This window comes from Pseudophryne corroboree, chromosome 1, assembly GCF_028390025.1.
Source record: "Pseudophryne corroboree isolate aPseCor3 chromosome 1, aPseCor3.hap2, whole genome shotgun sequence".
In the NCBI taxonomy this organism is placed as follows: Eukaryota; Metazoa; Chordata; class Amphibia; order Anura; family Myobatrachidae; genus Pseudophryne; species Pseudophryne corroboree.
This window is the reverse complement of record NC_086444.1, coordinates 823,832,767-823,976,945: the sequence shown is the minus strand read 5'-3', so window position 1 is coordinate 823,976,945 and position 144,179 is coordinate 823,832,767. Positions and strand designations below refer to the sequence as shown.

General features: G+C 44.2%; 1 protein-coding gene across 1 annotated transcript; it reads left to right on the top strand.

Annotated features, from left to right (window-relative positions):
* The first annotated feature begins 82,295 nt into the window (after positions 1–82,295).
* On the top strand, positions 82,296–143,969 carry LOC134911366 (C-X-C motif chemokine 10-like). Its single transcript, XM_063919614.1, has 4 exons — positions 82,296–82,420; positions 84,708–84,843; positions 112,682–112,762; positions 133,570–143,969. The coding sequence occupies exons 1-4, from the start codon at positions 82,354–82,356 to the stop codon at positions 133,625–133,627; spliced, it is 342 nt and encodes a 113-aa protein (XP_063775684.1). The 5' UTR covers positions 82,296–82,353; the 3' UTR covers positions 133,628–143,969.
* The last annotated feature ends 210 nt before the right edge of the window (positions 143,970–144,179 follow it).

Below are 144,179 nucleotides of genomic sequence, written 5' to 3'. Positions count from 1 at the left end.
CAAAAAGGGGCTCGTATCTCCTCGTCTCCTGCCGGGAGCTCCATCCCATTGAGCCAACCTGACCGTCCTAAGGAGAGTTCTGGCCATTCCTTATCTGTCCCTGGGGGGGACTCTAATTCTACGGATCCTCTCACTGTCAAGACTCTGTGTCAAGTCCTTGCAGCTTTTAAATCTGAGCTCACTCAAGACCTCTCTCTGGCTATCCGTGAAGTTAAAGTGGAGCTAACTGCTTTAGGTGATCGCACAGACCATCTTGAACATAAAATGGAGGAACTGGTGTCCTCTCATAATTACCTTATTTCGGCCCATGACCGACAACAAGCTGAGATGGAGACGTATAAAGACAAACTGGCGGATATAGAGGACAGGTCGCGGAGAAATAATATTAAAATCCGAGGTATCCCAGACTCTGTGGCCAATTCGGAACTTCTGGACTATGCTATGTCCCTCTTCCGCAAACTGCTACTTGGGGAGTACGACAGAGACCTTCTCATCGATCGCATTCACCGGCTTCCGAAACCACGGTAGGTTTCCGCCTCCTACACTCGGGATACCCTCCTCCGTGTTCACTTCTTCACGACCAAGGAACGGATAATGCAAGCTGCCAGATCTGCGTCTGATTCGGATACGCTTGGAGGCATACAAATATTTCCTGACTTCTCGGCACTGACCATCTCTAAACGTAGAGCTCTGGCTACTATCACGGAGGCACTACGTTCTCATGACATTAGATACAGATGGGGCTTCCGAGTGAAATTGGTGATTTCCCATGAGAATTCCTCCTACGTAGTTGCCACTCTGGACGCTGGGGTTAAGCTGCTTAATGACTGGGATGTTTCGGTCAAATTGCCCTCTACATTGAAACCTCGCCTGCCACTTACCCGTGAGTGGTCTGCGACCTGACTGAGTATTCAATGTTCCAATTAATGTAGTTCCTGGTTGATCTTCATGTTTGGTTGGGGACTCCGTCCCCCTTATAATACATACCGGATACGTGAGTTTATCTGTTATATATGTGTATGCTTTTGGTTCCTTCATTTGCTGTTTATATTACTATGTGTACCTGCATTTTCCTCTGATTCTATCTCTTTTACCTTTCTTTTTCTTCTTACTGTACACATGAGGGTATCTCACTAGTCACTTACATTATTTGTTGATGTTCTTGTCGGTACCCTAATTGGTACTTGTAGTTTGGCTATACGTTATTGCTCCAGGTATACATGTGCCTTTTGTACCCCGGGTGGTGATACTACCGCCACCTCCCCATACTTTTTCTACTGCATACCTTTCCCCTGCAGAAGCAATGTGGTCCCGATAAAATGGGCCCTTATGGTTTTTCCTGCCTGTCCTTTTCTCTTTTTTCCCTAGTTTGTCCTCCCTCCCCCCCAATTTGGGATGTCAGCTGTTTTTGCTTTTTCTATATTTTAAATGATACGAATATATTAATTGAATGTTAAAGGGTTGAACTCCCCCAATAAACGCAGGCTAGCCTTGACCACTTTTCATTCACACAGAGCTGACATAGTTGCCTTGCAGGAAACTCATTTTTTGTCAGCAGGTACCCCGGCTCTGAGAGACCGGAGATACCCAGTTGGCATTTTTGCAAATGGCCCCTTCAAGCGCAATGGAGTGACTGTTCTTTTTCGGAGCTCTGTTTCGTTTGAACTGCTGTCCCAAATAGCTGACAAGAATGGATGTTTCCTCATTCTAGTTGGAAAATTGGAGGATAAGATGGTTACGATTGTATCTCTCTACGCTCTCAATTCTAACCAAGTCCCCTTCCTTAGAAAAGTTTGCTCGACTATTGCGAGGGTTCGTCAGGGTGCCCTGCTTATGTTGGGCAACTATAATTTAGTGCTTGATCCTAAATTAGATAGATCTCCTCGGTCTTCTTGCCAGATGTCTGCGGCCCCGGCTGGCCCCTCACTAGCCTTCCATAATTTGCTGGCAGAATATGACCTGTATGACTTGTGGAGAGTTTAGAACCCAACTTCGAGAGATTATACATATTTCTCTCCAGTGCACAATTCCTACTCTCGCATAGATCTTATTCTTTGCGATAAGTGGACTTTGCAGCACAGGTGGATGTTCTGCCTATTTCCTGGTCCGATCATGCTCCTCTCCTATGGTCTTGGAATATTTGCCACCAATTTACCCCCCCCTCGGCCATGGCGCCTATCTGCCCACCTGCTGTCGGACCCTATATTTAAAAAAGCGATTGATGATTGCATCTCCCTCTATATGGAAACTAATTCCCCCTCAGATACTTCTATCACGACTTTCTGGTGTGCCCTTAAGGCAGTTGTGCGAGGCACTGCGATCCAAGCCCGGTACTAGACTCAAACAACATGCTATCCAACAACAACAAGACTTGGAATCTAAACTTAAGGAGGTTGAAGATAGGAATAAGCTCCACCCCTCTAGGGCCCTACGTAGGGAATTAAAGGATATCTGAGGCCAACTTCAGAAACTCCTTATGAGACGGACCCAGTTTGCTTTAAATAGGTTGAGACAGAAATTTTACCTGACTGGTAATAGACCGGTGTAAATGCTGATTTACATACAGAACTAAAAGCAACACTTTAAAAAGACATTTCATACACTTTAAATGGAGCCGCTGCGGCCGCTATACTTAATCCTCAACCTACGTACTTATTACACCATTAGCGTACAGAGCCCCGTACCGTGTACGTACTTTGCATACAAATGCCACGCTGGCTGTACAAAGTACACTCAGCGCGTACACACCCAAAGATACACCGTGAACCCTTAACAGCTATGCATGCAATAGTAATACACTTATAACCTTAGCAGGGAAAGGAAAACATGACACCAGATTGTATTTAAAATGCCGGGTTCCGACACCACAACATATTACTGAAACGGGCTTACAATAACAAAGCAATACAATACAAAAGAATAATGGCTACAGTCAATGGTACATACGTGTTTGGATTTCGCCGCGCTACCCAGTCTGGTCCTCGGTCATCTAGATAGATAACTTTTAGAGTCTTGTGTGACCAGGCCTGCAGCTGGCTCCTTTTATACAATCTTCCAAAACTTAACACAATGGATACTGTAATCTCTTTGTCCATTGGACACAGGGATGGTCATTTACAGTACAGGAGAGGACATAGGTTGGTTTGAATAGGTGGGCGATGGCTGTTCCAGATGCACTTGTGGGTGGTCTCCTCTGGGTTCCCGCCGCATTCCTAATGTACAGTCAATACAGTTTATATCTATATTCTGCTCCTGCACATAACTATTCGCAGGAACGTGCGATCTACTGCAAACCAACATCGGAATATTACCCTTAAAATACCCTACAGCTGGATACCAAACAACCTTGTTCTGTCCCCTCCTATCCTGTAAAGGTGATTCCCTTTGTTCTAATACAATTTAAACTGTTGTAACTTGCTGGTGTGGTGAAGGGAGACTACGTGTACAATTTGGATTAAATATGTAATGTGTTTTGATAGCTTTTCCATGTGTCCACAAACTCTACCGTAAATACTCATACCACGCGCTAATGCGCAGGACCGCGGGAGCGACCATACGCAAATTGCGAATATGCACATGCACGGCAGAACAAGTACATGCATGGAGGCCATGTGTGTAGTTTGTACATGATGTGTGTACTGCAATATTTTTCGACTTTGACAGTCACCAATAACTGCCACTATCTAATCAATAAACAGAAAAATATCTATACAATATCTACAGAAGTTTGGATGGTCGGGGGAGAGTTGTAGGTGGGAAATGGATGACCTAGTGGGATAGTAAAAGCATGTATGTATGAATCCATGTCTGAGGGGCATGTATCATCGTGCCGTATATGTTCTACATAAGCTTCGAGGTATTGCGAAGTATACATAAAATCCTTCTCATCCCGTATTAAGGGTCTGTAAATGGGCCAACAAACACTACCGAGCTCTTTTCGGCTTCTTGTTCCAACAAATGGGGTGCACATTTAGTTGATGATACATGGAGGGGGAAACATATGTGAGTGCTAGTATATGTGGATATCACCTGTCGACTATGTGTGCCATTAGCTGGAGGTTGCAGAGATGAAGATAAGACACATATATAAAAATACTTCACATAAACATTTTGAGCAGGGCTGACGTCTTTTCCGGATGGATGTATCTGGGCAGAGGGGGAGACAAAGAAAAACGGGTGAAAGAAACAGGCCTTGAAATTCATTTGCAATCCTTATCATAACACTGTCTCTATGGATGGGTCATAGATTAAATCTGCTGCTGTAACAGCGCCCTCGCTCCTTAGACTCATCAAATTTGTGCCGTGCTTGCGCCGCATTAGAATTTGAACACACCTAAATATCGAACCAATAATTATGACGACTCCCAGGATACAAAGGAGAAACTTCCCCACACTCATAATGACATTTTGAACCCACTCTCCTAAACCTGAGAACCATTTGCGTGGGTTCAACCATGAAACCCAGCCGGTCAGTTCATTACTCACAGTCGCTAAGGTAAGGTTGTGCTAAGGTAAGGTTGTGCTTCCTCCTGAACTCCCTCTTCAACTGCAAGATATCGTCCATCTTTTGATCGATGATCTCCGTTGGGTCGTCAGTGCTGTTTGTAATGCACGTACAGCACTTCACACCATATTGACTTGCCAGAGTAACACAGTACCCACCTGTCATGGCTGTGACATAATTAAGGACCATTCTGTGCTGAATCAGTTCCTTCTTGTAAGCTTGTATCTCCCTTCCCGTATACCTGAAGGTGTCGTCATACATCTCAGTGATATTATCTATCAAGTTCGCTAGCGCATGGATATACCTATAATTTATAGTTCCTCTGGCAGTACGGGTAATGTCTAATGTGAGAAGGAACTGAATCCCGGTGGATTCGTGGATCAAATCAGAGGCTGCATGCTCTGCCCTATCTATGAGGTGTCTCTTGATGTGTTCATAGTGAGTATGAGTATAAGGAGCCTGAGCACTGTGGTGAACGTCTTTCATTTTATCATGGGTTATGGTCATGACCTCCGGTAGTACTCTCCCAATATAACACAATCCCTCTGAGCTCGGGGCAAGCCACTTGTACGCCTTCCTCCCACATATGAAATAGGCATCATCTGGGAGAACATAGGGGACAAAATATAACATCACCATATTAAAAACTTTCCATGTAAAGAAACCAATCCCTAGTTCTCCCATCTGCTCAGTACAAGTATCGGGCTGGATGATATGAGCACAATACACTGACGATACTTTTCCAACCCACATGGTCTTGCTTCCACGGGTATACCTATACTGAAAATACCTCCCACTGTTGGCTATTTGGCGTACAAGTTCAGAGTCTATGGGTATCCTATCAGCTCTGTGTGAAAAGGTCATTGTCTGGTTATTCCACATCACTTCCCAATTTCCCGGTTTTCGGTAATTGGAAATATTAAAACACAATAAGGACCTGTCTACATGATACTGGTGGAGCTTCAAACTAGGGGGCCTAGAGATATTGAATTTCTTGTCCACCGGTCTCCCACCACGCAATTTGAGTACCTCATCTATTGCTAAATGGTATGGTATTCATCCTGACTTACTCTGACCTTGAGGTACTTGTGAGCAAACCCAGCATTCTGTCTGGTTTAAGACCTTACCCACTAGTGAGTGGTAATTACTCAATGGATGGCTGTCTATGTCGATATTAAGGTTGGACTGACATCTCTGGATGCACCTATCCTCTACTATATTCTTACAATTCCTGCAAATACAATATTCATCAGACAATAACCCTTCACAGTGCCTCCGAGCTCCCTGACTACCAGAGCGCTTACTGATGCCAGTCTTTACTAGAGTGATGTGCTGCTCCTGAGATCCTACAAATTAATACTCGCCATCAGAACCCATTCCAGATCCCTGCTCGAATTCTCTGGGACCCTCACCAAAATAAACTGTCCTGATCAAAACCAGAATTACTAACAGAACCTGAAACGCAGTCTCTTGTGATCGATCCATTTCGTTAGGGGAAAGGGGGAAAATAAGAAGTAGAAAATAAAGGAAAATGCAGGGGAGGTGAAAAAAGAAAATGGTGCGACAACCGTTCTAGATCTTGTTGCTCTCTGTGCTCAGATGCTCTTCAACAGTCCTGCCTCTCAACTTTCCCGGAACAAACACTCCAGTGATATGAGATTCTCTACACTCTGCTCTTTGTCACGAGTTCTCTCCGGGTCAGCGACCTACTTGCAGTGGAACGAGTGGACCCAAGTCTCTCTTTCGGCGACCTTCAATGCTGTCGTGCTGGTTAACAAGACTTGGTATGGTCCTTCCCACGTGTCTATGAGGCAATCTGAGCGTAAGAAATTTCGAATCATCACATAATCCCCAGGCTCAATGTCATGACAATTACTGTTCGGTAGGTCAGGAATCACCAGCTTTAAATTTCTTTATTGAGTTCTCAGCTGCTTGCTCATCCCAACCAAATATTTCGCAGTCACTTCATTATTCCATTTCAAATCATCCTGGGGGTCTATCATTACATGAGGTTGTAAAAGAAATTTCAAAGGGTGATAAGTTAAGTGGAGACCTAGGAGTGGTTCTGATGCTGTACAACACTAGTGGCAAAGTTCTGGCCACAACAATCCAGTTTCAGCCATTAATTTGCTCAGCTTGTTCTTAATAGTGCTGTTCACTCTCTCTACCTTTGCAATCACCTGTGGACGGTACGTAGTATGCAGCTTGCTATTAATTCCCATCAGTTTGCACATGACCTGAAAGACTTCACCTGTAAAATGGGTACCCCTGTCACTTTCAATTATTCTAGGGATATCATATCTACACACAAATTCCTGCACAATTTTCTTTGCAGTGAACGTAGCAGTATTTGTGGCAGCAGGGAACGCTTCTACCCAGTTGGAAAATACATCAATACAAACTAACACATATTTAAAATTCCTACAGGGTGGTAACTGTATGAAATCGATTTGTATTACCTGAAAAGGTCTGTCTGTAGGAGGGATATGGGATGGCTCTGTTGGTATTGTCTTTCAAATATTCTTCCTCAAGCAAGTAAAACATGTCATTGCTCTCTTACCTGCATGAGAAGAGAATCCTGGTGCACACCAGTAGGCTCTTACCAACTTGCACATACCCTCTTTGCCCAGATGAGTCAGACCGTGTGCCGCCTCAGCTAGGCTTGGAAGATATGCTCTGGGGGCCACTGGCTTACCGTGGCCACCTGTCCACAGTCCTGAGGACTCCTGGCCATACCCCTTTGCCCTCCAGACTGCCTTTTCCTGTAGGGAACACAAATTTTGCATTTCGATTAATTGTTGTGTGTTGATCGTGTTAAATGTCATCAGTGATGTGATGTTCGTTTGTATGGGGGTGCTTGCTGCTGATTTAGCAGCTTCATCTGCCCAGCTGTTACCAAGTGAAATTGGGTCTTGGTTGTAAGTGTGTGCTTTGCACTTGATAACAGCCACTATGTCTGTTTCCTGTATTGCTGTCAAAAGCCTTTTGATGTGGGACGCATGCACTACAGGTGTGCCAGCTGCCATCATGAAATTTCTGAGGCACCATAGGGCCCCAAAATCATGCACTGCTCCAAAGGCGTACCTAGAATCTGTGTATATATTAGCTGACTTACCCTTGGCCATTTCACACGCCCTGGTTAGGGCGACCAACTCAGCAACTTGTGCTGAGTGCGGTGGGCCCAGGGGTTCAGCTTCTATGATACCTTTGTCATCTACAACTGCATATCCAGTGCACAAGTCTCCCGATTCTGTCTGTCTGTGGCAACTACCATCAGTGTAGAAGGTAAAGTCTACTCCTTCCAGTGGGTTGTCACTGATGTCAGGTCTCGCTGTGAAAGTCTGATTCAGGTATTCTATACAATCATGCGTATCAGTGTCTGCACTAAATCCTCCTTCACCAGCATTCTCATCCTCCACCCTTTGTGCCTGTCCAGGCACACTTGTCAAGTAAGTTGCAGGATTTAGTGAGCTGCATCTCTTAATGGTGATGTTTACCAGGGCCATTAGTGATAATTCCCATTTTGTAAACCGAGCAGATGAGACATGTCTGGTTTGGGCTGAGTTTAGTAAGGCTGATATTGCATGAGGTGTATGAATGGTCAGGTCATGTCCTAACACTACGTCCTCGCTTTTTTAAATTTAAACAATCTGTATTTCTAATCCTTTGTTTTCTGGATTTTATCAGACATATCCTTATCCTTAAGTTCTGCAATACCTCCGGTTCAAAGCTGCCCACCTTAGGGAATGGTACCCTATCTTTGTCAGTCATACATACCCATTCATTGCATAAAACTTCTGTGTGTGAACCATATTTTTCACACATGATAAACCTTGCTGACCCTTTCGGCCGCAATTCTGACCTTCTCGGTCCTAATTCTTCTGCCTGAACCCTGCACAAACGTCTCTCACTTGAGCAACTGGCTCCCATATTTGTGGGTCTTTTTAATAACTAAAAAAAATTCCCACAAACACCAAAATACTCAATGTAAGTAGATGGTGGAAGTGTCTCTGAGCGCCTTCCACTCGCTCTCACCCACGTTGGCCGGTACTACCATATACTGTCGATAGCGAAGGCGATGTACCCAACTTAGGGCTCCTATCAAACCTTACAGCACCGTAATTTCTTTTGGTGGAAGTTGGAATATTTTCCTGAGAGAGGCAGCGAAAAATTCCTTTTTGGTATCTTTCAACAGGATTTTTTTGCAGGGTGCAAAACAGAGAAATTAGATAACTATCCTTCACCCTTTCCAGTGAAGCCCACCAGGTAGATTTCCCGACGTTATCAAAGAAAAACCCCTTTGTCTATACAATCATGTCTGCGTATGCTTTTCCACAGCGCATATGACACAATGGTATCACGTTGTGCTGTGTAGAACACACGGACATGCGATGCAATAGCACAGCCTATAGATACTAGTTATCTATATGCCCTACGATTGCTGTAGACCACTTAGCCTAGACCACTCCAGACCACTTAGTTGTATGGGATCACTTAGACCACTTCAGATCACTTAGACCACTTAGTTCTAATCACGCAAGGTAGCGAACCCTACGCCACCAGGCCTCTACTAACCCAGTGTTACCACTCCAGCCACTTAGACCACTTAGTTCCTGGGTTCAGCTCCACTCCGCTTTCATTCACTCAAATACGCTTTGTTTTTCTGTACAGAAAATTTTCACTCGTTCAGATTGGCAGCTTTACCCTTAGAGGCAATACAGTTTAAACAAAAGTTTTCTACTAATCTGCTTTTGAAACTGGGTAGTTTTGTGCTATTGTAGCATGGCTACTGTCCCACCTTTTAACTAAATGACACTATTGTGTAATTTGTACTTAGTGCCTGCACTCTTACGCACTTTGCGTAAACACGCGACCGTGCGTGTCTTTTACGCTGCGTGCGCAGTCCTGTACTTTGTCCAAGACACGTGTACAAAACCGTACGTCCGCAATTCAACAGACCACACAGTCTCTATAAATGTGAGCAATACTAACTATAATCGCTCACTTAACACAACACCCAGTTTTTTCTGTATAAACCTTTAACGACCGGGCCAGACTTGCATGTTGTGCTTTATATTTACTTCCTTAAACACTGTTATTTCAGTTTTAACTATATAGCAACAAATGTATCCGGTTTCACACAGATCTAAATGAATCTAGCAATCTGAATCTTGTGGCAACAATGTGAGAGGGTATGCAAAGTAAGGGTGCCTTTTGTGTATGCTTTTTGGCGCCAAAAAAAATTCACGTGCGCATATTCGCAATTTGCGTATGGTCGCTCCCGCGGTCCGGCGTTTTAGCGCGTGGTATGGGTAATTACGGTAGAGTTTGTGATCATATGGAAAAGCCATAAAAACACATTCCATATTTAATCCAAATAGTGCACAATGTACACATAGTCTCCCTGCATCACACCAGCAAGTTACAATAGTTTAAATGGTATCAGAACAAAGGGATTTACTTTTACAGGATAGGAGGGGACAGAACTAGTTTATAAGGTGGTGTTTGGTATCCAGCTGTAGGGTATATTAAGGGAAATATTCCGGTGTTGGTTTGCAGAAGATAACACGCTCCTGCGAATAGGTATGCACAGGAGCAGAAAATAAATATTAACTGTATTTACTGTACATTTGGTATGCGGCGGGAACCCAGAGGAGACCACCTGCAAGTGCACCTGGAACAGACATCGCCCACCTATTCAAACCGACCTATGACCTCTCCTGTACTGTAAATGACCATCCCTGTGTCCAATGGACAAAGAGACTACAGTATCCATTGTGTTAGGTTTTGGACTATTGTATAAAAGAGCCAGCTGCATGCCCGGTCACACATAGACTCTGAAGGTCATCTACCTTGATGACCGAGGACCAGACTGGGAAGTGGAGGTGAAACCAAAAACGTATGTACCATTGATTGTAGCCATTATTCTATTGTATTGTATTGTTATTGTAACCCCCTTTCAGTAATTATATGCTGGTGTGTCGGAACCCGGCATTTTAAATACAATCCGGTGTCGTGTCTCCTTTCCCTGCTAATGTTATAAGTGTATTATAGTCACATGTGTAGCTGCTAAGGGCTCACAGAGTATCTTTGGGTGTGTACACACTGAGTGTACTTTGTACGGCCAGCGCGGCATTTGTACGCAAAGTACGTACACGGTACGGGCTCAGTACACTAATGGTGTAAAATAAGTACGTAGGCTAAGGATTGAGTACAGCGGCCGCAGCGGCTCCATTTAAAGTGTATGAAATGTCTTTTTAAAGTGTTGCTTTTAGTTCTGTATGTAAACCGACGTTTACAATTGGGGGCTCGTATCCGGTTTTCACATGCTCACAGCCTAACAGGTCATAGCAGACTTAATCTATCAGCAAAGGGTGGAAAGTTATCTTACGTAACCTTTTCCTGGTCGGTGGATGTTCTGAAAACCCTATTTGTGTGCTGTTAGATTGCGTCTGCTCTGTCTGGTCTGCAGAGGTGCTGATAGAACCCGTAAAACAGGAAAAAAGCTATTTAAATGATCTGTGAATTTTTTTTGGCGCCAAAAGTGTACACAAAGGGCACCGATACTTTGCATACTCTCTCACATTGTTGCCGCAAGATTTAGATTGCTAGATTTGTTTAGATCTGTGTGAAATTGGATACATTTGTTGCTATATAGTTAAATTTGAAATAAAAGTATTTAAGTAAGTAAATATAAAGCACATACCGCAGGTCTGGCCCTGTCGTTAAGGGTTACACAGAACAAGCGGTGATTGTGTTTGTGAGTGATTATAGTTAGCATTGCTCACATTTATAGAGGTTGTGGGATTTGTTTTATTGCAGACACACGGTTTTGTACACGTGAATCGGACAAAGTACAGGGCCGCGCACGCAGCGTACAAGACATGCACGGTCGCGTGTTTACGCAAAGTGCGTAAGAGTGCGGACGCTAAGTACAAATTATACAATAGTTTCGTTCAGTTAAAAGGTGGGACAGTAGCCATGCTACAATAGCACATAACTATCTGGTTTCAAAAGCAGATTAGTAGAAAACTTTTGTTTAAACTGTATTGCCTCTGGGGTAAATCTGCCAATCAGAACGAGTGAAAATTTTCTGTACAGAAAAACAAAGCGTATTTGAGTGAGTGAAAGTAGGAGTGAACGTAATGAACCCCGCAAAATTCGGGATCCCGTCGTTTGGTACACCAAGTGAGTGGAGGCTTGGCGGCGTGAGGCGGCTGACTCACGTTAGTATAGATTGGAATACGTAAGTCATGAGGAGACTTACACAGGAGCTTGGTAGGGAATTGTGAACTTGGTGACCCATATAGTGTTTTTGATATGCTTCGGCTGAGGTTTTGCAGCTTCTGATTCGATTCCAGTGGTCGTAGGGCGGATAGGTAACAAGTACCTATACGCTGTGCGATTGGACTGCATGTTTGTGGGTGCGATACATAGCGCAACTTGACACCCCTTTTACGAGCTTTTGGATAAAGTCACGGTATCATCGCTATATAGAGCATACGCAAGCGTGATTTGTGTACAAGTGCATAGAGGGAGTTTTCGCTGGTCTCTCTCAGGAAAATTTCCAATGACAGATATTTACTGGAAAAGGTAAGTCACTCCTAAAAACTTCCAGTAAATATAGGTCAAAGTAGGGGCCCTAAGTTGGGTACATCGCCTTTGCTATCGACGGTATATGGTAGTACCGGCCAACGTAGGCGGGAGTGGGTGAAAGCGCTCGGAGAACTTTCCCTGTCGGCTTATATTGAGTATTTTGGTGTTTGTGGGAAAAGGCCCACAATTATGGAAGCCAGTTGCTCAACTAAGGGACGTATGGTAGCCAGGGTTCAGGCAGAAGAGTTGAGGCCCAAGGGGTCCGCAAGGTTTATAATGTGTGAGAAATATGGTTAACACACTGAAGTTTATTGTGATGAATGGGTACGTATGACTGACAACAATAGGCTATCATTCCCTAGGGTGGGCAGCTTTGAACCAGAGGTATTGCAGAACTTAAGAATAAGGATATGTCTGATAAAATCCAGAAAACAAAGGATCAGACATACAGATTTCTTAAATCTATGGCAGCAAGAGGGGGATGTGCAAAGGGAATTAGCTTGCACAGCAGGTTCCAAACCTAGCGGGAAAACAATGGCGACCGCACCACCACCACCATATATTGATGGGGAGAAAGTGGCTACAAGCAATGGTGCATTGGTACAGGATAGGAAAGTGATTGATAAATGTACTAACGCTAACCCTTGCCAGCTGTATTCCATTTTGAATTTTCCCCAGGACTGTGAGCAGGAAGATGAGCCCAGCACGATATTGGCACTCTCTCTAGCAGCCACCATACAGGATACTCAGGTGGGCACAGCCCAACCACCAAGGGTTGTAGCAAGGCCCCCTAGTGGAGGGATAAGTGAGGTTGTGTCCACAGGTAAGTACGGTACCATACACAAATAGCTCCTCACATTATAGAGTCAAACCAGAATGATGTAATTGAATTAAATCCTGTTAGGGTGATTGCAGTCCCCAATGGGAAGACTGACGCTCAGGGAGTAACTCCCATCAGGAACATTGCCATGCATTGTCCTTGGTCCCGGGCAGAGTTAAGGTCAATTATGTCAGAATTTCCCGATCCCAGAAAAGATCTAGTCGGATGCCAGAAGTTCATTAAAGAGTTAGGTAACGCCCATGAGCCCACAAATAAAGATTGGCGAACAGTGCTACCGGTGTGTTTACCCTCAATTATTGACACCACAAAATTCATAACAGATTGTAAATTAGACGCAGAGGTACCTCTCACTGATGAATACAATCAGGAGAATGTACGGCAAATTAATTTGCAATTAGGAGTGTATTTCCCTACTGTTGTCAAATGGAATAAAATCTTCTCCATAAGACAAAAGGAAGGTGAAATGGCATCCGAATATTTCCATCGAGCACTGCAGGAAATAGCTAGATACACTGGGATCGAGGACATTAAAGATAATGCACACCATAGGGAGGTAGCGGTTTCCGTATTAATGGACGGGTTAAAGGAGGCACTGAGAACAAGAGTACAGACCTCTCTACCTAACTGGAGAGGTATCTCGGTGGCTGCATTGAGAGAGTCCGCTGTCGAGCACGATAGGAACATCAGTAAGCACAGGGAGTCACATGGGGATAAGCTGATGACGGTATACAGGCTCTTACAACAAAACCCCATCAGCCAAAATCCCAGACCCCTGCTGTTTGGAAAAGACCGAGAATATGTTACATTTGTAAAAAGGAAGGACATTTTGCCCAGGATTGTAGGAACAGTAGGACACATAACGTATACAGACCCCCTAGACCTGAATACGAACCACACTACAATTCACATAATTGGGATCAAGGACCACATAGGAGAAATTACGAGCCACATACAGGGGAAACAAGGAGGTACCCACCAATGAGAGACTGGCAGGCCTCCGAAAACTCACAGCTTAATCACATATCGTAGCTGCCAATGCGCTGCGGGAGAGTCCCACTACACAATAGAGGTTGGGCCACACCTGTAGTCTGCAGCCAGTGAAGTTGATTGCTAGCCTTGGTAGTGAACCTGAGGTCACGGTTGATGTAGCTGGTGTACCATTACCATTTCATGTAGATACAGGGGCGGCCAGGTCAGTGTTGAATTCCACATCAGGTGTAAAGACCACGGGAAAAATGATTTCAGCAATGGGAGTAACAGGAACGGTGCAACAATATCCTTTGAGTAGAACTGCAGAGATTACGATAGGGCCCTTGCAAACCAAACATTCTTTAATGCTGGCTGCATCGGCTCCGACTAATCTACTCGGCAGAGATCTATTGTGTAAAATGCAGTGTGTCATATACTGTACTCCTGAGGGTGTCTTTTTAGATATACCCGAGAACCATGCTCAAGAAGTACAAGATATACTAGACACCCCTCAAAGGCTAATTACGCATTCTACTGTTATAGACAAGTGTCCATCAAAGGTAGAGGAAATGATCTCGCAAATACCGGGTTCCCTTTGGACCAAAGATGGACAGGACACTGGATTGATGGCAAATGTAGCTCCAGTAGCAGTACAAGTTAAAGATGGTAGGATAGCTCCAAAAATCCCTCAGTATCCTCTGAAGCCAGAGGTAGAGTTAGGAGTTTACCCTGTCATAGAGCGGCTGTTACAGCAGGGCATCCTCGTCAGGACGTCCAGCACCACCAATAATCCCATCTTCCCTGTGAAAAAGAGTGGGGGGAGGGGTTACAGGCTAGTGCAGGATCTAAGGGGGATAAACAAGATAGTTGAGAGCCAATTCCCCGTAGTGCCCAATCCAGCTGTCATCCTCATGCAAATTTCCTCTACTGAAAAATTCTTCACTGTCATTGACCTCTGTTCTGCTTTCTTTTCTGTCCCTCTTCACCCTGACAGCCAATACCTTTTCGCTTTTACGTACAGGGGAGAACAGTACACCTGGACTCATCTTCCCCAAGGTTTCATTGACAGCCCGAGTATTTTCTTCCAGGCCTTGCATGACTGTTTACAATCCTTTCAACCTGAGAGTGGATCAGTACTAATACAGTATGTCGATGACTTATTGTTGTGTTCTGACTCACTCGAATCGTCCTTGAAAGACACAAAACAGCTTCTGTTTCATCTTTCCCATACAGGACACAAGGTTTCAAAGGATAAGTTGCAGATGTGCCGGACCAGGGTCAAATATTTGGACACTGCTTGACTCAAGGACTTAGACACCTTACCGCTGATAGAATACAGGCGATTCGCGACATGGCTCTGCCACAAACTCAGCAACAGATCCGCACTTTCCTTGGAATGTGTGGGTACTGTCGAAACTGGATTCCAGGGTTCTCTATACTGGCTTTACCTTTGCAAGAAATGGTCTCTTCGAACAAACTGGACCGGATCTCTCACACAGATCAGTCCGAACTGGCGTTTGAGAGACTCAAACAGTGTATATCACAGGCACCTGCATTAGGCATGCCAGACTATGAGAAGCCCTTTGAATTGTACGGTACTGAAAGTGCTGGGTGCGCGGCAGGGGTTTTAACACAGAGACATGGTGATGCCAGCAGACCGGTAGCTTACTACAGTGCACAGTTGGACACTGTAGCGCGGTCTCTCCCCAGTTGCTTGCGAAGTGTTGCAGCGATAGCTTTGCTGGTAAGTAAAAGCGAAGACGTAGTGTTAGGACATGACCTGACCATCCATACACCTCATGCAGTATCAGCCTTACTGAACTCCGCCCAAACCAGACATGTTTCATCTGCTCAGTTTACAAAGTGGGAATTATCACTGATGGCCCCGGTCAACATCACCATTAAGAGATGCAGCTCACTAAATCCTGCAACCTACTTGCCAAGTGTGCCTGGACAGGCCCAAAGGGTGGAGGATGAGAATGATGGTGAAGGAGGATTTAGTGCAGATACTGATACGCATGATTGTATGGAATACCTGAACCAAACTTTCACAGCGAGACCTGACATCAGTGACAACCCACTGGAAGGAGTAGACTTTACCTTCTACACTGACGGTAGTTGCCACAGACAGACAGAATCGGGAGACTTGTGCACTGGATATGCAGTTGTAGATGACGAAGGTATCATAGAAGCTTAATCCCTGGGCCCACCGCACTCAGCACAAGTTGCTGAGTTGGTTGCCCTAACCAGAGCGTGTGAATTGGCCAAGGGTAAGTCATCTAATATATACACAGATTCTAGGTACGCCTTTGGAGTGGTGCATGATTTTGGTGCCCTATAGCGCCTCAGAAATTTCATGACGGCAGCTGGCACACCTGTAGCACATGCGTCCCACATCAAAAGGCTTTTGACAGCAATACAGGAACCAGACAGAGTGGCTGTTATCAAGTGCAAAGCACACAACCAAGACCCAATTTCACTTGGTAACAGCCGGGCAGACGAAGCTGCTAAATCAGCAGCAAGAACCCCCATACAGACGAACATCACATCACTGATGACATTTAACACGGTCAACACACAACGGCTAATTGAAATGCAAAATTTGTGTTCCCTACAGGAAAAGGCAGTCTGGAGGTCAAAGGGGTATGGCCAGGAGTCCTCAGGACTTTGGACAGGTGGACACGGTAAGTTGGTGGCCCCCAGAGCATATCTTCCAAGTCTAGCGGAGGTGGCACACGGTCTGACTCATCTGGGCAAAGAGGGTATGTGCAAGTTGGTAAGAGCCTACTGGTGTGCACCAGGATTCTCTTCTCATGCAGGTAAGAGAACAATGACATGTTTTACTTGCTTGAGGAAGAATATTGGTAAGACAATACCAACAGAGCCATCCCATATCCCTCCGACAGACGGACCTTTTCAGGTAATACAAATCGATTTCATACAGTTACCACCCTGTAGGAATTTTAAATATGTGTTAGTTTGTATTGATGTAATTTCCAACTAAGTAGAAGCGTTCCCTGCTGCCACAAATACTGCTACGTTCACTGCAAAGAAAATTGTGCAGGAATTTGTGTGTAGATATGGTATCCCTCGAATGATTGAAAGCGACAGGGGTACCCATTTTACAGGTGAAGTCTTTCAGGTCATGTGCAAACTGATGGGAATTAATAGCAAGCTGCATACTCCGTACCGTCCACAGGCGAGTGCAAAGGTAGAGAGAGTGAACAGCACTATTAAGAACAAGCTGAGCAAAGTAATGGCTGAAACTGGATTGCTGTGGCCAGAAGCTTTGCCACTAGTGTTGTACAGCATCAGAACCACTCCCAGGTCTCCACTTAACTTATCACCCTTTGAAATTCTTTTTGGTCGACAACCTCATGTAATGATAGACCCCCAGGATGATTTGAAATGCAATAATGAAGTGACTGTGAAGTATTTGGTTGGGATGAGCCAGCAGCTGAGAAATCAACAAAGAAATCTAAAGCTGGTGATTCCTGACCTACCGAACAGTAATTGTCATGACATTGAGCCTGGGGATTATGTGATGATTCGAAATTTCTTACGCTCAGGTTGCCTCATAGACAGGTGGGAAGGACCATACCAAGTCTTGTTAACCAGCACGACAGCACTAAAGGTCGCCGAAAGAGAGACTTGGGTCCACTCATCCCACTGCAAGAAGGTTCGCTGACCCGGAGAGAACTCATGACAAAGAGCAGGGTGTGGAGAACCTCGTATCACTGGAGTGTTTGTTACGGGAAAGTTGACAGGCAGGACTGTTGAAAGGCATCTGAGCACGGAGAGCAACAAGATCTAGGACGGTTGTCGCACCATTTTCTTTTTTCACCTCCCCCTGCATTTTCCTTTCCTTTCTCCTTCTTATTTTCCTTCTTTCCCCTAACGAAATGGATCGATCACAAGAGACTGCGTTTTGGGTTCTACTAGTAATTCTGTTTTTGATCAGGACAATTTGTTTTGGTGAGGGTCCCAGAGAGGTGGAGCAGGGATCTGGAATGGGTTCTGATGGCGAGTACGAATTTGTAGGATTTCAGGAGCAGCACATCACTCGAGTAAAGGCTGGTATCAGTAAGCGCTCTGGTAGTTATGGAGCTCGGAGGCACTGTGAAGGGTTATTGTCTGATGAATATTGTATTTGTAGGAATTGTGATAATATAGTCGAGGACGGGTGCATCCAGAGATGTCAGTCCAACCTTAATATCGACATGGACCGCCATCCGTTGAGTGATTACCACTCACTAGTGGGTAAGGTCTTAAACCATACAGAATGCTGGGTTTGCTCACAGGTACCTCAAGGTCAGAGTAAGTCAGGATTTGTACCATACCGTTTAGCAATAGATGAGGTACTCGAATTACGGGGTGGGAGACCGGTGGACAAGAAATTCAATATCTCTAGGCCCCCTAGTTTGAAGCTCCACCAGTATCATGTAGACAGGTCCTTATTGTGTTTTAATATTTCCAATTGCCGAAAACCAGGAAATTGGGAAGTGACGTGGAATAACCAGACAATGACCTTTTCACACAGAGCTGATAGGATACCCATAGACTCTGAACTTGTACGCCAAATAGCCAACAGTAGGAGGTATTTTTGGTATAGGTATACCCGTGGAAGCAAGACCATGTGGGTTGGAAAAGTATCGTCAGGGTATTGTGCCCATATCATCCAGCCCGATACTTGTACTGAGCAAATGGGAGAACTTGGGGTTGGATTCTTTACATGGAAAGTTTGCAATATGGTGATGTTACATTTTGTCCCCTATGTTCTCCCAGATGATGCCTATTTCATATGTGGGAGGAAAGCGTACAAGTGGCTTGCCCCGAGCTCTGAGGGATTGTGTTATATTGGGAGAGTACTACCGGAGGTCATGATTATAACCCACGATAAAATGAAAGACGTTCACCGCAGTGCTCAGGCTCCTTATACTCACACTCACTATGAACACATTATCAAGAGACACCTCATAGATAGGGCAGAGCACGCAGACTCTGATTTGATCCACGAATCCACCGGGATTCAGTTCCTTCTCGCATTAGACATCACCCGTACTGCCAGAGTAACTATAAATTATAGATATATCCATGCGCTAGCGAACTTGATAGATAATATCACTGGGATGTATGATGACACCTTCAGGTATACGGGAAGGGAGATACAAGCCTACAAGAAGGAGCTGATCCAGCACAGGATTACATCACAGCCATGACAGGTGGGTACTGTGTTACTCTGGCAACTCAATATGGTGTGAAGTGCTGTACGTATATTACGAACAGCACTGACGACCCCATGGAGATCATCGATCAGAAGATGGACAAGATCTTGCAGTTGAAGTGGGAGTTCAGGAGGAAGCATAACCTTACCTTAGCGACTGTGGGTAATGAACTGACAGGCTGGGTCTCATGGTTGAACCCACGCAAATGGTTCTCAGGTTTAGGAGAGTGGGCTCAAAATGTCATTATGAGTGTGGGGAAGTTTCTCCTTTGTATCCTGGGAGTCATCATAATTATTGGTTCGATATTTAGGTGTGTTCAAATTCTAACGCGGCGCAAGCACGGCACAAATTTGATGAGTCTAAGGAGCGTTATGATAAGGATTGCAAATGAATTTCATGGCCTGTTTCTTTCACCCGTTTTTCTTTGTCTCCCCCTCTGCCCAGATACATCCAACCGGAAAAGACGTCAGCCCTACCCAAAAATGTTTATATGAATGTATTTTTATATATGTGTCTTATCTTCATCTCTGCAACCTACAGTTAATGGCACACATAGTCCACAGGTGATATTCACATATACCAGCACTCACATATGTTCCCCCTCCATGTATCATCAACTAAATGTGCACCCCATTTGTTGGAACGAGAAGCCGAAAAGAGCTCGGTAGTGTTTGTTGGCCCATTTACAGACCCTTAATACGGGATGAGAAGGATTTATTGTATACTTCGCAATACCTCGAAGCTTATTTAGAACATATACGGCACGATGATACATGCCCCTCAGACATGGATTCATACATACATGCTTTTTACTATCCCACTAGGTTATACCTTTCCCACCTACAACTCTCCTCCGATCATCCAAGCTTCTGTATAGATATTTTTCTGTTTAGTGATTAGTTAGTGGGTGGACTGTCGAAGTCGAAAAATATTGCAGTACACACATCACGTACAAACTACACACAGATGGCCTCCGTGCGCGTACTTGTTCTGCCGTGCATGCGCATATTCGCAATTTGCGTATGGTCGCTCCCGCGATCCTGCGTATTAGCGCGTGGTATGGGTAATTACGGTAGAGTTTGTGATCGCATGGAAAAGCCATAAAAACACATTCCATATTTAATCCAAATAGTGCACAATGTACACATAGTCTCCCTGCATCACACCAGCAAGTTACAATAGTTTAAATGGTATCAGAACAAAGGGATTCACCTTTACAGGATAGGAGGGGACAGAACTAGGTTATAAGGTGGTGTTTGGTATCCAGCTGTAGGGTATATTAAGGGAAATATTCCAGTGTTGGTTTGCAGAAGATCGCACGCTCCTGCGAATTGTTATGCGCAGGAGCAGAATATAAATATTAACTGTATTTACTGTACATTTGGTATGCAGCGAGAACCCAGAGGAGACCCCCGGCAAGTGCACCTGGAACAGACATCGCCCACCTATTCAAACCAACCTATGACCTCTCCTGTACTGTAAATGACCATCCCTGTGTCCAATGGACAAAGAGACTACAGTATCCATTGTGTTAGGTTTTGGACTATTGTATAAAAGAGCCAGCTGCATGCCCGGTCACACACAGACTCTGAAGGTCATCTACCTTGATGACTGAGGACCAGACTGGGAAGTGCAGGCGAAACCAAAAATGTATGTACCATTGATTGTAGCCATTATTGTATTGTATTGTATTGTTATTGTAACCCCCTTTCAGTAATTATATGTTGGTGTGTCGGAACCCAGCATTTTAAATACAATCTATTGTCGTGTCTCCTTTCCCTGCTAAGGTTATAAGTGTATTATAGTCACATATGTAGCTGCTAAGGGCTCACGGAGTATCTTTGGGTGTGTACGCACTGAGTGTACTTTGTACGGCCAGCGCAGCATTTGTACGCAAAGTACGTACACAGTACGGGGCTCTGTATGCTAATGGTGTAAAATAAGTACGTAGGCTAAGGATTGAGTACAACGGCCGCAGCACCTCCATTTAAAGTGTATTAAATGTCTTTTTAAAGTGTTGCTTTTAGTCCTGTATGTAAACCGACGTTTACAGTTCGGCATAGAACCCCTTGCTGAGAAGATTAGGATGTCTGGGGGCTTCCCGGGGGTGACTATTGGCACTACTGCTCACAAGTTGTGCCTCTTTGCGGATGACGTCCTTCTGTTTGTCACAGACCCGCTATCCTCCCTTCCTTGTTTGCATGCTATCTTATGACAGTATAGTGAAGCTTCCTTTTATAAAATTAATACGACAAAGACAGATGCTCTCCCCATTAATATCCCAGCTCCCATATTGTCCACCCTTCAATCACACTATCCATATAACTGGCGTTCGGCTTCAATTCAGTATTTGGGGATCCAAATTCCACCTTCTACGGCCTCTGTTTTTGATGTTAACTTACCTCCACTCATTAATAGTTTTTTAGACCTGACTATTTTATGATATTTCGTGGATTGGCCGCCTAGCAGCCTTCAAAATGACTCTCTTACCTAAACTCATGTACTTATACCGAACCATACCTTTTCTTTTCCCTAAAACGTACCTGATAGATGCCGTGCTATAATGCTACGCTATGTCTGGAAGGCACGGCCACCCTGATTGGCTCGGTCTGAAATGATTCTCACTCATAGAAAGGGAGGGCTAGATATGCCCGACCTGCTCCTTTACCATGTGTGCTGGCCCAGTTTAAATACTGGTTGAGTGGGGCGCCTGTAGTGGGATGGGTATCTTTTGCACGTACTGGGAGTTTGGACCTTCCCTTAGAAGACCTTTTTAAGATACACCCAAACTCTAGACCCCGCTTATTGTCCCTCCTCCCCGCCACTAGAACATCTTTACAAATCTGGGATAAATTGGTGACTCGCCTGCCTGGACATCAATTTCCATATTCTACTATCTCACTACGAGCCATAGCTAAATTAATCCCTAATTTAAATCTCTCTACCTGGTTTGTTTGTGGTTTGACTGTCTTGGGGGACCTTATGGATGGTAATGTTATGCTATCGTTTTCTCAACTCCAGTCTAGATATAATCTCCCCAGTGGAGAATTATTGCATTATTTCCAAATTCACCACTGGTACAAAGGTTTGCCTAGACAGGTGGCTCCCCCGAACCCGTTATCCCAGGTTGTCTTAACACGTGAATCTCTGTGTGACTCTAGAGGGGACATCTCGTTTTGGTACAGGACGCTTATCAGCTTGCTTACTACTACTAAGTCTAATGCGCAGCTGAAATGGGAACAAGACTTGGATCTTCCCCTATCTGAAGCCCAATGGGAACAAATTTTTATTTCTTCTTACCGAATGTCCAAGTGCTTGAATCACACGGAGATGCATATCAAACTCATTAATAGACTATATTTAACACCGGATAGGCTACACTCATACTGGCAGTCTTGTTCCAAATATTGCTGGCGTAACTGTGGGGAAATAGGCCATATTTTCCATATTTTCTGGTCCTGTTCTTCCCTTTAACATTTCTGGAGCGAGATATTTGCTTTGGTTAATTCGGTCTTACACCTGTCCCTCACCCCCTCTCCGGCCATGGCCCTGCTCCACATTTTTCCTGCTGAGATACCACCTCATCAGAGATATCTGGTGGGGCATATTTGTATAGCTGCCAGGGCTGCATTGGCCCAAAGTTGGAAACAAGCTTCTCCCCCTCCTCTATCACTAGTCACCAACAAAATTCAATTCCATTTTACTATGGAAACTGAGTTCATGCCTTACTCTTCTGCGGCCTCCTCCCCAATGGTGAAATGGAGAGCATGACATGACTACGTCACTGCTGGAGGGAGTGTTCAGCCTTCCCCCTAACTGACTCGGCTTATACTTCCGCTCTGTGCACCTGCTGTGCCTTACTAGCCCTGTGTCTATTATTGATTATCTGTTTATTGATATGTTTTCATGTTTGACCCGTGTTTATCTTTATCTGTATCTTTTTCCAAGATGACTTTGTATTTTTCCTATTGTATCTATATTGGATTGTTATATTTGACTACTGACAATTTTGATATTTGCATGTTTACATCCCGTTCCCTTGGTTCTATGTACCCCTGCGCCCCTTCCTTCTTTCTTTCTGTATCCCTTTCCCTTGCAAAAAGAAAACTTGTTTTCAATAAAAATTATTGATGAAAAAAAAACTGACTTGCCTGAACTGGACTGGTATCGGAGAGACAACTAGAACTGCAGTACACACTAGTGGACTGGGAGAAAATGTAGCAGCACACACAAGGACACACTGGAAGGAATTGTAGCTCCTGGAGACACAGTCCAGGTGTTACCTCTATGTGCTCAATTCAAAGTGTTGACACTGCTGCTTAAAGCTGGAGTCACAGTGCAGAAGATGTTACTATAAGCTGTGAACACAGTGCTGGTAATACTGCTGGAACTGAAGGAATGCTGGAAACAAACAGGATTACATCAGCTATGTGCTACTGTAATTTCTCAAGTTTACAGTTCTGGATTCTGACAAACACCTGCCAGTTCTAAGTCTGTGTCAACATCCTCTTTGAGTTCCTGCCTGTCGTGACTGTGGTTTTTGTGAACCCGGTGCGTATGTGATGTCTGTGTGGGTAGCTGGAGGACTGTGTATATATTGGCTGGTCTGTGGGAATCAGTGAGATGAAGAGCTCAAGAAGCAATCCCTGACTGGGAGTCGAACCCGGGCCTCGGTAGAGAGGGTCATATCCTGACCACTGGATCACCAGAGACTTGGTGTTGATAGCAGGATGGCGAGTGTATTGGTGAAAATGATCTAGATATACTGTCACAGGAGTAGGTGTTTGTGTACTCAAGGTTACTATGAAATAGGCTCTCTGGAGTTGCGCAGAACTGGAGGAGAGCTGAAGACGTTGAACCAGACTGGTTACCGGTGACACTGAGAACCGCACTGTGAACCGGGCTGGGTACTGGTATAACTGGAAATGCAACTGTATGTAGAACAATGACTGTGGCTGTGACTTTAAAACAAGACTGAAGAATACTGTCGCTGTGTCTTAAGACGAGACTGAAGAACAATGCAGCTGTGGCTTTAAGACGAGACTGAAGAATACCGCAGCTGTGGCTTTAAGACGAGACTGATACTGGATATAACTGGTAACACAACTGTAATCCAGACTGGGTAGCAAAAGAGTTTTGCAGGAACCAAGGTAAAAGTGTTACCTATAGGGAGCTCAGCTACTAAGCTCACACAGGGCTGTGTGACACAAGGAACTGGCAGTTTCTGTAACACAAGTCTCTTTACTTATACTTCCTGATCCTTTGTGATTGGTGTACAGAGTTAGGTGATTCAGAGAGTCTCAGGCTGGCACAGGATTGAATAACTCCAGGTCAGGTGATCAGACCCTGTCACATGAGTACTCCAGGTTAGGCTCTGATGTGGAGTGAGGCCTAGCAGGCTGAAAAAACACTGAAGCCTGAACTTCTACAAATGAACAGAGGATGCTGACTTTTAGGCCTAAACTCCAGATTGCCGAGCACAGTGTAGAATGTATCTGGTGACCACTGGTGTCAGAGAGGCATATATATATATATATATATATATACAGAGAGTCAACTGGTGGCACTCTTGGGACTTGCTATCACAAATTGCTCAGACCACTCGTGTGGATGATCAACGTTTCGATTGTTTAATCGTCTTCAGGATACTGCATAATACAAAAAACAAACATTTATAACTCACCCTGTGAATGCACGCCGTCTCACGCCGCCGGGCTCCGGGCGTCCGTCTTCCCCTGATGACGTCACACCTCTGCGACGTGCGCTCTCCGGCGCTCACACCAAGTTCCGAACTGAACTCCTGTTGCCTAGCGACGGGAATAGGCATAGACATGTGACATACTTCCACCACCACAGTGCATGTAGATTAAAAATTAAGAACAAATACAAAAGCAGTTCAATTTGCCCACCAATCTGCATTGGAGTATTTTGTGATCAGACATGTCAATAAATACTAAAAGTACTTTATATATTATAACAGGATACCCTATTCCTCTCATTTACAGGAAACAGTTTAAGCCAAAATTTTCATTGAGACCATATGGGGATACAGTATTTAGTTCATGTATCCACCTTGCCTCACACTGCAATAGACATTTGTCTCTATCACCACCTCTGATCCTTTTTTCCACTTGATCAATAATCATGTATCTCAATGTTGATAACCCATGTTTATGCGTTCTAAAGTGCCTTGCTACCGGTTGTTCCTGGGCTACCATTTGTCCCTCCATGGCCTTTCTAATAGATGACCGGTGCATATTCATTCGTTCCTTAAATTGCCTAGTGGTCTTCCCTATATAGAGAAGACCACATGGGCACCGAATGAAATATACAACATGAGTACTGGTACATGTTAAGACTTTCCTTATAGGGATCCGTTTGCCGGTATGCGGATGTGCAAATGTGTCACCTTTTTCCAGGTAACTACATGTGATGCACCCCACACACTGGTAACATCCTGGCTTCCTTGTCAGAAAGTTTGATTTTGTACGCTCTTTGGTGTTTTCAGATATATCATTTTTTACAAGCCACTGTTTGAGGTTTTTGCTTCGTCTGAAGCTCGGCATTAATCTCACCTTTCTCAATGCTTTTAGGTCAGGGTCTGTAGTGACTAGTGGCCATAACAATTTAGTTTCCTTGACTACTAGCTGACTTTGTGTATGAAATTGTTGAACAAATGGCATTCGGGATGAGTCTTCTTGAGACCTCCTCCTTTCTGTTAGTAATTGCTCCCTTGGTATCTGTAATGCTTTGGTTTTAGCTTTAATTAATTGGTCATATTTATAACCTCTGCCCATAAATTGCATAACCATGCAATCTATTTCCTTGATTGTCTTCTCCATGTCATCAGAGATTCGATGAACTCTGATAAACTGGGAAAAGGGGAGTCCTTCCTTGGTTGCTATAGGATGCTGACTTGAATGATGCAACATATTATTGCGATCTATTTTTTTCTTATAAAGAGAAGTGTGCAATATATTTTCACTTATTTGAATAGTTACATCGAGATAATTCATTTCATAATCACTAATCGTGTATGTGAATTTGATATACTCATTAGCACCATTAGCCATAATCATTAATTCATGAAAGTCACTCTCCTCTCCCAACCAAATAATAAAAAGATCATCTATATATCTTACGAAGACCAGAAATTTAGATGCTATATTAGGGTCCGAGAAAAATATTTCTCGTTCCACTTCAAACATGTAGCTGTTTGCAAACGCTGGGGCCACACAGGACCCCATTGCGCAGCCTTGCTGCTGCAGATACCATTTCTGGTCTTCGTAAGATATATAGATGATCTTTTTATTATTTGGTTGGGAGAGGAGAGTGACTTTCATGAATTAATGATTATGGCTAATGGTGCTAATGAGTATATCAAATTCACATACACGATTAGTGATTATGAAGTGAATTATCTCGATGTAACTATTCAAATAAGTGAAAATATATTGCACACTTCTCTTTATAAGAAAAAAACAGATCGCAATAATATGTTGCATCATTCAAGTCAGCATCCTATAGCAACCAAGGAAGGACTCCCCTTTTCCCAGTTTATCAGAGTTCATCGAATCTCTGATGACATGGAGAAGACAATCAAGGAAATAGATTGCATGGTTATGCAATTTATGGGCAGAGGTTATAAATATGACCAATTAATTAAAGCTAAAACCAAAGCATTACAGATACCAAGGGAGCAATTACTAACAGAAAGGAGGAGGTCTCAAGAAGACTCATCCCGAATGCCATTTGTTCAACAATTTCATACACAAAGTCAGCTAGTAGTCAAGGAAACTAAATTGTTATGGCCACTAGTCACTACAGACCCTGACCTAAAAGCATTGAGAAAGGTGAGATTAATGCCGAGCTTCAGACGAAGCAAAAACCTCAAACAGTGGCTTGTAAAAAATGATATATCTGAAAACACCAAAGAGCGTACAAAATCAAACTTTCTGACAAGGAAGCCAGGATGTTACTGGTGTGTGGGGTGCATCACATGTAGTTACCTGGAAAAAGGTGACACATTTGCACATCCGCATACCGGCAAACGGATCCCTATAAGGAAAGTCTTAACATGTACCAGTACTCATGTTGTATATTTCATTCGGTGCCCATGTGGTCTTCTCTATATAGGGAAGACAACTAGGCAATTTAAGGAACGAATGAATATGCACCGGTCATCTATTAGAAAGGCCATGGAGGGACAAATAGTAGCCCAGGAACAACCGGTAGCAAGGCACTTTAGAACGCATAAACATGGGCTATCAACATTGAGATACATGATTATTGATCAAGTGGAAAAAAGGATCAGAGGTGGTGATAGAGACAAATGTCTATTGCAGTGTGAGGCAAGGTGGATACATGAACTAAATACTGTATCCCCATATGGTCTCAATGAAAATTTTGGCTTAAACTGTTTCCTGTAAATGAGAGGAATAGGGTATCCTGTTATAATATATAAAGTACTTTTAGTATTTATTGACATGTCTGATCACAAAATACTCCAATGCAGATTGGTGGGCAAATTGAACTGCTTTTGTATTTGTTCTTAATTTTTAATCTACATGCACTGTGGTGGTGGAAGGTGGTGGTGGTCACATGTCTATGCCTATTCCCGTCGCTAGGCAACGGGAGTTCAGTTCGGAACTTGGTGTGAGCGCCGGAGAGCGCACGTCGCAGAGGTGTGACGTCATCAGGGGAAGACGGACGACCGGAGCCCGGCGGCGTGAGACGGCGTGCATTCACAGGGTGAGTTATAAATGTTTGTTTTTTGTATTATGCAGTATCCTGAAGACGATTAAACAATCGAAACGTTGATCATCCACACGAGTGGTCTGAGCAATTTGTGATAGCAAGTCCCAAGAGTGCCACCAGTTGACTCTCTGTATCATTGGTGTGCAATACACCTAGGAGGGCACCAGGGCATGGTGATATTTTTATGGAAGAGTGCCGACCAGAATTGCATATATATATATATATATATATATATGACAACAATGATTGCTGTGTAAGCACAGCATAGAGAGACTTGCTGAATTCACACAGAAGGTTAATCACCACAGGTGGAGCTCGTTAACGCTTACCTTCCAGGCAGAGAACTCAGCACTCAGGAAACTTATGGTCCTGGCAAGTTGTTTATCCCAGTGAGTAGAATAGATGCAGGATCCAGGACAGATGGCAGAGGTAAGTCACCAAATATGAGAACTACAGTCAGGATTGTGACAGTTCCCCCCCTCTTCAAGGGTGGACTCTGGACAGCCATCTTGAATTTTAGAGAAACTTGAAAAATTCATACAGAAGAACTTAGGACCTTCGTTGATGCCTCTTCTTCTTACGGGAACATCTGGATTAACCAGGGAGAGTGGAATTTCCTGTAAAGTAAAAATTCCTTAGAAAACACAGGACCTCCCAGGAAAGGAGTAGCATCATAAACTGGATCAATTTCAGAGTCTGAGTCCAAGTCTAATGGAAGATACGAATCTCCCTTAGATACACAGTTTGGAGATGACAGAGAAGTGCACAGGAGTATTAAATTCTTTAGCGAAGAACTTAGTATCGGGCTAGGAGTGACTGCTAGATGACCAGTTTTAACGTCCAGATTCTTATGGGAGGAGATACTTGGATTATCCTTGGTAGGACAGCACAAACTTCCATTTGTATCAGACTGTTGTAGTTTGAATAAAGAAGAACTTGAATTCTTTTTGGAGCATGATTCTTTTAACAGAGTCAGATACCAAAGGTTTAGGACTAAATTCTTTAACCACTGCGTTACTAAAACTCTATAAATAATGAAGCACAAGATCATTACTCTCAAAAACCATGTTAGCCCACTCCAAAGCTCTTCCTCTGAATGCCAGGAACAGATATCGAGTAACGTTGGAAGGAATTACTGCACCCGAAGGATCTAACTCCATCAGAGAGAGAAATCAATCAACTAGAGCAGCATATTGCAATAAATCTCCATCAAAGTAAATAGGTGCTAAAACATCGGACGAAAGCTTAGAGGTTGAATCTGATTGGAGTTAGTTTGAGGGACATCAGACTTATGAAAAAATATCCTTTCTGAAGTTGTCTGTCTCAAATCCTCAACTGAGAAATCACTTGAAATGTCCTTCTGGATAGAGACCCTAGTTATTCTCCCTGAAGCTGCGACACTCGCATCTGTGACTGAGGCAAACAACTCTGGTGACTGGATTGAGTGAGTGACATCAGTATCCCTCTCAGCAATATTAGCCTGAAGTCCTTTATCCAAATCAGCAGATGGAACAATAGGTTGCTCATAAAAACTTAGGGACAAAGCTGAGAAAGATGTACACAAATTGGTGTCCAGCTCTGTAGCACTAGAATGCTCAACAGTGACTGAATTAATAATTTTACTTGGAGTGGCTGAAATTGGAGAAGTCTTCGGATAGATGAGTAGGACCGGATTGGATCCGAGGATACTTGAATTGGCTGGAACCAAAAGAGACTGATAAGGCTGGTCCTGGAGTATAGTTGGACTGGCTGGAATGTGGACGGACTGACCAGGCTGGACCTGGAGTATTGTTGGACCGGCTGGAACCGGGTCGGACTGACTAGGCTGGACCTGTACTGTAGCTGGACTGTCTGGAACCGGGACGGACTGAACCGGACATATTGACGGGACCAGATTGAGTTTGAACGAACTTGAACCAGTTGGAACCGAAGGAGACAGATTCCGGTAGGAACCGGAGTGAGTAGAATCCAATTGTTCAGATGGCCCATTCTGGACCTGTACCATGCTGGATGCCAACATGGTGGCGCTCTCTGAAGATGGCAAACAGGAGTTCATAACTGCATCTGTAGCACAAAGATTTCCATCTGGGAACTTGGCTCTGGATACTTCTCTTGGGGCTGAAACTCTGGTGACCCCTCCTGGGGTTGACAAATCAAACACCTCTCTCAGAGTTGTTATTTCCAGCACCCCTCCTGGGGTTGACAGATCAGATATTCCTTTTTGAGAAGACGACTCATATGCCCCTACTAGAGCTTCAACAAGAGATGCCCCTCCTTGGGCTGCAGAGAGAGACGCCCCTCCTTGGGCTGCAGAGAGAGACGCCCCTCCTTGGGCTGCAGAGAGAGACGCCCCTCCTTGAGCTGCAGAGAGAGACGCCCCTCCTTGAGCTGCAGAGAGAGACGCCCCTCCTTGGGCTGCAGAGAGAGACGCCCCTCCTTGGGCTGCAGAGAGAGAAGCCCCTCCTTGGGCTGCAGAGAGAGACGCCCCTCCTTGAGCTGCAGAGAGAGACGCCCCTCCTTGGGCTGCAGAGACAGGCCCTGTCCTTGGGCTGCAGAGACAGATGCCCCTCCTTGTGCTGCAGAGACAGACCCCTCTGTGACTTTAAATGGCTTGAACATTCTTTTCTGGACACCCAACTTGGGATAGGGCTTTTTAATTACAGGACCCCAGTCATAAATTTGAGTCTCTTTTTGAGGAGCCTTCTTAACACCCCCGTCAGCAGTAGCAGGATCAACTACTAAAGATGACTTGTAGACATGAGTGCTATGATACTGAGATTTGTCACCATTTCCTGGCTTGCGAAGAATATAATCCTTAACAAAATGACCAGAATTTCCACAATGAGTGTAGCTCCCTACGCCGCTGACGTTCAGCTGCAGAGAGCTTAGGCCGTGGATAGCTCTGATGAACAACTATACCTTGCACAGAGGAAGAGACTTTAGTAACTGGATGGGACAAAACAGGATCAACAATGTTGGTGGCATTCCTGAGGAGTTCAGGCATCACAGAAAGAATACTAGTCAAAAGTTCTTGTAACTGTAATAACATCTGGTAGAAAATCCACAGTCGGTCAGGAGTCTGAGTACAGGGAGTCCGAGAATCTCTGGAGAAAGAGTTCCACTGCAGACACTGTGCCAATTGATGCTGTGTCTACTCCAAACCCTCTAGACATCCTGCAATGTTGCTTAGGAGGTCCCGCGTCATCAAACACTTTCGGCAGGGTCCATGTGGCCAGTTCCTACTGTCATGACTGTGGTTTTTGTGAACCAGGTGCATATGTGATGTCTGTGTGTGTAGCTGGAGAACTGTGTGCATATTGGCTGGTCTGTGGGAATCAGTGGATGAAGAGCTCAAGGAGCAATCCCTGACCGGGAGTCGAACCCGGGCCTCAGTAGAGAGAGCCATATCCTGACCACTGGATCACCAGTGACTTGGTGTTGATAGCAGGATGGTGAATGTATTGGTAAGAATGAACTAGATATACCCGGGCCTCTGGTCTATAGCAGAAACGGGCTATAAATCTTATATACAGATAAAGCATGATCATTATCAATATTTACAGATTGCAGACATTTATCAAACTAAGGAGTCATAGGAGGGCTAGAGGTAAGAATGTCCTTAAAGCTAGAAAACCTTTAAAGTTCATCCATCTGAATCAGGTGGCACTTGATATACTGGCTGTCGGGATCCTATCGCTCAGCATACTAGCGCTGGTATACCGACCGCCGGTATACTGACAACTAATCTTCCTCTTGGAGCGTCCACGACACCCCTGGAGGGAGAATAAATAGCGTGCCATGCACGTTGATAACAGTATTTCTCCTAAGTCCACAGGATAACATTGGGATATGATGAAGCGATAGCGGATTTGCACCAATCGGTCAAAGCTTTTCGCCCTCCCAGCATGCAACAGGCCCGTCCATATATTCCCGCCTCCTGGCTCAAACAAATCAGTTGTTTTCCCAAAGCTTAAAGCAGGAGCATCATATATAGCCCTAATCAGGCGAGAAGAACACACATGCACACCCTTCTATATAAGAAGGAAGAGGTTAGTGAGTAAAAGGATCCTCAAATCAGGTGCATCAGGGTGGGATCCCTGTGGATCCTGTGGACTTAGGAGAAATACCGTTATCAACGGTAAGTTTTTACCATAACGTATATTTCTCTGGCAGGGTCCACAGATTATCCACAGGATAACATTGGGATTTCCCAAAGCAATATAGTGGTGGGGACGCTCCTGATTGGACAGGAGAATCCTTCGCCCAAATTCAGCATCCTTAGAGGCAAAGGTATCCACAGCATAATGTCTAATGAATGTGTAATGGAAGACCATGTGGCTGCCTTACATATCTGTTCTGCTGAAGCACCACGTTGTGCTGCCCATGATGGACCTACCTTACGAGTAGAGTGAGCAGAGACATTATCCGGAACAGTGAGATCAGTGTGAGAATATGCTTCTGAAATAATCATCTGAAGCCACCTCGCCAGTGTCTGCTTATCAGCAGGCCATCCTCTCTTGTGAAATCCATAAAGAATGAAGAGAGAATCTGTCTTTCTGATGGCACTGGTATGATCCACGTAGAGCCTTAAGGCACGGACCATGTCAGCAATGCATCTCCCGCAGAAAGGCCCAGTTCCTGGAAAACCGGGACTACAATTTCTTCATTAAGGTGAAATTTAGATACCACCTTCGGAAGATACCCCGATTTAGTTCTGAGAACCGCCCTATCTGGATAAAAGATCAGAAATGGAGGACGACATAACAATGCCCCTAAATCTGATACTCTTCTAGCTGACGCCATGGCCAGTAGAAAGAGAACTTTAGCTGTCAACCATTTAAGATAAACTTTATTAAGTGGTTCAAATGGGGCAACTTGAAGGGCCTTTAGGACTAAACTTACGTCACAAGGCACTGTAGGAGGAACAAAAGGAGGTTGAATGCACAGCATTTCCTGGAAAAAAGTACGCACATCCTGTAAGTTGGCAATTTTCTTTTGGAACCATACAATCAATGCTGACACTTGCACTCTCAAGGAAGCCACCTTCAAACCTTTATCCATTCCTGCCTGAAAGAATGCTAAGACCCTGGAAACTCTGAAAGACCTTGGATCTATTTTCCATTCACTGCACCAATGAATATAGGTTTGCCATATTCAGTGATAAATTCAAGCTGAGGAAGGTTTCCTTGCTCTGAGCATAGTTTGAATTACCTGTTGTGAGAATCCTCTTGACTTCAGGATAGAGGTCTTAAGATCCATGCTGTCAAAGACCGTCGATCCAGATGTCTGTGATAACAAAGACCCTGCATCAGTAGATCTGGTCGTTGAGGGAGCAGGAATGAAGCATCCATCGACATTCTCTGCAGATCTGTGTACCAATGTCTTCTGTGCCAAGCTGGAACTATTAGTATCACGGCACCCTTTCCTTGCTTTATCTTTCTCACCACCCTGGGTAATAAGGTGATTGGACGAAACACATACCCCAGATGAAAGTCCCATCTCAACAACAGGGCATCCACAAAGATCGCTCTGGGATGCTTTGCTCTTGACCCGTATGCGAGAACTTTGTTGTTCTGACTGGACGCCATGAGATCTATCTCTGTCAACCCCCACTTGTCTACTAGAGTCTGGAAGACCTACGGGTGTAGAGCCCATTCGCTTGCCTGAATGGCGTGTCAACTGAGAACATCCACTTCCCAGTTTAGGACTCCCGGAACGAATACTGCGGACAAGGCTGGATTATGAAGTTCTGCCCACTTTAGTGTGCGACTTACCTCTTTCATACCTATTTGGCTGCGAGTTCCTTCCTGATGGTTGAGGTACGCTACTGCCGTCGCATTGTGCAAGCGGATCTGAACTGGTTTTCCCCAAAGGATGTCCTTTGCCTGAATCAGTGCCATGTATATGGCCCAAAGTTCCAAAATATTTATTGGCAGGCAACCTTCTTCCTTGGTCCATTGCCCCTGGAAACAAAACCTTCCTAACACTGCTCCCCAGCCCTGGAGACTGGCATCTGTTGTCATAATTTCCCAATCTGATATCCAAAAGGGTCTCCCCTTGTCCAGATGGGATTTCTGTAGCCACCAGGCTAACAACCTCCTTACTTCCACCGTAAGGACCATAGTCTGCGTTTTTATCATCTGGTGAAACCCATTCCATTTGGCAAGGATCAGATACTGGAGAGGCCTCGAGTGGAACTGAGCATACACCACCATGTCGAATGTTGACACCATCAATTCTATCACACTCATTGCTGCATGAATGTATACCATTTGACTGTGTAGCAGCTCCTGAATCCTTGACTGAACTTTGGATATCTTGTTCAGAGGTAAAAATACTCTTTGAAGGCTTGAATCCAGTACAGCTCCCAAAGTGAGTGATCCGCTGTGACGGAACCAGAGACTATTTCACCCAATTTATGAGCAAGCCATGCTTCTGCAAACACGTTATTGTCTGTTGCAGATGACACAGGAGCAATTCCTGAGACTGTGCCAGGATTAAAAGATCGTCGAGGTATGGAAAAATTCTTATCCCCTGCTGGCGGAGATAACCTGCCATTACCACCATAATTTTGGTAAATACTCTGGGGGATGCGGCTAACCCAAAAGGTAGGGCCTGGAACTGAAAATACTGCTGGAGGATAGCGAACCTGACATAGCATTGATGAGACAGTGCTATAGGAACATGTTGGTAAGCATCCTGGATATCCGGGGATACCATATAATCCCCTGGCTCCATAGACAAAATGATGGAACTTATCCATATGAAACCGATGTACCCAAATGTACTTGTTCAGCACTTTTAGATTGAGTATGGGCCGGAATGACCCACTTGGCTTCTTAACTAGAAACAGGTTGGAGTAAAACCCCTGTCCTCGTTGTGCAGGAGGAACTGGAATGATTACCCCTGACTAAAGCAATTTCTGAACTGCCTCTTGCAAAGCCCTGGCCTTTGTCTCTAGCCGAGATGTGTTGGTACAAAAAATCCTTTGAGGAGGGTGTTTCTTGAAGGCAAATGCATAACCGAGAGATACCGCTTCCTGCAATCAAGCATCTGTTGTAGACTGCTGCCAGATCTGAGCAAACTGAAGAAGTCGGCCCCCCACCCTGGAATCCCCCAGGTGGAGGCCTGCACCATCAAGCTGATGGCTTATTTTCTGTTTTACCAACTGGTCCTCTGGTAGCCCAATGCTTTTCAGTCTTACCAGAATTGTTGTATTGGGGCTCTTTGCCATTACTTTTCCCTTCAGCTTTTCTTTGAGACCGAAAGGGCCGAAAAGCTGGAACTTTAGGTTTTAATTTGTATGTGGAAGGAAACTTTACTTTCTTGGAGTCTGCCTCTGACTCCAAAATATCTGTCAATTCAAAAGAATATCTCCAGAGAAAGGTAAAGACTCCAAAACCTTTTTAGATTCTGAATCAGCTTTCCATGTACGTAGCCAAACTGCGAGTGACTACTGTTGAAGCTGATGCCCTGGAGGCAATTGTACCCATATCCAAAGCTGCTTCTTCCAAGAACATCGCAGCCTGTTTTATGTGTGCCATATGGGATTTTTGCTCTATAGATGCCATTGAAAGATCTCATTCCAATGCATCAGCCCAGGCAGCCACTGCTTTTACCATCCAAGCTGAAGCCATGGCTGGTTTGATGACTGCCCCAGACAGGGGAAAAAAATTTTTTTTAAAGCCATCCACTCTCCTATCCGTGACATCATTTAATGATATTGAAGGCAGAGGTAATGGAGATTTTCGCACTAATTGAACAACATGCGTATCTACTTTGGGGGCCACCTCCCTCTTTAAACAATCCCCAGCTGGAAGAGGATAATTGGAATTCCATTTCTTAGGAATTCTAAACTTCTTACTGGGCGTAGTCCAAGCCTCTTCCTTGATTTCCGTCAGCTGATCTGACCCAGGAAACTCAGTCTTAACTGTTTTGGGACATTTAAGCACAGGTGCCTTGGATTTTAACACAGGCTCTGCTGATTCCTCTAAGGATAGAATGGATTGCATTGCCTTAATTAACTCAGCTATGTCCACTGAGCTAAGGCCTACCTCCTCCTCTTGGTATGCAGAACGAGAGCTTAATGAGCCTTCATCCTCCGATGAATCCTCATCTGAAACATGTGTAGACTGTGAAGATGTAGATTTACTTACCACTGGCTTTTCAGACTGTTTCTTTTTAGAGGCTGTTGCTGGAAGTGATAAACCGCAGGTGGGAAGCTGCATGTAAGGGTTAATCGTGTAACCTATTCCTGATACAGAAATTTGAATTATTCTCTTAGCTATACTGGATAATGTTTGTACAAACTTAGCCCAAGGGGGATCAACTTGCACCTGTATCTGCCTTGTACTATTCAAGAGACTTTGGTGAAAGCTAAAACAATTTGCACACAAACCATCCTGAACCAGATCCTGTGAGGTTAACCCAGGTTTGCAAGACAAACATGATATGAGTGTTGGTGTTGCTGTGAGTGTATCTTCCTCACATTTGCTGCTCTTAGACATGATAAATAATCAACACTTGCACAGTGTACTACACAATTTGTGACTGTAATCACTTTAAGACTCGTTAAAGTGACATACATTCCGACCCTACCCTGCTATAAATCAGCAATGAGGATTGGAATAGATAGAAAAAACTGACAGAATTATAGTAAAGTCAGCAATCACACTAGCAGTCAGTCACATGTTATACATTAGTATAATAAGCAATATGAGCACATAATCAACTACAGATACATTTCAAGTATGTAGGAGAAACATATTACTGCATTACTTTATAAAAGTTTTAACCGTATTCAGACGCATAGCGAAAGAAACCACAGTAATATTATCAGACTCATATGCATTATGCACTTATCCAAATAGTAATACTCAAAAGGTAGATTGAGACTTAGTGCTGTATAACCCATACTCAGTAGAGTGGGATACAGGGAGACTTACCCTGCTTTCAGGATCGATCAATATGTCTGCGAACGCTGAGTGGATCCAGACGCTATAAGTGTACACTGCCGCTCCGTGAACCTATAGTGAACACAGACGCCCAAAGTGAACACTGACTCACCAGTCACACAGCCGTCTATGCTGCGACTGGGTCCCTTAGTACAGAGCATCTCAGACGGAAGCAGGAAAACAGTTCATGTCGGGAGACTCGGAGGAAACTGGTCATGAACCGGGGGAGGGGTGACCAGGAGAGCATCTGACTCCCCACTGCGACTCCAACCCTAGGGATCGTGGACTCATACTGCTCCCAGAGCATATTATCCCTAAGGGCTAGAGCTGGTGCACCCGAGGTGGCAGCTGAGTCAGTGACTGTTTGGTAGTCTCCTCCCAAAGCAGTGTGGCTGTGTCCGTATTCCCCCTCTAAGCGGAACCGATACCTTACCTTCTCCCCGTGCTTGGCCACAGCCTGGTAACGTCTGCTGGACCTGCTAGCTTATCCAACACAGACGCCCGCAGAAACAGCACTGTACTCGTGGGTAAGAGTTGTCACGGCCCAGCAGAGAGTTGTTGGAGCGACGCTTTTTAGAAAGATCACTCAAAAAAATATTAAGACTATAAAAATAAAATAAGAAAGCTTATTGCTGCTAAATACCAGCATTGACCATGGTCCGGCTCCTGCCGCACAAACAAAAAACTGATTTGTCTGAGCCAGAAGGCGGGGATATATGGACGGGCCCGTTGCATGCTGGGAGACTGAAAAGCTTTGACAGATTGGTGCAAATCCGCTGTCGCTTCATCATATCCCAATGTTATCCTGTGGATAACCTGTGGACCCTGCCGGAGAAATTATATAACTTGAATTCTAACCCTTCTATATTCCAACCTAATTCTTCAATAATATCGTTATTCTTAAAAGACATACATCTAACTAGACTGTCATCTGAAGATTTAGATTCTTTAAATTCTGACTGAACAAATGAGGAAATAACAGCAGTAATTGGCTCCCTACCTGTAGGAAAAGCCCCAGATCTGGACGTATTTACCAATTCATTCTATAAAAAATTTGCTCCAAATCTTGTACCCTCTCTTACCACCCTTTATAGCTATACCACTGAACATGGGTCATTACACAAGGAAATGCTACAGGCACGGATTATAACCATCCATAATCAGGGGAAAGACCCCTATATGTGCAAAAACTACAGGCCCAATGCAGTCCTTAATACAGTCTTAAAAATATTTTCCAAACTCATAGCAAATAGATTGTTACCTCTTATTCCATCTCTCCTACACCCAGATCAAGTAGGCTTTGTGCGAGGTAGACAATCTTCGGATAATACGAGAAGGGTGGTTGTATTGGCGGAATATCTTGCAAAAGTGGGAGGAGTGCCATTTTTTTTCTTTCTTTGGATGCGGGGAAAACATTTGACTGTTTGCACTGGGGATTTCTTAAAGAGATATTGCTGAAGGCGGGCCTAAACAGAGCAATCCTTTCATTCATAATGGCGTTATATAGCTCGCCAACACTCTTCAGTAATGGCTTTACGTCCTCCCCTTTGCAATTTTAAACAGTACTAGACCGGGTGTCCCCCTATCTCCCCTTATGTACAGTATGTTTTTGCAATAGAACCTTTAGCTGCCATATTGCGACAATCCTCATTGACAATCCTCGGGAATATGAGTAGGCTCAACTCAACATAAACTGAGTCTCTTTGCAGATGATGTTCTCGTTTATTACAGACCTTGAAACTTTGTTCCCTGACCTTCAGGAGATAATTAAATGCTATAGTAAAGCTTTCTTTTTCAAACTCAGTGCATCTAAAATGGAAGCTTTACCATGCAATTTGAGTTCCAATAAGCTGGCCTGACTTAAATCTCTCTATAAATATAATTAGAAAAAAGATTACACGCTTTATTTAGATATTAACATTCCCAATACGCTATCCAAAATAGCATAGATTAATTAATTATGGGGAGATATCATGCTGGGCAGAGTAGCATCTTATAAAATGTCAATCCTCCCAAAATTAATGTATCTATTCCACACAATCCCTTATTTGGTCCCGCAGAAGTTTACTAGACAAGTGCACTCAGCAATAATTAGATACATTTGGAAAAACAAGCCCTCCCGGATATCTTATAACCATTTGACTAGGTCTCGGAAATTGGGAGGTTTGGAGGTACCAGGCTTAAAGGCATATCAATTTGCTTATCTGGTGGCTCAAATAAGCGACTGGTCCTTACCTTTTGGTAAGAAACAATGGGTAGATTTAGAGAAAGAATTACATCCACTCTTTCCTCTTTTAGACTTATTATGGACTACCAAGCAACAAAGACTCTCTCTACAAATACCCAGTGTACTATCCTAGATTCTCTCAATGCGTGGGATGCTAAGGTAATCAATTCAAAAATAGTTTCTTTACCTTCTCGTAAACTGTCCTTAGCCACTCTCTCCAGACTGATTTAGGATTTGAATATCTCTAATTGGCTTTCCTTTGGTATTGCCACCATTGCCGATTTAGTCGAAGGATCTACAATTACCCCATTCTCCACACTACAAAGTCAATTCAATTTACCTCATAAAGAAATATTTACGTATAACCGCATAGTACATTGGATTGCTAGCTCAATAAAATCATCAGGGCCATTACTACTACCCCTGCCTAATGTAATCAAAAATGTCATCCGGCAATGGCAGAGGTGCCATTAGATTATGGTATGCTATCACTCAGAATAATACAGTGCATCCGAAAAGTATTCACAGCGCTTCACATTTTACAGATTTTGTTATGTTACAGCCTTATTCCAAACTGGAATACATTCATTTTTTTCCCTCCAAATTCTACACACAATACCCCACAATGTGAAAAAAGTTTTTGGTGATTTGTACAAATTTATTGAAAATAAAAAACTAAGAAATCACATGTTCATAAGTATTCCCATCCTTTGCCATGAAGCTCAAAATTGAGCTCAGGTGCATCCTGTTTCCACTGATGTTCCTACAGCTTAATTGGAGTCCACCTGTGGTAAATTCAGTTGATTGGACATGATTTTGAAAGGCACACACCTGCCTGTATAAGGTTTAACACTTGATAGTGCATGTCTGGGCACAAACCAAACATGAAGTCAAGGGAATTGTCTGTAGACCTCCGAGAGAGGATTGTCTTGAGGCACAAATCTGGGGAAGGGTGCATAAAAATATCTGCTGCTTTGAAGGTCTCAATGAGCACAGTGGCCTTCCATCATCCATAAATTGAAGAAGTTCGGAACCACCAGGACTCTTCCTAGAGCTGGTTAGCCATCTAAACTGAGTGATCGGGGGAGAAGGGCCCTAGTCAGGGAGGTAACCAAGAATCCGATGGTCACTCTGTCAGAGCTACAGCATTCCTCTGTGGGGAGAGGAGAACCTTCCAGAAGGACAACCATATCTGCAGCAATCCACCAATCAGGCCTGTATGGTAGAGTGGTCAGACGGAAGCCAGTCCTTAGTAAAAAGCACATTGCAGCATGACTGGAGTTTGCCAAAATGCACCTGAAGGACTCTCAGACCATGAGAAACAAAATTCTCTGGTCTGATGAGACAAAGATTGAACTCTTTGGCATGAATGTCAGGCATCATGTTTGGGGGAAACCAGTCACCGCTCATCACCAGGCCAATACCATGCTACAGTGAAGCATGGTCATGGCGCAGCATCATGCTGTGGGGGTGTTTTTCAGTGGCAGGAACTGGGAGACTAGTGTTGATAGAGGGAAAGATGAATGCAGCAATGTAAAGAGACATCCTGGATGAAAATCTGCTCCAGAGCACTCTTGACCTCAGACTGGGGCGACGTTTCATCTTTCAGCAGGACAACAACCCTAAGCACACAGCCAAGATATCAAAGGAGTGGCTTTAGGACAACTCTGTGAATGTCCTTGAGTGGCCCAGCCAGAGCCCAGACTTGAATCCGATTGAACATCTCTGGAGAGATCTGAAAATGGCTGTGCACCGACGCTTCCCATCCAACCTGATGTAGCTTGAGAGGTGCTGCAAAGAGGAATGGGTGAAACTGCCAAAAGATAGGTGTGCCAAGCTTGTGTCATCATATTCAAAAAGACTTGAGGCTGTAATTGCTGCCAAAGGTGCATCAACAAAATATTGAGCAAAGGCTGTGAATACTTATGTACATGTGATTTCTTAGTTTTTTATTTTATAAATTTGCAAAAATCTCAAAAACACTTTTTTTACGGTGTCATTATGGGGTATTGCGTGTAGAATTTTGAGGGTAAAAATTATTTTATTCTATTTTGGATTAAGGCTATAACATAACAAAATGTGGAAAAAGTGAAGCGATGTGAATACTTTCCGGATGCACTGTATGTTACAAGACAAATCCCCTGCTCAATTAAGCTGGGAAGCAGATTTAAACAGCAACAATGGGAGTCTATTTACTGTACTACACATAATATTTCCAAATGCAATAACCACAAAGAAATGCACTTCAAACTCCTACATAGACTATACTTCACACCAGCCAAATTGCATCCAATTTGGTCTAATCAATCCAAATTTTGCTGGAGGAATTGCTTAGAGACTGGAGACATCTTAATATATTTTGGACATGCCCTATGATACCTCAACTTTGGAGTGATGTTTTTGCTTTTACTTCTAAAAATGTTTAAAACTACCCTCCAAGAGTCTCCTTCTGTAGCTCTTTTCCATATTTTCCCTAAAGACCTCATGCAGATTGTTATGTGCTAGGTCATATCTTAATAGCCACCAGAGCTGCAATAGCTCAAAACTGGAAGAAAACCTCCCCTCCGTCCAGAGCCGGCCCTAACCAATATGATGCCCTAGGCAAGATTTCGGCTGGTGCCCCCTAGCACCGCCTCTAGTTCCGCCTCTGACCCTGCACCCCTTTCCCAGCACCATCACCCCTCACCCATAGCAGTCCTCATTTTGGTGTCCTACCCCCTATATTTTAAATAGGAACAGTGCGCAAGGGGCATGGCCACACAATAGTACCCCCAATTCAAATTATGCCACACAGTAGTGCAACTTTATTCACATTTTATCATGCGATAGTGTCCCTTATTCACGTTACATCACAGAGTAGTACCACTTTACCTTATATGCGTTACGTCTCACAGTAGTGCACTTATTCACATTACATCACACTGAATTGCTCCTTATTTACATTACACCACACTATATTGCTCTTTATTCACATTAGACCACACAGTATTGCCCTTTCTATACGTTACGCCACAAAGTAGAGCACCTTATACACATAATGCCACACATTAGTAATGCCTTTATACACATAATACCACACAGTAATGCCCCTTACACATATGACACACATTATTAATGTCTTTATAAACATAATGCGCCACATTAGGCCAACCTTTATTAATGCCCTTATACACATAATGCCTCTTACACATATGCCGAACACTACTGCACAACCAACCCACCCACACACAGCACTCACCTGGCCGCTAACACTGTAACCTCTGCCTCTGGTTGGATACAGATGTGTCCTCATACATCTTACCTCAATATGCAGCAGGAGATGGCTGGATTGAGTCAGCTGGCAGCTCTGCTAGGTTGGGCACCTTCTTATTTGCATTACTATGTGGCTAGGATGCACATGCTGTTTCTGCTGATTACAAATGATATGCAGTATGCCTATATTCTGTGTGCGACTGTGGCTGTATCTGCATATGAAATACTACATTACAGTGATTTCCAGGAATACAGGAATTTCAGGAATTTTGTATGCAGATACAGCTGCAGTCACACACAGAATATAGGCATGCCGCATATCATTTTAATCAGCAGACGCTGCTTGTGCACCCAGGCATACCAAATGCCCTAGGCATTTGCCTAGTTTGCCTATGCCTAGGGCCGGTACTGCCTCCGTCTCTCCTTAAAATTATCCGCAAAACTCACCATGCCTTTGAAATGGAAACTCAAGGTTTACCATATTCGTTTACTGCCAAATCTCCTCTAGTTAAATGGTTCTGCTGGTATGAATACTCAAAAATGAGAGAGGGAGCCAATAGCTTGCTTGAAACAGATTATTGATTTGAAGTTAGAAGTCAAATTGCGGTTAGCTTATCCTCAATGGTATTATATTAATGTTTATTATCACATTGTTTTGTGTGCTTTGCATATGTATACAGTTACCATGTTTGCTTATACAACATTCTATGTGACTGTGTCGAATGAATCCTTGCTCCCTATCCTCTTCCTCCCTCTTTCTTTCTTCTGTATCCTCTCCTCTTCCGTGGTTAACGGACAAAAAAAAAAAAAATCAATAAAAACAATTGATACGAAAAAAAATAGAATGACGCTGGTAGGTGCACAGGGACAATGTCCTTCTTAGCAGCTGACTTGGATTTAGCACCCACTCCACCTCCCTTGGTGCCTCTGGATACAGGACTGTGCTAGAACCCACTCTTGGGCTGATGGCCACACGAGCATAGAAGGACTTTTGGGTCATAAGCCTGAAAGTACTTATCAGGGCCAGATTAAAGGAGGGGCCACAGGGGCGATCGTCCCAGGGTCCCCAAACAGAGGTGTCCCCACAAAGGGTCAATGAGACCTTGCAATTGCTTTGTTTTGTTTGTGAAGGCCGCTGTGTGTTTTGTTCAGTGGAACCTTTGTGCAGCTTTTTTATTGTCCATTTTAAATAGAGATGTGCAGGTTCGGTTTTACTCGGATTTACTCGGGGCTTGAAACGGCATCTTATTGGATCACGTTTTGGATAGCCAATAAGCAAATCCCAAAATACATGAGTAAATCCGAGTAAAACCGAACCCGCACATCTCTAATTTTAAAGAGAAGGAACAAATTGTTTCTATCTCTGTAAGATCATGGATTGACTGTGATCATGGCTTTGCACACTATCACTAAAAATCACTTGAAATCTGTTTCCCTTTTATTTGTACTTTATTAAAATTGGGCAGCTGTTGTAGAGATTATTCTGGACTTTCCATGGACTAATATACAATGGGGGAACTGAGTAGTCAAAAACCTTCACTGTATAAACTTACTGCATTAAATTAAGCATATACTTTCTAAAGTAGGTTTAAAGTTGCAATTCCTTTAGGAAACATTTTTTCATGCAGTTGTATTAATATTCCATTTGAAAATAGTTGCATTCCAAATGCAGCCACATATGAAGCTTTTGTAATTAACAATCAAGCCCAAACTGAGCAAACACATTTCAATATCTGACTAAATATAGTGCCCTTCTCTGGGTCACACTGGCCCTCAGGGGCAGGGCAGTAGAGAGCCTGGCTGGGCTCAGGTACCTTTAGAGAAACATACAGAATTTTTTTAATTTTTAAGTGCATCCCTGGCCAGACTGCAGCCCAGCAGACAGCAGTGTGTGCTAGGTTGAGGAGAAAAGCTGCAGCTGCTGCTGCCAAGTAGGGTGGGGTGGACCTAGGCCCCTCCATCAGACCTGCACCTGGGTAATTCGTACCCACTACCCCCTCCACTCAATGCCTCTGCACATGGGGTACAGGGAAAAACCCCAGTGGACCCCACTGCCTGTGGGCCTTCCCTCTCCTCTGGGTATCCAGTTCTAGACTATGCATTTGAGTTATACATATGTCTATACTGCATAGGACTATGGTGTATTCACTACAGAGCACTGCTGCTGTTATCATGCATGCACTAGCAGTATTTACATAGTTAAGGTTGAAAAAAGACCATTGTTTATCGAGTTCAACCTATAGTGCTATTCCACCTAGTTAACTTTGTTTACAGAAGATATCCTTGGATGCCATTTTCGTCTAAAAATTTATCTAAACCTTTTTTGAACATCTTGATAGATTCAGACATTACCACTTTCTCCGGCAGTGTGTTCCATAATCTAACCGTCCGTATGATAAAGAAACCCTTACTTCGTTTGGTGTTGAACTCACTCTCCACCAACTTTAAAGGGTGACCTCATGTCCTGTGTACAGATCTCTCGATAAGTAAATCGCTCGAAAGATCCCTATAAGGTCCCTTCATGTACTTGAAGATATTAATCATATCCCCTCTCAGACACCTTTTCTCTAGTGTAAACATTCCCAACTTAACTAACCTTTCCTCATATTCCTAGGACTCTAAACCTTTAATCAATTTAGTAGCTCTTCTATGCACCTTTTCTAGTTCTACTATGTCTTTTTTTATAATGAGTAGCCCAGAATTGTACACAGTATTCCAGATGGGGCCATACCAATGATTTATACAATGGCAGGATTACGCTTCCATCTCTAGTCTCTATTCCCTGTTTTATGCACGCTAATACCCTATTGGTCTTTACTGCAGCATCCTGACATTGGGAACTACTGCTAAGCCTACTATCTATGCTCACTCCCAAATCCTTCTCCTTTACTGACTTTCCAAGAATTACCCCATTCAATGTATAGGTTGCCTGTTCATTTCTGATCCCGAAATGCATTACTTTGCATTTCTCTATATTAAACCTCATACTCCACTTGGCTGCCCAAACCCCCAGTTTAGTTAAGTCACTTTGAAGAGAGACAACATCCTGATCTGATCTAAATAGCCTACAAAGCTTAGTATTGTCTACAAAAATTGATACGTTACTCTCAATACCATGAACTATGTCATTTATAAATATGTTAAACAGTAAATGTACCAGCACAGATCCTTCTGGTACACCACTTAATACCTCAGTCCAAACTAAAAATGTTCCATTGACTACCACTCGCTGTTCCCTATTAGCCAACCAATTTTTGATCCAAGTACAAATATTATCACCAAGCCCAAGCTCCCTTAATTTAAGATACAACCTCATGTGAGGAACTGTGTTGAAGGCTTTCGCAAAATCTACAAAGACCACATCCACCTCATTACCCATGTCTAAGTTTGCACTCACTTCTTCGTAGAAGCTAATTAAATTAGTCTGACATGACCTATTTTTTACAAAGCCATGCTCGTTCTTACACATTACATTGCAGATAGCATCCCAGATACTCCTGAATGCTATCCCTTAATATACCTTCCAATATTTTCCCTACTACAGAAGTCAGGCTAACCGGTCTATAATTTCCAGGATTAGATTTCATTCCCTTTTTAAATAGTGGTACAACATCTGCAATCTGCCAGTCCCTAGGAACTATGCCAGTTGCTATTCAAGCATTAAAGATTAAGTATAATGGCCTAGCTAACTCTGAGCTTAGCTCCATAAGAACCCTTGGGTGCAGTCCATCCGGTCCGGGAGATTTATTAGTCTTAATATTTTGTCATCGTTTTTTGATTTCTGCTTCACTTAAACACGTTAAATAAACTTGGTAATTCTACTTGCACTAACCTGTTCAATTTCCTCCATGTTTACTTCTCTAGTGTAAACTGACAAGAAGGTTGTGTTCAATATCTCTGCCTTTTCATTGTCACTAGTTAACAACACTCCTAGGTCATTTGGTGTTTTTTTTTAATCCTTTTACCATTGATATACTTGAAAAAAAAAATTGGGTTCGTTTTATTTTCCTTCGCAATTAGTTTTTCATTTTCTATTTTAGCTGCTCTAATTTCCTTTTTTGCACAATTTCTTACATTCTTTGTAGCAGCAGAAGCTCACCTTACTCCCAACAGATTTAAAAGCTTTAAATGCTCGGCTTTTTCTGTCCATTAATAACTTAACCTTGTTATTTAGCCACATCGGTTTAAACTTGCTCCTCTTGCTTTTGCTGGCCAAGGGAATGTACTCATGCATGAGCTTCTGCAGCAATATTTTAAAGGTATCCCACATTTCTACAGTGTTCTTACTGTTAAAGATTTGGACCCAATCTATACCCTTTATAGATTGCCTGATCATAATAAAATTTGCTTTCCTAAAATTAAAGGTTTTAGCTGAACCCATATAACGCTGTTTACGGTAACACAGTTCGAATGTGACCATATTATGATCGCTATTTACCAATGGCTCCCTTACTTTAATGTTAGATATTGCCTCCACATTATTTGTTATCACCAGGTACAGTGTGTTGTTATTCCCAGTAGGTTCTTTAATCATTTGGGACAAATAGTTATCCTTTAGTATGTTTAAAAACCTATTACCCCTAGCTGTACCACATGACTCCAATGACCAATTTATGTTAGGATAATTAAAGTCCCCCATAACCAACATTTCTCTAACGTCCTTGAGGATGCTGGGACTCCGTAAGGACCATGGGGAGTAGACGGGCTCCGCAGGAGATAGGGCACTTTAAGAAAGCTTTGGATTCTGGGTGTGCACTGGCTCCTCCCTCTATGCCCCTCCTCCAGACCTCAGTTTTACACTGTGCCCAGAGTGAGATGGGTGCACTGCAGGGAGCTCCCTGAGTTCTCTGCCTAGAAAGCATTTTTGTTTGGATTTTTTCTACATTTTTACAGGGAGCACTGCTGGCAACAGGCTCCCTGCATCGAGGGACTGAGGAGAGAGGGGCAGACCTTCTTGTCTAAGATAGGCTCTGCTTCCTCGGCTACTGGACACCATTAGCTCCAGAGGAGGTGAACACAGGATCTTACTGGGCGTCCACCCCCAGAGCCGCGCCGCCGTTCTCCTTACAGAGCCAGAAGAAAATAAGTCAGAAGACGTCTCAGGCGGCTGAAGCCTTCAGAGCGTCACTGAGGTAACGCACAGCACCGCAGCTGTGCGTCATTGCTCCCATACACCTCACACACTCCGGTCACTGTAAGGGTGCAGGGCGCAGGGGGAGCGCCCTGGGCAGCAATAAAACCCCTCTCCTATGGCAAAAGTGTATATACATGTACAGGTGGGCACTGTACATGTATATAAAAGAGCCCCCGCCATATTTTAGTAAGTTTGAGCGGGACAGAAGCCCGCCGCCGAGGGGGCGGGGCTTCTCCCTCAGCACTCACCAGCGCCATTTTCTCTCCACAGCACCGCTGAGAAGAAGCTCCCCGGACTCTCCCCTGCTTGACACACGGTGAAGAGGGTTTTAAAGTAGAGGGGGGGCACATATTTGGTGATTATACATTACAGCAGCGCTACTGGGTAAACATTCTGTGTCTTTTCCTGGGTTATATAGCGCTGGGGTGTGTGCTGGCATACTCTCTCTCTGTCTCTCCAAAGGGCCTAGGGGGGAACCTGTCTTCAGATAAGAGATTCCCTGTGTGTGTGGAGTGTGTCGGTACGTGTGTGTCGACATGTCTGTGGTAAAAGGCTCTCCTAAGGAAGAGATGGAGCAAATCTGTGTGGGTGCGTGGTGTCTCCGTCGACAACGCCGACACCTGATTGGATATGTGAAATAAAGTGCTAAGATGAGCTTATTACAAAAGATTAGAGAACAGACAGGGAATCTACCCACGTCTGTCCCTATGTCACAGAGACCTTCAGAGTCTCACAACGCTCACTATCCAAAATAATAGACACTGTTATCGACACGGAGTCTGACTCCAGTGTCGACTACGATAATGCAAAGTACAGCTAAGACTGGCAGAAAAGTATTCAATATATGATTATTGTAATAAAAGATGTTTTGCATATCACTGATGACTCATCTGTCCCTGACACGAGGGTATACATGTTTAAGGGGAAGAAAGCTGAGGTAAATTTCCCTCCTCTCATGAAGAAAAAGAGCGGGAATCTCCAGACAAGAAGCTGCAGCTTCCCAAAAAAGAGAATTCTCATGGAGTATCCTTTCCCTAATGGGGCCAGGAATCAGGATACGATGGGAATCTTCCCCTAGGGTGGACAAGGCATTGACACGTTTACCCAAAAAGGTAGCGCTGACTTAACAGCTATCCTCAGGGATCCTGCAGATAGCATGCAGTAAAAGTACTTTGAAGTCCATTTACACACATTCTGGTACACTACTCAGACCGGCGATTGTGTCGGCATGGGTTTATAGCGCTGTAGCAGCGTAGTCAGATACCTTATCAGCGGAGGTTGAAACCCTAGATAAGGATGCCATGTTATTGTCCCTAGTATATATATATATATATATATATATATATATATATATATATATATAGATATTTATATGTAAAAGATGTTGTCTTTTTTATATATATATATATATATATATATATATATATATATATATATAGCATTTGTCCATGCACTAGAAAGCCCAGCTCAGGAAAAACCAGCACACTGTTTGAACTAATGAATATCCTTCAGTGTTTTAATAAAGTGCAAGATAATGCAAACAAGCAGCACAGGTAGTTATAGCAGCAAGGTAACATATGCAATGAAATACTCAACATCCCAACAGCTGTTTCGTCTGCCTTCATCAGGGGAATAATAGATTCAGCATATCTGTAAAATCACTGCACAGCCTGCAGTGTAAAGTGCCAAGTGCTCAAACGTTGCAGTGTAAATACAACCTATTTAAACCCAGTGCCCAAATTACCTCATGTACACCAGCTGTCTCCGGCCTCACGTGCGGATCAGTCCGACGTCATCCGGAAGCGCCGTCATGTATCGCGCTCCGGTAGTGACGTCAGAGGCCTGGCGTGCCCTCACCTCTCCGCATTCAAGATGCAGAGAAGTGTCACACTTCCATTCCCCCCGGAAGGAACAAGCCCGCCGGGTCCTACCCTGGATGAAACCACTCCCTCGACACGTCACATGACGTCCAAGGGGCGGTGCCATTGTCCAGTTAGGCTGGTTGTCAACGGCAACCCGTGACAACAAGCCCATCACCATGAGACCGGGCATAGGGAAGTACATGGGGATGGTTATTCTGATAGCTGTCACAACACAATTGGTGAATCTAATGCCCACATCTGACCACATACAGCTTATAGAGTCAATCCAACATTATATCATGTGGGCAAGTATAAAACATACAGAACAGTTCACCAATATGGGATGCGCAGAAAAAACAATATATGTCAACAGAAAAAATATGTGACTAATACATCCCTGTCAGATGATGGATCTAGACGCAAACCAGAGGTCAAGACCCACGCGTACCAAACTCAGACCAAAAAACAAAAATTAAAATAAAAAGATAAAGAAATAAAAATAATAAGCATTATTACAAGAATGGGGTAAAAGAGAAATCTTCATTTAATCCAGTCGGAGTCAACGTGTCAAGTCGATGAATCCATCTGCACTCCTGCTGTAACAACAGTTTATGCCTGTCTCCACCTAGTTTTAGTGGCGGCACATGGTCTATTGGCATGAACAATAGATCTTTGATGTTATGTCCATGTAGGACGAAGTGTTTGGCAACTGGTGGTGTTGAGCCATCCATTTTGATGAAAGCTTTTTTAATTGACGAGCGATGTAAAGCAATGCGTTCCTTAAGCATTCTCATAGTCTTGCCTACATAAAGCTTGTTGCAGGGGCAGACAATCATGTAAGTAACGTACCGTGTTTCACATGTCATCCGATGACGTAGATGATAAACCTTATTTGACAACGGTTGAGTAAAGCTGCTCCCTGTGCGCATATGTTTGCAATTGACACACGATCCACACTTAAAGGCTCCTATTTTCAATTGCAGCCAAGTGTTTTTTCCTTGGACTGTAGGCACAATGTCCGAATAAGTTATTTGGTCCTTTAAATTGGCACTTCTTTTATAACAAAATAAGGGCAATCTCTCACAATATTTGCCCATAATTGGATCGGACTGCAAAATGTGCCAGTGCTTCTGGATCGCTTGTCTCGTACCCTTAGAGGATACGGAACAGGTGCTGGAGAACGTCAATCGTCCCAATACATCTGGACGTATATTCTGTTCCATTAACTGCTTCCGATCAAGTTTCAAACATCTGGATATTGATTCTTGGACTTCTCTCGGATCATATCCCCTTTCGATGAACTTGTTGCCCATCTCTAAGAGGGCCTTTGGTAATGTCCCACTGTCCGACGTTATTCTAACTACTCTAACTAGCTGTGAATACGGTAAGCCCCTCTTAAGGGGTTGGGGATGGAAACTCGACGCCAGTAAGAGGGTGTTTTTGTCAGTTGGTTTTGTAAAAATTTCCGTAAAAAAAGCCCCATCTTGTAATTTTACTTTAACATCCAAAAAACTGATGCTGGTCAAGTCATAGGTACATGTGAATCTAATTGACCCCGGTAAAAGATTTAACTTGTTAACAAATTCAAGAAGTTTCAATTCACCTCCAGTCCACAGGATGAAAAGGTCATCTATAAACCGAACATAAAATTTAATAAATTCAGAAAATATTGGATCAGCCATAATATGTGCCTTCTCATATTGAAACATAAATAAATTGGCATACGATGGGGCCACATTGGACCCCATCGCTGTCCCCTGTAACTGTAAATAAAAAGAGTTTTCAAACAAAAAATAATTTTTGTGCAAAATGAAATCCAACAACAGAATCAAAAATTCACATGGCGGACCCTCATACTGCGGACTGGAGGCAATGGCGTCTCTCGTGGCCTCTAAGCCTTCAACATGATTGATGTTGGTATATAAACTGGTGACATCCAAGGTCACCAGAATACAATCATTCGGTATTGGACCAATGGAGTTCAGTTTCTTCAGAAAATCCGTGGTATCCCTAATAAAATAGGGCGTAGATTGTACAACAGGCTGCAAATGAAAATCAACATATTGTGACAATGTTTGACACAGGGATCCTCTTGAGGAGATAATAGGTCTCCCTGGGGGTTTCTGCATACATTTATGAACTTTAGACAAGGTATAGATCAAGGGTATGCGAGGGAATTCTTGTGTCAAGAAGCCTGCTGTTTGTTCATCTATCCAATTATTGGAGAGACCAAGTTCAATAACTGAATCAACTTCTCGTTTAAAGTTGTCAGTGGGATCAAAGCGGAGTTGTTTATAGCATTGACCATCCGCTAATTGGCTATTGATTTCACTTACATAATCAATCCTATTAAGTAATACTATCCCCCCGCCCTTATCGGCGGGGCGTATGATGATATCTGTATTATCCCGTAGTGTTTTGATAGCTGATCTTTCGGCCTTTGTCATTTTGTAATTTTTAATTCTAGTGTTTTGAACACTAGTTAAAGCCTCCTTTTTGACCAAACGCATAAACACCTCAATAGCGGAATTAGTTAGTGGTGGATCAAATCTGCTAGAAGCTTTAAAGGGATTCACTGGAAAATTGTCTGCACTCTTTCTAGAGAAAAAGTCTTTAAGTTTTAATTGTCTAAAGAATTTATATAATTCGACTTCACAATCGAATACATTCTGTTTGTGAGTTTGTACAAATGTAAGTCCCTTAGACAGTACTGCCATCTCTACTGCTGAAGGGAGGTAATCAGATAGATTAAAAACTGTTACCTCCGACCTCCCTTGTAATTTTTCCCCCCGGTGTCTTTTGTGCCTGATCCCCCCTCTCCTACAAGGTCTCCCGTGTCTTTGTTCTTTTTCGCCTTGCTCCTTGTAAAGTTCTTTGCCCCTAAAAAAGAGCCTCTTTGATTACTGGAGTGATCAGAGTCACTCTGGGATGTATGTGAATCAATATCAGTAAATTAAATCTCCGTTTTTTTACGAAAACCCTGGGTTGTTCTCCAGGGTCGTCTGTTAGATTGAGTAAACAACCAAGGATATACTCGAAGGTCTCGATAGTCCTCCTTAACTTTCCTATATTTGGACTTTTTGAAGGCCAGCAGATCGTTTCTAAAGGCTGTAACCGAATCATCCAATTTGATTAACCAATCATAGGAAGCATCAGCCTTCAAAATATCCAAACCTGTAGATTCACAAGATAAAATCTCTTTCTTTACCGTTTCTGTATCCAGATTAACCTGTTGGACTACCAATACCATCAAATCAAAACTACACTGGTTCAATATTTGGCACCACTGACGACAGAATTCTTTGTTGCTGCGACCCAACGTAGGTTGATTTTTGATCCTAAATCCACGTGGAATCAATTTTTCTTTATGATATTGTGAAATGGTCAAACCGTGTAATTCCAGTTCGACTAATCTTTTGCGGAGTCGCAGCAAATCGGCATTTACTTCTGTCGGCGTGTCAATGTCAAAGGCTAATTTATCAGTAGATGAGAATAATATTTTAGAAACCTCTTTATCCAAAAACCTTTTAGTACCTGTGATATCATTAGCGTCTAGATCCATCACCAAAACAAAGTATGGTGCACAAAGAAAAAATAGAAAAAGCAAAAATAGTAAAAATAAAAATAACAATATTAGAAATCTAATTCTTAGTGGTGCAGCTCCAAGTCCATAAGATAACAATCCGTTACTCAGGTTTACATGAAATTCCACAAATGGAGTCGCAACACACCTCCAAGTTGATAGATAGGTGCCCGGTCAGATAAATAGTATAGCATTTGTCCATGCACTAGAAAGCCCAGCTCAGGAAAAACCAGCACACTGTTTGAACTAATGAATATCCTTCAGTGTTTTAATAAAGTGCAAGATAATGCAAACAAGCAGCACAGGTAGTTATAGCAGCAAGGTAACATATGCAATGAAATACTCAACATCCCAACAGCTGTTTCGTCTGCCTTCATCAGGGGAATAATAGATTCAGCATATCTGTAAAATCACTGCACAGCCTGCAGTGTAAAGTGCCAAGTGCTCAAACGTTGCAGTGTAAATACAACCTATTTAAACCCAGTGCCCAAATTACCTCATGTACACCAGCTGTCTCCGGCCTCACGTGCGGATCAGTCCGACGTCATCCGGAAGCGCCGTCATGTATCGCGCTCCGGTAGTGACAGCAGAGGCCTGGCGTGCCCTCACCTCTCCGCATTCAAGATGCAGAGAAGTGTCACACTTCCATTCCCCCCGGAAGGAACAAGCCCGCCGGGTCCTACCCTGGATGAAACCACTCCCTCGACACGTCACATGACGTCCAAGGGGCGGTGCCATTGTCCAGTTAGGCTGGTTGTCAACGGCAACCCGTGACAACAAGCCCATCACCATGAGACCGGGCATAGGGAAGTACATGGGGATGGTTATTCTGATAGCTGTCACAACACAATTGATGAATCTAATGCCCACATCTGACCACATACAGCTTATAGAGTCAATCCAACATTATATCATGTGGGCAAGTATAAAACATACAGAACAGTTCACCAATATGGGATGCGCAGAAAAAACAATATATGTCAACAGAAAAAAATATGTGAATAATACATCCCTGTCAGATGATGGATCTAGACGCAAGCCAGAGGTCAAGACCCACGCGTACCAAACTCAGACCAAAAAACAAAAATTAAAATAAAAAGATAAAGAAATAAAAATAATAAGCATTATTACAAGAATGGGGTAAAAGAGAAATCTTCATTTAATCCAGTCGGAGTCAACGTGTCAAGTCGATGAATCCATCGGCACTCCTGCTGTAACAACAGTTTATGCCTGTCTCCACCTAGTTTTAGTGGCGGCACATGGTCTATTGGCATGAACAATAGATCTTTGATGTTATGTCCATGTAGGACGAAGTGTTTGGCAACTGGTGGTGTTGAGCCATCCATTTTGATGAAAGCTTTTTTAATTGACGAGCGATGTAAAGCAATGCGTTCCTTAAGCATTCTCATAGTCTTGCCTACATAAAGCTTGTTGCAGGGGCAGACAATCATGTAAGTAACGTACCGTGTTTCACATGTCATCCGATGACGTAGATGATAAACCTTATTTGACAACGGTTGAGTAAAGCTGCTCCCTGTGCGCATATGTTTGCAATTGACACACGATCCACACTTAAAGGCTCCTATTTTCAATTGCAGCCAAGTGTTTTTTCCTTGGACTGTAGGCACAATGTCCGAATAAGTTATTTGGTCCTTTAAATTGGCACTTCTTTTATAACAAAATAAGGGCAATCTCTCACAATATTTGCCCATAATTGGATCGGACTGCAAAATGTGCCAGTGCTTCTGGATCGCTTGTCTCGTACCCTTAGAGGATACGGAATAGGTGCTGGAGAATGTCAATCGTCCCAATACATCTGGACGTATATTCTGTTCCATTAACTGCTTCCGATCAAGTTTCAAACATCTGGATATTGATTCTTGGACTTCTCTCGGATCATATCCCCTTTCGATGAACTTGTTGCCCATCTCTAAGAGGGCCTTTGGTAATGTCCCACTGTCCGACGTTATTCTAACAACTCTAACTAGCTGTGAATACGGTAAGCCCCTCTTAAGGGGTTGGGGATGGAAACTCGACGCCAGTAAGAGGGTGTTTTTGTCAGTTGGTTTTGTAAAAATTTCCGTAAAAAAAGCCCCATCTTGTAATTTTACTTTAACATCCAAAAAACTGATGCTGGTCAAGTCATAGGTACACGTGAATCTAATTGACCCCGGTAAAAGATTTAACTTGTTAACAAATTCAAGAAGTTTCAATTCACCTCCAGTCCACAGGATGAAAAGGTCATCTATAAACCGAACATAAAATTTAATAAATTCAGAAAATATTGGATCAGCCATAATATGTGCCTTCTCATATTGAAACATAAATAAATTGGCATACGATGGGGCCACATTGGACCCCATCGCTGTCCCCTGTAACTGTAAATAAAAAGAGTTTTCAAACAAAAAATAATTTTTGTGCAAAATGAAATCCAACAACAGAATCAAAAATTCACATGGCGGACCCTCATACTGCGGACTGGAGGCAATGGCGTCTCTCGTGGCCTCTAAGCCTTCAACATGATTGATGTTGGTATATAAACTGGTGACATCCAAGGTCACCAGAATACAATCATTCGGTATTGGACCAATGGAGTTCAGTTTCTTCAGAAAATCCGTGGTATCCCTAATAAAATAGGGCGTAGATTGTACAACAGGCTGCAAATGAAAATCAACATATTGTGACAATGTTTGACACAGGGATCCTCTTGAGGAGATAATAGGTCTCCCTGGGGGTTTCTGCATACATTTATGAACTTTAGACAAGGTATAGATCAAGGGTATGCGAGGGAATTCTTGTGTCAAGAAGCCTGCTGTTTGTTCATCTATCCAATTATTGGAGAGACCAAGTTCAATAACTGAATCAACTTCTCGTTTAAAGTTGTCAGTGGGATCAAAGCGGAGTTGTTTATAGCATTGACCATCCGCTAATTGGCTATTGATTTCACTTACATAATCAATCCTATTAAGTAATACTATCCCCCCGCCCTTATCGGCGGGGCGTATGATGATATCTGTATTATCCCGTAGTGTTTTGATAGCTGATCTTTCGGCCTTTGTCATTTTGTAATTTTTAATTCTAGTGTTTTGAACACTAGTTAAAGCCTCCTTTTTGACCAAACGCATAAACACCTCAATAGCGGAATTAGTTAGTGGTGGATCAAATCTGCTAGAAGCTTTAAAGGGATTCACTGGAAAATTGTCTGCACTCTTTCTAGAGAAAAAGTCTTTAAGTTTTAATTGTCTAAAGAATTTATATAATTCGACTTCACAATCGAATACATTCTGTTTGTGAGTTTGTACAAATGTAAGTCCCTTAGACAGTACTGCCATCTCTACTGCTGAAGGGAGGTAATCAGATAGATTAAAAACTGTTACCTCCGACCTCCCTTGTAATTTTTCCCCCCGGTGTCTTTTGTGCCTGATCCCCCCTCTCCTACAAGGTCTCCCGTGTCTTTGTTCTTTTTCGCCTTGCTCCTTGTAAAGTTCTTTGCCCCTAAAAAAGAGCCTCTTTGATTACTGGAGTGATCAGAGTCACTCTGGGATGTATGTGAATCAATATCAGTAAATGAAATCTCCGTTTTTTTACGAAAACCCTGGGTTGTTCTCCAGGGTCGTCTGTTAGATTGAGTAAACAACCAAGGATATACTCGAAGGTCTCGATAGTCCTCCTTAACTTTCCTATATTTGGACTTTTTGAAGGCCAGCAGATCGTTTCTAAAGGCTGTAACCGAATCATCCAATTTGATTAACCAATCATAGGAAGCATCAGCCTTCAAAATATCCAAACCTGTAGATTCACAAGATAAAATCTCTTTCTTTACCGTTTCTATATCCAGATTAACCTGTTGGACTACCAATACCATCAAATCAAAACTACACTGGTTCAATATTTGGCACCACTGACGACAGAATTCTTTGTTGCTGCGACCCAACGTAGGTTGATTTTTGATCCTAAATCCACGTGGAATCAATTTTTCTTTATGATATTGTGAAATGGTCAAACCGTGTAATTCCAGTTCGACTAATCTTTTGCGGAGTCGCAGCAAATCGGCATTTACTTCTGTCGGCGTGTCAATGTAGATGAGAATAATATTTTAGAAACCTCTTTATCCAAAAACCTTTTAGTACCTGTGATATCATTAGCGTCTAGATCCATCACCAAAACAAAGTATGGTGCACAAAGAAAAAATAGAAAAAGCAAAAATAGTAAAAATAAAAATAACAATATTAGAAATCTAATTCTTAGTGGTGCAGCTCCAAGTCCATAAGATAACAATCCGTTACTCAGGTTTACATGAAATTCCACAAATGGAGTCGCAACACACCTCCAAGTTGATAGATAGGTGCCCGGTCAGATAAATAGTATAGCATTTGTCCATGCACTAGAAAGCCCAGCTCAGGAAAAACCAGCACACTGTTTGAACTAATGAATATCCTTCAGTGTTTTAATAAAGTGCAAGATAATGCAAACAAGCAGCACAGGTAGTTATAGCAGCAAGGTAACATATGCAATGAAATACTCAACATCCCAACAGCTGTTTCGTCTGCCTTCATCAGGGGAATAATAGATTCAGCATATCTGTAAAATCACTGCACAGCCTGCAGTGTAAAGTGCCAAGTGCTCAAACGTTGCAGTGTAAATACAACCTATTTAAACCCAGTGCCCAAATTACCTCATGTACACCAGCTGTCTCCGGCCTCACGTGCGGATCAGTCCGACGTCATCCGGAAGCGCCGTCATGTATCGCGCTCCGGTAGTGACAGCAGAGGCCTGGCGTGCCCTCACCTCTCCGCATTCAAGATGCAGAGAAGTGTCACACTTCCATTCCCCCCGGAAGGAACAAGCCCGCCGGGTCCTACCCTGGATGAAACCACTCCCTCGACACGTCACATGACGTCCAAGGGGCGGTGCCATTGTCCAGTTAGGCTGGTTGTCAACGGCAACCCGTGACAACAAGCCCATCACCATGAGACCGGGCATAGGGAAGTACATGGGGATGGTTATTCTGATAGCTGTCACAACACAATTGGTGAATCTAATGCCCACATCTGACCACATACAGCTTATAGAGTCAATCCAACATTATATCATGTGGGCAAGTATAAAACATACAGAACAGTTCACCAATATGGGATGCGCAGAAAAAACAATATATGTCAACAGAAAAAAATATGTGAATAATACATCCCTGTCAGATGATGGATCTAGACGCAAACCAGAGGTCAAGACCCACGCGTACCAAACTCAGACCAAAAAACAAAAATTAAAATAAAAAGATAAAGAAATAAAAATAATAAGCATTATTACAAGAATGGGGTAAAAGAGAAATCTTCATTTAATCCAGTCGGAGTCAACGTGTCAAGTCGATGAATCCATCGGCACTCCTGCTGTAACAACAGTTTATGCCTGTCTCCACCTAGTTTTAGTGGCGGCACATGGTCTATTGGCATGAACAATAGATCTTTGATGTTATGTCCATGTAGGACGAAGTGTTTGGCAACTGGTGGTGTTGAGCCATCCATTTTGATGAAAGCTTTTTTAATTGACGAGCGATGTAAAGCAATGCGTTCCTTAAGCATTCTCATAGTCTTGCCTACATAAAGCTTGTTGCAGGGGCAGACAATCATGTAAGTAACATACCGTGTTTCACATGTCATCCGATGACGTAGATGATAAACCTTATTTGACAACGGTTGAGTAAAGCTGCTCCCTGTGCGCATATGTTTGCAATTGACACACGATCCACACTTAAAGGCTCCTATTTTCAATTGCAGCCAAGTGTTTTTTCCTTGGACTGTAGGCACAATGTCCGAATAAGTTATTTGGTCCTTTAAATTGGCACTTCTTTTATAACAAAATAAGGGCAATCTCTCACAATATTTGCCCATAATTGGATCGGACTGCAAAATGTGCCAGTGCTTCTGGATCGCTTGTCTCGTACCCTTAGAGGATACGGAATAGGTGCTGGAGAACGTCAATCGTCCCAATACATCTGGACGTATATTCTGTTCCATTAACTGCTTCCGATCAAGTTTCAAACATCTGGATATTGATTCTTGGACTTCTCTCGGATCATATCCCCTTTCGATGAACTTGTTGCCCATCTCTAAGAGGGCCTTTGGTAATGTCCCACTGTCCGACGTTATTCTAACAACTCTAACTAGCTGTGAATACGGTAAGCCCCTCTTAAGGGGTTGGGGATGGAAACTCGACGCCAGTAAGAGGGTGTTTTTGTCAGTTGGTTTTGTAAAAATTTCCGTAAAAAAAGCCCCATCTTGTAATTTTACTTTAACATCCAAAAAACTGATGCTGGTCAAGTCATAGGTACACGTGAATCTAATTGACCCCGGTAAAAGATTTAACTTGTTAACAAATTCAAGAAGTTTCAATTCACCTCCAGTCCACAGGATGAAAAGGTCATCTATAAACCGAACATAAAATTTAATAAATTCAGAAAATATTGGATCAGCCATAATATGTGCCTTCTCATATTGAAACATAAATAAATTGGCATACGATGGGGCCACATTGGACCCCATCGCTGTCCCCTGTAACTGTAAATAAAAAGAGTTTTCAAACAAAAAATAATTTTTGTGCAAAATGAAATCCAACAACAGAATCAAAAATTCACATGGCGGACCCTCATACTGCGGACTGGAGGCAATGGCGTCTCTCGTGGCCTCTAAGCCTTCAACATGATTGATGTTGGTATATAAACTGGTGACATCCAAGGTCACCAGAATACAATCATTCGGTATTGGACCAATGGAGTTCAGTTTCTTCAGAAAATCCGTGGTATCCCTAATAAAATAGGGCGTAGATTGTACAACAGGCTGCAAATGAAAATCAACATATTGTGACAATGTTTGACACAGGGATCCTCTTGAGGAGATAATAGGTCTCCCTGGGGGTTTCTGCATACATTTATGAACTTTAGACAAGGTATAGATCAAGGGTATGCGAGGGAATTCTTGTGTCAAGAAGCCTGCTGTTTGTTCATCTATCCAATTATTGGAGAGACCAAGTTCAATAACTGAATCAACTTCTCATTTAAAGTTGTCAGTGGGATCAAAGCGGAGTTGTTTATAGCATTGACCATCCGCTAATTGGCTATTGATTTCACTTACATAATCAATCCTATTAAGTAATACTATCCCCCCGCCCTTATCGGCGGGGCGTATGATGATATCTGTATTATCCCGTAGTGTTTTGATAGCTGATCTTTCGGCCTTTGTCATTTTGTAATTTTTAATTCTAGTGTTTTGAACACTAGTTAAAGCCTCCTTTTTGACCAAACGCATAAACACCTCAATAGCGGAATTAGTTAGTGGTGGATCAAATCTGCTAGAAGCTTTAAAGGGATTCACTGGAAAATTGTCTGCACTCTTTCTAGAGAAAAAGTCTTTAAGTTTTAATTGTCTAAAGAATTTATATAATTCGACTTCACAATCGAATACATTCTGTTTGTGAGTTTGTACAAATGTAAGTCCCTTAGACAGTACTGCCATCTCTACTGCTGAAGGGAGGTAATCAGATAGATTAAAAACTGTTACCTCCGACCTCCCTTGTAATTTTTCCCCCCGGTGTCTTTTGTGCCTGATCCCCCCTCTCCTACAAGGTCTCCCGTGTCTTTGTTCTTTTTCGCCTTGCTCCTTGTAAAGTTCTTTGCCCCTAAAAAAGAGCCTCTTTGATTACTGGAGTGATCAGAGTCACTCTGGGATGTATGTGAATCAATATCAGTAAATGAAATCTCCGTTTTTTTACGAAAACCCTGGGTTGTTCTCCAGGGTCGTCTGTTAGATTGAGTAAACAACCAAGGATATACTCGAAGGTCTCGATAGTCCTCCTTAACTTTCCTATATTTGGACTTTTTGAAGGCCAGCAGATCGTTTCTAAAGGCTGTAACCGAATCATCCAATTTGATTAACCAATCATAGGAAGCATCAGCCTTCAAAATATCCAAACCTGTAGATTCACAAGATAAAATCTCTTTCTTTACCGTTTCTATATCCAGATTAACCTGTTGGACTACCAATACCATCAAATCAAAACTACACTGGTTCAATATTTGGCACCACTGACGACAGAATTCTTTGTTGCTGCGACCCAACGTAGGTTGATTTTTGATCCTAAATCCACGTGGAATCAATTTTTCTTTATGATATTGTGAAATGGTCAAACCGTGTAATTCCAGTTCGACTAATCTTTTGCGGAGTCGCAGCAAATCGGCATTTACTTCTGTCGGCGTGTCAATGTCAAAGGCTAATTTATCAGTAGATGAGAATAATATTTTAGAAACCTCTTTATCCAAAAACCTTTTAGTACCTGTGATATCATTAGCGTCTAGATCCATCACCAAAACAAAGTATGGTGCACAAAGAAAAAATAGAAAAAGCAAAAATAGTAAAAATAAAAATAACAATATTAGAAATCTAATTCTTAGTGGTGCAGCTCCAAGTCCATAAGATAACAATCCGTTACTCAGGTTTACATGAAATTCCACAAATGGAGTCGCAACACACCTCCAAGTTGATAGATGGGTGCCCGGTCAGATAAATAGTATAGCATTTGTCCATGCACTAGAAAGCCCAGCTCAGGAAAAACCAGCACACTGTTTGAACTAATGAATATCCTTCAGTGTTTTAATAAAGTGCAAGATAATGCAAACAAGCAGCACAGGTAGTTATAGCAGCAAGGTAACATATGCAATGAAATACTCAACATCCCAACAGCTGTTTCGTCTGCCTTCATCAGGGGAATAATAGATTCAGCATATCTGTAAAATCACTGCACAGCCTGCAGTGTAAAGTGCCAAGTGCTCAAACGTTGCAGTGTAAATACAACCTATTTAAACCCAGTGCCCAAATTACCTCATGTACACCAGCTGTCTCCGGCCTCACGTGCGGATCAGTCCGACGTCATCCGAAAGCGCCATCATGTATCACGCTCCGGTAGTGACAGCAGAGGCCTGGCGTGCCCTCACCTCTCCGCATTCAAGATGCAGAGAAGTGTCACACTTCCATTCCCCCCGGAAGGAACAAGCCCGCCGGGTCCTACCCTGGATGAAACCACTCCCTCGACACGTCACATGACGTCCAAGGGGCGGTGCCATTGTCCAGTTAGGCTGGTTGTCAACGGCAACCCGTGACAACAAGCCCATCACCATGAGACCGGGCATAGGGAAGTACATGGGGATGGTTATTCTGATAGCTGTTACAACACAATTGGTGAATCTAATGCCCACATCTGACCACATACAGCTTATAGAGTCAATCCAACATTATATCATGTGGGCAAGTATAAAACATACAGAACAGTTCACCAATATGGGATGCGCAGAAAAAACAATATATGTCAACAGAAAAAAATATGTGACTAATACATCCCTGTCAGATGATGGATCTAGACGCAAACCAGAGGTCAAGACCCACGCGTACCAAACTCAGACCAAAAAACAAAAATTAAAATAAAAAGATAAAGAAATAAAAATAATAAGCATTATTACAAGAATGGGGTAAAAGAGAAATCTTCATTTAATCCAGTCGGAGTCAACGTGTCAAGTCGATGAATCCATCGGCACTCCTGCTGTAACAACAGTTTATGCCTGTCTCCACCTAGTTTTAGTGGCGGCACATGGTCTATTGGCATGAACAATAGATCTTTGATGTTATGTCCATGTAGGACGAAGTGTTTGGCAACTGGTGGTGTTGAGCCATCCATTTTGATGAAAGCTTTTTTAATTGACGAGCGATGTAAAGCAATGCGTTCCTTAAGCATTCTCATAGTCTTGCCTACATAAAGCTTGTTGCAGGGGCAGACAATCATGTAAGTAACGTACCGTGTTTCACATGTCATCCGATGACGTAGATGATAAACCTTATTTGACAACGGTTGAGTAAAGCTGCTCCCTGTGCGCATATGTTTGCAATTGACACACGATCCACACTTAAAGGCTCCTATTTTCAATTGCAGCCAAGTGTTTTTTCCTTGGACTGTAGGCACAATGTCCGAATAAGTTATTTGGTCCTTTAAATTGGCACTTCTTTTATAACAAAATAAGGGCAATCTCTCACAATATTTGCCCATAATTGGATCGGACTGCAAAATGTGCCAGTGCTTCTGGATCGCTTGTCTCGTACCCTTAGAGGATACGGAATAGGTGCTGGAGAATGTCAATCGTCCCAATACATCTGGACGTATATTCTGTTCCATTAACTGCTTCCGATCAAGTTTCAAACATCTGGATATTGATTCTTGGACTTCTCTCGGATCATATCCCCTTTCGATGAACTTGTTGCCCATCTCTAAGAGGGCCTTTGGTAATGTCCCACTGTCCGACGTTATTCTAACAACTCTAACTAGCTGTGAATACGGTAAGCCCCTCTTAAGGGGTTGGGGATGGAAACTCGACGCCAGTAAGAGGGTGTTTTTGTCAGTTGGTTTTGTAAAAATTTCCGTAAAAAAAGCCCCATCTTGTAATTTTACTTTAACATCCAAAAAACTGATGCTGGTCAAGTCATAGGTACACGTGAATCTAATTGACCCCGGTAAAAGATTTAACTTGTTAACAAATTCAAGAAGTTTCAATTCACCTCCAGTCCACAGGATGAAAAGGTCATCTATAAACCGAACATAAAATTTAATAAATTCAGAAAATATTGGATCAGCCATAATATGTGCCTTCTCATATTGAAACATAAATAAATTGGCATACGATGGGGCCACATTGGACCCCATCGCTGTCCCCTGTAACTGTAAATAAAAAGAGTTTTCAAACAAAAAATAATTTTTGTGCAAAATGAAATCCAACAACAGAATCAAAAATTCACATGGCGGACCCTCATACTGCGGACTGGAGGCAATGGCGTCTCTCGTGGCCTCTAAGCCTTCAACATGATTGATGTTGGTATATAAACTGGTGACATCCAAGGTCACCAGAATACAATCATTCGGTATTGGACCAATGGAGTTCAGTTTCTTCAGAAAATCCGTGGTATCCCTAATAAAATAGGGCGTAGATTGTACAACAGGCTGCAAATGAAAATCAACATATTGTGACAATGTTTGACACAGGGATCCTCTTGAGGAGATAATAGGTCTCCCTGGGGGTTACTGCATACATTTATGAACTTTAGACAAGGTATAGATCAAGGGTATGCGAGGGAATTCTTGTGTCAAGAAGCCTGCTGTTTGTTCATCTATCCAATTATTGGAGAGACCAAGTTCAATAATTGAATCAACTTCTCGTTTAAAGTTGTCAGTGGGATCAAAGCGGAGTTGTTTATAGCATTGACCATCCGCTAATTGGCTATTGATTTCACTTACATAATCAATCCTATTAAGTAATACTATCCCCCCGCCCTTATCGGCGGGGCGTATGATGATATCTGTATTATCCCGTAGTGTTTTGATAGCTGATCTATCGGCCTTTGTCATTTTGTAATTTTTAATTCTAGTGTTTTGAACACTAGTTAAAGCCTCCTTTTTGACCAAACGCATAAACACCTCAATAGCGGAATTAGTTAGTGGTGGATCAAATCTGCTAGAAGCTTTAAAGGGATTCACTGGAAAATTGTCTGCACTCTTTCTAGAGAAAAAGTCTTTAAGTTTTAATTGTCTAAAGAATTTATATAATTCGACTTCACAATCGAATACATTCTGTTTGTGAGTTTGTACAAATGTAAGTCCCTTAGACAGTACTGCCATCTCTACTGCTGAAGGGAGGTAATCAGATAGATTAAAAACTGTTACCTCCGACCTCCCTTGTAATTTTTCCCCCCGGTGTCTTTTGTGCCTGATCCCCCCTCTCCTACAAGGTCTCCCGTGTCTTTGTTCTTTTTCGCCTTGCTCCTTGTAAAGTTCTTTGCCCCTAAAAAAGAGCCTCTTTGATTACTGGAGTGATCAGAGTCATTCTGGGATGTATGTGAATCAATATCAGTAAATGAAATCTCCGTTTTTTTACGAAAACCCTGGGTTGTTCTCCAGGGTCGTCTGTTAGATTGAGTAAACAACCAAGGATATACTCGAAGGTCTCGATAGTCCTCCTTAACTTTCCTATATTTGGACTTTTTGAAGGCCAGCAGATCGTTTCTAAAGGCTGTAACCGAATCATCCAATTTGATTAACCAATCATAGGAAGCATCAGCCTTCAAAATATCCAAACCTGTAGATTCACAAGATAAAATCTCTTTCTTTACCGTTTCTATATCCAGATTAACCTGTTGGACTACCAATACCATCAAATCAAAACTACACTGGTTCAATATTTGGCACCACTGACGACAGAATTCTTTGTTGCTGCGACCCAACGTAGGTTGATTTTTGATCCTAAATCCACGTGGAATCAATTTTTCTTTATGATATTGTGAAATGGTCAAACCGTGTAATTCCAGTTCGACTAATCTTTTGCGGAGTCGCAGCAAATCGGCATTTACTTCTGTCGGCGTGTCAATGTCAAAGGCTAATTTATCAGTAGATGAGAATAATATTTTAGAAACCTCTTTATCCAAAAACCTTTTAGTACCTGTGATATCATTAGCGTCTAGATCCATCACCAAAACAAAGTATGGTGCACAAAGAAAAAATAGAAAAAGCAAAAATAGTAAAAATAAAAATAAAAATAACAATATTAGAAATCTAATTCTTAGTGGTGCAGCTCCAAGTCCATAAGATAACAATCCGTTACTCAGGTTTACATGAAATTCCACAAATGGAGTCGCAACACACCTCCAAGTTGATAGATAGGTGCCCGGTCAGATAAATAGTATAGCATTTGTCCATGCACTAGAAAGCCCAGCTCAGGAAAAACCAGCACACTGTTTGAACTAATGAATATCCTTCAGTGTTTTAATAAAGTGCAAGATAATGCAAACAAGCAGCACAGGTAGTTATAGCAGCAAGGTAACATACATGTATGCAATGAAATACTCAACATCCCAACAGCTGTTTCGTCTGCCTTCATCAGGGTAATAATAGATTCAGCATATCTGTAAAATCACTGCACAGCCTGCAGTGTAAAGTGCCAAGTGCTCAAACGTTGCAGTGTAAATACAACCTATTTAAACCCAGTGCCCAAATTACCTCATGTACACCAGCTGTCTCCGGCCTCACGTGCGGATCAGTCCGACGTCATCCGGAAGCGCCGTCATATATCGCGCTCCGGTAGTGAAAGCAGAGGCCTGGCGTGCCCTCACCTCTCCGCATTCAAGATGCAGAGAAGTGTCACACTTCCATTCCCCCCGGAAGGAACAAGCCCGCTGGGTCCTACCCTGGATGAAACCACTCCCTCGACACGTCACATGACGTCCAAGGGGCGGTGCCATTGTCCAGTTAGGCTGGTTGTCAACGGCAACCCGTGACAACAAGCCCACACCATGAGACCGGGCATAGGGAAGTACATGGGGATGGTTATTCTGATAGCTGTCACAACACAATTGGTGAATCTAATGCCCACATCTGACCACATACAGCTTATAGAGTCAATCCAACATTATATCATGTGGGCAAGTATAAAACATACAGAACAGTTCACCAATATGGGATGCGCAGAAAAAACAATATATGTCAACAGAAAAAAATATGTGAATAATACATCCCTGTCAGATGATGGATCTAGACGCAAACCAGAGGTCAAGACCCACGCGTACCAAACTCAGACCAAAAAACAAAAATTAAAATAAAAAGATAAAGAAATAAAAATAATAAGCATTATTACAAGAATGGGGTAAAAGAGAAATCTTCATTTAATCCAGTCGGAGTCAACGTGTCAAGTCGATGAATCCATCGGCACTCCTGCTGTAACAACAGTTTATGCCTGTCTCCACCTAGTTTTAGTGGCGGCACATGGTCTATTGGCATGAACAATAGATCTTTGATGTTATGTCATTGTAGGACGAAGTGTTTGGCAACTGGTGGTGTTGAGCCATCCATTTTGATGAAAGCTTTTTTAATTGACGAGCGATGTAAAGCAATGCGTTCCTTAAGCATTCTCATAGTCTTGCCTACATAAAGCTTGTTGCAGGGGCAGACAATCATGTAAGTAACGTACCGTGTTTCACATGTCATCCGATGACGTAGATGATAAACCTTATTTGACAACGGTTGAGTAAAGCTGCTCCCTGTGCGCATATGTTTGCAATTGACACACGATCCACACTTAAAGGCTCCTATTTTCAATTGCAGCCAAGTGTTTTTTCCTTGGACTGTAGGCACAATGTCCGAATAAGTTATTTGGTCCTTTAAATTGGCACTTCTTTTATAACAAAATAAGGGCAATCTCTCACAATATTTGCCCATAATTGGATCGGACTGCAAAATGTGCCAGTGCTTCTGGATCGCTTGTCTCGTACCCTTAGAGGATACGGAATAGGTGCTGGAGAATGTCAATCGTCCCAATACATCTGGACGTATATTCTGTTCCATTAACTGCTTCCGATCAAGTTTCAAACATCTGGATATTGATTCTTGGACTTCTCTCGGATCATATCCCCTTTCGATGAACTTGTTGCCCATCTCTAAGAGGGCCTTTGGTAATGTCCCACTGTCCGACGTTATTCTAACAACTCTAACTAGCTGTGAATACGGTAAGCCCCTCTTAAGGGGTTGGGGATGGAAACTCGACGCCAGTAAGAGGGTGTTTTTGTCAGTTGGTTTTGTAAAAATTTCCGTAAAAAAAGCCCCATCTTGTAATTTTACTTTAACATCCAAAAAACTGATGCTGGTCAAGTCATAGGTACACGTGAATCTAATTGACCCCGGTAAAAGATTTAACTTGTTAACAAATTCAAGAAGTTTCAATTCACCTCCAGTCCACAGGATGAAAAGGTCATCTATAAACCGAACATAAAATTTAATAAATTCAGAAAATATTGGATCAGCCATAATATGTGCCTTCTCATATTGAAACATAAATAAATTGGCATACGATGGGGCCACATTGGACCCCATCGCTGTCCCCTGTAACTGTAAATAAAAAGAGTTTTCAAACAAAAAATAATTTTTGTGCAAAATGAAATCCAACAACAGAATCAAAAATTCACATGGCGGACCCTCATACTGCGGACTGGAGGCAATGGCGTCTCTCGTGGCCTCTAAGCCTTCAACATGATTGATGTTGGTATATAAACTGGTGACATCCAAGGTCACCAGAATACAATCATTCGGTATTGGACCAATGGAGTTCAGTTTCTTCAGAAAATCCGTGGTATCCCTAATAAAATAGGGCGTAGATTGTACAACAGGCTGCAAATGAAAATCAACATATTGTGACAATGTTTGACACAGGGATCCTCTTGAGGAGATAATAGGTCTCCCTGGGGGTTTCTGCATACATTTATGAACTTTAGACAAGGTATAGATCAAGGGTATGCGAGGGAATTCTTGTGTCAAGAAGCCTGCTGTTTGTTCATCTATCCAATTATTGGAGAGACCAAGTTCAATAATTGAATCAACTTCTCGTTTAAAGTTGTCAGTGGGATCAAAGCGGAGTTGTTTATAGCATTGACCATCCGCTAATTGGCTATTGATTTCACTTACATAATCAATCCTATTAAGTAATACTATCCCCCCGCCCTTATCGGCGGGGCGTATGATGATATCTGTATTATCCCGTAGTGTTTTGATAGCTGATCTTTCGGCCTTTGTCATTTTGTAATTTTTAATTCTAGTGTTTTGAACACTAGTTAAAGCCTCCTTTTTGACCAAACGCATAAACACCTCAATAGCGGAATTAGTTAGTGGTGGATCAAATCTGCTAGAAGCTTTAAAGGGATTCACTGGAAAATTGTCTGCACTCTTTCTAGAGAAAAAGTCTTTAAGTTTTAATTGTCTAAAGAATTTATATAATTCGACTTCACAATCGAATACATTCTGTTTGTGAGTTTGTACAAATGTAAGTCCCTTAGACAGTACTGCCATCTCTACTGCTGAAGGGAGGTAATCAGATAGATTAAAAACTGTTACCTCCGACCTCCCTTGAAATTTTTCCCCCCGGTGTCTTTTGTGCCTGATCCCCCCTCTCCTACAAGGTCTCCCGTGTCTTTGTTCTTTTTCGCCTTGCTCCTTGTAAAGTTCTTTGCCCCTAAAAAAGAGCCTCTTTGATTACTGGAGTGATCAGAGTCACTCTGGGATGTATGTGAATCAATATCAGTAAATGAAATCTCCGTTTTTTTACGAAAACCCTGGGTTGTTCTGCAGGGTCGTCTGTTAGATTGAGTAAACAACCAAGGATATACTCGAAGGTCTCGATAGTCCTCCTTAACTTTCCTATATTTGGACTTTTTGAAGGCCAGCAGATCGTTTCTAAAGGCTGTAACCGAATCATCCAATTTGATTAACCAATCATAGGAAGCATCAGCCTTCAAAATATCCAAACCTGTAGATTCACAAGATAAAATCTCTTTCTTTACCGTTTCTATATCCAGATTAACCTGTTGGACTACCAATACCATCAAATCAAAACTACACTGGTTCAATATTTGGCACCACTGACGACAGAATTCTTTGTTGCTGCGACCCAACGTAGGTTGATTTTTGATCCTAAATCCACGTGGAATCAATTTTTCTTTATGATATTGTGAAATGGTCAAACCGTGTAATTCCAGTTCGACTAATCTTTTGCGGAGTCGCAGCAAATCGGCATTTACTTCTGTCGGCGTGTCAATGTCAAAGGCTAATTTATCAGTAGATGAGAATAATATTTTAGAAACCTCTTTATCCAAAAACCTTTTAGTACCTGTGATATCATTAGCGTCTAGATCCATCACCAAAACAAAGTATGGTGCACAAAGAAAAAATAGAAAAAGCAAAAATAGTAAAAATAAAAATAAAAATAACAATATTAGAAATCTAATTCTTAGTGGTGCAGCTCCAAGTCCATAAGATAACAATCCGTTACTCAGGTTTACATGAAATTCCACAAATGGAGTCGCAACACACCTCCAAGTTGATAGATAGGTGCCCGGTCAGATAAATAGTATAGCATTTGTCCATGCACTAGAAAGCCCAGCTCAGGAAAAACCAGCACACTGTTTGAACTAATGAATATCCTTCAGTGTTTTAATAAAGTGCAAGATAATGCAAACAAGCAGCACAGGTAGTTATAGCAGCAAGGTAACATATGCAATGAAATACTCAACATCCCAACAGCTGTTTCGTCTGCCTTCATCAGGGGAATAATAGATTCAGCATATCTGTAAAATCACTGCACAGCCTGCAGTGTAAAGTGCCAAGTGCTCAAACGTTGCAGTGTAAATACAACCTATTTAAACCCAGTGCCCAAATTACCTCATGTACACCAGCTGTCTCCGGCCTCACGTGCGGATCAGTCCGACGTCATCCGGAAGCGCCGTCATGTATCGCGCTCCGGTAGTGACAGCAGAGGCCTGGCGTGCCCTCACCTCTCCGCATTCAAGATGCAGAGAAGTGTCACACTTCCATTCCCCCCGGAAGGAACAAGCCCGCCGGGTCCTACCCTGGATGAAACCACTCCCTCGACACGTCACATGACGTCCAAGGGGCGGTGCCATTGTCCAGTTAGGCTGGTTGTCAACGGCAACCCGTGACAACAAGCCCATCACCATGAGACCGGGCATAGGGAAGTACATGGGGATGGTTATTCTGATAGCTGTCACAACACAATTGGTGAATCTAATGCCCACATCTGACCACATACAGCTTATAGAGTCAATCCAACATTATATCATGTGGGCAAGTATAAAACATACAGAACAGTTCACCAATATGGGATGCGCAGAAAAAACAATATATGTCAACAGAAAAAAATATGTGAATAATACATCCCTGTCAGATGATGGATCTAGACGCAAACCAGAGGTCAAGACCCACGCGTACCAAACTCAGACCAAAAAACAAAAATTAAAATAAAAAGATAAAGAAATAAAAATAATAAGCATTATTACAAGAATGGGGTAAAAGAGAAATCTTCATTTAATCCAGTCGGAGTCAACGTGTCAAGTCGATGAATCCATCGGCACTCCTGCTGTAACAACAGTTTATGCCTGTCTCCACCTAGTTTTAGTGGCGGCACATGGTCTATTAGCTTGAACAATAGATCTTTGATTTTATGTCCATGTAGGACGAAGTGTTTGGCAACTGGTGGTGTTGAGCCATCCATTTTGATGAAAGCTTTTTTAATTGACGAGCGATGTAAAGCAATGCGTTCCTTAAGCATTCTCATAGTCTTGCCTACATAAAGCTTGTTGCAGGGGCAGACAATCATGTAAGTAACGTACCGTGTTTCACATGTCATCCGATGACGTAGATGATAAACCTTATTTGACAACGGTTGAGTAAAGCTGCTCCCTGTGCGCATATGTTTGCAATTGACACACGATCCACACTTAAAGGCTCCTATTTTCAATTGCAGCCAAGTGTTTTTTCCTTGGACTGTAGGCACAATGTCCGAATAAGTTATTTGGTCCTTTAAATTGGCACTTCTTTTATAACAAAATAAGGGCAATCTCTCACAATATTTGCCCATAATTGGATCGGACTGCAAAATGTGCCAGTGCTTCTGGATCGCTTGTCTCGTACCCTTAGAGGATACGGAATAGGTGCTGGAGAATGTCAATCGTCCCAATACATCTGGACGTATATTCTGTTCCATTAACTGCTTCCGATCAAGTTTCAAACATCTGGATATTGATTCTTGGACTTCTCTCGGATCATATCCCCTTTCGATGAACTTGTTGCCCATCTCTAAGAGGGCCTTTGGTAATGTCCCACTGTCCGACGTTATTCTAACAACTCTAACTAGCTGTGAATACGGTAAGCCCCTCTTAAGGGGTTGGGGATGGAAACTCGACGCCAGTAAGAGGGTGTTTTTGTCAGTTGGTTTTGTAAAAATTTCCGTAAAAAAAGCCCCATCTTGTAATTTTACTTTAACATCCAAAAAACTGATGCTGGTCAAGTCATAGGTACACGTGAATCTAATTGACCCCGGTAAAAGATTTAACTTGTTAACAAATTCAAGAAGTTTCAATTCACCTCCAGTCCACAGGATGAAAAGGTCATCTATAAACCGAACATAAAATTTAATAAATTCAGAAAATATTGGATCAGCCATAATATGTGCCTTCTCATATTGAAACATAAATAAATTGGCATACGATGGGGCCACATTGGACCCCATCGCTGTCCCCTGTAACTGTAAATAAAAAGAGTTTTCAAACCAAAAATAATTTTTGTGCAAAATGAAATCCAACAACAGAATCAAAAATTCACATGGCGGACCCTCATACTGCGGACTGGAGGCAATGGCGTCTCTCGTGGCCTCTAAGCCTTCAACATGATTGATGTTGGTATATAAACTGGTGACATCCAAGGTCACCAGAATACAATCATTCGGTATTGGACCAATGGAGTTCAGTTTCTTCAGAAAATCCGTGGTATCCCTAATAAAATAGGGTGTAGATTGTACAACAGGCTGCAAATGAAAATCAATATATATATATAAGACATGCCCAAAGAGACGTTAGTATACTGGGTTCTAGACTCAACGCTATGTCGATTTCTGCTAGACTTGTCCTGGGGAACATGCAATGGACGGGTGATGCCGACTAAAAGAGGCATATGGAGGGTTTACCTCACAAGGCTGAGGAATTGTGTGGAGAAGGGCTCTCGGACCTGGTCTCCACAGCTATAGCTGGTAATTCTGATCTTTTGCCTTATATTCCCTCACAGACTAAGAAAGCACGACATTATCAAATGCAGTCCTTTCGGTCGCAGAATATCAAGAAAGTATGAGGAGCGTCCTTTCTTACCAGAGGTAAGGGCACGGGGCACAGCTAGTTCCCAGGAACAGAAGTCCTCCCCGGCCTCTACTACATCCACCACAGGATGCGGGAGCTCCGCTAAGGGAGTCCGTCCCAGGGGGAGCACGTCTTCGACTCTTCAGCCACATCTGAGTTCACTCACAGGTGGATCCCGGGGCAATAAAAAAAATTGTTCTCAGGGTTACAAAGGAATTCGAAAGGTGCCTCCTCGCCGGTTTTCCTTATCGGACCTACCGGCTTCTCCCCCAGAAGGGGAGTTATATTAAATACAATTCACACATTGTATCTCCAACAGGTGGTGCTCAAGGTTCTCCTCCTGCAACAAGGAGGGGGCTATTACTCAACCTTGGCTGTAGACCGGAATACGTACGGTTCAGTCAGACCTATTTAAATTTAAAACCTCTGAACCTATACTGGAAAAGGTTCAAATTTAAAGTGGAATCGCTCAGAGCGATCATGGCCAGCCTGGAAAGGGGGGGTTTGATGGTGTATCTAGACATAAAGGCTGCATACCTTCATGTTCCCATTTATCCACCCCATCAGGCGTACCTGAGAATTGCGGTACAGTATTGTCATTACCAATTTCAGGGTAATTGTCGGAAATGATGGTGCTCCTACGCGAGCAAGGAGTCACAGTTATCCCATGCTTGGACGATCTCCTATAAGGCGAGATCAAAAGAGCAGTTGTTGAACAGCGTGTCACTTTCGCTGAAGGTGTCACAGCAACACGGCTAGTTTCTCAATATCCCGAAGTCACGGTTGGTTCCTATGACTAGTCTGCCCTTCTTGGGTATGATTCTGGATACGGACCAAAAAGGGGTTTACCTTCAGATAGTGAGGGCCCAGGAACTCATGACTCTGGTCAGGAACTTATTGAAACCAAGACAGGTGTCGGCATCACTGCACCCGAGTCCGGGGAAAATCATTCCCTTCGGCAGGTTCCATGCGAGGTCTTTCAAATGGGACCTACTGGACAAGTGGTCCGGGTCACATTTACAGATTTATCAGTTGATCACCCTCTCCCCCAGGGCCAGGGTATCTCTCCTGTGTTGGCTGCAGGGTGCTCACCTTCTATAGGGCCGCAGGTTCGGCATTCAGGACTGGATCCTGGTGACCACGGACGCGAGCCTCCGAGGTTGGGGAGCAGTCACACAGGGAAAAATAAAATGTCCAAGGTCTTTGGTCAAGTTAAGAGACTTGTCTTCACTTCTTGGAACTAAGGGCCATATACAACGCCCTATGTCAGGCGGAGACCCTACTTCGCGACCAACCGGTTCTGATCCAGTCAGACGTCACCGCAGTAGCTCATGTAAACCGCCAAGGCGGCACAAGGAGCAGAGTGGCAATGGCGGAAGCCACCAGAATTCTTTGCTGGGCGGAGAATCAAGTAAGCGCACTGTCAGCAGTGTTCATTCCGGGAGTGGACGACTGGGAAGCAGACTTCCGGACATGACCTACGTCCTGGAGAGTGGGCACTTCATCAGGAAGTCTTAGCACAGATTGCAATTCGGTGGAGACTGCCACTGATAGACATGATGGCGTCCCGCCTCAACACAAAGCCGCAGAGTTATTGCGCCAGGTCAGGAGACCCTCAGGCAGTAAGCTGTGGACACCCTAGTGACACCGTGGGTGTTCCGGTCGGTCTCTGTGTTTACTCCTCTTCCTCTCATACCCATGATGTTGAGGATAATAAGAAAAAGAGGAGTGAGAACAATTCTCATTGTTCCAGATTGGACACGGAGGACCTGGTATCCAGAGAATCCGTGGCCTCTTCCTCTAAGACAGGACCTGCTGCAGCAGGGGCCCTGTCTGTTCCAAGACTTACCGCGGCTGCGTTTGACGGCATGGCGGTTCACCGCAGGATCCTAGCGGTAATGGGTATTCCGGAGGAGGTCATTCCTACCCTAATTAAGGCTAGGAAGGAAGTGACATTGAAACATTATCACCAAATATGGCGAAAATATGTTCCCTGATGTGAGGCCAGGAATGCTCCTACGGAGGAATTCCTTTTGGGCCGTCTGCTTCACTTCCTTCAAACTGGAGTGAACTTGGGCCTGAAATTAGGATCGATAAAGGTTCAAATTTCGGTCTTATCCATTTTCTTCCAAAAAGAATTGGCTTCTCTTCCTGAAGTACAAACGTTTGTGTAGGGAGTACTGCATTTTTAGCCTCCTTTTGTACCGCCGGTGGCGCCTTGAGACCTTAACGTGGTGTTACGGTTCCTTAAGTCACATTGGTTTGAACCACTTAAGTCAGTGGTGTTGAAATATTTCACGTGGAAGGTGGTCATGTTGTTAGCCTTGGCTTCGGCTAGGCGAGTTTCGGAATTGGAGGCTTTTATCACTAAAAGCCCTATCTGATTGTCCATATGGATAGAGCGAAATTGCGGACCCGTCCTCAATTCCTGCCAAAGGTGGTCTCATCCCTTCATATGAACCAACCTATGGTCGTGCCTGTGGCTACGCGTGACTTGGAGGATTCTGAGTCCCTTGATGTGGTCAGGGCTTTGAAAATTTACGTGGCCAGAACAGCTAGGATCTGCAAAACAGAAGCACTGTTTGTCCTGTATACCGCCAACAAGGTTGGCGGCCCTGCTTCAAAGCAGACTATTGCTCGCTGGATCTGTAACACGATTCAGCTGGCGCATTCTACGGCAGGATTGCCGTTACCTAAATCGGTTTAGGCCCATTCCACTAGGATGGTGGGCTCTTCTTGGGCGGCTGCCCAAGGGGTCTCGACACTACAGCTGTGCCGAGCTGCTACTTGGTCGGGGTCAAATACCTTTGCAAAGTTCTGTAAGTTTGATACCCTGGCTGAGGAGGACCTCCTGTTTGCTCAATTCGGTGCTGCAGAGTCATCCGCACTCTCCTGCCCGTTTGGGAGCTTTGGTATAATCCCCATGGTCCTTACGGAGTCCCAGCATCCTCAAGGACGTTAGAGAAAATAAGATTTTACTTACCGGTAAATCTTTTTCTCGTAGTCCGTAGAGGATGCTGGGCGCCCGTCCCAAGTGCGGACTTCTTCTGCAAGACTTGTATATAGTTATTGCTTACATAAAGGTTATGTTATAGTTTATCGGTTGAACCGAGGCTATGTTGTTGTTCATACTGTTAACTGGGTAGTTTATCACAAGTTATACGGTGTGATTGGTGTGGCTGGTATGGATCTCGCCCTTAGATTTACAAAAATCCTTCCTCGTACTGTCCATCTTCTCTGGGCACAGTTTCCCTAACTGAGGTCTGGAGGAGGGGCATAGAGGGAGGAGCCAGTGCACACCCAGAATCCAAAGCTTTCTTAAAGTGCCCTATCTCCTGCGGAGTCCGTCTATTCCCCATGGTCCTTACGGAGTCCCAGCATCCTCTACGGACTACAAGAAATAGATTTACCGGTAAGTAAAATCTTATTTTCACCATTTGCTGCTTCCTTTACAATTTCCTGGTGGAGTTGCATTTCTGCTGCCACACTTATAACTGGCGGTTTATAGCAAGCCCCTATTAGTAGTTTCTTTGTATATTTACCCCCAAGTTTTATTTCCACCCATAATGACTCAATGTGATCTTTACTACCCTTACAATCAATTTTCCTTTGGAATGGTTTAAGGATGGAGTTAACATAAAAACAAACTCCTCCTGCCCTTTTGTTTTCCCTATCTTTTCTGAAAAGTGTGTAGCCCTCCAAATTTACTGCCCAATCATGGGACTCATCCCACCATTTTCCGTGATACCTATGATATCATATCGCTCACTCATTGGCAATACTTCCAATTCTCCCATTTTGCCAGATAGGCTTCTTGCATTTATTAATAGACACTTTAGATTATTAGCTCTTAACCCTGTTATATTAATTTTTTGCCCTGAGGGACACTTCTTATTTGTGGTTGGATTACCAGGATCTACAACTTTGTTTAATTTCTTTTTTAAGCCCTTTTTTCTCCTCCCCCTTCTCCACCCTCATTGATCTTACTATGTCCCCCTTCCTTGCTATTCTCACTGAGTGTACTATTCAATCTCTCTGCTCCCTCCCCCCAGACAGCTAGTTTAAAATCTCCAGGCTCCAGCCTTCTAACCATCCTACCCCCAAGCACTTCTGCCCACTCCTCATTCAGGTGCAATCCATCCTGACAAAAATATGGCACCTAACCGAGAAGTCTTCCCAATGCTCCAAGAAGTGAAATCCCTCCATCCTGCACCAATCTCAGCCACACATTAACCTCCCCAATCTCCCTCTGTCTCCCTGGGCTAGCGCGTGGCACTGGTAATAATTCAGAGAATATTACCTTAGATGTCCTTTGCTTAAGTTTACAACCTAAATCCATATAAACTTTTTTAAGGACATCCCATCTACCACTGACTTTGTTGTTACTGCCGATGTGCACCAAGACCGCCGGGTCTTTCCCAGCCCCTCCCAATAATCTGTCTACCCGGTCCGCGATGTGTCGTACCCGAGCACCCGGAAGCCAACATACTGTATGACGATCGTGGTCCTGGTAACAGATTGCCCAATCTGTTTTTCTAATAATTGAGTACCCTACCACCATAATCTGGCTAGGTACCTCGCTAACAGTTTTCCCCTCCTTGCCGGGGGGAATGTTCGTCTGGTTGCTAGAGGAAACAGCCACCGCTTGGTCATCCAAATCTGCACTGCCGTCCACAGTAACTTCATCCATTCTAGCAAATCTACTAGGATTTGGTAGCTCAGAGCTGGCATTCCTCTTTCTCCCCCCTTCTGCCCCTTCTAACTGTAATGCACAAAATGGTAAGCTGCTCAATCAGATTGTGATGTCACTCAGGTGCTAAAAGGGAGGGGTAATTCTGTGTAGGAAAAAACAATGTGTTCCCTAATGCACACCGAGTGAAAAATATTTTACTACATAATAGTCAGATAATACGGAGATCTTAGTTGCGTATATCTGCAGATATAGGGTTAAGCCCCCAGGCCGATCGACAAGGCTTCTCCATCACTGGGGGTCCCTAATACTAGGTATGGGTCCGGGGTGCAGGACCCCATAACGTCGGCACAGGTCGGCTACCCCAGGTCAGCACACAGGTGAGAATTAATAAGGGTTAATAAAAAGCACAGAAGTGCTATGTAAGTGGTGTGATTAAAATAATACAAAAATATATACAAAGTGATAGGGAAAATCATAAGTGTTAATAAAGTGTTAGGGTGTGCCGACCTGAAGCAGCCCAGCCATACCGACACAGGGGCCACCGCACCCCACACCCACCTCATAAATAATTACAAATATGTCTGGGTTAAATTCCCAGTGTAAGGCCACATGGTAATGGCTCCTACAGCATCTGAGAGCCAGCTTACCTGGAGATACCCCTAGCTTCTCCTATGGCACTCTGGAGTCAGCAATCCCTCCTAATGCTGACCCATCCATGCCTCTCTAAATACAATGCACAAAATGGTAAGCTGCTCAATCAGATTGTGATGTCACTCAGGTGCTAAAAGGGAGGGGTAATTCTGTGTAGGAAAAAACAATGTGTTCCCTAATGCACACCGAGTGAAAAATATTTTACTACATAATAGTCAGATAATACGGAGATCTTAGTTGCGTATATCTGCAGATATAGGGTTAAGCCCCCAGGCCGATCGACAAGGCTTCTCCGTCACTGGGGGTCCCTAATACTAGGTATGGGTCCTGGGTGCAGGACCCCATAACGTCGGCACAGGTCGGCTACCCCAGGTCAGCACACAGGTGAGAATTAATAAGGGTTAATAAGAAGCACAGAAGTGCTATGTAAGTGGTGTGATTAAAATAATACAAAAATATATACAAAGTGATAGGGAAAATCATAAGTGTTAATAAAGTGTTAGGGTGTGCCGACCTGAAGCAGCCCAGCCATACCAACACAGGGGCCACCGCACCCCACACCCACCCCATAAATAATTACAAATATGTCTGGGTTAAATTCCCTGTGTAAGGCCACATGGTAATGGCTCCTACAGCATCTGAGAGCCAGCTTACCTGGAGATACCCCTAGCTTCTCCTATGGCACTCTGGAGTCAGCAATCCCTCCTAATGCTGACCCATCCATGCCTCTCTAAATACAATGCACAAAATGGTAAGCTGCTCAATCAGATTGTGATGTCACTCAGGTGCTAAAAGGGAGGGGTAATTTTGTGTAGGAAAAAACAATGTGTTCCCTAATGCACACTGAGTGAAAAATATTTTACTACATAATAGTCAGATAATACGGAGATCTTAGTTGCGTATATCTGCAGATATAGGGTTAAGCCCCCAGGCCGATTGACAAGGCTTCTCCGTCACTGGGGGTCCCTAATACTAGGTATGGGTCTGGGGTGCAGGACCCCATAACGTCGGCACAGGTCGGCTACCCCAGGTTAGCACACAGGTGAGAATTAATAAGGGTTAATAAGAAGCACAGAAGTGCTATGTAAGTGGTGTGATTAAAGTAATACAAAAATATATACAAAGTGATAGGGATAATCATAAGCCGACCTGTGCCGACATTATGGGGTCCTGCACCCCGGACCCATACCTAGTATTAGGGACCCCAGTGACGGAGAAGCCTTGTCGATCGGCCTGGGGGCTTAACCCTATACAGGTTGAGTATCCCTTATCCAAAATGCTTGGGACCAGAGGTATTTTGGATATGGGATTTTTCCGTATTTTGGAATAATTGCATACCATAATGAGCTATCATGGCGATGGGACCTAAATCTAAGCACAGAATGCATTTATGTTACATATACACCGTATACACACAGCCTTAAAGTAATTTTAGCCAATATTTTTTATAACTTTGTACATTAAACAAAGTGTGTCTACATTCACACAATTCATTTATGTTTCATATACAACTTATACACACAGCCTGAAGGTCATTTAATACAATATTATTAATAACTTTGTCTATTAAACAAAGTTTGTGTACATTGAGCCATCAAAAAACAAAGGTTTCACTATCTCACTCTCACTCAAAAAAGTCCGTATTTCGGAATATTCCGTATTTCGGAATATTTGGATATGGGATACTCAACCTGTATCTGCAGATATACGCAACTAAGATCTCCGTATTATCTGACTATTATGTAGTAAAATATTTTTCACTCGATGTGCATTAGGGAACACATTGTTTTTTCATTCTAACTGTAACCCAGCTACCTACCTGTTCCTCCTCCGCATCGTCAGACCCATCCTGTTCCCTCAGTGCATCCACAGTGTGCTGCAGACTCTGCTCAAGATTGGCAATCTCCCTCAATGTTGACATGGTCTGCTTTAGATCAGTTACCTGGGCTTCCAAAGCGACCATCTGCTCACATCTTGTGCAGAGGTATTTATCCCGGAGCGGTTGCTCCAGGTATGCATACATCTCACAAGATATGCACCGGGTGAGACTACCAACCTCGTTCCTACTCATTGTGTATCGATTGATTTACTTCCCTCTAAAATGCAGATAATCTATAATTGATGTATGCTATTGGTGTCAGTGTTTATTTGGTGAAAATACTTGCATGTCCAGATGTTTAAAAAATACAAAGCTGACGGGGAAGCAGAGTCATTTCAGCACTATAAGGAATGTAACAAAATATGCAAAAAGGAAATAAGAGCGGCTAAAGTAGAAACTGGAAAAACTAGTAGCAAAGGAAAGCAAAGCAAATCCCCAAAAATTCTTTAAATACATTAATAGCAAGAGATTAAAGAAGGAGAGTATAGGCCCTTTAAAAGACAAGTTGGGAGTCCTAAGCAAAAATGATAATGACATAGCGGACACACTAAATGAGTTTTTTTCAACAGTATTTACTAGAGAGGACCCAATTTAGGGACTAACACATAATCTCAATAATGAGAATATCCCACTGATAGGTACTTATTTAAGCGAGGAAGTAGCCTGTGACCGATTAAAACATTTAAAGATTAATAAGTCACCAGGTCCCGATGGTATTCACCCAAGGGTTCTAATGGAGCTTCACTCTGAACTTGCAAAACCGCTATTTTTGATCTATAAGGATTCAGTAATATCCGGTATGGTTCCCAAAGACTGGCGTATAGCGGAAGTAGTGCCTATATTCAAAAAGGTAAGTAAAGCTGAACCAGGTAATTATAGACCAGTTAGTCTTACATCTATAGTGGGGAAAGTATTGGAAGGTATTCTAAGAGATAGTATTCAGAAGTTCCTTGAAGTCAATAAGGTCATTAAAAGGAATCAACATGGGTTTATGAAGGACAGATCCTGTCAAACCAACTTACTTGGCTTTTATGAAACAGTAAGCACAAACCTAGATCAGGGTAAAGAGGTGGATGTAATCTTTTTAGATTTTGCCTAAGCATTCGACACTGTACCACACATGAGACTTATCTACAAGCTACAAGAAACAGGGCTAGGAAGCACAATATACACTTGGGTCAAAAACTGGTTAGATAATAGGGAGCAGCGCGTTGTGGTTAATGGATCTTTTTCAAATTGGACTGAAGTGCTAAGCGGTGTGCCACAAGGCTCAGTATTAGGACCGCTATTGTTCAATATTTTCATTAACAACCTAACAAAAGGTCTAGAGAGCATGGTGTCAATTTTTGCAGATGATACCAAATTGTGTAAAGTTATAAATGCAGAGGGGTATGCTGAGTCACTTCAGAACGACTTAGTTAAATTAGAAGCTTGGGCAGCGAAATGGAGAATGCGTTTCAATACAGACAAGTGTAAGGTCACTGTGGTAACAAGAACAAAAAGAACACCTACCTACTAAATGGGGTAAAATTAGGGGATTCTGTACTGGAAAAGGACTTAGGTGTCCTCATAGATAGCAAACAAAGCAATAGTACCCAAAGCAGGACTGCAGCAAAGAAGGCTAATAAGATATTAGCATGCATAAAACGGGGTATTGATGCTAGGGACGAGAGTATTATACTCCCGTTATATAAATCACTAGTGAGGCCACACCTTGAATACTGCGTTATGTGCTTTCTTTGAATTTCAGATTTAGGACAATTAGGGAAATTAGAATTAAATGCAAGGATCACAAAGAGATCAATGGTCAGCAAGTTGCACAGAAATATAATAGATATAAATATGGTACTGTCACATACCTCCCAACTGTCCCGATTTTGGTGGGACAGTCCCGTTTTTCACAGTCTGTCCCGCAGTCCCACCTGCGGGTCGCAGTGTCCCACGATGGGGGGGCAGTTGGGAGATCCCCCCTATCACTCGCTGCTCTGAGCAGCGGTGAATAGATGGTGTTTGCATGTGCACAGCGTATATTCCTCGACAGAGAGGGACAGGGGGCATGGCCAGCAGCTCCCTGAGCGCTGTTCATGCCCCCATACTGACGGAAACGGAGGGCATGGCCTGTGAGTGAGGCTTTTGCCATGAGGTCATGCACCCATCCGCTAAGCCACGCCGCCTAATTTTCGGGCACACAAGATGTCCCTGTTTAACAAGTTCAGAAGTTGGGAAGTATGCTGTCAGCTACTGTATCCTTGTTGGAGGTTTTTTTTTAAAGTCCAAAGGAATTATGTTGGAATGCCGCGTCGGCATGTTCTGGAGAATACACTGGGTGTTTACATTTTCATCTCTATGAACTAACTTCCCTTTTTTGACAATAAATAGAAGTGCCCTGGACATCTAACCCAGAGATACAGTACCAATAGCAGACTTGACCTGACTTGCTCAAACTAAGGCAGAATGAGTGTGATGTCTCTGGCTGTAGTGTGCTCGCTAGGACTGCTTGTTATCATTAATGCTGAAGGCGGTGAGTATATGAGGACATTTGTTTTCAGTATCCAGTTTGATGTGGCTGCACAGAAAGTGGGATAATATGTTATCTATACCTGTCAGAAAGGATATTGTCAACAGGAAACATTTTTTTTTAACACAGATGTCTATATAAAAGGTATTTAACTCTTTAAATACTTTTTGCACAAATCCTCCCCATGTTGATATAATAGGGCTTTGGTGGTGGCCAAATCCTTGCACATCACTGGTAACTGTCATTATGTCATACTTGCCTACCTGACCCTCTCCATGAGGGAGAAAATGCTGTTCCTGGACTTTCCTGGTAATGTATGATTGCCATCACCTGTGGTGAGCTAGTTAATTGATAAGAAAGGTGTTTCACCACAGGTGATGGCAATCATACATTACCAGGAAAGTCCAGGAACAGAGCATTTTCTCCCTCATGGAGAGGGTCAGGTAGGTAAGTATGTGTTATTATTGAGAGATATGGTTACAGTCTTCTACTGAAAAAATCTCTGTACTTTTTTAGCCACTAACTATATGGTATAGGTTGTATTATTATGGGCTTGTCATTATATCTGATACAGAAATAGTTTTTAAAATGTACTGATGAATAAACAATCAATGTTTCAGGAATACAATTGCCATTAATCATGACAAATAAGTGGCTGAAATGTTGCTTGATTAACAAAAATGGAAAATCTTTGTACAAACCCAGTGATTGCTGCCTGCCTGCTTCTGGAACTAATACTGATGTCATACCTCTCAATATGACCCTCTCCAGCAGGAACACAATGATCTGCTCCTGGACTTTTCTCTTAATGTATGATTGCACAGTCACCTGTTTTGGAGAGGTAATGGATAAGAAAGGTTTTTCACCACAGGTGATGGCAATCATAAATTAAGAGAGAGGTCCAGGAGCAGACCATTCTGTCCTCCTGGAGAGGGTCATGTTGGGAGGTATGCTAATGTTCTCATTTATATGTTCTCAAACTCGGACCTCGGGACTCAAAACAGCTCATGTTTTCCAGGTCACCTATCAAGGACACAGGTGTATTCATTACTCACTGACATATTTTAAAAGATTTACAGATGCAGCTAATTATTTCACTTGTGACTCTGTGAGGAGACATGGAAAACATGCACTGTTTGGGCTCCTAAGGGCCAAGTTTGAGAATCTATGTTCTAGTATATATGGAGAGGTTGGTGTGGTCCCATATGTTCACCTGCATATTCTACATAGCTTATTACAATATTTTCCCAACTCAAGGCATCCTAAAAGTCCAGGTTTTAAGGATATCTATGCTTAGTTCTCTATATTTTATTTTTATTGCATCTATGCTTAGGAAAAGGTGATTTAATTAGCACATCATTCTATTTGATTAAAAAATATATAGTATATGACAGAGTTTGCCAAACTCAACTATTAGTTTGCCAAACTCGACCATTACACTCCAGGTTTTAAGGATATTCATGCTGGAGCACAGATGACTTAATTATAATCTCAGTCAATAACTTAATCTCAGTCAATTTGATTTAACCAGCTGGACTAAAGCATGGATATCCTTAAAACCTGGACTGCATTGGCAGAGTTTGGGAAACTCTGGTATATGACTTTGATTGTTATTTTCTAGCACATTGCAGTGTGCTGAGAGATTTTTTATTTTTTATTTTGGCTAGATTAAACCTTCCCTTACACACAGATGTGATTGGTTAATATATTAACAGAGCCACTTGCATTTTGTGTATCTTTGCTTGCATTTCACCAGATGCTTTAGGTCAGTGATGCCTCTGCTGTCCAGACCACGCCCCCCAATGTCGCATCGACACCCAAAAAACGCAGCAACGCTGCCCAGTCACTGCCCCTCGCCGACACTGCAATCAAATTGCTGAATCCAGTACAGTGAACTATAATTCGAAAAGACTTTACTGTAATACAAAATATAAAACATTTACAGATGTTGAATTAAATCTCAGTGCCAGCTCCTAGTGACATTTTCAAAATTATTTTATTACCAATTACTAAATCACTAAAATATGACAAAAACCTGGACTGTTAGCGTGTTAGGAGGACGGAGGCTGGGAATCACTGTCTTAAAGCTTAATGTTTACCGTTATAATGCCGACACAGTTTTAAAATACTTTATTTAACATTAGAACTGCGTCCGCATGAAGCCGTTAGCATCTCCCGTCCACATATTGTTTGTCAGCATATTGGCTGTCAGTAAACTGACTACTACTCTATTTCACTGATTTTCATTTATGTAGTAAAATATATTTTTTTTAAATGTGTTTTTTTGCAGGTGCGCAATCAGAACCGAACATGCACAGTATGACATGTCGGTGTTTGAAAGTAACATCTAAGCGTGTAAATCCAAAGTACCTTAAGAAAATCGACATACACCCTCCACGAAAGAGTTGTCCAAAGATAGAGGTTTTGTAAGTGTCATAGTTTAATTACTAAATTATTATTATTATTATTATTATTATTATTATTATTATCATCCTTAATGAGAAGGTCTTGTCAATTGCATATAGACCAGTGCAGAGCTTAAAGTGGTCCTGGAGAGGTGATGGAACTCATTTTCCCTGCCACCTACTCCCCTCCCATTAGGCGGAGACATGGCCGGTGGTAGGGTGTTCGGCACCCTCCCTGAAAACTATACATTTGTGCCCTAATCCCCATACTGACGAAAGGAACAGTGCCCGCCGAAGGCGCAAAAAAGGGGTGTGGTATCAAAAGGAAGGGGTTGCGTGGCCCCACAATAGCACCGACAATTCAAATTACGCCACACATTAGCATTAACTTACCTTCATTACACTGCACGTAGTGCTCCTGTTTCATATTACAGCAGAGTAGTGCCTCTTACTCATGTTAAGACACACAGTACTGCCCCTTATACACAACGCCCATGGTAGCAGTGCCCCTTATACATATGCCCATGGTATCAGTGCCGCTTATACACATGCACACAGTATCAGTGCCGCTTATGTACATAATAATGCTCACAGTATCAGTGCTACTTATACACATGCCCAAGGTAGCAGTGCCCCTTATACACATGCCCACAGTATCAGTGCCGCTTATACAAATGTCCACGTTAGCAGTGAACCTTACACGCATGCCCACAGTAGTAGTGCCCCTTATACACATATTAGGAAGTAGCTGCCTGTACTCAGGGATGGTTCATGATCTCTCTGCACCCTAGGCAAAGCTGCAGCCAAGCACCCCCTAACCTGAAACCACCCCTCACAACTCCCAGAGAGGAAATGCAGTTGCCACTAGGTGGGCTGGGGTGGATTGCATCATATTTATATATATATATATATATATATATATAGTCAATGTGAAAAGTTGCACTCACATATTAGAATTACACATCTACTGGGGTGCATGAACCAGAGACAGGTCAATTCCAGACCGAGTCCCAATATGGCTTGCAAGGAACGCACTCGCCAGACTTCTCCAAAGTGAAAAGATTCTTTTATTCCAACCTCACATATTTACAGGGTCACGGTCGATGTTTCGGTTCCCATCAGAACCTTTTTCAAGACCAGATTTTCAGGCTGCTGATAAAGCTAAATATTTATCTTACTTAAAACCCTTTAAGAGGTCAAAGAACACAGTACGCTATTGGCGTATGGTATACCGTAAGGGTACGCACGTTGCGTAACAATCGCTTAGCCGTAGTCGAGACGCTCGAGCGTCACGTTCGCTCACGGCCAAGAGATCACAGGCAGGCACGCTATTGGCTGCCGACTAACCTAATGATTCGCTATTAGCGTAGCGGACGCTCGGGACCACGTGGAGATCACAAGCGGCGCTGACGCTCACAATGTTAAACCTTTATAACTATACCATAAAACAATGTATTATGCAGTAAACGTTGGTGTAGTGATAGGATGTAAATGTAACACAGTGTAACCTTATTAATTTAAAAGCTGTACGAGCGTCTCCGACGCTCAGAGAATACTTAGAAATATAAGAAATACACAGATACCGATCTTAGGTTCTAACACCTTATATGAACGCTCTATTTGCAAAAGAATAATACAATACAAGTCATACACTACCAATATAACATAGACTAACTAACCAGATAACTACACATGAAATACAATAACAGCACAATAACACTTTAAGAGGAAAAGAGAGAGAAAGAGGAGAAGAGAGAGAGAGAGAGAGATATGGCTCACAATAACAATAATATGATTGCGGAGAAACTTACGCACAAGGGGAACAATCGCATGCGCCTTTCTGAATATCCAGCTCCCGATTATCAGTGATGAGAACCGTTGAAGAGAGTAGAGTGGAGCTGGATCAGATCGGCTCGTCTATATATACACCACACACAATACAATACAATGGTCCCTACAATCTCATTGTTCATTGGACACAGGAATTCGTCTTCGCATTATAACAAAAGGTCATAGGTTGATTCATACAGGTGGGCTGTGACTATTTCCAACTGCTCAGGTGGGTGGGAAACTAGGTTTCCCACCGCATGGATAATAAAGTGCAAATAATAGTAAAAGTCCATAAACTGCTTATGTCCATAACTATTCGCACGAGCGATTAATCCGCTTCAAACCAACACCGGAATATTGCTAATTAAATACTCTTCCGATGGATACTAAACTCCACTGTATAACCCTTGTCTGACCCTTCGTATCAAACAAAGAGGGATCTCTTTGTTCATGAACATGCTACATTAACTAAACTTTCAGATTCTATCAAAGGGACCATAATCTACAAAATACATTATATGGTTAAAATATGTAACGATCGAGTCGCCCGCTAGACGCACACAAACTCTACCGTAAATGCGCATACCGTGCGCCTGCGGGTGCACGCACCAGAGGGTATGCGTACGCACGGGAGAGCATGGGCACGCGCAGCGGGGACACGCATGAGGTGCAAATATGGTAGTATGCATCATGATATTTTTCTGACTTTGACAGTCCACCCTTTGGCAGTCACCAATAACTGCCACTTCCTAAAACATTTCAAAAAGAGAAAAATATATGTCATGTGTAAATACATTTCCATGGTTGGGTAGGGGAGGAGAGGAGAAGGTGAGAAAAGGGTATGACCTAGTGAGATAGCAGAAGCATGTGTGTATGAATCCATGTTTGGGGGGTCATGTATCATCGTGCCGTACGTGTCTTAAATCAAGCTTCGAGGTATTGCGAAGTATACATTTGAATTCCTTCTTATCCCGTGGTACGGGTCTGTGGATGGGCTGTCAAACTTTACCGAGCTCTTTTCGGCTTTTGGTTGCAACAAAATGGGGGAGCACATTTTAGTTGATGATACATGAATGGGGGAATATGTGAGTGCTAATATCTGTGCCTATATTCCCTATCGACTATGTGTGTTATTACCTGAAGGTTGTAGAGATGAAGATAAAGAACAATTATGGTAAATGCAGTCATAAACTATGTGAGTTTAATATACATTTGCCGATTGAGGTCTTGTCTTGTGTCTTGCCTTGTCTTGTCTCGATGTACATGTTGACTGTAGTCTCCCGATGCTTTTGCTATAAACGGTGTGCAAAAAGCTTTTTCAATGTCCATAGACTTACAAAAAGTGTTGGGCTAGCGTAAAATTAAAGGTACTAGGGATATGGGGGTCTATGGCATAGTCCATCAGTTGTCTGTGTAAAAGGTTGTCAAATTCTTCTTCCAAGCGAGTCCTTGTACCTTGGAGGAAAACAAAGGAGAAACGGGTGAAAGAAACAGGTCGTGGAATCACCTTTTATCACAGCGTGGTTTCAATGGTTGGGTCGTAAATCAAATCAATTTTGTTATGCGATACAGTCATTACTTCAGGCGGTACTTTTTCAATATAACACAATCCTTCAGAGTTTGGGGCAAGCCACTTATACGCCTTCCTCCCGCATATGAAATATGCATCATCGGGGAGAACATATGGGACGGAGTAGGACATAACCATATTACACATCTTCCATGTGAAATCTCCTAACCCTAATTCTCCCATCTGTCTAGTACACGTATCTGTTTGTATGATATGTGCACAGTATCCTGGTGATACCTCTCCAACTCTCATGATCCTATTTCCTAGGGTATACCTATATCGGAAAGATTTTTCCCTACCGGCTATGTGGCGTATAAGCTCTGTATCTGTAGGCATTCTATCTGCTCTATATGAAAAGGTCATGGTTTGGTTACTCCATGACACTTCCCAATTTCCCGGCTTTCGGGGATTGGAAATGTTAAAACATATTAGGGATCTATCCACATGATATTGGTGGAGCTTCAAACTAGGAGGACTGGAGATATTAAACCTCCTGTCCACCGGTCTCCCACCCTTTAGCTCAAGTACCTCCCCTACCGTTAAAGGGAATGGTACTAATCCTGATTTGCTATGGCCTTGAGGTACTTGAGAGCATACCCAACAATCTGTCTGATTTAACACATTACCCACTAAGGAGTGATAGTCACTCAATGGATGCCGGTCCATGTGGATATTAAAACTGGATTGGCATTTCTTGATGCACCCATCCTCAACTACATTGTCACAGAGCCTACAGATACAGTTTTCTTCAGCTAACAATCCTTCACAATGTTTACAAATAACATGGCTGCTAGATCGTTTCCGGTACTCGCCTTTGCTTGGTGATTGTGTTGCTATTGGAACTTTACACCTCCGTCTCAGTCATCAGAAATCCATTCTGGATCCTTTCTCGACCTCACTGGTACTCTCACCGAAACAGACTGCTCTGGTCAACATCAGGGTCAACATGATAACACGGATCACAGTCTCTTGAGGCGAGTCCATCTTACAGGAGGAGAAAGGAGAAATTTGTAATGGGGGTACAGGAAAACAGTTTGAGGGGGAGAGAAACTTGCTACGATAATTAGTTCTCTAGTCTTGTTGTTCTTCTTGTTCTGCTGTCATCTCAAAGGTGCTGTCTCTCAGTCTTCTAAACATTCTGGTGATACAATATTTCTTCTAGCTCAGCGCTCTTTCTGTAAGGAGAATAAATCTTGCATTACCATTTGTCCAACTAATGTGTGACATACCATCTGTAACATTATGAGAACATGAGAAAGAAGAGAGAGAGAGAAAAAAAAAAAACAACGAGAGAGAGAGAACCGTTCATATATATATGCATCACATAAATGAACAATAAACAACAACAGAAAAAAAAAAAAAACATTTTTCAAACATTTTTTCAGGAGAGAAAAAAAAACATTGGCCCTCATTCCGAGTTGATCGGTCGCAAGGCGAATTTAGCAGAGTTACACACGCTAAGCCGCCGCCTACTGGGAGTGTATCTTAGCATCTTAAAATTGCGACCGATGTATTCGCAATATTGCGCTCACAAACTACTTAGCAGTTTTAGAGTAGCTCCAGACTTACTCTGCCTGTGCGATCAGTTCAGTGCTTGTCGTTCCTGGTTTGACGTCACAAACACACCCAGCGTTCGCCCAACCACTCCCCCGTTTCTCCGGCCACTCCTGCGTTTTTTCCGGAAACGGTAGCGTTTTCAGCCACACTCCCATAAAACGGCCTGTTTCCGCCCAGTAACACCCATTTCCTGTCAATCACATTACGATCGCCGGAGCGATGAAAAAGCCGTGAGTAAAAATACTATCTTCATAGCAAAGATACTTGGCGCAGTCGCAGTGCGAATATTGCGCATGCGCACTAAGCGGAATTTCACTGCGATGCGATGAAAAATACAGAGCGAACGACTCGGAATGAGGGCCATTGTCAGATCTTCCGTTCACCATCAGGCTTTCACATCTACATGTCCAATGGTATCCTTGCGCAGTCCCTCCCACCAGCACCTCCATACTCCACCCTCTGTATCTGGCCAGGATACATTGATGCGGGTAGGTCATGCTGGGGTTTGGTAGACTTCTGCAAAGACCAAGTAGCTATGTAATGTTTGAGTCCTGCCGATAATCGTCAGAGATGGGGAGAGAAAAAAACATTTTACAGATACATTTACAACGTTTCACCCGGTCATTCCTGTGTCTTCAGGGAATGACCTCCGAATTTATTAACCGTTACCTCAGGCTTACCATCAGTCCTAATGATCACCTTTCCTGACTACATATCATGGGTGTGGCTCAAAATTCTTCCTATATGATCCCTGATTATAATTTGGTGTGTCATAACTCTGCTCACATCTTTGTCTAGGGGGTTTATATGAATTTGGTCTACTTCTTGGTCTACAATCTCTTGCAAAATGACCTTCCTTCTGGCAATTATAACACCTTTTCACCTTTGACTTACCCACAGGGATCTGAGGCTTCTTTGTTTCCCCGTGCTTGATGCTGTTTTGCTCATGCCCAACAGCGGAGTTCCTTAATGCAGTTACTGATTTATCTCTCCAGTATGGATTGGTGATCTGTATCCTTGCTCTCAACACTTCCTTTAAACCATCCATTAGCACAGATACTGCTACTTCTCTGTGCGGTGCACTTGTTTCGATGTTTTCTATACCCGTATACCTAGTCATGTCCTGTAATGCCCGGTGGAAATAATTAGAAATACTTTCCCCTTCGTTTTGTCTTATGGAGAAGATTTTGTTCCACTCGACAATGGCTGGGAAATATACTTCTAACTGTTGGTTGATCTGCTTAATACATTCCTGATTGTATTCCTCCGTACAAGGTACCTCCGTGTCTAATTTACAATCAGCAATAAATTTCGCAGGGTCAACACTGGAGGGCAAACATGCCCTCAGCACTGTCCGCCACTCTTTGTTGGTGGGTTCTGTGGAGTTTCCTAGTTCTTTAATAAATCTTTGACATGTAACTAGATCTTCCCTAGGATCAGGGAATTCAGACATAATTGATCTCAATTCGGTCCGGGACCAGGGACAGCGCATTGCACTGTCCTTGACGGGAATGATTCCCTGATGGTCAGTCTTCCCATTGGGGACTGTGATCACCCTGACAGGACTAAACTCGATTACATCACCTTGTTTTGGTCTTACAATATGGGGTACATTTGTTTGTGTGTGGTATAAAACATTGTACGTACCTGTGGACACGACCTCACCTGACCCTCCGTTAGGGGGTTTGATTATTGCCTTTACCGATTTGGTCGCGTCCACCTGGATGTCTTGTGTGATGGCTGCTGGAAGAGGTGCCGACATCGTGCTGGGCTCACTTTCTTGCTTGTATTCCTGAAGGAAGTTTAACATGGGGTGCAACTTGCATAGGTTAATAGTTGTACATTTAACAGTATTACAATTATCATGGTTATGTTTATTACAATTATTCTTATCATCTATAATACAGTTGCTAAGTGCATTTTTATTGTACAACATTGTGCCTTTCTCCGCAACCATAATCCTCTCCATTGCCATGTCTCTCCTCCCAAGATGAGAGTCAGATATGTCAGTTAACTCTCTTTGCATTTCACTTTCCTGTTGCCACAATTTTAAACAATCATAATGTTTGATCCGTCTCTTTGCTGATTTAATAAGACCTATCCTTCTCCTTAGATTCAGTAACACATCTGGGCTAAAGCTGCCTACTCTTGGGAACTTCTCCCCGTCATGTACAGTCATTCTTTCCCATTCATCACATAAAACCTCTGTGTGTGAACCGTATTTTTCACACATTACATACCTTGCCGACCCGATTGGTCGGTTTACTAAATCAACCCGAACCGAGGTTGATCGCCCCCTACCTGAACAACTGGCCCCCATAGCTTGCAGGTGTTGCTTGCACTACCTCTGACCTTTATATCAGGGTCTTCAGCGAACCCTTACAAAAACCAAGATGTTCAAGATAGGTTGACGGTGATAGTTTACCGAGTACCCCACTCACTCGCCCACGCCGACCAATATGCCTACACACTGTTTTAGCGCTGGCGTACTCGACCCAGGGCCCCTATGAACCTTTGTTTACTGGAACATGCGAGTGTGATCCGAAGAGCATTAACCCTTTCCAGTAACTGTTGGTTGTTGGATAATTCCTGAGTGACCAGCGAACTTCCCTTAAAAAAAATAAAACATTTCACAAATCACGTTAGAATGTACAAATAGCGTTTATGACCCCTTCCGTATGCAAATGGTACTGGGTCAGATTACTAACTAATGCACACAATTACGTGCGGTACAATTGTTCAGCACATAAGCAACTAATCTTATGTACGGAGCGACCAATGGAATCGACATTCAGCAGCTGCAAATTCCTTCAGCCTGAGCTTTATGGCCTATATGGGTTCCGCACCAACCCTTCCTGGTGTTGGGCTACTTGTCTCTATAGCGGACTTCTTTGTCTGCTGTACCTAGACCTCCTGGTCTGTAATAAGACCTCCTGGTCTGCTACAGTATGACCTCCTGGTCTGCTACACTCTAATGCTCTTTATATGTTTAACAAGGGATGCCTCCCAAGCCACCATGTATGTCACTTACACGTATGTACTTCACAAGAACTCGATGATTTCCTGTGGTTCAATCCCAAAAATTGTAGAAACTTATATATGCAAACACTCACTCACCACATGTACACTTTACTTTTGTTTCTATTTCTTTCTATTCCTGCGCAGAAATTTCTTCCCTTTAGACCAGATGAGTCGTAAATTGGAGAAGGATCTATTAGCTTAAATTTCGGACACTAAAATCGATTTGCACTATTTATCGCGTTGCCACCTTTTTGCCTGTTTAAAATAACACTAGCGTGTGATTTGAGTTACGTGGGCGTACCCAGACGCTCCGTTGCGTAATATACGCTGCGTGCGTCGGCCTTTGGGTTGCGCACACGGGTCTCAGCCTTTTGTTAGAGACACGTGTACGCAAGGCAGATATCCACCGTAACACAATTAACACGTTTATCAATGTAGGTGATCCTCGATCATCTACCGAGCACCACACAGATCTCTCCTTGTATCCTTAGGCAGAGCTGTGTGCATGCTTTACAATTTACCCCTTAATGTATTACTTTTACTCTTTAACTATTAATAGCGACAAATCTCTCTTAGCACGTTTATCAATTATAAAATGGCAAACAGGAGAGTGATATGAAAATACACGAATAAAAAGAAATGCAGATATATGCGTGCGTGTGTGCGTACGCAAAACAGAAAAAAACAGTTTTAAAAGACACTAGCGTGTTGTTCTTACCTCCGGTTCCGGATTTCTTCAGCACCCTTTACTAAGCGAAGCAGACGCTTATCCAGTCAGCACTACGAGGAATATGATCTCCCGCCCTTTGCTGATGGATAATGTCTGCTGAAATTACCTAGCACAGATATGTGAAGGACGGACGAGCCGCCAATTGATAAAGCTAAATATTTATCTTACTTAAAACCCTTTAAGAGGTCAAAGAACACAGTACGCTATTGGCGTATGGTATACCGTAAGGGTACGCACGTTGCGTAACAATCGCTTAGCCGTAGTCGAGACGCTCGAGCGTCACGTTCGCTCACGGCCAAGAGATCACAGGCAGGCACGCTATTGGCTGCCGACTAACCTAATGATTCGCTATTAGCGTAGCGGACGCTCGGGACCACGTGGAGATCACAAGCGGCGCTGACGCTCACAATGTTAAACCTTTATAACTATACCATAAAACAATGTATTATGCAGTAAACCTTGGTGTAGTGATAGGATGTAAATGTAACACAGTGTAACCTTATTAATTTAAAAGCTGTACGAGCGTCTCCGACGCTCAGAGAATACTTAGAAATATAAGAAATACACAGATACCGATCTTAGGTTCTAACACCTTATATGAACGGTCTATTTGCAAAAGAATAATACAATACAAGTCATACACTACCAATATAACATAGACTAACTAACCAGATAACTACACATGAAATACAATAACAGCACAATAACACTTTAAGAGGAAAAGAGAGAGAAAGAGGAGAAGAGAGAGAGAGAGAGAGAGAGAGATATGGCTCACAATAACAATAAAGACAATATGATTGCGGAGAAACTTACGCACAAGGGGAACAATCGCATGCGCCTTTCTGAATATCCAGCTCCCGATTATCAGTGATGAGAACCGTTGAAGAGAGTAGAGTGGAGTTGGATCAGATCGGCTCGTCTATATATACACCACACACAATACAATACAATGGTCCCTTCAATCTCATTGTTCATTGGACACAGGAATTCGTCTTCGCATTATAACAAAAGGTCATAGGTTGATTCATACAGGTGGGCTGTGACTATTTCCAACTGCTCAGGTGGGTGGGAAACTAGGTTTCCCGCCGCATGGATAATAAAGTGCAAATAATAGTAAAAGTCCATAAACTGCTTATGTCCATAACTATTCGCACGAGCGATTAATCCGCTTCAAACCAACACCGGAATATTGCTAATTAAATACTCTTCCAATGGATACTAAACTCCACTGTATAACCCTTGTCTGACCCTTCGTATCAAACAAAGAGGGATCTCTTTGTTCATGAACATGCTACATTAACTAAACTTTCAGATTCTATCAAAGGGACCATAATCTACAAAATACATTATATGGTTAAAATATGTAACGATCGAGTCGCCCGCTAGACGCACACAAACTCTACCGTAAATGCGCATACCGTGCGCCTGCGGGTGCATGCACCAGCGGGTATGCGTACGCACGGGAGAGCGTGGGCACGCGCAGCGGGGACACGCATGAGGTGCAAATATGGTAGTATGCATCATGATATTTTTCTGACTTTGACACTGCCATCTCCATAAGAGTTTTTCTAGTTTTGTTGTTTTTTATTAGAGTTAGGCACATGGAGGCTGCTGGCAACAGCCTCCCTGCTTCGTGGGACTTAAGGGGGGAGTAGTGTCCAACCCTGAGAGGTTAATGGCCACTATCTACGCTGACAGGACACTGAGCTCCTGAGGGTGATGATCGTTAGCCGCCCCAGGCGACGATCACTCCCGCAGCATGCCGCCACCCCCTAACAGAGCCAGAAGATTCCGGTGGCGAGTGAGTCACCGGCCCCCCTGGCAAGCGGGGGGCCAGTGTGAAGATGGCAGCAACAGGGTGGGAGCGCAGTATTAACTGCACTACGGAGGCTAAGCGGTACACAGTGCGGCACTATGAGGGGCGCCCTGAGCCAGCACCTATACCCTACACTGGTCACTAAGGCTGTCAGGGACCTCGGTAACGCTGCCAGCACATTTCCTCAGGCCAGTATAAAGAAGTAAAGAGCGGAAAGCAGCGCCATGTTCAGGGGGCGGAGCTTCTCCTCAGAGCGGACCCAGCAGCGTTCAGCGCCATTTTCCTGCCTGTAGATCCAGTACAGAGAGGCTGACAGGGAGAGCTGTCCCTCCAAGCAACTCCAGCTATCCTGTGCGGTACCAGGGGGTTGTAGAAGGAGGGGGGAGGCTGTAAAATTACTGTGTAGTCTATTAAGGTACACAGTCAGCGCCAGGTAGTTGTATATATCTACCTTTGGAAGCGCTGTGTGTGTGCTGGCTCCAAGCTCTGTGTTTCTCTGTGGCATACTTGGGGGGAAACTGTGACATTTTCCTGTGTGTGTGTGTGTGTGGGTGTTTGTTTCTTACATAGCCATGTCTAGGGACTCTGTGTCTTATGCTGCAATGGACATTTCCTCTCAGGAGGAATCCATTCCATGTACACAGGAATGTAATGTTTTGTCTCAGATCCCTATTACTGAGCCTGAGTGGTTGACTTCTATTAAGGGAATGATCTCTCAGATCTCTACTAGGGTAGCTCATACTGAGACTGATACTCAGGTATTAAATAGGTCTATGACAGTTTGGTCAGGCTCTGGCCCTGTTCCTTCAAAATCCCCTAGCATATACCCACAGAAACGTGCACTTGCCCAGATTATGCAAGATGACACGGATACTGACTCTGACACGGCAGACGGTGATGGGGATGTGCTGAGGGGGGCAGCATACCTGGCTAAGAGGGTGCAACTCATGATTGAGGTTATTAGAGATGTGTTAAACATTTCTGACGCAACACCTGAGCAGGTTGAGGAGGCTTACTTCACAGATAATAAGAAAGTCTCGCTAACCTTCCCTGCGTCTAAAGAATTAAACGCTTTATTTGAAAAATCCTGGGAAAACCCGGAGAAAAAATTCCAGATCCCCCAAAAGGGTTTTGGTTGCCTTTCCTTTCCCTGTTGAGGATAGGAAAAAATGGGAAAACCTTAGTTGACGCATCTGTTTCCCGACTGTCAAAGAAGGTGGTTTTACCTGTCCCTGGGTCTACTGCGTTAAAAGAACTGGCTGATCGTAAGACTGACACTACGCTCAAATCCATATACACTGCTTCAGGGGTGGCGTTGAGACCTATTATTGCCTGTGCATGGATCTCTAAAGCTATTGTAAAGTGGTCAGGCACGTTACTAGAAGACTTAGATACAATGGACAGAAGTGACATTGAACTGTTTTTACGTAACATACAAGATTCTGCGGGGTTCATGGTGGAATCCATGAAGGATCTGGGTAAGCTGACTGCAAGGATATCTTCCATGTCTTTCTCAGCTCGCAGGGGACTCTGGCTATGCCAATGGTCTGCAGATGCGGAATCCAGGAGAAGTGTGGAGAACTTACCCTACACAGGTCAGGCTCTATTTGGGGAAACATCAAGCACTGGATGCGTGGATTTCCACGGCAACCACGGGTAAGTCACCTTTTCTTCCCTCAGCTACGCCTTCTACGAAGAAACAATTTTCTTCCTCTACATCGCAGTCCTTTCGGACCGTTAAGACAAAAAAGTCCAAGCCTCCTACCACCTTCTTTAGAGGTGGTCATGCAAAATACAAAAAGCCTGCTCCCGCAGGCTCCCAGGATCAGGAACCTGCTTCTGGTTCCTCAATATCTGACACATGACAGTGGACCACGAGGCCTGGAGGACGGGCTCGTGGGCGCGAGGCTCAGACGTTTCAGCCACGTCTGGGTGTCGTCCGGCCTGGATCCCTGGGTACAGGATATTGTGTCCCAGGGGTACAGACTGAAGTTACAAGAACTCCCGCCTCACCAGTTATTCAAATCAGGCTTGCCGTCCTTGATGACAGACAGGGCTATCCTTCAGGAGGCCATCCAAAAATTGGAAAAGTCAGAGGTCATTGTTCCAGTTCCACCTCATATTCAACACATGGGTTTCTATTCAAACCTTTTCGTGGTACCGAAACCGAATGGTTCGGTCAGACCAATTTTGAACTTGAAATCGCTAAACCCTTATCTGAGGGTGTTCAAATTCAAAATGGAGTCTCTGAGAGCGGTGATCTCGGGTCTGGAGGAGGGGGAATTTTTGGTATCCCTGGATATCAAGGATGCGTACCTCCACATTCCGATTTGGCCGCCACACCAGGCCTATCTCAGATTTGCACTGTTAGACAGTCACTATCAATTTCAGGCACTGCCATTCGGCCTCTTCACAGCACCGAGGTGATGGCAGAGATGATGGTTCTCCGCAGACAGGGGGTGAACATAATTCCATATCTGGACGATCTGCTGATAAAGGCATCGACCAGGGAGAGGTTGTTGCAGTCGATTGCTTTCACGACTCGTCTGCTCAGGGAACATGATTGGATCCTGAACCTTCCAAAGTCACATTTGGAGCTGACAAGGAGATTGTCTTTCCTGGGGATGATCCTCGACACGGAAGTGCAGAGGGTGTTTCTGACGGAGGAGAAAGCATTGGTGATTCAAACAATGGTCCGGGATGTCCTGAAGCCAGCCTGGGTATCAGTTCATCAGTGCATTCGCCTTTTGGGGAAGATGGTTGCCTCCTACGAGGCTCTACAGTACGGAAGATTTCATGCTCGATCCTTCCAACTGGATCTCCTGGACAAGTGGTCGGGGGCTCATCTACATTTGCACCTGAGGATTTGTCTGTCGCCGAAAGCAAAGATTTCACTACTCTGGTGGCTGCAGATGTCTCACCTTCAGGAGGGCCGCAGGTTCGGGATCCAGGACTGGATCCTTCTAACCACGGATGCCAGTCTCCGGGGATGGGGCGCAGTCACTCAAGGAAAAACCTTCCAAGGAAGGTGGTCAAACCTGGAATCCGGTCTTCCAATAAACATTCAGGAACTAAGAGCCGTGTACAACGGTCTTCTTCAAGCGGCAGATCTTCTGCGTGATGTAACGACGGTGGCCTACATAAATAGACAGGGCGGAATGAAGAGCAGAGCTGCAATGTCAGAGGTGACAAGAAACATCCTCTGGGCAGAAAAACACGCGTTGGCGCTGTCAGCAATTTTCATTCCGGCAGTAGACAACTAGGAAGCGGATTTCCTCAGCAGATACGATCTCCATCCAGGGGAATGGGGCCTCCATCCAGAGGTGTTCACGCAGGTGACAAGTATTTGGGGGGTTCCACAAATGGACATGATGGCCTCCCGCCTCAACAAGAAGCTTCGGAGGTAATGTTCAAGATTGAGGGACTCGCAAGCAGTGGCGGTGGATGCTCTGGTGTCTCTGTGGGTGTTACAGTTCCTCCAATAGGATTGGTTCGAGCCTCTACAGGAGGTTGAGGTCAAGTTTCTCACTTGGAAGGCTGTCACTTTGTTGGCCGTAGCTTCTGCTCGACGTGTGTTGGAATTGGAGGCTTTGTCTTGTAAAAGCCCCTACTTGATCTTCCATGAAGATAGAGCTGAGCTCAGGACGCGTCAACAGTTCCTTCCTAAGGTTGTGTCGGCTTTTCATATCAACCAACCTATTGTGGTGCCAGTTGCTGCTGACTCCTCAATTCCATAAAAGTCCTTGGATGTTGTAAGGGCGCTTAAAATCTATGTGAAGAGGACTGCTCGTCAAAGAAAATCGGACTCTGTTTGTCCTGTATGATCCCAAGAAGATTGGGTGTCCTGCTTCTAAGCAGACGATCTCTCGCTGGATTAGGTTCACTATCCAGTAGAGATGAGCGGGTTCGGTTTCTCTGAATCCGAACCCGCCCGAACTTCATGGTTTTTTTCACGGGTCCGAGCAGACTCGGATCCTCCCGCCTTGCTCGGTTAACCCGAGCGCGCCCGAACGTCATCATGACGCTGTCGGATTCTCGCGAGACTCGGATTCTATATAAGGAGCCGCGCGTCGCCGCCATTTTCACACGTGCATTGAGATTGATAGGGAGAGGACGTGGCTGGCGTCCTCTCCATTTAGATTATAAGAGAGAGAGATTTACTGGAGCTTAGGACTAGGAGGAGTACTGTAGAAGTGTAGAGAGTGCAGAGAGTTTACTAGTGAGTGACCACCAGACAGTGCAGTTTATTTAATATATCCGTTCTCTGCCTGAAAAAAGCGATACACACAGTGACTCAGTCACATACCATATCTGTGTGCACTGCTCAGGCTCAGCCCAGTGTGCTGCATCATCTATATATATTATATATCTGTCTGACTGCTCAGCTCACACAGCTTATAATTGTGGGGGAGACTGGGGAGCACTGCAGTGCCAGTTATAGGTTATAGCAGGAGCCAGGAGTACATAATATTATATAGTGAGTGACCACCAGACAGTGCAGTTTATTTAATATATCCGTTCTCTGCCTGAAAAAAGCGATACACACAGTGACTCAGTCACATACCATATCTGTGTGCACTGCTCAGGCTCAGCCCAGTGTGCTGCATCATCTATATATATTATATATCTGTCTGACTGCTCAGCTCACACAGCTTATAATTGTGGGGGAGACTGGGGAGCACTGCAGTGCCAGTTATAGGTTATAGCAGGAGCCAGGAGTACATAATATTATATTAAAATTAAACAGTGCACACTTTTGCTGCAGGAGTGCCACTGCCAGTGTGACTGACCAGTGACCTGACCACACTGACCACCAGTATAGTTAGTAGTATACTTATATTGTGATTGCCTGAAAAAGTTAAACACTCGTCGTGTGACTTCACTTGTGTGTTGTTGTTTTTTTTATTCTATAAAAATAAAACTCATTCTGCTGACAGACAGTGTCCAGCAGGTCCGTCATTATATAATATATAATATATACCTGTCCGGCTGCAGTAGTGATATATATATATTTTTTATATCATTTATCATCCAGTCGCAGCAGACACAGTACGGTAGTTCACGGCTGTGGCTACCTCTGTGTCTGCACTCGGCAGGCAGGCAGTCCGTCCATAATTGTATACCACCTAACCGTGGTTTTTTTTTCTTCTTTATACATACATACTACTACGACATCTCTTTATCAACCAGTCTATATTAGCAGCAGACACAGTACAGTACGGTAGTTCACGGCTGTGGCTACCTCTGTGTCTGCACTTGGCAGGCAGTCCGTCCATAATTGTATACCACCTAACCGTGTTTTTTTTTTCTTTCTTCTTTATACATACATAGTTACATAGACATCTCTTTATCAACCAGTCTATATTAGCAGCAGACACAGTACAGTACGGTAGTTCACGGCTGTGGCTACCTCTGTGTCTGCACTCGGCAGGCAGTCCGTCCATAATTGTATACCACCTAACCGTGGTTTTTTTTCTTTCTTCTTTATACATACATAGTTACATAGACATCTCTTTATCAACCAGTCTATATTAGCAGCAGACACAGTACAGTACGGTAGTTCACGGCTGTGGCTACCTCTGTGTCTGCACTCGGCAGGCAGTCCGTCCATAATTGTATACCACCTAACCGTGGTTTTTTTTTCTTTCTTCTTTATACATACATAGTTACATAGACATCTCTTTATCAACCAGTCTATATTAGCAGCAGACACAGTACAGTACGGTAGTTCACGGCTGTGGCTACCTCTGTGTCTGCACTCAGCAGGCAGTCCATCCATAATTGTATACCACCTAACCGTGGTTTTTTTTTCTTTCTTCTTTATACATACATAGTTACATAGACATCTCTTTATCAACCAGTCTATATTAGCAGCAGACACAGTACAGTACGGTAGTTCACGGCTGTGGCTACCTCTGTGTCTGCACTCGGCAAGCAGTCCGTCCATAATTGTATACCACCTAACCGTGGTTTTTTTTTCTTTCTTCTTTATACATACATAGTTACATAGACATCTCTTTATCAACCAGTCTATATTAGCAGCAGACACAGTACAGTACGGTAGTTCACGGCTGTGGCTACCTCTGTGTCTGCACTCGGCAGGCAGTCCGTCCATAATTGTATACCACCTAACCGTGGTTTTTTTTTCTTTCTTCTTTATACATACATACTACTACGACATCTCTTTATCAACCAGTCTATATTATTAGCAGCAGACACAGTACAGTACGGTAGTTCACGGCTGTGGCTACCTCTGTGTCTGCACTCGGCAGGCAGTCCGTCCATAATTGTATACCACCTAACCGTGTTTTTTTTTTCTTTCTTCTTTATACATACATAGTTACATAGACATCTCTTTATCAACCAGTCTATATTAGCAGCAGACACAGTACAGTACGGTAGTTCACGGCTGTGGCTACCTCTGTGTCTGCACTCGGCAGGCAGTCCGTCCATAATTGTATACCACCTAACCGTGGTTTTTTTTCTTTCTTCTTTATACATACATAGTTACATAGACATCTCTTTATCAACCAGTCTATATTAGCAGCAGACACAGTACAGTACGGTAGTTCACGGCTGTGGCTACCTCTGTGTCTGCACTCGGCAGGCAGTCCGTCCATAATTGTATACCACCTAACCGTGGTTTTTTTTTCTTTCTTCTTTATACATACATAGTTACATAGACATCTCTTTATCAACCAGTCTATATTAGCAGCAGACACAGTACAGTACGGTAGTTCACGGCTGTGGCTACCTCTGTGTCTGCACTCGGCAGGCAGTCCATCCATAATTGTATACCACCTAACCGTGGGTTTTTTTTCTTTCTTCTTTATACATACATAGTTACATAGACATCTCTTTATGAACCAGTCTATATTAGCAGCAGACACAGTACAGTACGGTAGTTCACGGCTGTGGCTACCTCTGTGTCTGCACTCGGCAAGCAGTCCGTCCATAATTGTATACCACCTAACCGTGGTTTTTTTTTCTTTCTTCTTTATACATACATAGTTACATAGACATCTCTTTATCAACCAGTCTATATTAGCAGCAGACACAGTACAGTACGGTAGTTCACGGCTGTGGTTACCTCTGTGTCTGCACTCGGCAGGCAGTCCGTCCATAATTGTATACCACCTAACCGTGGTTTTTTTTTCTTTCTTCTTTATACATACATACTACTACGACATCTCTTTATCAACCAGTCTATATTATTAGCAGCAGACACAGTACAGTACGGTAGTTCACGGCTGTGGCTACCTCTGTGTCTGCACTCGGCAGGCAGTCCGTCCATAATTGTATACCACCTAACCGTGGTTTTTTTTTCTTTCTTCTTTATACATACATAGTTACATAGACATCTCTTTATCAACCAGTCTATATTAGCAGCAGACACAGTACAGTACGGTAGTTCACGGCTGTGGCTACCTCTGTGTCTGCACTCGGCAGGCAGTCCATAATTGTATACTAGTATCCATCTCCATTGTTTACCTGAGGTGCCTTTTAGTTGTGCCTATTAAAATATGGAGAACAAAAATGTTGAGGTTCCAAAATTAGGGAAAGATCAAGATCCACTTCCACCTCGTGCTGAAGCTGCTGCCACTAGTCATGGCCGAGACGATGAAATGCCAGCAACGTCGTCTGCCAAGGCCGATGCCCAATGTCATAGTACAGAGCATGTCAAATCCAAAACACCAAATATCAGTAAAAAAAGGACTCCAAAACCTAAAATAAAATTGTCGGAGGAGAAGCGTAAACTTGCCAATATGCCATTTACCACACGGAGTGGCAAGGAACGGCTGAGGCCCTGGCCTATGTTCATGGCTAGTGGTTCAGCTTCACATGAGGATGGAAGCACTCAGCCTCTCGCTAGAAAACTGAAAAGACTCAAGCTGGCAAAAGCACCGCAAAGAACTGTGCGTTCTTCGAAATCCCAAATCCACAAGGAGAGTCCAATTGTGTCGGTTGCGATGCCTGACCTTCCCAACACTGGACGTGAAGAGCATGCGCCTTCCACCATTTGCACGCCCCCTGCAAGTGCTGGAAGGAGCACCCGCAGTCCAGTTCCTGATAGTCAGATTGAAGATGAAGATGTTGAAGTACACCAGGATGAGGAGGATATGGGTGTTGCTGGCGCTGGGGAGGAAATTGACCAGGAGGATTCTGATGGTGAGGTGGTTTGTTTAAGTCAGGCACCCGGGGAGACACCTGTTGTCCGTGGGAGGAATATGGCCGTTGACATGCCTGGTGAAAATACCAAAAAAATCAGCTCTTCAGTGTGGAGGTATTTCAACAGAAAAGCGGACAACAGGTGTCAAGCCGTGTGTTGCCTTTGTCAAGCTGTAATAAGTAGGGGTAAGGACGTTAACCACCTCGGAACATCCTCCCTTATACGTCACCTGCAGCGCATTCATAATAAGTCAGTGACAAGTTCAAAAACTTTGGGCGACAGCGGAAGCAGTCCACTGACCAGTAAATCCCTTCCTCTTGTAACCAAGCTCACGCAAACCACCCCACCAACTCCCTCAGTGTCAATTTCCTCCTTCCCCAGGAATGCCAATAGTCCTGCAGGCCATGTCACTGGCAATTCTGACGAGTCCTCTCCTGCCTGGGATTCCTCCGATGCATCCTTGCGTGTAACGCCTACTGCTGCTGGCGCTGCTGTTGTTGCTGCTGGGAGTCGATGGTCATCCCAGAGGGGAAGTCGTAAGCCCACTTGTACTACTTCCAGTAAGCAATTGACTGTCCAACAGTCCTTTGCGAGGAAGATGAAATATCACAGCAGTCATCCTGCTGCAAAGCGGATAACTGAGGCCTTGACAACTATGTTGGTGTTAGACGTGCGTCCGGTATCCGCCGTTAGTTCACAGGGAACTAGACAATTTATTGAGGCAGTGTGCCCCCGTTACCAAATACCATCTAGGTTCCACTTCTCTAGGCAGGCGATACCGAGAATGTACACGGACGTCAGAAAAAGACTCACCAATGTCCTAAAAAATGCAGTTGTACCCAATGTCCACTTAACCACGGACATGTGGACAAGTGGAGCAGGGCAGGGTCAGGACTATATGACTGTGACAGCCCACTGGGTAGATGTATGGACTCCCGCCGCAAGAACAGCAGCGGCGGCACCAGTAGCAGCATCTCGCAAACGCCAACTCTTTCCTAGGCAGGCTACGCTTTGTATCACCGCTTTCCAGAATACGCACACAGCTGAAAACCTCTTACGGCAACTGAGGAAGATCATCGCGGAATGGCTTACCCCAATTGGACTCTCCTGTGGATTTGTGGCATCGGACAACGCCAGCAATATTGTGTGTGCATTAAATATGGGCAAATTCCAGCACGTCCCATGTTTTGCACATACCTTGAATTTGGTGGTGCAGAATTTTTTAAAAAACGACAGGGGCGTGCAAGAGATGCTGTCGGTGGCCAGAAGAATTGCGGGACACTTTCGGCGTACAGGCACCACGTACAGAAGACTGGAGCACCACCAAAAACTACTGAACCTGCCCTGCCATCATCTGAAGCAAGAAGTGGTAACGAGGTGGAATTCAACCCTCTATATGCTTCAGAGGTTGGAGGAGCAGCAAAAGGCCATTCAAGCCTATACAATTGAGCACGATATAGTAGGTGGAATGCACCTGTCTCAAGCGCAGTGGAGAATGATTTCAACGTTGTGCAAGGTTCTGATGCCCTTTGAACTTGCCACACGTGAAGTCAGTTCAGACACTGCCAGCCTGAGTCAGGTCATTCCCCTCATCAGGCTTTTGCAGAAGAAGCTGGAGACATTGAAGGAGGAGCTAACACGGAGCGATTCCGCTAGGCATGTGGGACTTGTGGATGGAGCCCTTAATTCGCTTAACAAGGATTCACGGGTGGTCAATCTGTTGAAATCAGAGCACTACATTTTGGCCACCGTGCTCGATCCTAGATTTAAAGCCTACCTTGGATCTCTCTTTCCGGCAGACACAAGTCTGCTGGGGTTGAAAGACCTGCTGGTGACAAAATTGTCAAGTCAAGCGGAACGCGACCTGTCAACATCTCCTCCTTCACATTCTCCCGCAACTGGGGGTGCGAGGAAAAGGCTCAGAATTCCGAGCCCACCCGCTGGCGGTGATGCAGGGCAGTCTGGAGCGACTGCTGATGCTGACATCTGGTCCGGACTGAAGGACCTGACAACGATTACGGACATGTCGTCTACTGTCACTGCATATGATTCTCTCAACATTGATAGAATGGTGGAGGATTATATGAGTGACCGCATCCAAGTAGGCACGTCACACAGTCCGTACTTATACTGGCAGGAAAAAGAGGCAATTTGGAGGCCCTTGCACAAACTGGCTTTATTCTACCTAAGTTGCCCTCCCACAAGTGTGTACTCCGAAAGAGTGTTTAGTGCCGCCGCTCACCTTGTCAGCAATCGGCGTACGAGGTTACATCCAGAAAATGTGGAGAAGATGATGTTCATTAAAATGAATTATAATCAATTCCTCCGCGGAGACATTGACCAGCAGCAATTGCCTCCACAAAGTACACAGGGAGCTGAGATGGTGGATTCCAGTGGGGACGAATTGATAATCTGTGAGGAGGGGGATGTACACGGTGATATATCGGAGGGTGATGATGAGGTGGACATCTTGCCTCTGTAGAGCCAGTTTGTGCAAGGAGAGATTAATTGCTTCTTTTCTGGGGGGGGTCCAAACCAACCCGTCATATCAGTCACAGTCGTGTGGCAGACCCTGTCACTGAAATGATGGGTTGGTTAAAGTGTGCATGTCCTGTTTTGTTTATACAACATAAGGGTGGATGGGAGGGCCCAAGGACAATTCCATCTTGCACCTCTTTTTTCTTTTCTTTTTCTTTGCATCATGTGCTGATTGGGGAGGGTTTTTTGGAAGGGACATCCTGCGTGACACTGCAGTGCCACTCCTAAATGGGCCCGGTGTTTGTGTCGGCCACTAGGGTCGCTAATCTTACTCACACAGTCAGCTACCTCATTGCGCCTCTTTTTTTCTTTGCGTCATGTGCTGTTTGGGGAGGGTTTTTTGGAAGGGACATCCTGCGTGACACTGCAGTGCCACTCCTAGATGGGCCCGGTGTTTGTGTCGGCCACTAGGGTCGCTAATCTTACTCACACAGCTACCTCATTGCGCCTCTTTTTTTCTTTGCGTCATGTGCTGTTTGGGGAGGGTTTTTTGGAAGGGCCATCCTGCGTGACACTGCAGTGCCACTCCTAGATGGGCCCGGTGTTTGTGTCGGCCACTAGGGTCGCTAATCTTACTCACACAGCTACCTCATTGCGCCTCTTTTTTTCTTTGCGTCATGTGCTGTTTGGGGAGGGTTTTTTGGAAGGGACATCCTGCGTGACACTGCAGTGCCACTCCTAGATGGGCCCGGTGTTTGTGTCGGCCACTAGGGTCGCTTATCTTACTCACACAGCGACCTCGGTGCAAATTTTAGGACTAAAAATAATATTGTGAGGTGTGAGGTATTCAGAATAGACTGAAAATGAGTGTAAATTATGGTTTTTGAGGTTAATAATACTTTGGGATCAAAATGACCCCCAAATTCTATGATTTAAGCTGTTTTTTAGTGTTTTTTGAAAAAAACACCCGAATCCAAAACACACCCGAATCCGACAAAAAAAATTCGGTGAGGTTTTGCCAAAACGCGTTCGAACCCAAAACACGGCCGCGGAACCGAACCCAAAACCAAAACACAAAACCCGAAAAATTTCAGGCGCTCATCTCTACTATCCAGCATGTGTATTATATGGCAGGACTGCCGTGTCCAAAATCTGTTAAGGCCCACTCTACTCGTAAGGTGGGTTCTTCCTGGGCAGCTGCTCGGGGTGTCTCGGCATTGCAGCTTTGCCGAGACGCTACTTGGTCTGGGTCGAACATGTTTGCTAAGTTCTACAAGTTCGATACTTTGGCCTCAAAGGACCTTAAGTTTGGTCGGTCAGTACTGCAGGAGCCTCTGCGCTCTACCTCCCATTCTGGGAGCTTTGGTACATCCCCATGGTACTAATGTGGACCCCAGCATCCTCTAGGATGTAAGAGAAAATAGGATTTTAATTACCTACCGGTAAATCCTTTTCTCGTAGTCCGTAGAGGACTTCGTTATCCTGCAGTGGTTACTTGATTCAGTACTTCTTTGTTCTTAGTTAAGTGATGCGTTATTACTTGGTTCAGTAATGTTATTCAGCTGTTGCTGAGTTTTCGAGCTAGTTAGCTTGGTTTGCCTTGTTTGTGTGAGCTGGTGTGAATCTCGCCACTATCTGTGTAAAATCCTTCTCTCGAAGTTGTCCGTCTCCTCGGGCACAGTTTCTATACTGAGTCTGGTAGGAGGGACATAGAGGGAGTAGCCAGCCCACACTATTAAACTCTTAAAGTGCAAGTGGCTCCTAGTGGACGGTAAAAGGATTTACCGGTAGGCAATTAAAATCCTATTATATATATATATATATATATATATATATATATATATATATATAAAAAGAAAGAGAAGCAGCGGCACTCCGTCGGTGTAAAAAATCACATGTGTATTCAAATCAAACACATAACAATGGTCACATAGAGAACCAACGTTTCGGGGTCCTGAGACCCCTTTGTCACGCCTTGACAAAGGGGTCTCAGGACCCCGAAACGTTGGTTCTCTATGTGACCATTGATATGTGTTTGATTTGAATACACATGTGATTTTTTACACCGACGGAGTGCCGCTGCTTCTCTTTCTTTTTCTGCATTATTGTTGACTGCGGAGGGCACCCGGATTTGCTATACTATACTGGGAGTGCCGGGCATCTCTATACTGTGTATATATATATATATATATATATATATATATAGAAAAAGGACACCACTCAAGGACCTTTAAAGTGATAAAGTACATTGTAAACAATGTCACAAAATATTTTGACTTTGCTCATAATATACTTTCACTTTAAGGGGGGAATTCAAATGTTTGAAAGGTCGGTTGGGTGTCTGTTTTTTCCTGTCTATTAGGTAAAAACAGACACCCAACTGACTTTTCAAACAATTGAATACACCCCTAAAAGTCTTTGCATGCCATTCTATTCTTTATGTATACACACTAGCCATCATGTTAGGAATTGTATAGGACACTGAGGCAAATAAAATTTTTGTTATATATACTGTATTTGATGGGGTCTGGTGAGGATATTTAATAGGGGTTGGGTATGGGATGTCAGCGGTCAGAATACTGACAGCAGCATCCCGACCACCATAATACCGACATTTTGAATAAAATTAATTAACCCTACCCCTAACCCTCCCTCCCTGCAGCCTAAGCCTAACCCTACCTGGCATACTAACATTCAGGATGCCGTCTGTCGCAACGCTGTAGTCAGGTGCTGCTTGCTGCTGGAAAGCCAGGATCCAGAGTATTAGGTGCATCAGGGCTATGAGAAGCGGCCATGGGGGCGCCTCTCTGGGGTCTTAGTTACATTCGCCTCCTATGTGCCTTAACATAACTTGATGTTACACGTGTCAACACGGAGGAAGCGCCGAGGCACTATGTGATACAGCCTTATAGTGGTGGCTGCACATAATTAGACCCACAGCAGTGACCAGCAGTGTAAGAGGCTGCATACAGAGATAGCCTTCAGTTTTTTGCTAGATGAATTCAGTGGCGTCCTCCAAGGAGGGCAGGTAAGGTGGGCAGCTGGAGGTGGAATGCATTCTGCCTCCAATTACCCTGTAAATCCCTGGAGCAGTGTTTCCCAAGTACAGACCTCAGAGACATCTGACCATGCATGTTCTCCATATCTCCTAGATCGACAGGTGGTGCTGACACTTGTGTTACTAAGGAGATCTGTAAAACATGCACTGTTACAGGTCCCTAAAGGACAGGGAAACACTGACATAAATATTAAATGTTAATGTTAATCACAGACTAACGAACTGTCTCCCACTGACAGTCTCCTGCTCTATGTAAGTGCTTCAGCAATCCTCAGTATTCATTCCATAGCACTGAATTTGCTGCACTAAGTTTAGAAGGAAGGGATAGTCCTTACCTCCCAACTATCCCAAGTTCAACGGAACAGTCACATTTTTCGGGCACTGTCCCACCGGGGGGCCGCAATGTCCTGGGGTTGGGCAGGAGGTTTTGTTACACCGCTGCTCTAGCTTCAGAGCAGCGGTTAGCAGCGGTTAATGAACAAACGCACATGACTTCCATTCAGGGAGGCTGTTTAAATATGGCTTTTGTGTATGCGTGAACCATAGCCAGGGCCATAACTAGGTGTGTGCCGATGGTGCCTTGCCCACAGCGCAAATGCACTGAAGGTGCACCATCTGGCATCACCAAGCACGGCCATTATCTTCAGTAAGTCACTGTCCGTACTGAAAGTCCCGCTGCCGCTTGTGTTCCGCCTGTGCAATGGCTGGTAGCGCTGCTGTAGCCTCCATCTGGCAGCACACAGCTCCTCCCCTGTCCTGCCGCTGTCCCCGAGTCCCGCAGCCTCTGCGAGGGACTGGGAGCTCTGCTGCCGTTGCCAGCTGACAGGACTCATGTCTCCACTCCGTCCCTGAGTCCCGCCGCTTGCCTCCTGCTGCATCTGACAAGCCATGTGGAGTGCTGGTGTAGCCGGTAGCTCCCGGGCCTGATGAGTGTCTCTGTTTCCTCGGGATGCCAGATCGTGCCCCCCAGGTGAGACACACACACACTCTCTCTCTCTTACTTACTCTCACACTCTCTCTCTCTCTTATACCCCTTTTCCACTAGCTCAAAAAACACGGGTAAATGCACGGGGGCGCGCATTTACCCGTGTTTTTTGCTAGTGGACACGGCTCTCTCAGCAAGAACCCGGATCAAGTGATCCAGGAATCCTACCCGGGTAGCTTACTGGGTTGAACACGAGTTCAACCCGCTAAGCTGTGCAGTGTAAACGGAAGCCATGCCGATGCGACACGGCTCCCATTCACAGTGTATGGAAGGGCGGCACTGGGAGATCATGTGATCTCCCAGCGCCACCCCTGCCGTGTCACCAGCAGCGTCACCAACCCGGCAATATGCTGGGTTGGTGAGCGCAGTGGGAAAGGGGGCTCTGATACGGGTCGCAGCCGAGTAGCACCCGTGTCAGGCTCACGGCTGCGACCCGCATCACATAGTGGAAAAGGGGTATTACTTACCCTCACACTCTCTCTCTCATGTGTGAAAAAAGGGGGGATGCCTGCCTAATGTGTAAAAAAAAGGGGGACTGCTGATGTGATGTGTAAAAAATAAATAAATAAATAAAAAAAGGACCCTGCTGATGTAATGTGTAAAAAAAAAAGGGTTGATGCTGCTGCCTAATGTGTAAAAAATGGGTACTCTGCTGATGTAATGTGTAAAAAAGTGGACTCTGCTGCCTAATATGTAAAAAGGGGACTCCTCTTGCCTAATCTGTAAAAAGGGGACTCTGCTTGTTTAATGTGTAAAAAGGGGGATTTTGCCTGCCTAATGTGTAAAAAAGGGGACTCTGCCTTCCTAATGTGTAAAAAAAGGGGGACTCTGCTGCCAATATGTGTAAAAAAGGGGAACTGTGCTGCCGTAATGTGTAAAAAGGGGGACTCTGCTGCCGTAATGTGTAAAAAGGGGGACTCTGCTGCTGTAACGTGTAAAAAGGGGGACTCTGCTGCTGTAACGTGTAAAAAGGGGGACCCTACTGCCGTAACGTGTAAAAAGGCGGACTATACCTGCCGTACTGTGTAAAAGGGAGCTCTACCTAACGTAATGTGTAAAATGGGAGCTCTGTGGCCACGCCCCTTCCCCATGAAGCCATGCCCCTATATTTTTGGCACGCGCATTGACCCTGTTTTGTATATGGGTGGGGGCGTCGATGCGGTTTCTTGCACACAGCGCTAAAATGTCTAGTCACGGCACTGACCATAGCAATGTAATTTTCATCAAATGGTTAGTTACCATCACATCTAAAGTTTTCATGGTGGAAGCCCAGACATCATTCAATGGTGGGCTTTCAATGTCCAACCCTACGCTTGCCTGCACACACAGCTCAGGCGTGGAACTCCTAGAGGCAATGGAGACGCCTCCCAGCGGTCCTACTAACACCCTCTTGGTACCGCTCAGCCTGTGCTGCAGCAAGCAACGGTGCACCCGCCGCTACTGCTGGACTGTGGGATGGGACCCACTGGTGATTGCTAATTCTCCATGCTGCAGATTCCTGAATCTTGTGAGTCTGACCCTGAACCACTGGCTGTTGTCATACAGCGTAGCTAGAGCCCTACCGTCAGAGCGCTATCTATATAATTCAGTAAATTATATCTATGCTGTATGTATGTTTTCCCATTTTATACGGGGGGGCACCAAATTCCAACTTGCCTCTGGGCGCCTGGGATGAACATAAGCCCCTGCACAGCAAAGTACATATTTGACTTTGAAGAACAACTTTTTTTTCCATACAATGACCAGATTACTCTTTCTCTTCTATGTTATAGATATAATGAGATATGGTGTAATTATAATTTGCATTGTCCATAGATTTTAGCTTAGTGTAGTGGTCTCCAAACATAGTCCTCAAGGGGCACTAACAGTCCAGATTTTAAGTATATCCATGCTTGGTCACAGATGACTTACAGATGGGTCCACCGTTATCTTGAGTAGTTTTCTGTGCCTAGTCACAACATGATTTATTAGCATAAACCCTTCATCTATTGTTCTCAACTGCAATACCTAACAGAGAACAATACAGCAGGGGATTAAGTCATTACAGCAGGGGATTAAGTCTGACTGGCCAGTAACAGTTAATCCTATTAACAGTCAAGATAAATGTGGACCCACCACGGTCAATATGATTTAACATCTGTGCTGAGCCATGGAGAGCTTTAAAACCCGGACTGTAAGGGTGCCTTGAGGACCGAGTTTGTGAACCAAAGGCTTAGTGCAGGCTTGGATAATATGAAATATATGCATTAACAAATAATACTTAAAGTTTAAACATACTTGCCTACCTGACCCTCTCCATGAGGGAGAAAATGCTCTGTTCCTGGACTTTCCTGGTAATGTATGATTGCCATCACCTGTGGTGAGTTAGTTAATAGATAAGAAAGGTGTTTCACCACAGGTGATGGCAATCATACATTACCAGGAAAGTCCAGGAACAGAGCATTTTCTCCCTCATGGAGAGGGTCAGGTAGGCAAGTATGACTTAAAATGTGAAGAGATTTGTGGAAATACAAATGAGGCCCAGTATATACTAAACCTGTGTATTAAATGCAGTTATTTAAATTTGGTTTTACAGCTTTATGTTCATTGTAAAGAGGGAACAATTATTGCAGCTGCAGATCATTGTTATGTCATTGTTTTCCAGGGTAACCATGACAAATGATAATGTTATATGTATCGATCCAGAGGCAAAATGGTTTTCAGATATGATGCAACGTCTACTAAAGTAAGTAAAGTTACATCAATCTCTACTCACTAAATAAAACATGAGCCAATATTAGCATGAACAGGGCCGCCTGCAAACAATAGCCGTAAGTGGGATTATTTAGAAGTCATGCTCAACGTTCAGTTATAGAATATTTAAATAGCCTGCTACTTGTTTATGGGGCAAAAAGGAACAAGTGTGAGTGTGACACTAAAGGCAGAGCGCAACATGAGCAGATTGGGGATGTATTGATCAGTGGCGTGCGGTGAGGTCAGTGGCTGGTGAGGCACTTCAGCCATAATGTCCTTCGAGTACCGCCGATGAATCCTATAGCCGCCGAGCCAATGCCTGCTACTGCTACATCGCATCGCTGTCGCCTGCACCACTACACACGGAGGGATGTTCTAAGCAATCTAGTCAGATTGCTTAGAAATGAGCTGAACAGCGTCCGTGTGTACCCCCCTTAAGTTTGATCACACTCTGTGTCACATAGCAAACCCAACCTGCGTACCCTATCACTGCGTGCGCCCTGTGTGTCTGCGGACTCCCCCCCACCGGCGCACAACAGCAGCGGACTCACCCCCCCCACCCCACCCACCACCAGAGACCCACAGCAGCAGACTCCCCTCTCCCCACCACCAGAGCCCCACAGCAGCGGACTCTCCCCCCCCCTTCTCCCCACCACCAAAGACCCACAGCAGCGGACTCCCCTCTCCCCACCACCAGAGCCCCACAACAGTAGACCCCCCCCCCCACACCAAAGACCCACAGCAGCGGACTCACCCCCTCCCCACCACCAGAGTCCTACAGCAGTGAATCTCGTCGTCCCCCCTCTCCCCACCACCAAAGACCCACAGCAGCGGACTCCCCCCTCCACCACAAGAGCCCCACAGCAGCGGACTCTTCCCCCCCTCTCCCGAACCACCAAAGACCCACAGCAGCGGACTCCCCTCTCCCCACCACCAGAGCCCCACAGCAGTGGAGCCCCCCTCTCCCCACCACCAAAGACCCACAGCAGCGGACTCCCCTCTCCCCACCACCAGAGCCCCACAGCAGTGGACCCCTCCACCACCACCAGAACCCCACAGCAACGGACTCCCCCCCGCTCTCCCCACCACCAAAGACCCACAGCAGCGGACTCCCTACCCCCCCCACCAAAGACCCACAGCAGCGGGCTCCCCCCTCCCCAAAAGCAGAGCCCCAGAGCAGCGGACTCCCCCTTCCCCACCACCAGGGACCCAGATCAGCGGACTTCTCCCGCCCTCTCTCCCCACCACCAGAGCCCCACAGCATTAGTCTCCCCCCCCCCCCTCCCCACCACCGGAGTCCCGCATCAGAGGTCTTCTCCTCTCCCCCCCTTACCTTACCAGCAGCATAGGTGTTCTCCCTGCAGCACTGGCGCTGTCTGTGCGTGGATGTCGGCTGCGGACGTCCCTGGGAGGGGGAGCAGGACCTCCGCTGCTCTCCTTGTGATACGGCCACGGCGGCTTTAAACCCCGGCGGGGGAGCGCAGCGGGGAGGGAGGGGAATTAAAGGCCGCCGCTGGTAAGCTCGGGGGGCAGGGAAGGGACTGTCTCGATTCAGACTCAGCCAACCCAGGAATTGGGGGTGGTTTGGTGCTGGGCAGCCAGTCCGGCCCTGCCCACTGCCCAATCACATCAGTGTTAGTGACAGGGGTTTGCTTTCATATGTGCTGATAGCACGCCCCTGTCACAGAGGCACTCACACTAGTGCCGCTTATAGGGTTTTTTATAATGGGCTTCTACAGCCCGATGTTTGGCCCCGCCCCCCGATTCCGGACCCTACATATTGACAGCAGGAGGCACCGATGAGCGGTGCCTCCAAACACATGTAAAACTTTTTTTTTTTACATAATTTAAACAAAAGAAAGGATAAAGCAGATAATTATGACACAGAATCTGTGTCATAAGTATCTTCTTTGTATTTTCATCATTAAGGACAGGGGAGGCACTGCCTCCCCTGCCTCCCCTGACTGCACGTCCCTGGTATTGATATATGTCCTGCACTTACTGGTCTCAGGGCCTGATTCACTATGGATCACTATTGAGTCTAAGATAGTGATCCACACAAATCTGCTATTGCTAAATCGTATGTGAAGAGCCACCCAGAAAGGATAAAAGACGTCCACTGATGCATTCGCAAATCTGCGTATGCACTAGCAGAATTACATTGCATACACAAGAAATGAACACCATTGACATTTGCATCTGACCGCAGCATACTCAAATCAATGAGAATGCAGTCGCATCGTGCACCATGTTTTTGAATGTAGTGCTTGCAGATGACTTCAGACAGACACCCTGAAAACGGCCACAAACTTCATGTTACCACCCATGAGCGGTCACTTTTAGTCAATCAAAATGTGTAAATAAAACTGCATACACAAGGTTAACGCATTTTGCCTTTAGTGCACATGCGATCCATTCACAGCGCATGCACAATCTGCCAATAATTGCTCACTGTGTGGAGTCTCGCATTTGCAAATGGTAAGGAATCAGGCCCTCAGTAAACATCATAACAGATATAACAGGGGGCACAGGGTAACACATGGCACAAGGTAATACATACAGTAGCACAGGGGGTCACAGGGTAACATAGGTCACAGGGTAATGCATAGCACAGTGTAACACATGGCACAGGGGGCACAGACTAGGGATGAGCGGGTTCAGATCTCCCCTGGACTTCACGTTCCGAGTCCAGCTCAGGACTTCCTGCCAGACTCGGATCCCAGATCGAGGCAAAACTTCATCATCCCACAGTCGGATCTTGCAGGTTTTGGATTCTATATAAGGAGCCGCGTGTCGCCACCATTTCCACTCCGGACTTGGAGAGTGAGGGAGACAGACCTATGTCTGTCTGTTGGTGATGGTGTACAGGGGTGCTGCTGCCCTGTGCTCTTCTGGGGTGGTGTCCTGTGCTGTTAGGAGTGCTGCTGTCCTGTGCTGGTGTACTGTGCTGATAGGGGTGCTGCTGTCCTGTGCTGTTTGGGGTGCTGTACAGGGGTGCTGCAGTCCTGTGCTGTACAGGGGCACTATTCTGTGTGCTATAAAAATAAAAGGGCACTGTGGCCCTGTCAGGTGCTGTAAAAATACAGGGGTGCTGTGGCCCTGTTCTGTATGCTGTAAAAATACAGGGGTGCTGTAAAAATACAGGGCTGCTGTGGCCCTGTCCTGTATGCTGTAAAAATACAGGGGTGCTGTAAAAATAAAGGAACGCTGTGGCTCTGTCCTGTATGCTGTGAAAATACAGGAATGCTGTGGTCCTGTCATGTATGCTGTAAAAATACAGGGGTGCTGTGGCCATGTCCTGTATGCTGTAAAAATACAGGGGTGATGTGGCCCTGTACTGTATGCTGTAAAAATACAGGGGTGGTGTGAAAATACAGGGGTGCTGTGGCTTTGTCCTATATGCTGTAAAAATACAGGGGTGCTGTAAAAATAAAGGAACGCTGTGGCCCTGTCGGGTGCTGGAAAAATACAGGGGTGCTGAGGTCTTGTCCTCTATGCTGCAAAAATACAGGGGTGCTGTAAAAATAAAGGAACGCTGTGGCCCTTTCAGGCACTGTAAAAATAAAGGAACACTTTGGCCCTGTCCTATTTGCTGTAAAAATACAGGGGTGCTGTAAGTATAAAGGGGCACTGTTCTGTTTGCTGTAAAAATAAAGGGGCACTGTTCTGTGTGCCGTATTAATAAAGAGGTGCTGTCCTGTGAAATGGAGACCAAAAATGTGGATGAAAAAATAGTGACAGATCAGGAACCACTTCCAGTTCCTAGTACTAGTGCTGAAGCTGCTGCTGCCACCAGTCATGGCATTGACGATACAATTCCATCAATGTCATCTGCTAAGGACAATGCCCAATGTCATAGAGGGCATGTAAAATCCAAGAAGCAAAAATGAATAACCAAAAAAAAAAATTATCTAATGAGAAACGGAAAATTAGCAATATGCCATTCACAATACGAAGTGGCAAGAAAAGGCTAAGGCCTTGACCTATGTTCATGACTGGTGGTTCAGCTTCTCATGAAGATGGAAGCCCTTCTCCCTCTCGAAAAATAAAAAAAATAAAGCTTGTTAAAAGCACAGGAAAAAACAACTGTGCATTCAGAGATATCACAAATCCCCAAGGAGAGTCCTAGTGTGTCCGTGGTTGCGATGTCTAGGCCTGACCTTCACAACAGTGTATAGTAAGAGGAGGCTCCTACCATCATTTGCATGCCCCCTGCAAGTGCTGGGAGGAGCACTGCCAGTCCAGTTGCTGATATTGAGATTGAGGGTGTCACTGTAGAAGTACACCAGGATGAGGAGGATATTGGTGTACCTGGCGCTGAGGAGGAAGTGGACGATGAGGATTCTGATGGTGATGTGATTTGTTTGAATGAGGCACCAGTGGAGACAGTTGTTGGCCATGGGATAAAAAAGCCCATTGTCATGGCTAGGCAAAATACCAAAAAATTGGTGTGGAATTATTTCTCTGTGAGGATGAGAATGTAAACACTGAAGCTGGTGAGGAATCAGAGGATGAGGACGACATCTTGCCTCTGTAGAGCCAGTTTGTGCAAGGAGAGATTAATTGCTTCTTTTTTGGTGGGGGCCCAAACAAACCAATAATTTCAGCCACAGTCATGTTGCAGACCCTGTTGCAGAAACTGTTTGTAGAAGTGTGCATGTCCTGTTTATACAACATAAGGGTGGATGGGAGGGCCCAAGGACAATTCCATCTTGCACGTCTTATTTGTCTGCCACATCATTCCAGGGGAGCTGCACTATATGGGGTGCTGCCCCTCAACCCTATCAATCCTTAATTATGATTTATTAATGTTCCACATTTTGGGATTATTTACAAGATGCACATTTGTTGTACAGGGTTCTCTTCCTTTATTATGTAAATGTTTTCTCCTTAATAATTGTACAATGTCAATGATCGCGCTGAGCCCAAAAAAAAGTGGGTCCCACGCAGGGACGGATTGGGAACAAAAAACGGCCCTGGAAAAATTTGTACTAGTGGCCCCACATGGGCAGCACCAGAGGTGTAAGGTCTAGCCATGGGCCATGGCAGCAGCACCCTCCCCCCAAGACTTTCCAGATAGTGGGCACGTCTAGCATCAAGGGGGAAGTTAAAAAGAAATAAAATTAAATATTATGAGCACATTATATGATACATCTTCAGAATTTAGGAAAATATATCATTCTTTAGAAAGATATATTTTCTTGCTTATTACACCAACCGTATCCCAATCACTATTCACTTAATCTTATATGTCAGCCAAGCAGGCAGACAGAGCATACACTAGATCATCTGCAATCACAGGCTAAGTGGCAAAGTAATTTTCATATATGCAAATCTTTTTGCATCTTATTCATTATGTCTATAAAAAGGACCACATGTCCTCAAACAAAACAGGCCCCATGGGTGCGGCGGCCCACCGGGAATCTTCCCTGTAAACCTTATGGCCAATCCGCCTCTGGTCCCACGGACTCCTCACTTTTAAAAATTGGGGTCCTATCTGTCCTTTTCTTGGTCCCATCGGAATGAAGGTTCATATTAAACTTATTAATTATTCACATATAAAAACAGACTTGATTTGGACAATACAAAAGTATTGCGAGGGGGAGGAGTGGGTGACAATGCTGCTGGGCTGTGTAGCATACAGGCAGAGGCAGAACTCTGGGAGGCAACGGAGTCAGCTGCCACCGGGCTCCTGCTTTGAAGGGGGGCACCTCTCCTCCTGTTCCATGTGTTCAGCGACATTAATCAATTAAGTTAATTGACAGCAGCCGGTACCTCTTCCATAGCCGACTAGACACTACACCTTACAAATCACACCCTCTTTATTATACATAATCTGGAAGCAGACAATTTACTGATGAAGCTATTTGCTCCTATAAAGGAATCATGAGAATTCTAACTACAGTATATGAAGTTATTTCTCTGACAATTACAAGTAACTTCATATAGTTAGAATTCTCATACTTCCTATGAAAGAGCAGATATCTCCATCAATAAGGTGCATGCTTCCAGTGTAATAGGTTGAGGGTTCTAATCCTGGGTACGATACTTGCAAATTAATTGTCAGAGAAATAATCAGCATTGTGAGTGACTGAGCAGATCTATGTAGTGTGTGTAGCTTCACATAGTTAGAATCTGCAGGCTTGCTATGCAGGAGCAAGTGTGTGTGTGTGTGTGTGTGTGTGTGTGTGTGTGTGTGTGTGTATACATACACACATATATATATATATATATATATATATATATATATAGAAAACTCAGAGGGGGCACTCTCCAGACTTTTGTGAATATATCAATTCATTTTATTAATACGTTACATATTTCAGCGTGGTAGCAAGATTTTCCTCAAGCGCTTTCGGCCCTCCATGGGCCTTCCTCAGGAGGCTCTGCACATCAGATAACATGGTGGTCCCATCGGGACCAATATGACAACATATGACTTTCTAAGAGTTGCTAATGAACTATAGAATTATCATTGTCTCACTTTGATGACATCATAGGTTTTGGCGCCTTTTTCAGCCATGAGGGTATTTAGAGCCAGTCAGGCAGGACCAGCGTGACTGCTGGATGCCTGGAGTTTTGTTCCTCCGTATTGGAAGTTGTTATCTGATGTGCAGAGCCTCCTGAGGAAGGCCCATGGAGGGCCGAAAGCGCTTGAGGAAAATCTTGCTAGCACGCTGAAATATGTAACGTATTAATAAAATGAATTGATATATTCACAAAAGTCTGGAGAGTGCCCCCTCTGAGTTTTCTATATAATTTGGATACCTTGGTATTTGAGTGGACACCCCAGTGTTTGCATATCATGAAGATGTGAGTGCTACCTTTGCTTGGAGTTTTATATATATATATATATATATATATATATATACAGGGGGCACCAATATTTTCCTTGCCTCCGGGCAACTGGGACAAACTTACGCCACTGCATACAGGACACTCTGCCCCAGAGCTGCAACTAGACATTTCAGTGCCCTTTGGCAGAAAGTAAATTGGTGCTCCCACTGCCACACTTTAAACCAAGGACAGTCGAAGGCGTGACCCAAAAATGTAGGGGCGTGGCTTCATGGGGAAAGAGCATGGCCACATAACAGTACCAATTCCCATTACACCACACAGGTAGAGCACGTTATATACACATTGCACCAAGTAGAGCATGTTATACAGATTGCGCCAGGTAGAGCACGTTACACAACTTGCACCAGGTAGAGCCCGTTACACACACTGCACCAGGTAGAGCACGTTACACACATTGCACCAGGTAGAGCACGTTATACAGATTGCGCCAGTTAGAACACATTATACACACTGCACCAGGTAGGGCATGTTACACACATTGCGCCAGGTAGAGCACGTTATACAGATTGCGCTAGTTAGAACACGTTATACACACTGCACCAGGTAGAGCACGTTACACACATTGCGCCAGGTAGAGCACGTTAAACAGATTGCGCCAGGTAGAACACGTTATACAGATTGGACCAGGTAGAACACGTTATACACACTGCACCAAGTAGAACACGTTACATACATTGCGCCAGGTAGAGCACATTACACACATTGCAGCAGTTAGTGTTTTATACACTTTGCGCCAGGTAGAGCATGTTATACATGTTTTATATGGTACCAGGGAATAGGGACAGAGGTAGCAGGGAGTAGGGACAGAGAGAGGCACCAGGGGGTAGGGACAGAGGTAGCAGGGAGTAGGGACAGAGAGAGGCACCAGGGAGTAGGGACAAAGGTAGCAGGGACAGTGGTAGGCACCAGGGAGTAAGGACAGAGGTAGCAGGGAGTAGGGACAGAGAGAGGCACCAGGGGGTAGGAACAGAGGTAGCAGGGAGTAGGGACAGAGAGAGGCACCAGGGAGTAGGGACAGAGGCAGCAGGGAGTAGGGACACAGAGAGGCACCAGGGAGTAGGGACAGAGGTAGCAGGGAGTAGGGATAGAGAGAGGCACCAGGGGGTAGGGACAGAGGTAGCAAAAAGTAGGGACAGAGGTAGCAGGGAGTAGGGACAGAGGTACCAGGGGGTAGGGACAAAGGCACCAGGGGGTAGGGACAGAGGCACCAGGGAGTAGGGACAGAGGCACCAGGGAGTAGGGACAGAGGCAGGAGAGAGTGGAGTCAGAAACCTCACCACCATAACAACACCCTCCAGGGACCAGGCCCCCACCGCTCACCTGTAAAAAGAGCACTCCGGGCTGCTCCATGGACACTGCCAGCAGCAGCGGAGTCAGGCCAGTGGGGTATAGTCCGTGGATCAGCATGAGGCCACACCGCCGCCAGCCTGGAGTCAGAGGATGCGGCCAGGGGGGAGCGGAAAACGCGGAGGGGGCGGTCGCATGGGTGAGGAGGGAGAAGAGGAGAGTCAGCGGGGAGAGAGGCGGTGGGATCCAGCCGGGGGAACAGGGACCGAACTGCCCCCACCTCAGGTATATACAGCAGCGGACTCAGCCGTTAATCGTGATGGTGGGGGGGGGAGCATGCGGAGCAGAGGATGAGGGGAGGGCCGGAGATCATACTCTTCATGGTCTCCGCCTCTTCCAAGTTCCTCCCTCCGCTGTTATGGATACCGGACTGATTGACAGCACAGGACAGCACTGCGGGTCACAGCGCGTCCTGAGGGACCCGGCGTTTTTTTATTTTTGTGTCCCCACCATCAATTCTGGGGTAAAATACGCGCTATAGCGCGTTTTTGCGATCACTGAATGTAAGGGCTGCGTGGGGTTATCGCAAGACCTTGTGGTGTTAGAAGAACAGAGTTTCAGTGATCTTGCATTGCATCAGCTTTCCATTCACTGCAGCACTAGATGGACCAGGAGCTCATGTGAGACTAGTGATGTGCACCGGAAATTTTTCGGGTTTTGCGTTTTGGTTTTGGATTCGGTTCCGCGGCCGTGTTTTGGATTCGGACGCGTTTTGGCAAAACCTCACCGAAAATTTTTGTCGGATTCGGGTGTGTTTTGGATTCGGGTGTTTTTTTCAAAAACCCCTAAAAAACAGCTTAAATCAAAGAATTCGGGGGTCATTTTGATCCCATAGTATTATTAACCTCAATTACCATAATTTCCACTAATTTCCAGTCTATTCTGAACACCTCACACCTCACAATATTATTTTTAGTCCTAAAATTTGCACCGAGGTCGCTGGATGACTAAGCTAAGCGACCCAAGTGGCCGACACAAACACCTGGCCCATCTAGGAGTGGCACTGCAGTGTCAGACAGGATGGCCGATTTAAAAAATAGTCCCCAAACAGCACATGATGCAAAGAAAAAAAAGAGGCGCACCAAGGTGGCTGTTTGACTAAGCTAAGCGACACAAGTGGCCGACACAAACACCTGGCCCATCTAGGAGTGGCACTGCAGTGTCAATCAAGACAGGATGGCACTTCCAAAAAATTGTCCCCAAACAGCACATGATGCAAAGAAAAAAAGAGGCGCACCAAGGTGGCTGTGTGACTAAGCTAAGCGACACAAGTGGCCGACACAAACACCTGGCCCATCTAGGAGTGGCACTGCAGTGTCAATCAAGACAGGATGGCACTTCCAAAAAATTGTCCCCAAACAGCACATGATGCAAAGAAAAATGAAAGAAAAAAAGAGGTGCAAGATGGAATTGTCCTTGGGCCCTCCCACCCACCCTTATGTTGTATAAACAGGACATGCACACTTTAACGAACCCATCATTTCAGCGACAGGGTCTGCCACACGACTGTGACTGAAATGACTGGTTGGTTTGTGCCCCCACCAAAAAAGAAGCAATCAATCTCTCCTTGCACAAACTGGCTCTACAGAGGCAAGATGTCCACCTCATCATCATCCTCCGATTCCTCACCCCTTTCACTGTGTACATCCCCCTCCTCACAGATTATTAATTCGTCCCCACTGGAATCCACCATCTCAGGTCCCCGTGTACTTTCTGGAGGCAATTGCTGCTGGTGAATGTCTCCACGGAGGAATTGATTATAATTCATTTTGATGAACATCATCTTCTCCACATTTTCTGGAAGTAACCTCGTACGCCGATTGCTGACAAGGTGAGCGGCTGCACTAAACACTCTTTCGGAGTACACACTGGAGGGAGGGCAACTTAGGTAGAATAAAGCCAGTTTGTGCAAGGGCCTCCAAATTGCCTCTTTTTCCTGCCAGTATACGTACGGACTGTCTGACGTGTCTACTTGGATGCGGTCACTCATATAATCCTCCACCATTCTTTCAATGGTGACAGAATCATGGGGGTCATTCCGAGTTGTTCGCTCGGTAAAAATCTTCGCATCGCAGCGATTTTCCGCTTAATGCGCATGCGCAATGTCCGCACTGCGACTGCACCAAGTAAATTTGCTATGCAGTTAGGATTTTTACTCACGGCTTTTTCATCGTTCTGGCGATCGTAATGTGATTGACAGGAAATGGGTGTTACTGGGCGGAAACAGGCCGTTTTATGGGCGTGTGGGAAAAAACGCTACCGTTTCCGGAAAAAACGCAGGAGTGGCCGGAGAAACGGAGGAGTGTCTGGGCGAACGCTGGGTGTGTTTGTGACGTCAAACCAGGAACGACAAGCAGTGAAATGATCGCAGATGCCGAGTAAGTCTGGAGCTACTCAGAAACTGCTACGAGGTGTGTAATCGCAATATTGCGAATACATCGTTCGCAATTTTAAGATGCTAAGATTCACTCCCAGTAGGCAGCGGCTTAGCATGAGCAAATCTGCTAAAATCCGCTTGCGAGCGAACAACTCAGAATGACCCCCCATATGCAGTGACAGTAGACGACATGTCAGTAATCATTGGCAGGTCCTTCAGTCTGGACCAGATGTCAGCACTCGCTCCAGACTGCCCTGCATCACCGCCAGCGGGTGGGCTAGGAATTCTTAGCCTTTTCCTCGCACCCCCAGTTGCGGGAGAATGTGAAGGAGGAGATGTTGACGGGTCACGTTCCGCTTGACTTGACAATTTTCTCACCAGCAGGTCTTTGAACCTCTGCAGACTTGTGTCTGCCGGAAAGAGAGATACAACGTAGGTTTTAAATCTAGGATCGAGCACAGTGGCCAAAATGTAGTGCTCTGATTTCAACAGATTGACCACCCGTGAATCCTGGTTAAGCGAATTAAGGGCTCCATCCACAAGTCCCACATGCCTAGCGGAATCGCTCTGTTTTAGCTACTCCTTCAATGTCTCCAGCTTCTTCTGCAAAAGCCTGATGAGGGGAATGACCTGACTCAGGCTGGCAGTGTCTGAACTGACTTCACGTGTGGCAAGTTCAAAGGGTTGCAGAACCTTGCACAATGCTGAAATCAGTCTCCACTGCGCTTGAGTCAGGTGCATTCCCCCTCCTTTGCCTATATCGTGGGCAGATGTATAGGCTTGAATGGCCTTTTGCTGCTCCTCCATCCTCTGAAGCATATAGAGGGTTGAATTCCACCTCGTTACCACCTCTTGCTTCAGATGATAGCAGGGCAGGTTCAGGAATGTTTGATGGTGCTCCAGTCTTCTGTACGCGGTGCCTGAATGCCGAAAGTGGCCCGCAATTCTTGGGCCACCGACAGCATCTCTTGCACGCCCCTATCATTTTTTAAATAATTCTGCACCACCAAATTCAATGTATGTGCAAAACATGGGACATGCTGGAATTTGCCCAGATGTAATGCACGCACAATATTGCTGGCGTTGTCCGATGTCACAAATCCCCAGGAGAGTCCAATTGGGGTAAGCCATTCTGCGATGATCTTCCTCAGTTGCCGTAAGAGGTTGTCAGCTGTGTGCCTATTCTGGAAAGCGGTGATACAAAGCGTAGCCTGCCTAGGAACGAGTTGGCGTTTGCAAGATGCTGCTACTGGTGCCGCCGCTGCTGTTCTTGCTGCGGGAGGCAATACATCTACCCAGTGGGCTGTCACAGTCATATAGTCCTGATTCTGCCCTGCTCCACTTGTCCACATGTCCGTGGTTAAGTGGACATTGGGTACAACTGCATTTCTTAGGACACTGGTGAGTTTTTTTCTGAGGTCTGTGTACATTTTCGGTATCGCCTGCCTAGAGAAATGGAACCTAGATGGTATTTGGTACCGGGGACACAGTACCTCAATCAAGTCTATAGTTGCCTCTGAATTAACAATGGATACCGGAACCACGTTTCTCACCGCCCAGGCTGCCAAGGCCTGAGTTATCTACTTTGCAGCAGGATGACTGCTGTGATATTTCATCTTCCTCGCAAAGGACTGTTGGACAGTCAATTGCTTACTGGAAGTAGTACAAGTGGTCTTCCGACTTCCCCTCTTGGATGACGATCGACTCCCAGCAGCAACAACAGCAGCGCCAGCAGCAGTAGGCGTTACACTCAAGGATGCATCGGAGGAATCCCAGGCAGGAGAGGACTCGTCAGACTTGACAGTGACATGGCCTGCAGGACTATTGGCTTTCCTGGGTAAGAAGGAAATTGACACTGAGGGAGTTGGTGGTGTGGTTTGCAGGAGCTTGGTTACAAGAGGAAGGGATTTACTGGTCAGTGGACTGCTTCCGCTGTCACCCAAAGTTTTTGAACTTGTCACTGACTTATAATGAATGCGCTGCAGGTGACGTATAAGGGAGGATGTTCCGAGGTGGTTAACGTCCTTACCCCTACTTATTACAGCTTGACAAAGGCAACACACGGCTTGACACCTGTTGTCCGCATTTGTGTTGAAATAATTCCACACTGAAGAGCTGATTTTTTTTGTATTTTGACCAGGCATGTCAATGGCCATATTCCTCCCACGGACAACAGGTGTCTCCCCGGGTGCCTGACTTAAACAAACCACCTCACCATCAGAATCCTCCTTGTCAATTTCCTCCCCAGCGCCAGCAACACCCATATCCTCATCCTGGTGTACTTCAACAGTGACATCTTCAATTTGACTATCAGGAACTGGACTGCGGGTGCTCCTTCCAGCACTTGCAGGGGGCGTGCAAATGGTGGAAGGCGCAAGCTCTTCCCGTCCAGTGTTGGGAAGGTCAGGCATCGCAACCGACACAATTGGACTCTCCTTGGGGATTTGTGATTTTGAAGAACGCACAGTTCTTTGCTGTGCTTTTGCCAGCTTAAGTCTTTTCTTTTTTCTAGCGAGAGGATGAGTGCTTCCATCCTCATGTGAAGCTGAACCACTAGCCATGAACATAGGCCAGGGCCTCAGCCGTTCCTTGCCACTCCGTGTCGTAAATGGCATATTGGCAAGTTTACGCTTCTCCTCAGACGCTTTTAATTTTGATTTTTGGGTCATTTTACTGAACTTTTGTGTTTTGGATTTTACATGCTCTCTACTATGACATTGGGCATCGGCCTTGGCAGACGACGTTGATGGCATTTCATCGTCTCGGCCATGACTAGTGGCAGCAGCTTCAGCACGAGGTGAAAGTGGATCTTGATCTTTCCCTTTAACCTCCACATTTTTGTTCTCCATTTTTTAATGTGTGGAGTTATATGCTAGTATCAATAGCAATGGCCTACTACTATATTTACTGCGCAAAACTGTCTAAAATGCACCACAGGTATAGAATGTAGATGGATAGTATACTTAATGGATGACGAGTGACGACACAGAGGTAGGTACAGCAGCGGCCTACCGTACTGCTATAAGTATATACACTGCTCAAAAAAATAAAGGGAACACTAAAATAACACATCCTAGATCTGAATGAATGAAATATTCTTATTAAATACTTTGTTCTTTACATAGTTGAATGTGCTGACAACAAAATCACACAAAAATTATCAATGGAAATCACATTTATTAACCCCTTGAGGTCTGGATTTGGAGTCACACTCAAAATTAAAGTGGAAAAACACACTACAGGCTGATCCAACTTTGATGTAATGTCCTTAAAACAAGTAAAAATGAGGCTCAGTAGTGTGTGTGTCCTCCACGTGCCTGTATGACCTCCCTACAACGCCTGGGCATGCTTCTGATGAGGTGGCGGATGGTCTCCTGAGGGATCTCCTCCCAGACCTGGACTAAAGCATCCGCCAACTCCTGGACAGTCTGTGGTGGAACGTGGCATTGGTGGATGGAGCAAGACATGATGTCCCAGATGTGCTCAATTGGATTCAGGTCTGGGGAACGGGCGGGCCAGTCCATAGCATCAATGCCTTCATCTTGCAGGAACTGCTGACACACTCCAGCCACATGAGGTCTAGCATTGTCTTGCATTAGGAGGAACCCAGGGCCAACCGCACCAGCATATGGTCTCACAAGGGGTCTGAGGATCTCATCTCGGTACCTAATGGCAGTCAGGCTACCTCTGGTGAGCACATGGAGGGCTGTGCGGCCCCCCAAAGAAATGCCACCCCACACCATTACTGACCCACTGCCAAACCGATCATGCTGGAGGATGTTGCAGGCAGCAGAACGTTCTCCTTGGCGTCTCCAGACTCTGTCACGTCTGTCACATGTGCTCAGTGAGAACCTGCTTTCATCTGTGAAGAGCATAGGGCGCCAGTGGCGAATTTGCCATTCTTAGTGTTCTCTGGCAAATGCTAAACGTCCTGCACGGTGTTGGGCTGTAAGCATAACCCCCACCTGTGGACGTCGAGCCCTCATACCACCCTCATGGAGTCTGTTTCTGATCGTTTGAGTAGACACATGCACATTTGTGGGTTGCTTGAGGTCATTTTGCAGGGCTCTGGCAGTGCTCCTTCTTTTCCTCCTTGCACAAAAGTGGAGGTAGCGGTCCTGCTGCTGGGTTGTTGCCCTCCTACGGCCTCCTCCACATCTCCTGATGTACTGGCCTGTCTCCTGGTAGCGCCTCCATGCTCTGGACACTACGCTGACAGACACAGCAAACCTTCTTACCACAGCTCGCATTGATGTGCCATCCTGGATGAGCTGCACAACCTGAGCCACTTGTGTGGGTTGTAGGGAGGTCATACAGGCACGTGGAGGTCACACACACTACTGAGCCTCATTTTGACTTGTTTTAAGGACCTTACATCAAAGTTGGATCAGCCTGTAGTGTGTTTTTCCACTTTAATTTTGAGTGTGACTCCAAATCCAGAACTTCATGGGTTAATAAATGTGATTTCCATTGATAATTTTTGTGTGATTTTGTTGTCAGCACATTCAACTATGTAAAGAACAAAGTATTTAATAAGAATATTTCATTCATTCAGATCTAGGATGTGTTATTTTAGTGTTCCCTTTATTTTTTTGAGCAGTGTATATAGTATACTGGTGGACACTGTCAGCAAACTGCAAAACTGTCTAAAATGCACCACAGGTATAGAATGTAGATGGATAGTATACTTAATGGATGACGAGTGATGACACAGAGGTAGGTACAGCAGTGGCCTACTGTACTGCTATAAGTATATATATAGTATACTGGTGGACACTGTCAGCAAACTGCAAAACTGTCTAAAATGCACCACAGGTATAGAATGTAGATGGATAGTATACTTAATGGATGATGAGTGACGACACAGAGGTAGGTACAGCAGTGGCCTACCGTACTGCTATAAGTATATATATAGTATACTGGTGGACACTGTCAGCAAACTGCAAAACTGTCTAAAATGCACCACAGGTATAGAATGTAGATGGATAGTATACTTAATGGATGACGAGTGACGACACAGAGGTAGGTACAGCAGTGGCCTATCGTACTGCTATAAGTATATATATAGTATACTGGTGGACACTGTCAGCAAACTGCAAAACTGTCTAAAATGCACCACAGGTATAGAATGTAGATGGATAGTATACTTAATGGATGACGAGTCGATGACACAGAGGTAGGTACAGCAGTGCACTCTGCACTGTACTCCTCCTATATAATATTAATTATACTGGTGGTCCCCAGTCCCCACACAATAAAGCAGCACACTGAGAGCACAGATATGGAGTGTTTTTCAGGCAGACAACGTATACTGGTGGTCACTGTCAGCAAAACTCTGCACTGTACTCCTGCTATAGCTGCTCCCCAGTCCCCACAATTAAGCAGTGTGAGCACTCAGCACAGATATATTATGCAGCACACTGAGCACAGATATGGTATGGAGCGTTTTTTTCAGGCAGAGAACGGATAAAAACTGGTGGTCACTTATCAGCAAAACTCTGCACTGTACTCCTCCTAACAGCTGCTCCCCAATCCTCCCCACAAATAAGAAATAAAGTAAACCAATCAACTTCTACAATAAACGGAGAGGACGCCAGCCACGTCCTCTCCCTATCATCTCCAATGCACGAGTGAAAATGGCGGCGACGCGCGGCTGCTTATATAGAATCCGAATCTCGCGAGAATCCGACAGCGGGATGATGACGTTCGGGCGCGCTCGGGTTAGCCGAGCAAGGCGGGAAGGTTCTAACCTGCCTCGGACCCGTGTGAAAAAGGTGAAGTTCGGGGGGGTTCGGTTTCGGAGAAACCGAACCCGCTCATCACTATGTGAGACACAGTTACTGAATAAGGGCCCAGTATGGAGTCTCATGGTGGCTTGTAGCCAAGAAGCTGTCTGTCTTGCCAGGCTGAGGCATGCTGGTGGCATAGAGGTTAGCATTGCTTCCTCCCACAATCCTACTTGTAATATGAAATGAGTTTGGACTAGAGTGGTAAGCTCCACTAGGGCAGGGGCTCAATAACAAAAAAATCACTACACAGTCCTGCTTAGTACTGTACCGAACCCACCCAAACTAAACTTGCCCAATCCGGGGCTGCTGAGGAGACTCACGAGGGGCTGCTAAAACATCTAAGGGGCTGCTTTATTTAAAAATAAAATATGAATAAAATAAACAAGACACACAGGTATATTCACATGCGTGTAACTGGGACACACAGGTATGCTCACATGCGTGTAACTGGGATCTGTGAAAAACGAAAATAAGGCATCTACCACAAAATATGTAAATAAAAATGCAATAAAAAAATGGAAAAAAAAGAAACCCACAAGATTTTCACAAAATAAGTCTCCAGACTCCGTGGAGGGGAAAATATCCAATCTTGATCCTATGGTTTACACCAGTTTATTTGCATCCCAACATTAAATCCGAGATTATCGTAATCCCTGAAAATGGAGAATTGGGTACAAATTCGGAGGCTTTGGCCCCTAGTTTTTCAGTTTGTCCTGTAATGTGGTAATTACATATTTGCTTGGTTAAAGTCCTTTATGTTCCACACCAAGACAGGAATGGAGGTGAAAGCCTGTGAGTTGTTCCTAATTTTGTGTGCCTCTCTAATTTTAAATCATCTTCTTGACACTGTCCTCTTCCTCTTGCCTCTTCTCATAATGTGAAAAGTCATCAAGTATGGAGGTGGTATGTTTGTAGCTAGCTCTGATTCCGAGAACTTGGCGAGCTTTTTCCAGGGGGACCACCTGTCGCTGAAATGATGGGTTTATTAAATGTGCATGTCCTGTTTAAACAACATATGGGTGGGAGGGCACAAGGACAATTCCATCTTGCACCTCTTTTTTTCCTTTGCATTATGTGCTCTTTGGGGCCTACTTTTTAAAACTGCCATCCTGTCTGCCACTCCTAGATGGGCCACGTGTTTGTGCCGCACACTTGTGTCACTTAGCTTAGTCATCCAGCTACCTCGGTGCAACCTTTTGGCCTAAAAACAATATTGTGAGGTGTTCAGAATAGACTGGAAATGAGTGGAAAACCAATCCAGATCCAAAACACGAATGGAGGTCCAGATCGAAATCCAAAACACAAAACCCGAAAAATGTTCGGTGCACATCTCTAGCACAGACTAATACAAAGTACAAGGGAGCACATAGTAACACATGACACAGGGTAATACACGGTACAGGGGGAAACATGGTAACACATTGCACAGGATAATACATAGTACAAGGGAGCACATAGTAACACATGACACAGGGTAATACACGGTACAGGGGGAAACATGGTAACACATTGCACAGGATAATACATAGTACAAGGGAGCACATAGTAACACATGACACAGGGTAATACACGGTACAGGGGGAAACATGGTAACACATTGCACAGGATAATACATAGTACAAGGGAGCACATAGTAACACATGACACAGGGTAATACACGGTACAGGGGGAAACATGGTAACACATTGCACAGGATAATACATAGTACAAGGGAGCACATAGTAACACATGACACAGGGTAATACACGGTACAGGGGGAAACATGGTAACACATTGCACAGGATAATACATAGTTCAGGGGGGCACATGGTAACACATTACACAGGGTAATTCATGGCACAGGGAAACATATGGCACAAGGGGGCACAAGCGAATACATAGCACAGGGTGCAAGAGAAACATATGGTAAAGGTAAACACATGGCACAGGGTAATACACAACACAGGGGGGCACAGTGTACCACATAACAAAGTTGGGCACATGGTAATACACAGAACAGGGGGGCACAATGTAATACACAGCACAGGGGGGCATGGGGTACCACATGACAAAGTTGGGCACATGGTAATATATAGATAAGGGGGGCACAATGTAACACATGGCACAGGGGGCACAAGGTAATACACAGCACAGGTGGTAACGCATGACAAAGTTGGGTACAGGATAATACATAAAATGGGGAGGCACAAAGTAACACATGGCACAGGGGTGGCACTGCCAGGGAGACAGGAGGAGGGGAAGGACAGGCGCAGTACCTGGTGGTAGCAGGCTGTTGGGTGACACCATTCTGAAGTAGAGTGCTAGGATCACACACTGCTGCCTCGTGTCACTGGCTTGCGGCAGGATACCAGCTGCTGCTGCTGCTGGGTCGTCCCCCCACTGACAATGGCGTTGGGCTGTCAAAGAAACAAAAACTTTAAAGACTCTATAGAGAAAATACTGTATTAATGTAATGTACCCATTAAAGTACATAAACCATAGACATACAGTTTCCAGATCATAGACTGTTGGTTGGTAAAATTAAAAACCTATGAGGAGATCATTTGAAAGGGGGGGGGGGGGGCTGAGATTTCGACTGCCTAGAGGCCTCCACAGGGTTTAATCAGGCACTGGATATAGCCTCACAGGGTCCATTTTCTATGCAGCATTATTGGTTGCAGCTCAGACTCACCCCCAGCTCCAGGCACTGTCTGACATTGGGAGGGGAGGCAGAGCGGGTCACTGCCTCTCCCTGGCTTCTCTCCCTGCAGCACAGCATATTTGGGCCGGGGACATACTGTATCACTATGAAACTTAGTAGCATAATACAAAGAAGATATTTATAAATGACAAATATCTTCTTTGTATTATTCTAATAATTTTTATAGTCAAAACTGTGGAGTCTGACAGGCAGCATGACAAATGAGCATGCCTCCGCTCAGAGTCAGCCCTAGGCATAGGCAAACTAGGCAAATGCCTAGGAGCACAAGCAGCTTCTGATTAAAATGATATGCGGTATGCCTATATTCTGTGTGACTGCGGCTGTATCCGCATACAAAATCCTACATTACAGTGTATTCCTGGAAATCACTGTAACGTAGCATTTTGTATGCAGATACAGCCACAGTCACACAGAATATAGGCATACCGCATATCATTTTAATCAGCAGAAGCAATGCAAATTAGAAAAAAAAGGTGTCCGACGTTAGCAGAGCTGGCCTAGAGCTGCCAGCTGACTCATGCCAGGCATCTCCTGCTGCATGGTGTATTGAGGCAAGATGTATGAGGACACATTTGTATCCAGGCAGAGGTCACAGTGTTAGCGGCAGTGTGAGTGCTGTGTATAGGTGGGTTGTTTGTGCAATAGTGTTTGGCATATATGTAAAGGGCATTATGTGTGTCATGTGTATAAATGCATTAATAGTGTGTGGCATATGTGTAAGGGGCACTATGTGTGTCATTATGTATATGGGTCATTATTAATGTGCAGCATATGTGCAACGGGCATTATGTGTATAAGGGCATTAATAAAGGTGTTTATAAGGACATTAATAATGTATGTCACGTGTAAGGAGCATTACTGTGTGGTATGTGTATAAAGGCATTACTAATGTGTGACATTATGTGTATAAGGTACTTTACTATGTGGCATAACATATAGAAAGGGCACTACTGTGTGGTCTAATATGAATAAAGAGCAATATGGTGTGGCGTAATGTGAATAAGCAGCAATTCAGTGTTATGTAATGTAAATAAGGGGTACTACTGTGAGGAGTAATGTACTGTATATAAGGTAAAGTGGTACTACTGTGTGATGTAATGTGAATAAGGGACACTATCACATGATATAATGTGAATAAAGTTACACTACTGTGTGGCGTAATTTTAATTGGGGGTACTATTGTGTGGCCATGCCCCTTCCCAGCAAGAACATGCCCCTTTTTGGGTTGTGCGCCGAATGTGCCCATTGTTCCTATTTAAATTATAGGGGGTAGGAGCACCAAATTGAGGACTGCTATGGGTGGGGGTGATGGTGCTGGGAAAGGGGTGCAGGGTCAGAGGCGGAACCAGTGGTGGTGCTAAGGTGCACCAGCCAAAATCTTGCCTAGGGCATCATATTGGTTAGGGCCGGCTTTGCCTCCGCTGCCTCCCCTGACTGCACGTCCCTGTGATTTTCTTATTTTAAAGCCTGTGGGCCTGATCAAAGGTGGATGCTAAGCAGTAGCAGTTGCGACTTTGGTCCAATAAATTCTAATGTTTTATAATCTGACTTAGAAGTTCCCACCTCTGCCTATGCCCCAGGGCCTGGAAATAAGACCTGCACAAACTTCCTTGTTGCTTGGTAGCTTTTAAACGTAAAAAAAAAACTTGTTATGAGTGACTAACATTCTAGTACAGATTCTATATAATTATCTTAATTTCATCACTGTTTCTGTTTTCTTTTGGCAGAAAGAATAAACACATTCAGAAGACAACATCAGAGTTGGCCTCAGCAGAATCCAAGTAGTCCAAATTGCATCTCCGCACCTCTCTCTGCATGCATAACAGATAACATTTGGTTGACATAATAGAACTAGAGAAAAAATATACTGGAAAACAACTTCTTTTAAAATCAATTAATTTTATGTACATTTGTTTTTTTTTTTATGCTGGGGGCTTTGTCCTGTTGTTCCAAAGATATTTCTTGGCAAGCATCCAATCCTTTATAATGGATCCCAGGTTAGGGCGGTTCTCTTGTGCTTCTTCTTATATGTTACTTTATTATACTTCATGTGTTCTGCTATAAAGAGAACTGAAGCTCTCCATTCGGCATAATATATAACTGATATAATTATCTGACTGTCCGCTGCTGCAGAAAGTGTGTAACCTTACAAATGGTGTGCAGTCTATAGATCTACAGTGTCTAGGTAGACAGTCAATAGGTCAACATCAAATGGTCGACATGCACTAGGTCGACGTTGTCATGGGGCTGACATGTAAATGGCCGATAGTGCTTATGGTTGACAGTTACAAAGGTCAACAGGTTCAAATGGTCAACATACAAATGGTAGGCACAGCATATGGCTGACATGAGTTTATTTGAGTTTTTTTTTTTTTATGTAACTTTCTTACACTTTACCATCCACATGGACTTTGATTATGAATAGTAGTAACCGGTGCTGTGCCATGTGAGGGGACGCTGTACACTAATTGGGGGTCCCTGTGCTGTGATGGCAAGAATGACACAAAAAATTTAAAAAAAATGTTGTGTCAACCTTTTTCTGTGTCGACCATTTTTCATGTCAACCTTTTCCAGAGTTGACCCTTTAGAGTTCAACCTAATGACCATTTCAACCTTCTTTTTTTTTTGTGTAAACTGTTTTTATTGGTTACATCAGCAAACAAAACATTACAGCAATACTTTTCAAAAAAGAGAAAAGAAGGGAGGGGGAACAAAAATATCACATAATATATATATGTCAGTACACTACATATAGATCACCCCTAGTAGAGAAATAATTTGTCTGCTTTACTGACAACATTAAAACTTATAAAGGAGGAACATTTTAACAAAACAGGTTAGGAAAATGGAAAAGAAGAGAAAGAAGTAGAAGAGAAGAAGGAGGGGGGAGAAGCGAGGGAAAATTAGGGTGGGAAGAGTCAAGTGTGAGAGTCCGCGCAATAGGTGTAGACCATTTGGAGGGCGGAGGGGTGTTTTTTACCAATTATGGGTCCAGGCCATGTTATAGAGACATCGGTGTCGAAATATGTGCATGGATATGAGTATGAATGTGAGTATACATATGATTATGTTTATGATTGTAAGGAGGGTTATGTCGTCATGTAGGACCGATACAACGGTGTGTCCTTAAAATCGTACCAGGGAAACCAGATGGCTATAAAATTCACTGTTTTCCCAGATGAGAAGGAGACTAGGTCTTCCATATCTAAGAAATAATCAACCTTTGTGAACCATAATTTAATCGAGGGTGGAGAGGTGGATCTCCAAAGAATTGGAACCACCGCTTTAGCTGCGTTGCTAAGGTGTCTCAACAGGGAATGTTTGTAGGAGTGTGTTCCTACGGGGGTGTGATTGAGGAGCCAAAAACCTGGATCTTTCGGAATCTCATCTCCCACTATCTGTTCGGTGCATTTAAATACCTCCGTCCAAAATGGAGTTATAAGAGGGCAATCCCACCAAATATGTATAAAACTCCCTAGGGCGATTTTGCATCTCCAGCACAGGTTCGAGAGAGAGGGAAACATTTTATTGAGAACACTAGGAGTCCTATTCCACCTATATATGAGTTTATAGAGGGTCTCTAATGTCGATAGACTTAGAGAACTCGCCTGGGCGTTCTTAAATACGGTATCCCAGTTAATCTGCGTGGGTAGCCCCGATAATTCCTTCTCCCAAGAAGCCAGAAAGGTAGGAGGTTGCGGGAAAAATTTTTCCATGATGATCGTATAGATTTGTGAGATAGTATGTGTGGGAGAGCTGGGAGAGGTGCATAATCCTTCAAATCGGGTGAGATCCCTAGTTATGTCAGAGAGGTTCTTAGAAAATGATATGAAATGATGAGCCTGCAGGAACCTCCAGAACTCAGCACTATGTAGGTTCCAAGAAGATTGAACATCTGAAAAAGAGCGCACCCTACCCGAACTCACCAGCTGACCGACTCTAAAAATCCCGGCTTCCGCCCATGAAGCGAAAGCAGTCCCTTGAAAGCCCGGGGCAAACTCGGAGTTATAGAGAAGGGAGGTTAGGGGGGACCATTTTGAGGATATATGGCTCTGGGATCTCAGCGTGGCCCATAGTTTGAGCGTGGGGGAGACTGTGGGGTGCGAGACCTCCGGGAGGGTAGGAAGCCAAGGTACAATTTCAATGTAATGTGGAAGACATTCCTCTTCCAGTAGGACCCATTGTTTGCGGTCTTTGGCCCGTGTCCATTCCAGAATCCTATTCAGGTGTACCGCGTGGTAGTAGTTAGGAATATGTGGAAGCTGTTGCCCCCCTTGATGTTTTCTCCTAAACAAAATGTCGTGTTTAAATCTGGGTGTCTTACAACCCCATACAAACGCGCGAATAAGATTTTGGACGTCTCGGAGCCAAAGCAAGGGGATGTGTATCGGAAGGGTCTGGAGAAAGAATAGTATCCTGGGGAGGGCATTCATTTTGACAACGTTAATTCTACCGAACCAGGACAATCTGAGTTTCTTCCATTTCTGGAAATCTATGCGAAGCCTAGCCAATAAGGGGTTAAAATTTAGGGAGAACAATTTGGATAGGTCGTTGGTCAGCAATACCCCCAAATATTTTAATTTATGCTCATGCCAGGTGAAAGGGAAGGCATGTTTCAGGTTTTCTACTATAGCAGGAGGGGTAGTTAAATTCATTGCAACAGATTTGGAATAATTTATTTTGAAGTTAGAGAGGGCTCCAAACTTCTCAAATTCTGCCATCAAGTTTGGCAAAGAGGTGACCGGATTTGTGATTATAACAAGTAGATCGTCAGCATATAAAGCCAGTTTGTATTCGGTCCCCTTTACCAACAATCCCGAAATACTCGGATTAGCCCTAATGCTTCGGGCTAATGTTTCCATGCAAAGGACAAAGAGCAATGGGGATAATGGGCAGCCCTGTCGCGTGCCATTGGAAATTGGAAAGGAATCAGAAAGGGAGCCATTAATCCTAATTTTGGCGGACGAGGAGGCATAGAGGGATAGGATTCTGTGAAGACAGGCGTTACCAAGTCCCAGATGTTTCAGTATACCAGTCATAAAGTCCCAGTCCACTCTGTCAAATGCTTTTTCGGCATCTGTCGACAGTAGGATTGATGGGGATGAAAGCTGGCCGGCATAGTGAATCATGTTGAGCACTTTAGAGGTATTATCCCTAGCTTCTCTGCCTAAAACAAATCCAGCTTGATCTCCATGTATCAGACCAGGTAATAATAGTTTAAGGCGGTTTGCAATCAGTTTGGCGAAAAGTTTTATGTCTATATTTAATAGTGAGATTGGCCGGTAACTGGAGCAGAGACTGGGGTCTTTACCTTCTTTGGGTAGAACTGCAATATGGGCTTCGAGAGATTGAGGGGAGAAATGTGAATGTTCTGATATGGTATTAAAGGCTCTCGTGAGTATAGGGATTAATTTCTCTTTAAAAGCTTTATAATAGGCAATAGTATATCCATCAGGACCGGGACTCTTGCCATTGGGAGAGGATTCAATGGCTTTCTGAACCTCCTCAGTAGAGAACGGGGCATCTAGATCTTCTACTTCATCTGCGGTTAGTGTGGGGAAGTCTAAGGTCCGTAGATAATCAGCTATGGCTGTTTGATGGGACAACCTGTCAATTCTCCCGTTCGGGCCAGAGAGGTTATACAGAGTGGAATAATATGTCCTAAAGGCCCTAGCTATGTGGGGTGTCTGGTGTTGGGATTGGCCGTGACTATTTTTGATTGTATGAATAAAAGTAAGAGCACGTTGTTCTCTAAGTGCTTTGGCTAGTAATTTCCCAGGCTTATTGCCCCATTGATAGTATCTGCTACGGCACTTCCGATAAGAAAACTTGACTCTATCCGAAAGTAACTTATTCAGATCTGCCCTAGCAGTTTCGAGGTCGGCATAATGTTGTGGGGTTTGGGATTTTTTGTGTAGAAGCTCGAGAGATTGTATCTTAGACAGTAAATCACCCCGAAGTTTCTCTCTCTGCTTCTTACGGAAAGATCCTATTTGAACACAAACCCCCCTAATGACGCATTTGTGAGCTTCCCAGACTGAGACTTTGGAAATGTCGTCTAAGTCGTTGGTGCAAATGTAAGAATCTAAAGCTTTGTCGATTTGGGACCTGCAGTCTGCGTCTTGCAGGAAGGTGTTGTTGAAACGCCAGGACCACTGGCGATGTGTATTGGGGGGCAAGCGCAGAGTGAGGTTAACTGGGGCATGATCTGACCACACAATCTGTCCTATAGAGGCATCAGAGAGAAGGTGTAAATGCCGGTGGCTCAGAAATAAATAATCGATTCTGGAATATGTCTGATGTGGATGCGAGAAAAAGGAATAATCTACCTCAGTAGGATGTGTCAGTCTCCATGTATCAATCAGCTGGTGGTCGAGCAGGGCGCGCCTCATTCCCCTATGCTCCTTCTCTGGCCTGCAGGAAATCTTTTTAGAATTGTCCTGACGGGGGTCTAGGGCCCAATTTAGATCACCTCCCATCACGACCACCCCTTCTAAAAGAGGTTCCGCATCATCTAGAACTGAGGATATAAAGGAAGGTTGTTTAGCGTTAGGAGCGTATATGTTCAAGAAAGAGAAACGTTGGCCATGTATGTCGCATTTCACCAGCAACCCCCTACCTTCCGCTATTCCGTGGGAGGTAACATTGAGGACAGGCAGATGGCGAGCTAATAATATAGCCACGCCTAGAGTCTTACCAGCGGAGTTATTAGACAGGAAAACATATGGATAATAGTGACATTTTAGGGACGGCACGTGTCCTATCTTGAAGTGTGTTTCCTGAATGAAAGCAACGTCAATTTTCTCGTCTCTAAGCCATTTGAGAAGTTTAGACCTTTTTTCAGGGACATTCAGCCCTTTAACGTTAAGGGTAGTTACGTGTAGATCATTCACCCCCATTATCAGATAAATCTAATCGCTTCACATTAGTCTCTCCTACGGCAGACTCAGGGGGAGGTAAGAGATGAGCAGTAAGAGGAGCAGATAGGGAAAAAGGGGAAGTGAGGAAAAGAATAGAAAAAGATGCAGCGTGAGAGACCACGCCGAAAGGTATTTTGATAGTAAACAGAAATGGTACTACTACAAAAAAGACTGCTGCAATAAGGACAGGAGCGGAATCCTGCCGACTCCCAGTCCAAAAGAACAGGGGATGCAGCATAGTGGGGTCCTGCAGGGGGCTCAGGACAGCGACCACTCCCAGGATAGTATCTAGATAAATGTGTGGTATTACCGAGGTGTGCCCAAGGCACAAGTGAAACAAGAGAAAAAAAATATATATAACAATATAAAAGTATACATGCTTATATAAAAGCGTACAGATAATCCTTTAAACTATCAAACCAGGCTTCAGGAAGCCATGGCATCTGTACACTATTACTCAATTATATAAACCGATCTCATGTGTGAGCAACATATAGCACTTATTTAAGACAGAAAAAACTCAGTGTATAACATAGGTAGCGAGTAAATTCACGTCCACTCGGGACGAGGTTTCTCACTCAGGGAGGCTTTGAAGGACGTGGACCCGGAGTGGTTCCCCGCATCCGTGGGGAACGAACTTGCTGCCACGCGTCGTCTGGAGGGAGCACAACAGGCAGGTCCGGCAGGTGGTGAAAAGCGTCCCAGTCTGGTACCGGAACCGGAGGGATTCCCAAGATCGTGAAGAAGGCCTGTAAATCCGAAGGTCTAGAGAAACTTGCGATTTTGCCACCTTGAGAGACCTGGAGGGAGAAAGGGAAGCCCCATCTGTATTTCAGCTCGAGTTTCCTGAGAGAGTCTGTAAGAGGTTTCAAGGCTCGACGTTGTTGCAAGGTCGACCAGGCAAGGTCAGGAAATATCTGAATCCTGTCGCCTTGGAAGTCGATGTTGTCTAGCTGACGGGCCGACCTCATTATTTCTTCTTTCTGGGCATAATAATGGAGCCTGCAAATCACATCTCGTGGCCTGTCGGAGGGTAAGCCCCGAGGACGGAGGGCTCTGTGGGCTCTATCGAATATAATGTCCGTGTTCGGGTCCATGTCAATAAGTTCTCCGAATATCTTAGATAAGGCAGCTATCAGGTCCGCCTGCTGGACACTCTCAGGTAGACCTCTGACTCTAATATTATTTCGCCGGCCGCGATTATCCATATCCTCAATTCGTGATTTTAGAAAGGAGATATCGTCCCGTTGGTGAAATAGCACTTCCCGAAATTTAGTCAGAGAGTCCACAGTAGACGATTCATGGCGTTCTAGGATATCAACTCGAGTCGCGATTTGGGACATATCGTGTCGGAGCGCTGTCACTTCTTGAGTGATGGTGGAAAGTAAGCGAGTCTCCAAGGCCGAGAAATCTTGTTTCGTGGGAAGTGTCCTTACGTGAGACAATATCTCACTTATCTCCGCAGACAGAGAGTGGGTCTGTGAGGACAGCGGAGTCCCAGGGGATGCCATGTCGTCCACCGGGTCGCGTGGAGTTGTGGAGGTCGGGACAGTAGATGAAGCAGCGGGGGTTGGAGGTTGGAGAGGTTAAGAACTGACGTAGGTCTGACGAGTGTCGGTTCGTGGGAGATGGGATCGCGTCCGGCTTGGTTTTGACCTTTTTTTTCTTTATCCCTCTCACCATGAGATCGGTCTTTAAATTTAGCGGTTTAGAATTACACTTTCACATATCCTCGGCACTGTAAATCATGAGGGTCGTCGCCGTGCAGAAGCCCCCACGTGGTCTTAGGGTGACATCAGGCAGGCGTGTATATGGCTAGGGACCCATACGCCACTTCACAATGGCAGTACATCCAATACGCCCTGATGGGGGTCCAATTGCGGGATCCCGGTCCAGTGGGCAGGAAACCAGCTGACGCAGATGCCCGGATGGATGTATAGGTAGATGGATGGATGGATGGACGGATGAGTGGGGGGGACACTTAGATAGGTTTATATTGCACAGAGGCCTAAGTGACCTAGTCTTATGTGTATCTTACCCCCACACTCAGGTACTGTAGAATTGTGGCCCAGGGATCTTAGTCCCATCCAGTAGCTCCGCAGGAGTGAGCTTCCCAGCACTTCACTTTAAATCCAAGATGGCCGCCGGGCGCCCATCAGCTCCGTCCAGCGTGTCTTTCCTCCGGGTCCCCGTCGGGCAGGTATGCGTAGGTTGAAGCTGGTGGCGGGGAGATACCGCTAGCCGCGGCCGGCGGCCAGCGGCAGTCGAAAGAACGGAGCTCCGGAGGAGGTCCGCGGCCCGGGCAGCGGGTCCTGGAGCCGTCCCCGGCCTGCAGCCAAACTCGAGGTCCCGGCCCCCCCCAAGTCCCGCAGGCCGCAACCCGCAGGAGCAGTTAAAACTGCTCCTCGATTCCGCGGCACTGCAGGAGGCTCAGCAGGAGGTTCAGGCAGGGTAGTAGAGGAGGTGGGGTAATCGAAGGAGGCGCAGGAGGGAGAGGATTAGGTGTTTTGAGCGATGGGTCCCGGGAGCTCTTTCAGATCACGTCTGTCTCCTTCTGCATCCAGACCACGCCCCCCACCATTTCAACCTTGTCACTGTAGACCATTTGCCCGAAGCATGGCAGGCGAATCGATGGGACGAGGTACACAAATTGGAGTTCCATGTGCTGTGACGGCGAAAATGACAAAAAATTTAAAAAAATTGTGTCGACCTTTTTCTGTGTCTACCATTTTTTTGTCGACCTTTTCCAGTGTCAACTTTTTAGAGGTCGACCTTATGACCATGTCGACCGCTTGTGCATGTCAACCTTTTCACTGTTGACCATTTGGTGTCGACCTATTCATTGTAACCTTCTATTGCATCGTAACCCTTACAAATATAATATGACTGAATTTAAAGGTATCTGTGTTTTTTGAGAAATGAAAGGTCAAAGGACTTCATTCAGGTCCAGTTAGTGCATTGAAGCACAAAGTAAAGATGTTTAGTACTTTGAGCATGCACAGGACCCCTTCTGCACGTGCGGACCCTGCAAAACTGAATGCAGGAACGGCATCAGACTGTCAGTGATTAACAGTCTGATGCTATTTGTGAGCAAGGAGGGGGCAAAGACTCTGTGAGATTTCCTGACCTCTGCAACAGGCAGCTTCCACAAGCCGCACGGTGGTGCTGGGGAAGACTCGATACTTCATCCTTGGATGCAGTTTGGATTAGTAATGTCCCCTGTTGTATTACCATAATAGTGCTATTGCGGGATGTGGTCAATTTACCTACAATCAAAATCCTGACGGTCAAAATACAGACAACCATTGACCGATGGTCAAAATACCGACAAGGTCCAAATACCGACATTTAAAATACAGACAAAGTCATAATACCAATATGTAAAATGTCAACAGGTCAAAAAGTCGACATGAGTTCTTAATGATTTTTTCATTAAAACCGACTCTTTCATACTTTACCATTCCAGTGGACCTGGAGGTGGAATATAATAGTGTCCGAAGCATGGCGAGTGCAGCGGTACACTTATACGGTGTCCATGTTGACCTATGTCGGCACACACCAAAAAAAAAACAATGAAAAACTTTTGTTGACTTTTTGATTTGTCGACATTTTAAATGTCCATATTTTGACATTGTCGATATTTTAAATGTCTGTATTTTGACCTTGTCGGGATTTTGACCGTCGGTCAGCTGTTGTCGGGATTTTGATTGTAGGTATTTCATACTGATCCCGCTATTGCTGCTGCTTCCATAGCACCTCCAACCACATTTGAATGAGGGCCAATGAACTGAAATTGCTAGCAGTCATACTGTATATCAATCAAATATCGCAGATATATGTAATTAATTGCTTTAACTCCAATTTGTTAACTAATTGTGCTTCAAGCATTACTATTTATATTTTATATAAAAGTTCAATAATATAAGTATAAGTATACACAAAGAAATGGGGAACATTGAGGATAAATAGTTCTAGTCTCTAAATTGATTTTAAAAACATATTTTATATGTATAAAAAGTCTAGCAAAACCCAGACTACACTTGTTATGTCTACTCTCGGTAGTTTATAGTCGTACGGAAATACAGTGGTATCCCTACCTAAGGTGACACCCGGTGCGGGCAGACATGCTGTTTGTGCACCTTCGGCGTGTGCTGGCAAAAAGGGGCACGGCCTTGTGTGTAGGGGACATGGCCTCATGGACCAGACCCCTGTTTTCATCACTTCAGGGGTCCTGGTGATTGCGGGCTGACCCCGGGACCAGTCTGAGTGCTGTGCCGGCTCCTACATTGTGACAGGAGCCGGGTGCATCATGTAACGTTACAGTGCAACACCCGGCTCCTGTCAAGAGTTTGCACTTTGGCATCACCCCTCAGCCGGTAACACCTGGGTGCGGCCCGCACCCCCCTTGTGATGCCACTTCTGTATTCATACTAAATATAATTACAAAAGTCTATACATTTTACATACACCTTTCTCTGCCTTCCAGCAGCAGGGGGTGTTTCCAGCGAAATATGGGAATAATCTCAGTACCCTCCAACCATAAAGTAATACATAGCGGAACACTTCCCCCAGCACATAATTATGTCCTTATATTGTAAATGATATATTACATTTTAGTAGATTACTCTAAAGGTGCCCATACACTAGTCGATATTATGAGTAATTTGGCCATTTCAGACGGATCGGAAATACAAATCATTCATAATAATGCAGATCGTCCATTGTCTGTGAACGATAACGATGCGCGGTCCTGCTGGTTGTTGGTCGAAGCTTCTGATCTTCCCTGCTGCAGGGAAGAACTGAAGCTATTGTCAACGACCGCATGTTCCTAGATGTAGCCACTACCAGATCTTAAGATAGATCTTAAAGATATACAGTATCATGTGTATTGAACTATATCATTTGCCCAGGACTGCTGGGGAGCTGCCGGGGGAGTTCAAGGGAAATCGTTAATGAGAAATCATCATTTACAGGTCGTCTAGTGTATGAGCACCTTAAGTCAGAAAATCTTTTACATTCTAGGCATGCTTGAAAGTAATAATTGGTATAAAAGTAAATATACGTTGTACTATATCTCTATGTACTTAATAAAAAGCAGTAAAAAAAATATATATATGCAAATTTCCGTTGTCTTCTTGTTGTCTTACAGTTTAAGAAAATATTCTGTTAATGTATCCTTGTTTTCTTAATAAAAGTCCAAACCCTTCTCTCACGGGTCTGCTAAATCTTCTGGAGCTCCGGAATCGGGGACGGTGAGTGCTAGTGGGCGCTCCCTTGTGTGTCAGCCGCCATGTTGGAGATCAAAAGCCACGCCATTCCAGCCAATCTCAGCCAATCCTTGCTGTTTATCCCCAATTAGATTGGAGTACCATAGAGATTCTTGTCTGGGGTCTAATGTTTTGGAAATTACAGTAACT

Coding starts and splice junctions, on each gene's coding strand:
- LOC134911366 (XM_063919614.1), top strand. CDS start 82,354: ATGAGTGTGATGTCTCTGGCTGTAGTGTGCTCGCTAGGACTGCTTGTT. Junction 84,844..112,681: donor TGTCCAAAGATAGAGGTTTT/GTAAGTGTCATA, acceptor ATTGTTTTCCAG/GGTAACCATGACAAATGATA. Junction 112,763..133,569: donor ATGATGCAACGTCTACTAAA/GTAAGTAAAGTT, acceptor TTCTTTTGGCAG/AAAGAATAAACACATTCAGA.